At 42.5% G+C, this 109,581-nt stretch overlaps 5 protein-coding genes and 1 long non-coding RNA gene across 26 annotated transcripts in view; 1 reads left to right on the forward strand and 5 right to left on the reverse strand.

Annotated features, from left to right (window-relative positions):
- The window catches only part of LOC135484572 (uncharacterized), a 5,543-nt gene extending 3,153 nt beyond the window's left edge, over nucleotides 1–2,390 (reverse strand). Inside the window, exons 1-4 of the mRNA XM_064766180.1 lie at nucleotides 2,233–2,390; nucleotides 1,521–1,745; nucleotides 550–1,162; nucleotides 167–266 (exon numbers count right to left, since the gene is read on the reverse strand). Coding sequence (XP_064622250.1) covers nucleotides 167–266; nucleotides 550–1,162; nucleotides 1,521–1,745; nucleotides 2,233–2,385 — 1,091 coding nt within the window. The 5' untranslated portion in view covers nucleotides 2,386–2,390. The remainder of the gene's footprint in view (nucleotides 1–166; nucleotides 267–549; nucleotides 1,163–1,520; nucleotides 1,746–2,232) is intronic.
- A 4,089-nt stretch (nucleotides 2,391–6,479) lies between these two features.
- On the reverse strand, nucleotides 6,480–8,109 carry LOC135485315 (uncharacterized). The gene is made up of 3 exons (XR_010446548.1): nucleotides 7,964–8,109; nucleotides 7,559–7,624; nucleotides 6,480–7,233 (listed from the first exon to the last, which is right to left on the reverse strand). It is a non-coding gene; the product is annotated as an uncharacterized LOC135485315 (long non-coding RNA).
- A 1,574-nt stretch (nucleotides 8,110–9,683) lies between these two features.
- LOC135484574 (rab3 GTPase-activating protein non-catalytic subunit-like) lies at nucleotides 9,684–24,914 on the reverse strand. Of its 5 annotated transcripts, none has more exons than XM_064766182.1 (30): nucleotides 24,687–24,914; nucleotides 23,862–24,044; nucleotides 23,541–23,622; nucleotides 23,220–23,267; nucleotides 22,353–22,425; nucleotides 22,035–22,136; nucleotides 21,760–21,859; nucleotides 21,426–21,524; nucleotides 21,049–21,197; nucleotides 20,671–20,750; nucleotides 20,166–20,255; nucleotides 19,785–19,924; nucleotides 19,052–19,388; nucleotides 18,732–18,817; nucleotides 18,403–18,426; nucleotides 17,978–18,133; nucleotides 17,659–17,810; nucleotides 17,158–17,416; nucleotides 16,543–16,640; nucleotides 16,172–16,268; nucleotides 15,720–15,892; nucleotides 14,087–14,330; nucleotides 13,202–13,372; nucleotides 12,835–13,008; nucleotides 12,502–12,608; nucleotides 12,189–12,263; nucleotides 11,852–12,070; nucleotides 11,338–11,646; nucleotides 10,877–11,035; nucleotides 9,684–10,464 (listed from the first exon to the last, which is right to left on the reverse strand). In XM_064766182.1, the coding sequence occupies exons 1-30, from the start codon at nucleotides 24,793–24,795 to the stop codon at nucleotides 10,321–10,323; spliced, it is 4,239 nt and encodes a 1,412-aa protein (XP_064622252.1). In that variant the 5' UTR covers nucleotides 24,796–24,914; the 3' UTR covers nucleotides 9,684–10,320. The 5 variants fall into 5 exon arrangements, 4 of the variants coding, with proteins under 4 accessions (XP_064622252.1, XP_064622253.1, XP_064622251.1 ...); XM_064766183.1 differs by having other exon boundaries at nucleotides 20,166–20,252; nucleotides 22,353–22,428; XM_064766181.1 differs by having other exon boundaries at nucleotides 22,353–22,428.
- A 96-nt stretch (nucleotides 24,915–25,010) lies between these two features.
- Nucleotides 25,011–28,311, forward strand: LOC135484577 (DNA repair protein XRCC3-like). Of its 4 annotated transcripts, none has more exons than XM_064766201.1 (7): nucleotides 25,011–25,107; nucleotides 25,879–26,019; nucleotides 26,163–26,252; nucleotides 26,505–26,627; nucleotides 26,838–26,986; nucleotides 27,305–27,517; nucleotides 27,741–28,307. In XM_064766201.1, exons 2-7 carry the CDS (start codon nucleotides 25,995–25,997, stop codon nucleotides 28,005–28,007), a joined length of 867 nt encoding a protein of 288 aa, XP_064622271.1. In that variant the 5' UTR covers nucleotides 25,011–25,107; nucleotides 25,879–25,994; the 3' UTR covers nucleotides 28,008–28,307. The 4 variants fall into 4 exon arrangements, with proteins under 4 accessions (XP_064622271.1, XP_064622270.1, XP_064622267.1 ...); XM_064766200.1 differs by having other exon boundaries at nucleotides 25,055–25,206; XM_064766197.1 differs by lacking the exon at nucleotides 25,011–25,107 and adding an exon at nucleotides 25,243–25,427 and having other exon boundaries at nucleotides 27,741–28,311.
- A 342-nt stretch (nucleotides 28,312–28,653) lies between these two features.
- Nucleotides 28,654–97,388, reverse strand: LOC135484575 (serine/threonine-protein kinase D3-like). Of its 14 annotated transcripts, none has more exons than XM_064766190.1 (22): nucleotides 97,173–97,388; nucleotides 59,506–59,644; nucleotides 58,145–58,255; nucleotides 51,969–52,100; nucleotides 51,565–51,704; nucleotides 50,316–50,511; nucleotides 49,744–49,827; nucleotides 49,414–49,558; nucleotides 48,943–49,072; nucleotides 48,649–48,726; nucleotides 48,160–48,474; nucleotides 47,866–47,938; nucleotides 47,296–47,319; nucleotides 46,169–46,332; nucleotides 45,765–45,869; nucleotides 45,473–45,656; nucleotides 45,096–45,171; nucleotides 44,731–44,837; nucleotides 44,067–44,152; nucleotides 38,724–38,865; nucleotides 34,179–34,295; nucleotides 28,654–29,916 (listed from the first exon to the last, which is right to left on the reverse strand). In XM_064766190.1, exons 1-21 carry the CDS (start codon nucleotides 97,308–97,310, stop codon nucleotides 34,189–34,191), a joined length of 2,676 nt encoding a protein of 891 aa, XP_064622260.1. In that variant the 5' UTR covers nucleotides 97,311–97,388; the 3' UTR covers nucleotides 28,654–29,916; nucleotides 34,179–34,188. The 14 variants fall into 14 exon arrangements, 11 of the variants coding, with proteins under 11 accessions (XP_064622260.1, XP_064622258.1, XP_064622256.1 ...); XM_064766188.1 differs by lacking the exon at nucleotides 44,067–44,152 and adding an exon at nucleotides 42,172–42,257 and having other exon boundaries at nucleotides 28,655–29,916; nucleotides 51,541–51,704; XM_064766186.1 differs by having other exon boundaries at nucleotides 28,656–29,916; nucleotides 51,541–51,704.
- A 4,627-nt stretch (nucleotides 97,389–102,015) lies between these two features.
- On the reverse strand, nucleotides 102,016–107,090 carry LOC135484578 (uncharacterized). Its single transcript, XM_064766202.1, has 7 exons — nucleotides 106,492–107,090; nucleotides 106,100–106,172; nucleotides 105,703–105,750; nucleotides 105,342–105,389; nucleotides 104,828–104,923; nucleotides 103,204–103,335; nucleotides 102,016–102,476 (listed from the first exon to the last, which is right to left on the reverse strand). The coding sequence occupies exons 1-7, from the start codon at nucleotides 106,566–106,568 to the stop codon at nucleotides 102,258–102,260; spliced, it is 693 nt and encodes a 230-aa protein (XP_064622272.1). The 5' UTR covers nucleotides 106,569–107,090; the 3' UTR covers nucleotides 102,016–102,257.
- Between the last annotated feature and the right edge of the window lie 2,491 nt (nucleotides 107,091–109,581).

Here is a 109,581-nt window from a genome sequence, read left to right on the forward strand (position 1 = left end):
GTAGATAAGAGGCCCCAGTTTTCATTTTGTTATGCACCTCACCAAATAATGGGTTTTTGATAACACTTTATTTTGGTAATGCTGTATGGAATCAAATGGTTGGCCCACATGTGGACATGTCTCTTTATCAGGAATATTGATTAGAGTGCTGATCATCGGCACTTACCTCATGAATCTTCGACTGAGCTCACAAAGAGCGAATTGACACATGAAGTATTGTGAATCGGTGGATGCCCGCAGCACCAAGTGGCACACTTTCTTCAGGTCTGAAAGGAGCCAGGAGGCGTTCTTTTCATACGTTCAAGAAGGGGAGGTTAGAAACCGTTGCGACATCTATCACAACATGAGTAGCAGTCAATGAATCTACAGTGATAGCATAAGGACTCTCGTCAGACCTTTTGAAACACAGAGTTGGAACCTTGAACGGCCCTCACATTACATCACCATTGGTCTTGTTTCTTTAATCATTGAGCAATTCAAGCAGTTTTTGACGACTTTTAATAAGAGGGGATGAACTCACATGAACCACATCATCAACCTTTTTCTTACTTTTTGTGTTTTCGATGGAGAAGACTTCGCCTGATTTGTTGATCATGTAAAGTTCATTCTGAAGAGGATGATGAACGACTGCCGCCTTTTCATCATCATCATCATCATCATCATCATCATCATCACCACCTTGTATCCACAAGTCGACCAATGACATGGCAATGTCGCGGAAGCTCGGTGGCCGAAATGCAAAGTCATTCTGTGTATGAACACAACCTCGTCTCAATATATGTACTTCTAAACATCTCATCATTGGCAACCATCTGATGATTAATCCCTGGGGACAAGGCTGACGTGGCCATATAATCAAATTGTCATCAATAACGTATAAATCTGACATCGGACAATCATCCAGTAGCACGAACACATCACCGATATTCTCCTTTGTCCAAGCACCATGTCCCGTCGGGAACGACCGTTTGCAGATTTTATGCATCGTTGATCCATCGTCTAAAAAAGTTTCTTCACACCAATAGAAGCAGCACCCCCTATTATCTAAGATCACATTACAGATGTTAGAAGTGCAGTTTGTACAGAGTTCAAATGTGCCACGTTTTTCCCAGCCTTTGTTGTGGTAATAGCTCCAGACTTGTGTGAGACCATTCTCGGCAATCTGTGAACAAAATATTCATAAATCAATGTGTATCGGTGCTAGTCAAACTGGAACATTAAGTCACCTGACAATACAACACTTCTTAATCTTATGAAGGAAAATCATCACTTTTTACATTTTGGTGAAGGTTTGGACAGTAAAAAAACCTGATAATGTCTTTGAGATTTGCTTTAGCTTACTATGTGACCCCCAGAGACTCGACAGGGGTGTAAACTCCTTATAGACAGCCCTTCACTTAGCTACTAACAGAAGATAACAACCATTGCACTTCGGGTGTGCTGCCCCCTTTTCCAAATTTCCAAGTCTGACACTCTTCTTCTTTCTTCCTGGGAGATCATTTACTAAATAAAATGCTCACCAAAAACACGACATGGTCATCAGAGTCTGAGCACCCAAATAATACATCATGGAGTGGTGAGAGGTCAAAGGTCAGATCTAAAGTCTTCCGGTTGTGGTCGCCATTGCTTGCTTCATACGGCCCGATGTCGAACGTGGTCAACTTGTGGAGGTGATTTGTTGATATGAAGACATGTCCCGAGTGGAACCAGACCTTGGATGCCGATGGGATCAGATCTTTATAAAGCTGAAATAATAACAGAGGGTTTTACCATGGTTACATGAGATAAGTCATATATGAGCCATGTTCATCATCATGCAGATTTCGGATGAAACTTGAAAGATGGAGAGTGACCCTCCCTCACCCCTTGATTAGAACCATGCAATCCCCCCACTGCCCCATCTATCCAAGGTGAGAGACCCCACTGGCGTGCCCCAAGCCCCCGCCCCCAGGCCCCTCCCCAAAAAGTTGAATAATAAGGGCCTGTCCCCACGGGACATTGGGACCGAGTAAACCCCAGGCTAGTAACCTACAGATCCAAGGCAGCTCATCAGCAGCGAGGGGAATCTCCAAATTTCCAAGCTCAAAGTCTATGGCCGGGTATACAACAATATCGACTCCAAACATCCAGGCTACATGATCATGCAGCCACACTGACACAGCAGCTGAGCAGGCACTTCAGTCAGGCAAATCATACCCAGTGATTACGGGGCAACCAAGCAGAGAAACTTACATCCGACCGTGATAACGGGTAGTGAGCAGTCAATGAAGACACCTTAAACAATGAGTCCGACATGGCATCACATTTCAACCCGAGAAATTGAACATTTAGGTCCAATGCGGAAGTCAGAAACTTGACATTACTTCGAACGGGGTGACGAAGCATCACGTGGCGCCGCCAAACGATAGCAGGGTGAGTGAAAAGGTGGTGCCACCGAAAAGGGTGTTGCCGTACCGTAGCATTAGCGTTCAGCTCATGACCTTCCGTGTGATTTTATAATCCCGGAGATACATCACCAGTCATACACTGCTGATATTGTCAAATTTTGCAAAATGATAGGCCTAGGCATTTTCATTTCTGAGTCGACCGCGAGTCCCCCACCCCGGTCCCCCACCCTGTGAACTGGACTCCTATGATGCCGATTGCGCATCTTTTTGCTACCAGAATCTCGGTTATACTAACTCCCGACCTTTACCGACTTGCGGAAAATGCTGCCAAAATATAGTGTTTTTATCATCAGAATACATGTATTTATATTTGTACTGTTTACATACAGCACGTCTGTTAATTTCAAGACTTTTGAACGATAAGTTGAGCAAATCCTGGGAATTTTGGGACTTATGTAAGATTAGTTTTCTCCACCAAACCCTAGACTGAAGAATTAACACCTTGTGTTTAACCTGCTTTCATTTCGCACTCAATTCATTAGTTGCCAATGTATGCCTTAGAGGGGGCAGAATGGTACTGTTTAGACAAGAAGCCTCTCCAACAGCCCCAGGAATATTGGATAGAACGGCACTGTACTGGGTCCCAGTAATAAATATTGCCATAAAGACATATGATACTGTTCTGGGACTTATGTAAGATTAGTTCTCTCCGCCAAACCCAAGACTGAAGGATTAAAATCTTGTGTTTATAGGCTAACAAATGCAAACACTTCCAAGTGAACCCCCTACAAGAGAAGAGTGGCTCTTCTTCTCTCCGACTTTGACACCCTATACTGCGAACATATCAATAGATCAGCCAGCGGTCCTTGGTGTCGCCGCGTGGGTTACGTCCAGTGAAATTGTTTGCAAAGGTCAGGGAACCACGATCTGACATCCATAACCAGCGTATCCCCTTTTCATGCCGGTTATAGTCGGGTGCTACACCACAGTCGGGATAGTGGCCGCCAAATGAATGGTTGTTGAATTTAAAATCAAGAAATCATGAGACAGATCAAGCTAAAGGTCAAACTCAGGAACGTCAAGATCAAGATTTCCTTCCAATAAATTTTTAGCAAGACTTACCTTTCACTTGGACAATCGCAAAGTGATTTAAGACTATAGAGACCCGCCACTTAAGTTTTCCTGGCAATATGGTCCATCAGAATAGCACCAGGTGGCATACTAATGCTGTCTTTATCATACATTTAAAGGCACTATGGCAAACTTCCATCTCCAATCACATCAAAGTATGTTGGATCAAACACCCACACAGGGTCTCCTAATTATCATGATCATATACATTATCAAATAGTAACATATCGCCTTCTTTTCGGCGAAACCGAGACTGAATTATTCACATTGTGTTCAACTGCGTTCATTTCGCAGTCAATTCATTAGTTACCAATGTATGCCTTAGAGGGGGCAGAATGGCACTGTTTAAACAAGAAGCCTCTCCAACAGCCCCAGGAATATTGGATAGAAAGGCACTGTACTGGGTCCCAGTAATAAATATTGCCATAAAGACATATGATATTGTTCTGGGACTTATGTAAGATTAGTTCTCTCCGCCAAACCCAAGACTGAAGGATTAAAATCTTGTGTTTATAGGCTAACAAATGCAAACACTTCCAAGTGAACCCCCTACAAGAGAAGAGTGGCTCTTCTTCTCTCCGACTTTGACACCCTATGCTGCGAACATATCAATAGATCAGCCAGCGGTCCTTGGTGTCGCCGCGTGGGTTACGTCCAGTGAAATTGTTTGCAAAGGTCAGGGAACCACGATCTGACATCCATAACCAGCGTATCCCCTTTTCATGCCGGTTATAGTCGGGTGCTACACCACAGTCGGGATAGTGGCCGCCAAATGAATTGTTGTTGAATTTAAAACTGTTAACTGTTTACGTCAATTTACATATAATTAGACAAACCTTCATGAATTCAGTGGAGATTTCCACATCACAGGATAGAACAGCAGTGATGGCATCTCGCAGATTTAACATGATCACTTCCATCTTCACCATCAAGACTTGGACGTGCGCCTTTAGTTTCCTTGAGCAAATGGTATTTGATTAGGGATGGCAATTAAAATTGCCGTTGAACATGTACATGAAGTGCAGTGATGTACACAATTCAACATGTCTGGCTTGAAATTTCAAACTGCGCAGTTCATTCCCGCCTTGATTGTATGACTATTTCTACAATTAAAACCCTTTGAAACCAACCCATACCTTTATCAGGAATAAATACTGTGCCTTACCTTCTGCTGCAGCCGTTTTGATTTGTTTCGGAAAATTTGAAGGCATTTTTACGTTTGAAATCGGAGAAAGTGTTCCCGCGATGTTCTCCGCAGCTCACACACCAACCGACTGGCGTTCAAATCAACCGCGACCGGTCATGACCAAATACAATACATTTGAAGACGGAGCATCCGGGCACCCCCTTAAGCCAGGCCGGCTAGTAGTTATCTGCTCAAGCGAGACCTTTGTTTTGTCAATGATCAATATGACAGGCATTGTCAAAATGTGGGATTTGCTTTAGCATACATACTTGTACATGTACATATGCTGAGATGTGGAAATGCATTAGGCAGGTTCGGATGTAAATGCATTTTATCGACGATTTAAAAAAAAAATCATTTCCCCAATTCCTTCTACAACCAAGTATAAAATATGGTTCAGTGTCGTGTAAATCAATTAGCAGATAGAGGACTTGATGACTCGACAGACATTCATACTTTGTAGTTCGTCGTTCGGAGGGAGCTCAGTTTCGAAACCTGCAATCATTCGAAACAGAATACAATTGCCAACTTTGATAGCATGATATCAAACTTGATTCGGTCGGGTCACTTAATGGGTTGTCCATTAAACTCTCCTGTCTCCTGGGTAAGACGAACCAAAAATGAGTGATCCAATCTTGCCAGGCTTATTATAAAAGTTTCAGCCATCATCATTGGATTGCCCAACCTGGAAAAAATTGGCACAGGGTATGTGGGTATGTGGGTATGTGGTATGTGATGGGGTTTTAGATACTGCCTTAACCAGCAACAGGTTGTGAGAGACAGGGGCCGACGACGTCATAAGACATGGGCCCAAGTCATACAAGACGGAAGACTGTTTCGCCCCTCACACCCATTCTGAACCATCATAGTTAATCGGTCCGTTGGTGTAACGGAGTCCGGGACGGCGGAGTGGCGCCAAGGCTTTTGAGGGTCAATATGCTCACACCAGCCGCCGGCTGTAAAAGACCGGAGACTTCTCGTTTACCACAGCCAACAGGTTCTGTAAGTCCCCAGGGAATGACACAAGCCGCTAGCGATTTTTTTCCCTCAACCTTTCGGGCAGTACATTGTACATTTGTACAGGGACTTTCAGCCAATCAGATTTCGACAAATACATGACGTCAGACGTCTTAGAAACATTAGAGCAGTTGGTAGAGCGCTCGTCAGAAATGGCAGAATACGATGTTCGATCCAATGGTCGCGAGTTCGAATCCGGTTGTGGAAAAAAATTTTCTTTTTCTTTTTTACTTTATATTTCATTTCTATAATGCGTTTCTTTTCCCTTGTTATTTAGATTTTAGATATTTGAGTTATACTGCCTGCAACATAGGCCTACCTACAGAAAGGACAATAACAATAGCCCATCTCCAAGATCCAAGGGATAGTCCTACAGATATCATATTGAGTATGAATATACAATGAGACTTGTCTCATGTGAATGGTCTTCCTCCAGTAGGAATATGTTTCTCTGCAATGAGACTTGTCTTTCGATACTGCCTCATGTGTATGTTCTTCCTCCAGTATATTTTGATACTGTATGCTGAGAACAGCGTTATTTGAAGCATCATTTTACAGAAATATCTATTGATATAATGGCAAGTTCTACTACACAGTATAAAATACAAACAAAACTATGCATGTAGCCTAAATTGACAAGACCAAGTCCAAGAGCCGTCCATCCAAGGGCCATTAGACCTATCACTCTTTGGGCTTTGGGGTGGACCGCTCAGAAATTGACTCTTCTGTATCTAATTAAAGACTGAATCACACAAACATTTAAATTTCTACTGTATTTAATTGCAAATATCAGAAGTTGAGAAATTCTCGCCTTACATTTATCTTCGTATGCGGAATGAGACAGTAATTCTTCCAATATAATCCCTCCCTTCTTCATGGCAGTGTTGAGATATGACTGGTTACCCGTCCTAAACATGTATATGCGATACAACAAATGTCGACGAGGACCATCAGACACCAGTCTATCTTAGTTGAGATCGTTGGTTTTAGAAAGAGTGGGAATATGGAGCATTTTAGATACATGCTCGAAAGACAAGATTTTACAGCAAATGGACGACATTTAAAGCAACTACAAACGTAAATATTGAGGAGAAAATGCAATATCACAGACCGCTCATATACTATAAAGGCTGAAACGTCCAACTCCAAGTTCATCAGCAAAGGGGACTCCTTGCGGTGCGTGTTTTCACAGTCCGAATATAAAAATGACGTTAACATCAAAGAAACTGAGTCTCATATTGTTTTATGTATTCTGCTTGACGCCAGGGCTATCAAACACTGTTTATTCATCCAACCATTCCCTTTAGCTCCGTTGTTCCAAATGCTTGATGAGGTCTCCAAGAGCCACTCTCTGGGCGTCCACACTCCGCTTGCTGACGGGACCCCTTCCTCCGAAGCCTCCACCGCCGCCTCGACCGCCGGGGCCGCCGCGGCCGCCCCGACCCCCTTTGCCACCTCTGCCGCCACTTCGGCCACTACTGCCGCCGCGGTTTCCACCACTGTGAACAGCAACTGAAAAGTTACACGCATGATATATTAGTACATAATAGTTTCTTTTCTGGTGAGGCGAAGGTCTTCGGAATCCTGGTCTTCGGGAGTTTTAGCAAAATCCTGAAACGCTAACCCGAACACCTAACCGTTTGTTCTTTTAGTTCGTGATCGTTAGTGAAAACTCTCTAATTATCGATGAAATAGACACTGCACACCCGGACACGTCGGGAGGACGATGATGAGGAAGAGAATACCAGCCTAGAGGTGTTTTTTGGGGGTCTTAGGTCTTAGTTTTATCGTATACACCGAGAACTTTCGGGCCTGAGCAATGAAGATATATACTTACAAGTTTCCTGCATGACAAGGGCCGAGATCAAAAGGAAGATGAGGAAGACCTTGTTCATCTTGACAGCTGGAAAAGGAACAGAAGGATAAGAACACCATCGACGAAATTGTTTGAAATGTGGCTAAGCAATAGCAGTGTCAGATTCAAATAAGAGACAACCATCTGCGGCATGACTGAACTTCTCAATATATAGCCTACTAAGCTCCCGAGGCAGCCGGATTTCTTCATAATGTTTATTTTAGATGGAGGCCAATGCCTCCGCATGTGGAGTGTACATGTTTGTGAAGTGCCACACAGACCGGTCATGATAGAGACCCCCTGCCCCCATCATAGGTTGTACAGTTCAGAAGATCAGGAATATTACAAGAAAACTGATGAAAACGGTCGAGGAATACATGTACTTACATTTTGAAGGCGTTTCGAGTAAATAGAAGATTTGGGTAGGTGCGATGTCGTCGGCTAAAGTTGGCAACGGGCGCCTCTGAGATGTTCCTTTGACTTGAAAACGATGTATGAGACCAAGAGGGGAATCCTGGCGTTTATATCTCAACAGACGACTGATTTCCTTGAATTGTTGACCAAATATTTCGGCCTAAGGACCACTCCATCGTCTGCTCGGTGTCCTGGAACATTTTGGAAATCCCCTCCGCTGACTCGCCGATGGAAGACAACATTGTTTTTGCTAATCTCAGGCACAGTTCACGACCTTATCCTGAAAAGTTGGAATTCCCCAAAGGTAGACCAATCGACCTATTTTTGGTAACTGAATGTCCGGTTTGATATGTTTGAGGACGTAAGTCTGGTAAACAACGACATGAATAAGATATAGGCCTACCGACGAAGTGGTCTCTATTGTGTACAGACTATCGACATGGGGCCTACTGTGAGTTGCAAGTTGCAAGTTACCTCTCCGAGTTGATGTTGCATGCAAGAAGGCTAGACATGCCCATCACTTCCATAATAAGTTAGGCTTGTCACCTTGCGATGGACGGCTCCTGATCGAGTTTACAGCAATTGAACTGCAGGCGCATCTTTACCTGTCGACATTGAATATTCATATAGCGAATCTTTCTCATTCTGACTTACACTTTAGAATCGTGTACAGGCCTAACACGTAGAGTTTCAAGCTGTCAAAGGAAATGATTTCTTGAACATTAGGAATGTAAAGACATGACAACTCATCGTCCATTGCTGTGTGCGGAGTAAGAGATTCCGTCATGTTGATTATAACTTCCATTGGTCCCAAGTTGGTCTTTGAGGACAGAGTCACACCCAGAGTGCCAGGATAAGTTCACTTCAAGATGACTCAAGCTTGGACTGGAGAAATATCCTGTTCTAGTAGAACCAGATTCGGCCTGGAATTGAGGTCAGTTATGTAAAAACAATAATCACTTGTCTTGCACAATTACAGATGTTTACTACATGTAATTTGTTCCTTTTTAGATAGAATGTTCCAGGAAATTGAGCTGGATGAGCAGTTTTGTCTTCTACTACATGGCTATGTGCCAATTGGGTTTATTGGCCTCGGCAAGTGGACAAGTCTGTTACAAGCTATCATGTGACCAACTTGGTGGCCTGTCAAAGACACCACGTACAAGTGGATAAGTCCGTTACAAGCCATCATGTGACCAACTTGGTGGCCTGTCAAAGACACCACGTACAAGTGGATAAGTCTGTTACAAGCTATCATGTGACCAACTTGGTGGCCTGTCAAAGACACCACGTACAAGTGGATAAGTCTGTTACAAGCTATCATGTGACCAACTTGGTGGCCTGTCAAAGACACCACGTACAAGTGGATAAGTCCGTTACAAGCTATCATGTGTCCAACTTGGTGGCCTGTCAAAGACACCACGTACAAGTGGATAAGTCCGTTACAAGCTATCATGTGTCCAACTTGGTGGCCTGTCAAAGACACCACGTACAAGTGGATAAGTCCGTTACAAGCTATCATGTGACCAACTTGGTGGCCTGTCAGAGACACCACGTACAAGTAGCCTTGGTTCAAGACGAAGCAAATCACAGGTCAAGTGTCTTGATCAAGGTCACAAAGCCAATTAATGACCTCCTGATTAGGAGGTCTCACTCACATCAACCAGTCACAGAAAGAAACCGTAATACATCATTCATCATTTAGGTCATATTTATTCATACTTTAGCACATACACTCAAAGCATGTATGAAGAATATATACAAATATTTCAAGATATTTACATCATAGAAGCTAACAATGAACCAACAGCTCCAAGGTGACTCTCCTTCTGAACTAATGGTAGAGTGCCAGAGGATGCAGTCTCTCATGTAGCGTTAGCACGAGATGATACGCTAACTTCTCGTGTAAACAAGATCAGAAGGAACTTGGAAAGGTCTACATCTAAACCTCAAGATTTTGACTCTAAAGCTGAACAGAGACCACTGCTATGCTTAGCATTTGTTGGAAAAGCTACAAAAACTAGGCCTACTGAAGAATAAGGTCTGTTTCATAATACCAATACAAAAGAAGTCGCTCATACATGATTATGGTTAGGAAAGTCAGGTGACTGACTAATAAATACTTGACGTCTATCACACATTATCACAACCCTTTGATACTGTGAATACAGCATGAGAACAGTAACACCTAGATCACATTTAATGTTTTGCAACTAAGGTGGACAAATGTCCTGAAATCAAATGACCGAGTCAGAAACTGGACACTGAGTTTAAGCGAGTGTGATGGGCTCGGGGTAGAGTACTCCAGCATTTGACTAAACATGCCTCCCTCACGTAAAATTCTGCACAATGTCAACAAGCGATATGGCAAGATTGTACTCCGAGTGTCCCTCTGGAAGCTGATTGACAGTTTGTCCAATTAATGTGGCAGTGTAATTGATTGGCGGGTTAGGGCACTTCAGTTGGTAGGCATCCTGGAAAAAACCAAAAATGTGACTTTTGATATGGGTATCTTAATGCACTTCTCAACACAGATATCCCCACATACTGAAGTGAAGGGGCGAGAATTTTAGTAGCTTGAAGTTGATGCTAATATATATTCAGAGAAAGCAGTCTTTGTTCCCCTGGAGTTGAACCCGTGCCTGGTTGCCTGGAGACCAGCAGAGTAAACAACTAACACTATTGCCAGTTGAACCCGTGCCTGGTTGCCTGGAGACCAGCAGAGTTAACAACTAACACTATTGCCAGTTGAACCCGTGCCTGGTTGCCTGGAGACCAGCAGAGTTAACAACTAACACTATTGCCAGTTGAACCCGTGCCTGGTTGCCTGGAGACCAGCAGAGTTAACAACTAATCGTTTACATTATTGCCAGTCCCTCAACTTACCAGACTCTTCAACCATGTTGACAGTGTTGGGGAAAGTTTTGCAAGATGAGCGACAGTGTCATCAGGGTCACAGTTGTAGAGGAAGTGAGCTAGCCTCTGCCCGGCGAGGAGAATCAGCTGGGAGCCCATCACAGCGTGGTCATTCACGGTGAGTAACACCTAAAATATGAAACAACAAAACATTTTTCCTCTCTAAGTTGGTTTCATTTAACCCCTTCTCACGATGGTGGTAAACAGAATTCATCCAACTTCCCATGTGTTTGTGCACAGTCTTTACTGTAGATGGCAGCACTGAGTTGTAGTTTGGGCATGAATGTATGTAACCACCTTGAAACAGTCGTGCTGTACAAAAAGTGCCATATTAGAGCTCAGATGTCATCTTTTTCATCTCCACAACCACCTAGGCCTAGGTCTGCAAAACAAACATGAGCTGAGAAAATCCCGTCTGCTTGATTACTTACCTCTTCTGCCAACTTGTCAAAGCCGTGAGAGTAAAGTTCACAAACATGATGTCTCCTCAGATAATCAATATCCACACAGAAATCCTCAGCGATCTTGATGACGAGTGGATTCCACTTTGTGTACTGAACACATGCCAACGGTTCGGGCGTGCCTTTCTCCGAGACCCCGAAGGTGTCAGCCAACGCCTGCACGGCCTGTGAGATGATCTTGGTGAGGAACTGTCTGCGCTGGCTTAGAATGGCAATGTCGAGGTTGTGGTTTGGCAGCAGCGGGTGAGAGTGGAACTCTTTAAAGAAACAGTTCTGCCCCTGAAGAGAAAACAGATTTCTGAAGTCACATCTCCAGAAGGGAAAAGGCAATGGCCGTTACACTACCACAGATCTTACCGCATTAGGAGCAGTGAGTGAAACCAACTGAACAATCTCTTCTGGTTCCTATGATGTTTACTCGTTCGTGGCAATATCCATGTAATGCCATGCATGTTGTAATGTATCACAGTACACTGCTTTATACCTTTGTATCAAACAATGAGAGCACTTTGACTGACTTTATGGAGAACTCCATAATAGCCTGCATCAACACCACCAGTACAAAATGGTGCTTCAGGAGGCCGTAGTTGGTCGGGGGTTTGTCCACGGCAAGGTCCACGAGGGCTGACCGACCCTTGATCTCCTGCCAAAGGTCCTCAACGTTGAACACAGGGATATCTTCAGAGTCGGCATCACAGTTGGCCTAGAAATGAAAACACAACAGTTCAGATGCCACATTCCATAGATTTTAAGCTAAAGAGAAATGAAATGAAAACCAGTGTATTTCAGTGGTGCTTGATGAGACAATAGCATGACCTTACCTCCATAAATGCTTCCAAGAAGTCACAGACAAGAGCAAGGAACTTTACCAGACTCACATCACTCATTCCCACATCCTGTAACAAAAGCAAACATTTCGGTGGAGATTCATTAAAAATGGCGTCGGAAACACAAGAGGTGTCTTCAGACCATAAACAACATACAAGGTAAGACAAAGCATGTGGTGTCAGCTTCTTACAGAGAGTTGTTCCTTCCTTGATCAGTGGTATCTGTCCTTATCAACGTTAGAGAGGCAGTCGAGTGGAAGGTCGTTTCACACTTCATCATTGGATGTGCCACAAATAGAGTTCTCACCCGACGACAAAGCCTGTCTTTTGGTGCCTTGCCCACTTTCTCCATGAGAGTTGCTGCTGATGCCATCCGCTTCATCACAAACGTGTGCCACATCATGCTGCAGATCCCTGCAAATCGATGTGAAAACTTCAACCAAACTCATTTGTTCTAATCTGGACATAGAATCAATATTGAAAAACTTTTACCTGGAAGTTACTCTTCTCTAAGATCTACTTCGGTCATAAAGTCAATATAGACACAGGTATTGACGAGTCTAACCAGCACCTTCTCTCAAACAATGAGCTTTGTTTCACATCAATGAAGAAATACTAGAAATAGGATCTCAAATCTTACCATGTTTTAACACAGAATTTTCAATAAACTTGAGGAACTCAACAGAATTTGCAAAATTGTCTACAACTTCTGGATCTCGGTTCCATTCAGCGATATACTCCCATGAACAGTTGGCCATCAGGATATCTTGCTCTAAACTCTTCGGGAGTCGCAGCCGAAGGGTTTTGATTAAACCTGGAGAAGAGAGGTGAATGGTGATAAACAAAACAATGGGCAGCATGTCTGCTACAAACACATCTGGCCATTTGACTGATTCTGTCCCCACGCAAGGATGAAGATGGTCACAACAAACTTGCAAAAACAGAAGAATCAAATGTATCATACCCTGATCACAACATCAAGCAAATCTTCATCATTTAAGTCTCACCTTTCACAGATATTTCGTTCTCCTGTTCCGCTGACCCTGAAGCCTCCTCTCCCACCTCCATACTCTCCTCTTCACTGGTAAAGCTTGTCTGACGTTGAGGTTCTTCAAACAGAACCGTGGGTCGGACACCACTCCGCATGGCCCACTTGGAGACGAGCTCGGGGAATACTCCTAGAAAGTAGACAAGTGGTAACATTGTCTAACTGCATGTTTTGAACAACTGGCCTCTGTAGCTATCCAAAACAGGCCCAAAGTTATATTCTGAGAGTTTTTTTGTTTTTGAAAGTTGGTGGAAATTTGAAGGGTCTTCCATATTGTTTGCCAACATGTATCTCTAGTGTATTGTTTGCATGTATTTCCATGTGACAATGGATGGAGGTAACACATGCCCATGCCAATTATAACCTACTCTAATTACACTATATGCTACAAATTCTACTTAAGGCTTATGGCTTAGTAAGCTGACAGACCCAGGTCAGTTTCACCAGTGAATGTACTTATGGTGTATATGGGGCTCACTATGGGGTTAAACCAATCCTACACTTATGGCTTAGTAAGCTGACAGACCCAGGTCAGTTTCACCAGTGAATGTACTTATGGTGTATATGGGGCTCACTATGGGGTTAACCCAATCCTACACTTATATCAAATATGGCTGGGCCCCAACTTGCCTGCAGACACCATCTTTAGTGACGAAGGCTAGCATTGTATTTCACTTGGATATGGTCTTTTGCTTACACCGGTAGATAACGCGGTAAAGGCACTTTCTGTGAGTATGCAGACATGAAGCTAGCTACATGGTCTTACTGACATGAAGCTAGCTACATGGTCTTGCTGACATGAAGCCACCTACATGGTCTTACTGACATGAGCAATCTTTCTCACCTCGGCCTCCTTCAAGGATAGAATGAATCGACACTGTCAGCGGTTCAGAGCTGGGAGTCGGCGTGGCATCATCAATCTTGGGCTTGACTGGAGCCGCCTGCAGCAGACATATCAGAGCGAGTGCGTCCTCGAGCTGCCTGATTAGGATACTCCACTGTTCAACGTCAATCGTCACAGATTCCCAGTCAGACAGGTCCACTTTAGAACTTGCACTCGATTCCATCGATTTGAGCGATTGGCTGTCCTGAGAAAAGCAATTCCATCGATCATTAAACACTCGATTAAAAGCTTTGATCCCAACAGCCTACTGGTTTATACTTCCACCTTGTTGATGGAAGATGAATGGAAATGTATGGAAGAAGCTGCCTTCTTACAAGGAAAGAGGCATCAGAGATAGGAGTTTGGAAGTGACACTATTATGTACAGGATGCGTTTCTAACAGTGTTGCAATGTTGAAGTTGTTTTATAGATTAGCTTGGTTCCCTAATAGCATTTTGGCACATGTTAGTGGCTGAGACAGATCAGAGAAAAAAGATGACAAAAGCTGCTATAAGGTTTAAGCTTATATTCTGATATTAAGCTAGAGCAGTTGATGATGTTAGTTTTCTGCCATTAGTTATTTTGTTAAATGGAATGGAGTGGTCAAGGTTCTGTGGATAACCTTTAAGAAAAATAAATTCATTCCAAAAAGTTGTAACAGAATAGAGAGTGAAATAGAAAGGATCTAAAGCATTATCACACATAAACAATAAGATGACTGAGGGAAACTTGTCAAAATAGAATTCTCATCACAACATGTCTTCTGAGCAGGATGCATAGTTGATTTACAATCTTTTTTAAAAACCCAAGGTTTGCTCTTGTTGAGGTATTACAGTAAAATAGTTGAAAAACATAAACACAGACTGAGAAACAGGCCTGGAGAGGTGCCGAATCTGGGAGAAATGTTGAGGAAGAGGTAGGCCGGCTCTGACATGCAACATAGGTACATCACAAACAAGCACTCGATATGTCATTGGAATGATAAAGAGTGGCTGTGCCACATGGTGAGAAACCTTTGTCAAGCCAGCATGCCTTTCAGAGGAGTAGAAATCAAATGTGTTTGGTAAAAGAAATGAACAACCTGCTCGCTCTGGTCTTACCTTTACACAAAAGGGGGAGCACTTAGCAAATGAGACAAAAGCTAGGCAGCACTTTGCTCCCTTGCACTCCTAAAATTCAGACAGGGGTAGATAAGGCAGTTAAGAAAGTCACCATGGTTGTTGAAGAGAGGAAGGAAAGAGACTCTGCTAGCAGTAAGAGCATGTCAGCAGGTGCAAGGGAACCTAGTAAGAATATTCTATGGTCAGTCTAAAAGCTGCGGGTGAATAGAAACATGCTGATGAGCACAACAAGGGGTGGTAGGCGACATTCTGGGAGAAATGAAAGGTTTGTACCGATACAACTAAAGGGCAGAAAACACTAAGACATCCTTAATAAATGAGGTAGAAGTCATTATTCAAAGGACCTACACTTCTATCAAACAGAAGAAAATGCTGTTTTATAGTATATTTCCATAATGACCATCTGGAATACATTTAAAATGACCATAAATCTCATGTGGAATAAAGTAGTTGTACTGGCTAACGCCTCTTACCTTGTCTTTGGACAGTAGCTGCACTTGTGTGTTTGGCATTTCTAGTGCTACACTCCGACCAACCAGAGCAGCAGTCAAGGCAGCCATGATGTTGGTGGACTGGATCAAGTAGCGGCGCGTCAGTTCCCACCACGGTGACAGCTCACTGTGATCAACCACCACCTCAGACACATCTGGAGAAAAAGAGTTGTTATGGGTTATCAGAGAGTGAGACACAGACTTGAAGCCTGTTGGAGATTTGCTTCAGAACTATCATTCATGTTAAGTATAGAGACTTGACACATTCATATGGTGAGTTCATGGCACCAAAGTTTCCGAGAGAACCTGGAAAAGACCAGGTTTGCAGGGGCCTAACCTTATTGTAGTAGATCAGAGCCGACCAGAGTTTGAACATTGAGAAGCACAGAATTGATCCTATGATAGAAATATAAAGAATGTATTATGCTACTAACCTTTCATAGTGCTGATAGTCATCAAGAGTTTTCTGAGATTTGTAAGGAGATTGATATCAGTGCGGTCACCGGACAACCAGATATGGAGAAGAAGGGACTGCAAACAGAAAGGAAGTGTTTAGTACATATAAGGAACAGACTAGCCATGACATCCTCAAAGACTGCCATCTCAACACTGCCCAGAGGAACAAGGCTGGTCAGATATCACTGCCAAGCTCAGGACAAGAGCCAGCAAACATTCCATGGTATATCATTGCTGAACATACAGTTGATGTACAATAGCAATGGCTCAAGTCTGTGCCATGAAGTCTAGATGATGATGATGATGATGATGATGATGATGATGATGTAGTCATATGGAGTGGACTTACGAGCAATTCATCCGGGGGCAGACCACTGACTTGTAATAACGTCATTAGATCGTCTATAAGGCTTGTTCCAGATATACTCTTTTGGAAGATAAAGGACGCTACAAAAAATGAAAAACCTTGTTTACTTTACCAACAAAAGTGACTCGTGTTGCACACATAAATGACAGCATTACGACTCAAGCTATTCACAGTAGGTTTATCTTGTGTGACATTCATCATCCTACAGTAATCTGGCGAGGTGACCCTGCTCTGTTGAGATGTGGCTCTGTTCTGTCAGGTGGATCAGGTGACTGGTTGTGGGTCTGTCTAGTCCTTGACATCGTTCATCTGAGTTCTCCTAAGTCAGCCATGCTCCTTGGTTTATCTGGTTACTCTGCCCTACAAAATGATACTTGTTTTCCTCGACTCTTGTGATAAAGCCGAACCAGCTAAGCTTCTTGACTGTCTAGTTATTACTAACGGACACAGAATGGGAATCAATACCAGACATTCCTTTGGCAGCCGACCCAGCTCAGCTTCTTGACTGTCTAGTTATTACTAATGGATACAGAATGGGAATCAATACCAGACATTCCTTTGGCAGTAAACTTGATAAACATCAGGAGTTCAGCTTACCTAAAGTAGAACATTTTTCGTCTGAAAGAGTGGACTTGACAGTCACAGTAGCACCAACAGTAGATGAGGCGTCACCCTCTGATCTGTGAGTGTGGCAATCAAAGCACCCAAGGAAGGCAGACAGATTCATTGGCCCATTTTCACCGAAATGCACCCGCCGTTTGTCAACACCTAAACCATAAGTGTCTCTATACGTGTCAACTTGGTAGAGGAATGCCTGTGCCTCTGTCTGGCCCATTGACAGACCACTGGTCAGAACCTACAACAAATCAGCAAATATAGTGAGGAGTGGTGGCATACTGGTTAAGACACCTGATTCTCAATCCAAAGGTGTCACTCTGTCCTTGACTGAGCTGTCATGAGCAGGTCAGCTGCCTCTTTGGATACCTGTAATAGTGACACTTGTTGTGAAGTACAAAGAGAGTGAGACACCAGCCAATACAAAGTGATGTTACCGTCCGAGTGACTGTTCACCTCTCAACTGACTGTTGTCCATCTTACCTGCTCGGGCGTCTCCAATACTGCCATCATCGTGTCCTGCGTATTCAGCTTTATGATCGCTTCATACATATCAATCAGCTGCTTCTCCGCTCGGCAGTATTGCAGGAAACGTTTTGTCTCCATGTCCTGGCTCTCCTCTGTTGACTCAGCACCTGCAACATTGAACAACATATTTCAAACTTTTGCCGAGACCTCTTCAGCTGCCAGTGATGGACCTCTCAACACTGAGTAAAGATAATAACTGACAATGATGGAAGACAGAGATAGTCCACCACTCACCAGCAGGAAGGTAGAAGCAACATGTCTCTATTCCTCTCACCTTCAGTTTTGGCTCCAGCCATCACACTCTCCAGAACGTTCTCCATGAACTTGCTGGAAAGATACCTCGTACTCAACACCCGCTCCACAGCCTGCATTTTGATGGCGGGCGTCTTGATTTCAGACAACGTACCTATCACATCAGTTTCAAGGAGGCCTGAAAGGGAAGGAAAGCAGATGAGGTAGACTGAAGGACTGATGAGTGAGTCATATTGGGTGGGACTGGAGTGCACCAAATCACACTTGGTCATCTGATAAAATGTTCTCAATTACTTTCAATGATGAACATGACGTACTAAAAGACTAATCGACCTGAATATACCTTCAAGAAGAGAAATCAGACTTAAATCAAACTCGCCACACCAAAGCACCTACCCGAGTCGCAACAAATATGATAATGAACAAGAAATTCAATGGGACACCTACCAGGATTAGAAATCCCAAACAGAGCTGGAAATTTACACAAACAATTCCAATATTAGTATGGGTTACAGCAAACCTACACCTATGGTGGTACACTGGACCAACAAGATCACTGCTTTTAATGTTTACTGATAAGTAAAGACAGTAGAATGACTACTCAGTAATTGACATTTGGCATAAGAACTTTCCACTTTTTAGCCAGGAGCCAATCACCCTAAAGACAGCAATCGTCCACTTTGAACAGAAGACTATTTTAGTGCATCTTTTGGAGAGGACTTTTAAACATTATGGTCCCCTCAGAAATGAATAGTGATATTCAATGCCTTACATACCTTGGCCTTCCTCATAGGTCTCCCTCAGGCCTGCTTTCAACTTCTTGATCAAGTGAAGATCTCGTGCCCGCTTGCTGTTCTTATCACTGCAACAAGAAGACAAGCAGAGAAAGATGGATTGCTTGACAGTTTACCTCCATAAACAGATTCCAAGATGGTACCTGGTGGTGCCTCATTGTTTAGTCCTGGCATACCAGTTTCAGAGATTGAACCTGTATGAGTGAGTTAGAGAGCACCCTGTGGGGCATGCAGCAGGTATATGGCCACTTTAATGATTAGTCAGATTGGGGAACACTGATTGATCCAGACTATCTCCTTACCTTAATGCTAAATGGAATGGCACATCAATGGTTTTCACAGCTCCGTCCGGTCCCACCAGACACACCTGGAATATCTGTGCTTTCACCTCCTTGCACGTGACGTTATTCAGGCCCATCATACCGTATCCAGGGCATATCAACTGACACCACTTGCTGACGTTAAACGCAGCTACCCTCATCCCCTGCTGCGCCGTCCAGACTTCCAAGAGGCCTCGCTTCGGGGCGTAAATGACCAAGAAGAGCACGAGGCGGGCACCGTAGCGGTGCTTGGACTTCTCCTCACGGCTGTGTAACTCTTCCTTGACTTCTACCCAGCCAACCTGCGCATCTCGATAACCTAAAACATCAATTCACAAAAAGCAGTATAGTAAACACTAGGAGTTGAACTACTTTATTTTGTCTTCAGCTAGATGCCCTATTCTTTCAAGATATGAAACTATTGCGTCATTTTCCCTGTGTATGAATTTTTTCTCGAGTTGTGTTTCGAGGTAAATTCTAGCACAGTGTCAGGTAGGCCCAGATACAACACCTAATCAGAAGTTTTTGTGGCAATGGTCCAATTCCTGTGTAGAATGCCATGCCTCAGCTCAGGCAGGTCCTCAAGAGACTCCAACAGTTTGTAGTTGTAGAGGACAGCACACATCATTCCCCCAACAGAGATACTACACTAGCATCTCTCCAGATACTGTACCAGCAGCTTATCTCCTCCTTAAATGATGAGATGATCTCTTACCCTTCCACATCCTCACCGCTGTCCCCATCTCCACATCAATAAGGATAACCCGTCCAAAGCTATCTGTGGTTGCAACCAGCTTCTCATTGGGAGAAAGGGATAGAGAATCAGACTGTCTTCTTTGATCAGGGAGGCCAAACCTATGGAAAAGAATGGGGTTATTAGGGTGAGACATAATAGAAGATCTACGTGGGGATGAAGTTTCGCACCTTGTCCCTCTTATGCTATGTGTTGTTGCCATACTGAAGTATCACTCTGTGTCGCTGCCACATGATGATTTTGACAAGTTTGTGCAGGTGGCAGAGTGAATTAGCCAAAGTAGTTCTCTTGAGGGGTTCTGCACAGTGATGAGCATCTGTGTAAAGGACATCATTAACCAACCTGACTGAAAGTGGTGTAGATGGTTCAACTTTGGGCTTCTTCTTTTTCTCCTCATCTCCTGCGTTCCGTGCGCCAGTCCCAAACCAGCTGCTGCAAAACAAGAAGGCAAATTAATAAAGGCATGCATCTTCTGGCTTGGATCTGTCCACAATTACTTTACAACTGGACTGGTATCAGTAGAGGCAATTGTGGGTAACCAACAAGCAATGAGGCTGGGTTAAAGCTGCACATAGACCTGGGGAATCATCTCATGCCAAGACCAATCATAAAACAGGAGCCAATATCGACAGGTTAGATTGTAAGATATATATACAGTGGAACCCCGGTCAGCGACCACCCGCTATGACGACCAAGAATCGCTGGTCCCAAATGGTTTCCTCTCTTATGACCATTTTGTTCCCGGATTTTCAACTTCGCTAACACGACCACCCCGGTAACGCGACCATTCAACCTCGGTCCCATGAGTGGTCGTGTTACCGGGGTTCCACTGTATCCTCACACCTACCTGGCTGCTGAGAAGATAGCTGTTTTTAACTTATTTGCCACGGCCATAGCTACATCCGAGAGTAGTGGTTGTGCATTGCCCTGAAATCACCATTAGAAAGGTATGATTTGGATCATGAGATGCGGAAGACCAGAAACATCACAGCACTGGTCAGGTTGGCCTGAGGATGTAACATCTTATATCTGTATGATCAAAGTTGACTACGAAAAAACTCACCTTTGGCTACTTAGCACTGAGAGTGGCGACCAATTGGTGGAGAGGACAGGGACAACTCTGCAGTACCATTATCATTGACAAAGTCACAAAGATATGCAATGATCATACAAAATATCATAAACTTTGGCAAAGACTGAGCAGCGCCAATATAAAAAAACTCACCTCAACTGCATAAAAGAATCCTACATACGGTCCAAGGCCTGCCGTGAGGTAGAGTGAGGCAGCAGGTGGTGTAGCCTTGATTGTGGCAGAGAAACCACCAAGCATTGATGCTGTCTGCATCTGGTCAAAGGTCATCGGGGTCAAGACACCTGCAGAGAAAAACAAATATTAGGAACTGGCTGCAGTAGACTTGGGACAGTCACATCAGCATGGTGACACAACTAGAGGCAATCAATGATTCAAGGTACATGTAGAAGGAATATACTTTTGCCATAAGAGTTTACAGGTAGTCACCAGAGAGAAGTCTTCCTATCTTTGCTACTGCCTATTCCTACTGTGCCTCCTCCGGTGTCCCCATATAAGTGACACTGCCTTACCTGCACTAACATGATCTGTGATGAAATCTTGGTGTTGAAGACCCCATTTCTTGTAGGCCAAAGGAGGTGGCTGTATGGTCTCCCCTCCACTTGCAGCGGCTAGAAACATAAATGATAATGGTGTCATTTTGTAATCTATTCATTCAACTCACACAGCACCTCATCTATTCTACACATGACTGTGGGCAAATGACCCACGATATTCTTTTCCCTCCAGACAATCTGCCGGCTCTGGACACTAAGTTTTTAGCTGAGGACAGAATTCTCGGCTAAAGTTGAGACTGACACCACATACAGACACATATACGTCAAATAAGTGAAGTAGATATCCCACCTTTTGCCACCTGATTCCGACAGGCTCGAATGGTTTGGAAGAAACTGAATCCATCGATGCAAACTAACGCTTTCGGGTAAAGTATGGTAAGGTCTTCAAGCTGAAAACAGATTGTACACTTATTAGCCGTTAATCTTCATGCATCATCTTGTATGAGAACTACTGTAGTACAAAACATCTGTTATGATGACCTTGAGCAAGGCATGTTCTTAAAGATTAACAACATTAACTCGTATGTAAGAGAGAATCATACGAATCATGAAAGATGAACTTACAGTTTCCGAGTCGCCCATGTATCGAGGGGGTGCATAGGTTTTGCATTTGACTTTAAGGACAGGTTCCTCATGGAGTAGTTGTGAAATCAATAGAGCACCACTCTGAAAGATACATGACCACAGTAATTATGGCTAATACTTGGCTAATCAATGTTTGCTGTTGTTATTTCACTCATGAAAGGCAAAATTGGAATCTGGTCAGTCAACAGACATCTGTAATATCAGTCCTCATTCAGTCCATTGTGAACTGTTGGCCTCAACACTGTAAGAGAAGTAGACATGTAGGTAAACAACACAGAGATGGATTTCTCCACTCACCTCGGTATACATTCGGACATAACCAGTTGAGAATCCGACAATGATGCACGTCCAGTCAGGTCCGCCTTGGGAGCTTCTGGAAGATGGAAAACTCCACAAGTCATAGGATAAGGAGGCAAGTTTGCACGAGACAAGATATCTAAACTAGAACTATTCCTAAGCTAAACAGTAACTATGCTAGGAGGTACATTGTACCATATGGACATTCATTTCCCTTACACTGAATACGTCACTGTATTGAAACTCTTAAAAGAAACCTCTGTCAAATCAGACGCCGAACAGACGTTGAACCGGAGTAACAGCGGTGTCGCACTACCTCTATCATGGGATTGATACAGGTATAAGGTGAAATAATCAGGTCAAGCCATACACGTTTGTCAAATCAGATGCCGAACAGACGTTGAACCGGAGTAACAGCGGTGTCGCACTACCTCCATCATGGGATTGATACAGGTATAAGGTGAAATAATCAGGTCAAGCCATGCACGTTTGTTTTTTTGGAGCAAGATGATCTTTATTTTGAACTTATCAACATCAGGATAAGATGAAGTACAGGACAATTCAACATCACAATTTCTAAAGAGTTTGAAGAGTGGATAAAAGACAGATGGTACAATGCATGACCATGATACAACTTTTTGATCATTTGTAAATTCACAGAGGTTTCAAATTCAAAATGCGTTTTTCAGCAAAGGCAGCAACAACGTATGGTTAAATTGAGTGTTAAGAAGCTGAGGATTGATAACAAGACAGAAAATGCCTGCAGTTTTAAAATGATATAAAGGACGAACATGAAAAACAGCTGAATGAACAATGAACTAAACTAGACTGATGAATAATGGGATGGGATGATTCATAGAAACAAACCTTTTCTGGGAATATAATGGAAGACACATCACAGATGTTATCACACCCCTGCAAGAAAAAACACAAAATTTAAAGCATCAGTGTAAAACATTCCATCAACGTTCTAATTTTACTTCAAATTTGTCACAATGATTGTACATGTATGCGAGCAAAAAAAATACAGTCAAGCCGATTCCCGTCAAAAACTTGATAAAAATAACCTTAGCCCTAAAGAGACCACTGGGGTATCATAACACGTGTCCGCATCAATTCAATCATAAACTGATGTCTTTCCCCACACCAGGAGGACTCAAGAGTGTCTGAACTCAATCACACCCTTACTTATCATCCTGCTTCAGAGAGCCTTGCATAGAAATGGAGAATTTCATCTGATTCTCTCCTCTCGCATGTGCATCCCATTTTTCTGAAACATATTCAAAACAGAGATCATTCTACCAGCAGCAAGTACAACCAGAAATGTAGGAAAAACACTTTTGGAATTTCATGTCTTTCAGACCAAATCATGTCATTCAGATCATTGTCTGTGTCAGCCATATTTCCTCTCTTTGACTTCAGGCATTTGAATGGAACTCCATCCAGAATCTGACAGAACTTTACGATGCCAGTAGTGCCAGTATTGAGACAAGAGTATAGTGTACTTACGATTTAAAATGACAATTCTATCCTCCACAGCAAGGGCTATGTGGTCTAAAGTTGGCGAGACAGAGAGGATGCACTTCTGCAGCCAGGATTTGGCTTCCTCATTCCGGGAATCTTGGGCTTCAACAGACTCCTCATCATCCACTTTCCAGCCCCATTCTAACTCATCCCATCCTCCCTCTGTAGCTGAAACAACAAACATCCATACAGAAGCATGATAAGTGAGGACTAGATAGTAGGCCAAATGCCTACTCTGTCTATTGTGTAAATAAATTGTCAAAAAGAGCACACACATTTCTGCCCAAATTGGAAGGTCACGATCATCATCATCATCATCTGGCTTGCTGGCCTATGACTTCATTATCACCGATGTTGTATTTGCAACCCTATTGAACTTTTGCTCTTGTCACTTTCACACCACTACCAGGCGGATGAAGTCGCTGCTTGTTTGTTGTGGCCAGCAGTGGCTTCCTCCGCCTGGTGTAACTGTAAGGGCCCCCATGGCACGACATCCAATCAACAGTCAACAGTTACGCACAAGCACAAAACAATCACAAGGTGACAATAAAAAAAACACTCTATCTCCTTGCATTAAGTTGCAAATGGGACGACGCCATTCACATTGACAGTTGGACAGTCCGGAACCAACAGTCCAGGCCCCCTCAGGCCCCTGACCCTCAGCTATGCAACAGTACAGTACAGGCAGTAGGCCCCTGGCTCACCTGCTCTGCAGTGTCACAGTAAGTCAACCCATAGGCCTAATACATGCCATCTAAGTAGACCTGCTTTCATCAGCTTGATTGATGACATCATTGATTAGCAACAAACCTGCTGAAGATTCGGAGCTGGGAGTGACATCAATCAAATTGGGAAAAAGATAATTTCTGATCGACGAAATGTCCTGAAATTTGGCCACAATGTTCAGCTGACAGGACATTATCTGGCAATTTAGTGATTTTAATAAGAAGGGGAATGATTAAGTCATGGTAGATGAAAGTTTGCTGCAGCAGATGTGACTTTTGCCAACTTGTCAACCATATTTGTCGATATTAATGCGCATGCTCAGATGGTATCCCGTCGTTTCGCTTCCTGACCTGTTCGCCCCCAGTCATTTCACTTCCTTCTGATTGGTTGACGGTTGTGTTATCCGTATGTGCATCCGGAGAGAGCGATCGCTACTCCTCCGGACCCTGATCAGTTAAAGGGGGACTACAGGCAGGAGCAGAGGGGCTAATCTGACGCTCTTCAGGTGACTAATAATAAATATACACAGTAAGGGTGTCAGATTCAGCGCTAAATATATTCCACGTTCAAGCGTCAATCATTTCGACATAGCCTACTGTGAGATGTGAGTGACCCCTTTTGACAACTTTGTGTAACTCTATCTTGCTTGCATAGTGCCCAGCGGCTGACTACCTATATTGTCCCTTTATTGTCACTTTTTGCGCACTCGGCAGTCTTTTTCCCGCTTAACAATAATAACATGTAAAACCTCATGCAGCTAAAGACATCCCTCTATCATGGATGCTCTAGATGTTAATCCACGCATTCTGAAAGCCCTTGAAAAATGTAATTACATGTATTTTTAATCGTAAAAACAAAATTGAATCTATGGGGGGCCATTTGTGCCAAACTTTTCCTATGGATTGTGACTTTGTCATTGCGTTGACATATCATACTACAATACAAACTTGTGCCAGCCTAATCAGTCCTTCCAAAAGTTATCGATGAACCGCTGTATCTTGTTCTTTCAGTTTCACTGTTTCACATATTTGTCTGTTGATGTAATTCTAGAGACGGCTGTCACACAGCTCATGTTACTTCCAGCGTGAGCATGGTGATCCGGAAAGAGGGCCACCACACTCGCAGTGTCGACTGTTGGTGACAGTGAGTAAGTGACACTTACTGCACCACCTGGTCAACTGACAATGAGATAAAGGGTCATGACACTGGTACAAGATAATCGACTTGACTATGGATGGGTCAGGGGATGATATTATGATTGACTCCTCTATTCCAGCCAAACTACAAGACTATGGCAGTATTTTGAGTTTATCTGGGCCTGACATATCGAGAGCAACTCAACTGACATCAGGTGATGTGGGAATCTTGCAGAACGCTGTGGCTGATGTAGTTATGAAGAAACTACCAGTGATGAAAGGTGAACATCCTTTAACAGAATTATAGAAAACATTACGACCTCGTGAGTCTATTTAGCAAAATTATGACATGGATTTTTTTTACAATTGGGCGGCTTCTTCCTTTCTTGCTATACTTACTTGTAAGATGTGTTATTCTTTGCAGCCATTGATCTTCTGAATGGAGATGTTCCCAGTCTGCCGAAGCATTCTCGTCTGTCGATGGGATGCCATGTGCTTGATGCATTCTTGCATGGTGAGTAGGACTACAGGTATTTACTGATTGGCCAAGCCAAGGAAAGCACAATCAGGAACTACTAGAGAGGCAAGAGGGGAGAGTACTAAGGCACCAACCAAAGTCATAACTCTTCTGGTGTTAAAGGTAAAGGCAAGAAGGAACAGTCATTGCTGTCATTATGTAATGATTACTTCAAAACAAGTAAGGGTGGAAGAAATTGATATGACTTTCATTAGTACTAATAGTAGGAACTTCTTGTGAGATTTTCAGGTGGCATACCATCTCGGGGTATCACTGAGATAGCTGGAGAAAGTGGAAGTGGCAAGACACAGATCTGTTTGCAGCTTTGCCTGACTGCTCAGCTTCCTAAAACATTGGGTGGTCTTGATGGAGGTAAACATCACATTTTCTATTCCTTCTATGCTGAACCTTGAAGTTTGCCTTGAATGGAAGTCAGAATGAGGTTGAATGCAATGAACTTGAATATAGAGATATGCAAATGAAACTAGGTTTTGCATTTTGACTGTCTAAATCTTCAAAAATCTAAATATGAGTTGGTCAGACAAGAGACCTGTCACCATTCTGGCTATTTTCTTTTTTAAGGGGCTGTGTATGTCTGTACAGAGGATGTGTTTCCAAACAAGAGACTCCATCAGATGATGAAGATCTTCACAGAAAAGTACAAAAATCATCCCGATGCAAAGGACTTGAAGCCAGGAGACAAGATCTTTATCGAGCATGCTTCGGAAAAGGTAAAACTGACATGGACACACTTGATTAGATGAACTAGCCACGGACAGTAGATTGTCTGTTGAGGACACCTTTTGGGCTGACAATTCATGTGCTTTATTGGTAATGTCTTTGAATGAAGTGACTCCCATGTGCCTTAGCCTTTGTGTCCAGGAAGGCATTAATCCTTTGTTGTTAAGTCTGCCAAAGACAGTGTTTGAAGATATTTTGATAAGTACTACTTTGTTATGATTCCAGGCCTGCTGCAAAGAAGGTCTTAATGGTCCTTGTTGAATTGAAGAATGTGGTAGTCATATTGGTTGGTGATTGTATAATTTCAGGATGACCTGACATGTTGCATCAACAAGAGGATACCAATGCTGCTCACCAGGGGGCTTGTCAAGTTGATCGTCATCGACTCGATGGCCGCTTTATTCCGCTGTGACTACAGTGTTAGGGAAGCTGTTCACCGGGCGAAGGATCTTGGATCGTTCGGTTCCAGGTTGAGGGGATTCAGTGACCAACATGGTGTTCCTGTCGTATGTGTCAATCAGGTTAGTAATGATGTTATTTTCAAGTTCAACTTGTTATAATATGTCACTTACTCCCATGTGTCCCGAGTCAACACATTCAGTTATCTGAGAATTTTCGAGCCTGCTAACTTGATTGCTTTAGCTTTGATATTGAACTTGTTAATATTTTAATGTGTAAATAACCCAGCACCTTCGCAGCGATTTCAACTTGAAAGAATTAATCATAAAGTAATCTCTCTTTCAGGTGACAGATGTAGTTGGCACTGGAGACTCCCGCAACAGAAAATCCATGCCAGCTCTCGGTCTAACGTGGTCCAACCAGGTCACTACACGTCTTCTTGTGTCAAGGACTAATCAAGTCGTGACGTTGTCACAGAGAAATGAGCTCGGAGAAACGGTTGAGACGTTCGAGTCGACTGTTCGTATTCTCGAGGTCGGGTTTGCACCACATTTACCACAGTCTCAGTGTCAGTATATTGTTGATGAGGAGGGAGTTAAAGGACTAAGTTGATATTGAGATAGCGCTTACGTTGAGAGTTAAAGGACTAAGATGTAAATGTGATAGGACTTATGCAGCAGTCAATCAGAACCCTGTTTCCCCCTGGTCAGGCATTCGTCACTCCGAAAGATTTGGGAGGGTCAGGATTTGACATTTCTTCACCCGAGGATTTCAAGTAATTCGGCAGAAATTCACTTCTGCTGTAAGGGCTACATGGTCATAATTCGACCCTTATTCACCTGCGTGAAAGAGTCTCACCATGTGTATAAAAGCTAATCTAAAAAACGCAATAAACCTGACACTTCATGAAAAAATACTCTCTGTCATTTCCTTGATTTCCAATGGAATTCCAAAGAAATATTTGGAAAAGGGAAAGAAGAAACGTGGCTATTTTGAAATACACCACACTTTGACATCTAGGCAGGGAAGTTACCATCTGCAGCCATGCTAGTCATTTTTGGCTTGGGATTTATTTCCCTGGAGAGCCCATTATCCAGGAGAGAACGTTCACATTCTACTGTTGTGTATCATGGTCATGCGGTTAGTGACGTCGTAGCTGTCTTCATGACACAATCTGTGCTGTGGATGTCTCAACCATTCATAATAACAATAACAAGAAGTTATTTTAATGCAAATATTTATTATGTATGAATAACATGAATGAACTGATATAACACAGGAAATGATACTCCCAACTTGTTCATGTTTGTCGTAATAAAGAGATGAAAACCAAGCACTTTTCTTCATGTTTTTCAAATGTTGTTCCGTGGTGGTTCTATGAGTGTAGTGTGGTCCAAGGTACTGCAGAGTTAGAAGGTCAATTCTACAGACTGGGGAGAATATTTATTTGTTGGAATACCAGAATTTTTTTACAGAAACAGAGTTAGAGAGGATTATGAATTCAGTGACTTTTCATTTTATTCCGAGAAGTTAGTAACATCTTATGGTGACCTTCTGATGGTGACAGTGATGAGATGAAAATACTGCATCCGACACAGATGACATTGGACTAGTTGTGAACATGCTTTCCATTATTATCAAAGCCACAGCTTTGCAAGAAACACACCAGCATGAAAGGACAACAGTGTTACCAACATTATGTACGTGATATTGCACATTATTTACATCAATCTGAGAAAATGCTGAGCCAAAATTGGTTCTGAACCTTTCCTAAGTGTACACGTGTGAAATTGAAATAGCACAATGCACCTCTGTTTTTTTTTCTCGAACAGATGGGCTATAAAAAACTCACTAAACCACCCATAGGCCTAATAGATATGAACTTTAATAAGGCACACATAAAATTCACGTTGGCACCAATAACGAAAACTTATTATGATAATTTCTCATACAGCTGTATTACATTATTTAGCCATAAACTTGCTATTTTACAATTTAAACCTAATAATCTAATTCCAATTAACTAATTCTATACACTAATTCATCAGTACTACCAGTAAGCCTGGTATCACTCAAAGCAAGGAGGAAGTCTCTTCTTATTTCACTACTACAATGTCATAGACTAATTCTCCGTCTCCTGTCAGCCAAATCTCTCTTTCCATGTTCGACCGGCTGTTTTTGATGCGCCTCCAGATATGGATTCCATATTCGAGCTCTATTTATCACGAGTCATTTTCAACAGCGCAGCAACTTTCTGATAAACCTAATTTGTTTCCCTTGGTTGTGTACCGGGTGGCCTCTAAACTGAACTCCTCCCCTTGGTCGTGTACCGGGTGGCCTCTAAACTGAACTCCTACCCTTGGTCGTGTACCGGGTGGCCTCTAAACTGAACTCCTCCCCTTGGTCGTGTACCGGGTGGCCTCTAAACTGAACTCCTCCCCTTGGTTGTGCACCGGGTGGCCTCTAAACTGAACTCCTCCCCTTGGTTTTGAACCTGGTGGCCTCTGAACTCCTCACACATCTGTAAAAAGAACAGTATGAGACAAAATGAAGTGAGGCGCCGAGCATATAGTATTTGTAAGGTAAAGAAAAGCTCGGTCTCTAAAGTCTGGAGGTCCGGAGTCCGTAAGCGTGACAGTCAATCCAATGACGGTAAAGGAATTGACGGTGAAGTTACAAAAAATCTGGTGGCATCGATCCAATGACGGTATGGAATTGACGGTGAAGGATCTCGTGGCATATCGGATGCGCATCCGATGACAGTAAAGGAATTGACGGTGAAGGATCTCGTGGCATATCGGATGCGCATCCGATGACGGTTATATATATATCATATTTATTTTAGTTTTATACTATTATGTAAGTGAGCTCACACAACTGTTTGACAGTCCTGGCTGCTCCACTGTGCTGACAACATGATGAGATAGATGAGACAGTCACAGCCAGGCCTCATCAGTCTTGGCTGCTCTGCCAAGTTGTCAACATGGTGAGAGAGATGAGGCAGTCACAGCCAGGCCAAATCAGTCTTGGCTGCTCTGCCAAGTTGTCAACATGGTGAGAGAGAGATGAGACAGTCACAGCCAGGCCACATCAGTCTTGGCTGCTCTGCCAAGTTGTCAACATGGTGAGAGAGATGAGGCAGTCACAGCCAGGCCAAATCAGTCTTGGCTGCTCTGCCAAGTTGTCAACATGGTGAGAGAGAGATGAGGCAGTCACAGCCAGGCCAAATCAGTCTTGGCTGCTCCACTGTGTTGACATCATGGTGAGAGAGATGAGATGTCACAGCTAGGCCAGGTTTAAAGCACAAATATCAGGAATATCACATCAAAAGAATCATTTAATACAATGTAACTTTTCAAATCTAGATACATGAGAAATTTCTTTGGTATATCTTCTATGACATCTTCTCTGATATACTTCTAAATAGCATACCATAGAAGAGGTATCACTACAAGAAAATATCAAAATGTCCAAAATGCAAACCATGGGAAATTGTAAACTTTTTTGAAACATATACTGACCACAACGATCTTGGATCATCACACTCGTTCCCCGAAGTGGTGTCTCACTGCTTGAAGTGATTTGGGTCATATTTTCCCTAAACAGCTTCTCTTCATTGGGTTGCTGTTCAAAGGGTTCTACGACTCGACAGAAGACTTTTGTTAATGAGCCAGCAACCCTCGTATTTCTATACTGCAGGCACCAGTGCCCTTGGTCCGAGCTATCATCTCACTATGCTTGTGAAGACAGGTACAACCTGGCTGCCTCTTCTATACTGCAGGCACCAAGGCCCCTTGGTCTGAGCTATCATTTCCTTCTGCTTGTGACGACAGGTACAACCTGACTGTCTCTTCTATACTGCAGGCACCAAGGCCCCTTGGTCTGAGCTATCATTTCACTATGCTTGTGAAGACAGGTACAACCTGACTGTCTCTTCTATACTGCAGGCACCAAGGCCCCTTGGTCTGAGCTATTATCTCACTATGCTTGTGAAGACAGGTACAACCTGGCCGTCTCTTCTATACTGCAGGCACCAAGGCCCCTTGGTCTGAGCTATCATCTCACTATGCTTGTGACGACAGGTACAACCTGACCGTCTCTTCTATACTGCAGGCACCAAGGCCCCTTGGTCTGAGCTTTCATCTCACTATGCTTGTGACGACAGGTACAACCTGGCTGTCTCTTCTATACTGCAGGCACCAAGGCCCCTTGGTCTGAGCTATCATCTCACTATGCTTGTGAAGACAGGTACAACCTGGCTGTCTCTTCTATACTGCAGGCACCAAGGCCCCTTGGTCTGAGCTATCATCTCACTATGCTTGTGAAGACAGGTACAACCTGGCTGTCTCTTCTATACTGCAGGCACCAAGGCCCCTTGGTCTGAGCTATTATCTCACTATGCTTGTGAAGACAGGTACAACCTGGCCGTCTCTTCTATACTGCAGGCACCAAGGCCCCTTGGTCTGAGCTATCATTTCACTATGCTTGTGACGACAGGTACAACCTGACCGTCTCTTCTATACTGCAGGCACCAAGGCCCCTTGGTCTGAGCTATCATCTCACTATGCTTGTGACGACAGGTGCAACCTGGCCGTCTCTTCTATACTGCAGGCGCCAAGGCCCCTTGGTCTGAGCTATCATCTCACTATGCTTGTGACGACAGGTACAACCTGGCCGTCTCTTCTATACTGCAGGCGCCAAGGCCCCTTGGTCTGAGCTATCATTTCACTATGCTTGTGACGACAGGTACAACCTGGCTGTCTCTTCTATACTGCAGGCGCCAAGGCCCCTTGGTCTGAGCTATCATTTCACTATGCTTGTGACGACAGGTACAACCTGGCCGTCTCTTCTATACTGCAGGCGCCAAGGCCCCTTGGTCTGAGCTATCATTTCACTATGCTTGTGACGACAGGTACAACCTGGCCGTCTCTTCTATACTGCAGGCGCCAAGGCCCCTTGGTCTGAGCTATCATTTCACTATGCTTGTGACGACAGGTACAACCTGGCCGTCTCTTCTATACTGCAGGCACCAAGGCCCCTTGGTCTGAGCTTTCATCTCACTATGCTTGTGACGACAGGTGCAACCTGACTGTCTCTTCTATACTGCAGGCACCAAGGCCCCTTGGTCTGAGCTATCATTTCACTATGCTTGTGACGACAGGTACAACCTGACTGTCTCTTCTATACTGCAGGCACCAAGGCCCCTTGGTCCGAGCTATCATCTCACTATGCTTGTGAAGACAGGTACAACCTGACTGTCTCTTCTATACTGCAGGCACCAAGGCCCCTTGGTCCGAGCTATCATCTCACTATGCTTGTGAAGACAGGTACAACCTGGCTGTCTCTTCTATACTGCAGGCACCAAGGCCCCTTGGTCTGAGCTATCATCTCACTATGCTTGTGACGTCAGGTGCAACGTGACCGTCTCCTCTATGCTGCAGGCACCAAGACCCCTTGGTCACTATGCTTGCGAAGACTGGTACAACCTGCCATTTCTTCTATACGGCAGGCACAAAGGCCCCTAGCTACCATCACACCATGCTTGCGAAGACAGGTACAAACTGGCCATCTCTTTCACTGTGTTGAATCCCCAGCTCTTCTATACGGCCGCAGGCACCAGAGCCCACCCTTATGAAAAAATATCTTGGATTTACCATACAGACCATGATTAATGTAGGTTTGACCATGCTCACCATGGTGAAATATTTCACTGTCCCAATTCACCATGGTGAAGTGCCGACAGTTCACCATGGTGAATTGTGGATTTACCATGGTGAAAATGGACACATTTTCCCTACGGGTAGGCTGGTAAAGTCTAGCGTTGCTTTCATTATCAGTTGAGAATAAGTAAATGCTGCTTGAAAGACAAGTGCCACAGACATCTTTACACAAAACCACTGTAGAAAAGAACACGTTGATGAGCTTACAAACATTCTACAGTAGCAGGATAGAGTAACTTCTGTAAGGTTTTGATGGCACTGTTTCTGTTTCATCACTGGAAGAGAGACACCGCTACTATGATTGGCAAATCCAGCCGAGGTTTACTAAAAGACATCCATCACTAATTATACTTGTACAACATGTGAAGTTGCAAAATTAGCATAGAAATGAAGACGTCGAGAAGTTTTACGCCACTTTAATGTGCTTTTGTTGAAGCTGTGAAGTGGGTGGTGTAAATGATAAGTGAGCTTGGTGAGAGTCATCAAGTGCTACACGCAGCATTTATAACTTTTCTCATACAGCTTAAACAACAAATCTTAGTATCAGCCTGTCTTGCATGTTCAAAGGTCTGTTGGTGTTCTTCACCGGATTAGAAACAATTTACGATTAATATTTTGCTACCTTTAGTACAGACCAAGTTTTGAAATTTCCCCTTTTTGTGTCCACTGGTTAGGGAACCTCTTGGGAGCTTTCCATTCTCACTGAACTGCCTTGGCTGCAAATCAGGAGACTTTCTACAGGTATGGATGCAAGGTATCATCAAGGCCCCAACATTACAGAGACACACAGAGCCATACTGTAAATCAATCAGGAAGTGCTGTGACTTCTTACTGAAGTTGGTGTGCTCATCTATAGAAAGCCATAACAGCTCCTGACTGATGTTTCAGTGTAAAAGCAGTCAGAAGTTTTCACAACATCCAGCACCTGCCTTAAAGTTGAGACATCAAAAGGAAGGTGGTGCATTCTCAAACATTACAAATGCTCCAGAGTGATTTTACGCTAACTCCATTGTACATAGCACAGCGCCATTGAAAGCAGAATAAGTGAAAAGAAATATGATACCATGTTGGGTTTACGTCAAGCTACCACTTCGATTACGCACAATTATAGGAGGCTTAAGTTCCGACCCCTCCGTGGAGAAGTTTCGGCGGTGGGGGTGGGAGAAGGAGGAAGAGGACACTGAAATAATCAATAAACAGTTTATTAGAAGTGCAAAAACATCGACAATATACAAAGAAATGTATTTGTAAACATTAGAGAGGGGAGTCCAGTCTACATCACCAATGTACATCAATGTATATGTAAACATTAGAGAGGAGTCCAGTCTACATCACCAATGTACATCAATGTATATGTAAACATTAGAGAGGAGTCCAGTCTACATCACCAATGTACATCAATGTATATGTAAACATGAGAGGACTCCAGTCTACATCGACAATGTACATCAATGTATATGTAAACATTAGCGAGGACTCAAGTCTACATCGACAATGTACATCAATGTATATGTAAACATTAGAGAGGAGTCCAGTCTACATCGACAATGTACATCAATGTATATGTAAACATGAGAGAGGAGTCCAGTCTACATCGACAATGTACATCAATGTATATGTAAACATGAGAGAGGAGTCCAGTCTACATCGACAATGTACATCAATGTATATGTAAACATTAGAGAGAGATATAAGTCATCACCTGAAAGTGTGCACAAGGAGAGGCGCTGTGGTGTGGTGGCTAAGACTCTCGGCAAGCGGTAAACAGATCCCGGGTTAATCCCCTTCAAAACGCCAATAGACTACGTCTTTTTTTATTACCTGTGATATATCAGGTTGGTCCAAGATTTTGAAATCATAACCTATGTCAACTGATTGAACCTGTAAGGTAATCGTAACCTCTGTCGACTGACTGAACCTGTAAGGTAATCGTAACCTCTGTCGACTGACTGAACCTGTAAGGTAATCGTAACCTCTGTCGACTGACTGAACCTGTAAGTAATCATAACCTATGTCGACTGACTGAACCTGTAAGGTAATCGTAACCTCTGTCGACTGACTGAACCTGTAAGGTAATCATAACCTATGTCGACTGACTGAACCTGTAAGGTAATCATAACCTCTGTCGACTGACTGAACCTGTAAGGTAATGGTAACCTATGTCGACTGACTGAACCTGTAAGGTAATCATAACCTCTGTCGACTGACTGAACCTGTAAGGTAATCATAACCTATGTCGACTGACTGAACCTGTAAGGTAATCGTAACCTCTGTCGACTGACTGAACCTGTAAGGTAATCATAACCTATGTCGACTGACTGAACCTGTAAGGTAATCATAACCTCTGTCGACTGACTGAACCTGTAAGGTAATGGTAACCTATGTCGACTGACTGAACCTGTAAGGTAATCATAACCTCTGTCGACTGACTGAACCTGTAAGGTAATCGTAACCTCTGTCGACTGACTCAACCTGTAATGTGACTTGAGACGTATCCAGACAATAGTTGCTTAACGCAAATCAACAGAGGCCCACCCAATTGCCACACTTTCAAGTTAAACTTCTACCATCATAACAAAACTCGCCAACATACAAAATCTCACAATTTTAACATGATTTTATACCTCCATGTATCTATATATACACATACATAGAATGAAAAGATTTTTATAATTGTAACCTTCTCACTTTTATATACACATCAACAATATTTTAAACTCTGCTCAAATTGAGCATACGGTATATATATCTCCATCGATTAAAGGCAATCAATCTGTAATCAGTAAGCAACCAATTACGGATAAGGACTTTGAATAAACACAGCGGAGGCGAAGGACCACAGAAGGAGTGTCTTGTAATAATGCAAAAGACAATTGCAGACTTAAATACGACTGTCCAGAAAAATCAATGTCTCCATAAGTATTGGGCAATATTGTGGCCAACATTAGCAACATACATTATATCCCATAATCAAAGACCAATTGAAAGACAGCAACATTACTATATCACTACCACTTTACCACGTATGTTGTTAGCTTCACGGAACCAAAACATGGTAACAGGGACTATAGACAAAGAAACCAATAGCTCACATGGAAACTTCCGGCACCAGAATCATGCTCCTTTACTTGTTTTGCATTCACCCATTTGTTCATTCCTCTTGATATTTGTTGACCCGACATCTCTACTATATATCAGCTGACACAACCCTCATTTCAAATACAAGGAATCTAAGGGAAACTTAAATCTCAGGTAAACAAAATATGATTTTCAATAATCCAAAACAATTTCTCCAACTCAACCAATGTAAACCCAATGAAAACACTTCAGAACTTTTCTCTCATTCAATGTTCTTTGAAAATCATAAAATCTAAACTACTGCATCTCAACAGTTTACAAGGGTCAATAACTACACGAATGTCTTCAGACGCAGCTAATCACTTGGCTAAAGTGACAGCAGTTGTCATCCAAAGTTCATGTTACTAAATTAGTCAATCCTCACTTATGTATGCAGATCCAGTATAAAACATCTAAAATAGAGCAATACAGCTGAACATTATACAGATCGACATGCACTATTAAATATCAGTCCTAATTAGGCTAAATCTAACCTCACATCGGCTGATTTTTCGGATCATAGTGCAAGCTTTGCCTTTGGGGCTGACCCCGAATCACGCTGTCACAATGCCAGGGTACGAAAAACTTCCAAGGGAAGTTTGATGTGATTATATAAATGTAGGTTTCTGACCTGAACCGATTTCCACCAATAGAGGCTCTTCACGTGAGGTCACGACGTGACATTTTGACGGCCACCTGCCAATGCATTTCCTTTACGTTGTGACCACATGTGACGGCCAATATGGCCCGTCATCATGTGACGTCAGTGAAGAACCTCTATACACAAGCACCATGCCATACACAAGGTACAGGGAATCGGGAGACTTAGGTCCACAAATCTATCCTACACTTAGTTTTAGTCTACACTTAGTTGTCACGTATCACATTGTCACCAAATAAGACACCCATGGCACTGACATGTATATTATGGCCAAACTTCACCCTGAACATCTCTGGTTAGAACTTATATTACACGGAACAGTTTCTTTCAAGTTTGGCAAGCTCCAGACCCACAGCAACATGAGTGAAGTGCCAAGTTCCTTTAGTCACCCCCCCCATGAAATATTCAATATATACAGTGTCCTATTCTGTATAAGGATTACTGCAGTGTGATTTTAATCTGGTATCGCCCAGCAGTGTGAATACGGGCTTAGAGTGGCTGAAAGACTTGAGGTGCAGGGGGTGTCTGGAAGAAAACATACTCTGCAATTAGTGAAAGTACTAGAGACAATGCAACAGTAAGAGAAATAGTTAAAGTGATAGGAAGAGTCTGAACAGACAATGTACACCAACATGAGATGATGTTTACACTGACAAAGTCAACGAGATTTAAGAATGATACTGCACAAAGAGATTTCTGTGACGAGTAACAACTGACCCATTTACGAATAGACGGTTTCCTTTCGACCAAACCTGTCTGCATGTTCTGTGGTATTTTGGAATGTTAAAGGCACAAACAAATAAGTCTGATTGAGCTTTTGAACTTGAATACCTTTACTCAAGTCCATCAATTTTAATGATTTCTGTGTCTAACAATATGAGGTGAAACATGTGCTAGTTTTAGACTAGAAGCTATAACACAACATTTATACAACTTGGGACAGTATTGCTCAGGAATGTACATACACACAGCATTCACATATTTTACCTCCCCACTATGGACTATAAAGATTAGCCAGATTTAAATCTTTCTGATTCCTTGAAGAAGACCTGTCAATCATGTATGATGTCAATTTTAGCATTGTGAAGTTCCTTCTGATGGCATTAGTGCCACTTCCAGGCCAGGAATGCAGCTGATTTGATGGCAATAGATGGGCCTTTAAGCATGCAAAACCTCATTTTACACCAACGACTATTCAGCAATTTCTAACAGCAACAAGAACACATAATGGTAGGTGGATTAATGGAAGAACACTGTGCCTGATGGGATGACTGGAATTATGGAAAAGTTGGCTATTTGCAACAAGACTTGCAGCCATTATGCAGGATATACAAAACACTCTGCATAGAGGGGATGAACTACGTGTTAGTTCGGGAACAAGCATGCCGACCTATCAGCGTTGAACATCTGAGTCCTAGTCTCCTCCATATACACACAACAATAATGGATATAGGCACCAGGGGAACAGGGTGGTCATTCATTGTACAGGATGCCCTAAAATGGTGCAGAACATCCACGAGGAATGATCGAGTCTGGAATGAATTAGGTTTTTGGGATGCCAGCCCATTTGCTTCGATGGTTTGTTGATCATTTGTTCTAAGGTTCTATCATCTTCAGGAAGCCTTTTTTAAGTTCAATACACAGATGTACAGGGGTGTTCCAGGGTAAATTATGGCAGTCCCGTGGACCAATTATAACCCAGTCAGATTGCGTGTTACAATGATACAATGATACAATGACAATACACTACAACATTTGACTACTAGGAAGACGTATGGTTTGACAGTACAGCGGACAGTCACATGATATTAGGGCATAAGAAATCAGCACCTTTAAAGCCAACTAATTCCCATGTTGACAAATTGTTCTCCTTTCGGAATTCCTCCCAGCGTGCATCATCAGATTCGTGTGTCAGATAACGCTCACCGACGGCAGATTCAAGTTTTCGTAGATCGCACCATGTTTGAAAGTCCTGCAATAGAAAGGACACTGATGAAGATTTTAAAAGGTACATCACATTTGCCAAAGATTATCACAAATTTGACTCCACAGCCCAACACTGTACATATATGATAAAAGAGGAACAACTCTTGGTAACACCAAGTAAATGTATTTTAACCGTCCCCCCCTCTATTCTTAACGCATGAAAGGAAGAATGTGAACGTCACAATAACCTTTGGCACACAATGTGATGTTGTATAACAAAGATAACATGCATCATTTTTACCACAAATACAGTGGAACCCCGGTAACACGACAATTAGGCCCTTTGGTCGGACCCCCCAATCCAGTGGTCGTGGTCTGGGTACCAGGGTGGTCGTGTTACCGGGGGCCTTGTAATGGTAATTAGAGAGGAAACCATTCGGGACCGGTGATTCTTGGTTGTCATAGCGGGGAGGTCGCTGACCGGGGTGGTCGCCGACCAGGGTTCCACTGTAAGAAGTATAGCGGGATCTTTTGAAAGAAAGATTCAAGCTGTATAATGCCTCTTGATATCTTAGTAGAATTAAGATTTCCACATTGTTAGTAAGCTTGTATGTACCAATACAGATTAGACATTGTTAGTAAGCTTGTATGTACCAATACAGATTAGACACTGTTAGTAAGCTTGTATGTACTAATACAGATTAGACACTGTTAGTAAGCTTGTATGTACCAATACAGATTAGACACTGTTAGTAAGCTTGTATGTACTAATACAGATTAGACACTGTTAGTAAGCTTGTATGTACTAATACAGATTAGACACTGTTAGTAAGCTTGTATGTACCAATACAGATTAGACACTGTTAGTAAGCTTGTATGTACCAATACAGATTAGACACTGTTAGTAAGCTTGTATGTACTAATACAGATTAGACACTGTTAGTAAGCTTGTATGTACCAATACAGATTAGACACTGTTAGTAAGCTTGTATGTACCAATACAGATTAGACACTGTTAGTAAGCTTGTATGTACCAATACAGATTAGACACTGTTAGTAAGCTTGTATGTACCAATACAGATTAGACACTGTTAGTAAGCTTGTATGTACCAATACAGATTAGACACTGTTAGTAAGCTTGTATGTACTAATACAGATTAGACATTGTTAGTAAGCTTGTATGTACCAATACAGATTAGACACTGTTAGTAAGCTTGTATGTACCAATACAGATTAGACACTGTTAGTAAGCTTGTATGTACCAATACAGATTAGACACTGTTAGTAAGCTTGTATGTACCAATACAGATTAGACACTGTTAGTAAGCTTGTATGTACTAATACAGATTAGACACTGTTAGTAAGCTTGTATGTACCAATACAGATTAGACACTGTTAGTAAGCTTGTATGTACCAATACAGATTAGACACTGTTAGTAAGCTTGTATGTACTAATACAGATTAGACACTGTTAGTAAGCTTGTATGTACCAATACAGATTAGACACTGTTAGTAAGCTTGTATGTACCAATACAGATTAGACACTGTTAGTAAGCTTGTATGTACCAATACAGATTAGACACTGTTAGTAAGCTTGTATGTACCAATACAGATTAGACACTGTTAGTAAGCTTGTATGTACCAATACAGATTAGACACTGTTAGTAAGCTTGTATGTACCAATACAGATTAGACACTGTTAGTAAGCTTGTATGTACCAATACAGATTAGACATTGTTAGTAAGCTTGTATGTACCAATACAGATTAGACACTGTTAGTAAGCTTGTATGTACCAATACAGATTAGACACTGTTAGTAAGCTTGTATGTACCAATACAGATAAGACACTGTTAGTAAGCTTGTATGTACTAATACAGATTAGACACTGTTAGTAAGCTTGTATGTACCAATACAGATTAGACACTGTTAGTAAGCTTGTATGTACCAATACAGAATAGACACTGTAATAAAGTTACCTCAAAGCAATGTAAAGATGCACTCATGCATGTAGGGAGATCAAGAGGCATGCAACTAAGCATCCTGGTCTGTCAAATGCATCTACTCTAAACATGCAGGACTAGGCCTTTAGAGAGACTGAGGAGGATGAAATTCACAATGAAAATAGGTCTTAATAGCTCCTGCTGTATGGGACGCACAATAGGCATGCAGTGAGGCACGCCCCCTTTCTGAGACCCAATTCTCTGCGATCCTACAACATGCAGTCACCCAGGCTAAGACATGCACTTCCAGCAAGCAATTCAATCCGTGTCTTCTCACCAAAAGTGGCCAATATTGAAAATGAAATACTCCCAGGCGAAAACATTTCGTTAAGTACAAAATGGGGACTATTTTTAACCCAAAAACATAACGACAACAATACACCAAAACCTAACACCCAACACCAACACCAACACCAACACCAACACCAACACCAACACCAACACCAACACCAACACACCAAAGCTGGGAACAATCACCAACAAACATGGCTTGCAGCAAATGACATTAAAAGGTTTTGATTCTTATGGTGGTGGAGCAGAGAATGACTGTCAATTGGACTATGCTGGCTCTATAACAACTGTTTGGAAGTCATTCAAGAAGTATCGTTCTTCTGTTGTTCAAAAATATTGGAGCAACAATGTCCCTTGCTATTGATGCATCAGTACAGGGTATATTCCCAATTGAAAGACAGGCAAAATCACCTCAAGACCAGCATATACATGTAGCTGCCCACCACCAAAGTTTGGCAAATAAATTAGGTTTAATAATCATAGGATGTGGCATATTGCAGGAGAGCACAGTACAGTGAAATGCAGATACTGGTATCTAGCGAGAAACGTGTTGTTCCCAATCGCCTTTAGCAACAGTCTCTGTCGCCATCAGAATCACACGTCAGAGATGCCCACCGCTATGGATACCTGTCAGGTGGAAACTAAGTAAGATGGGATGTCAACATCAGATAGCAAAATCAAAAAATCCCCTCAAAAGAATGGTACAAAAATCTGCACAGCAAGAAGCTCAACAAAATGGGCAGCGAAAGTGATTATGCCTCAATAAAACAAACTATGTGTGTTAACTTCAAAAAGCATTTCTAACTCTTGGGTGGACTTCTCAATGATGGTTGATATATAAAAGGCTGTCTGCTGGCAAAACAGGGTTTGGGATCCAAGTTTCCCAGATTATTTAAGAGTTCTAACAGACCCCCTTTTTCATACGGAGGTCAAGTCAGCTGATGAAGCCTATACTCTAGATATCCGACTAGCCAACCTGAACCAAGCTTTCACCCAAGACTTAGATGAACCAAGCAACACATATCTACACTAGATACCACCAAAAGTCAGACAACCTGACCTGAAGCCACACGTGACATAACGATTTATCACACGTGTAACGTTTTCTCATTTTCACTTGTAACAAATTATTGATAATGTCGATGGCTGCAATGAGAGAACGGAGAGACATACAAACACTCAATCGTCAGACGATCAGACGTCATTCGACAACAGCAGACGTCATTCAGGTCCAACAGACATCAATCGAGATGTAAACAAAAGATGATCATCCATGTAAACAATGTCCGACACACCACGGTGGCAATTCAAATTAATACACCTGTCACGGGCCATAATTGGTTCACCAGAATCTGTTGTCAACAGGTTTTTAAACAGGTCAAAGGTCCTCCTTTCTGTTCACCAGCCACACGCAATTTGAACAAGTCAATGGGCCTGTAACAGGTTAAGTAGTTTGCATTGCCGCTGTGGACAAGCATGTTAACGATGGTCATCAGGGCTGCAGGAGTCAAGGGAGATGGCACCCCTCAAACCATGTACACTGTGGAATACATCCCTGCCATATTTTGACTGAAGTGACAACAATAGTTTCAACTTCAGCCATAATACATCCCCTGACATCTTACTAAGCACCTTTGATCCTCGTTAAGGCCAAATTGGAAGATTAATGCGGAAAATCACTCTCCAATAAGACTAGCATTCAAACAAGACAAGATAAATTGCCAAGAATAAACACCAAATATTATCACCACTTTGATAAACCAGAGACACTTGAAGACAACGTAATCAAGGTGATTTTCCTGCAATCTTTCAATTTGGCCGAGACTAGAGTGACAGCCAGACACCCTCCACGAAGAGCAGACATCCCTTGCTTCCACGATGTACCTACGACAGATGAAGATGTTAATAGATGGTGGACAACATGCAACATAGATCCAATGTCTTTCTTCTAGAGTCATTAGGAGATGTGCAAGCTGAGCTAGGGTGGGCATTCTTGTGGAATCGTTCACTGGGAGAAGTGTCAGCTCAGCAGGTAGTGGGCATTCATCCAAGCTGAGCTTGTGGTAGGCATGTGGCTTGCTAGCCTATTGTATGGTCTGTCAGCTTGATAGCTTCATGGGTTAGGAGTACACATATCTTCAAGATGTGGCTTGCTAGCCTATTGTATGGTCTGTCAGCTTGATAGCTTCATGGGTTAGGAGTACATATATCTTCAAGATGTGGCTTGCTAGCCTATTGTATGGTCTGCCAGCTTGATAGCTCCATGGGTTAGGAGTACACATATCTTCAAGATGTGGCTTGCTAGCCTACTGTATGGTCTGCCAGCTTGATAGCTTCATGGGTTAGGAGTACACATATCTTCAAGATGTGGCTTGCTGGCCAGGATCACTATCCATGGTTGTACCAAACAATCAAATTGACATGCAAGTTAGTGGGACATTACAGGCACTCATTAGTTAGGATTAGGCCAAGAAAGGTGTTTGTTTAGGGACAGAACTGGCATGTTTTAATCTTGCATCACAACCAACAAACCCCAATTCTTTTTGATACGATACAAAACTGGCGTTGCGAGGTGTTAGCTTGAATCGTTAAGAAGTTAAGAGACAGTTTGAGAGAGTGAGATGTCCAGTCTAATATAGAAGTATGAATAGATATGTGCAATAATGAATAATAGTAACAAGTGCTCAAGTCTTCATAAAATGACACCAAAGACTGAGCACTATTTTGAATCATCAGGTATAAAATGTCTTGATCTTGCAATTCAAGATTGTTGGAAGAGTTCAATCAACACGAAAAACGAACTTTCCAGGTTTCTGGATGTGTTTTTACCCATGGGAGCTACAACTTCTCTACATCTGTCATCAGCGATTATGTTTTTAGTTTAACTCAAAATATTGCTCTGTGTATCATTTCTTGAAGACATGTGCTGGAACCGTTCTATGTTTGACTAATGACCTGAAACCATGGGTGCAGACGCGCTTTGTTGACGGTGAACCTTAGGCCTGTTTCCACAACCAGAATGCAATTCAACAAATGCATCGCTGAAAATAATGAAGAATATATATTAGTAACATGACAACGATCCTGAAAACAAAGCCCAAACTAGGCCCAGTTCAAGGGCCGCATAATCAAGAAATGCAAAGAGTTCTGAAAACCTCTTATGTAGGATTGATGAATTGGAATAAGTGAACTATTGCACAGCTAAGAACACAACCTGACTGATGAAAGTGTCACTAGTTTCAGTGGTTTTGTAAAGATTGAACCAACCTCCCACATGAAAAGCAAGAATTGTATAAACAAGTAAATATGTCAACTATTCAACGTCAGGTACATAGAAGATTAAGGAGAAGTTTATGACCATTTTCAAAATTCAAATTGAAAGGTGAAGTTCATTGCATTTGTGTATCAAAGATCGTTACATCGGTACTGCAATTCAACTTAGTTGTGTAAGGAATCGAAAGTGATCATATAGGCCCGCCAAAATCTAAGTTGAGTTTTACAACCTTATAGTGTAGTGATGTGATATTCTCAATACCTCTAGTGTCATGCTACCAATGATCTCGCCGACAGCAGCAGACAAACTCAACCCACTGCCAAGTAAACACAGTATAAAGCGTACCTTCTTGAGAGACGTGTTTCCAAGGATTCGGTGGATACATAAACGCTGCATTCTGGATCTGATCACTGATCTCTTCATCCTCGTTGAACGGGAACGTACCACTCAAACTGAAAACAGGCAAATCAATCAATCAATCAACTTATCAATTAATCAATGAAGGCAGTGTTCTGAATAGGAGCTACTCATTCAGCCCTCTCTCTTTGATCCTTCCAACTAGCTCCCAACTCCTCAACCCCAACTGAGATAATAACGGCAGGGTTAAGTGTCAAGCTCAAGGATACTCACTCAGTTAGTACAACTGATGCTCTTCAGGGTCATGAGGGTCTCCAACCATCACTAACTGCGAGGGAGATTGTTTCACTCACCTTACATAAATAATGACTCCTACTGACCACATGTCTAACGACCTATTGTAGCCTTTATTCTTGAGCACCTCTGGAGCTGTTGAGAAATAACAACAGTGGTTACATGTCATGGCTAAGTGTCGGCTAAATGCTGGCTAAAGGCAACAGTGCTCCAGTCTGATGGCGGAGTGGTGAACTATAAGAATACCCGTGCTTCCAGCATTATATAAACGCCAGTTGAAGAACAACTAGGCTTCTGACTAAGACATCAGCTGAAAATGGCAGCAATGTCATCGCCAAAAGGGATTCACCATATTGTTCAATACCCGACCACTTCCTGACTTATACAACTGAAAAGGAGAAGCATACTTCTAAGAAATGACAAAACTTGTCCTTACCAAGATAGGCTGGAGTTCCTACTACAGATCTTCTGAAAGACTTCTCACCAATGATACGAGCAAAGCCAAAGTCACACAACTTCACCTGTGGAAATGCAGTTTCTGTGGAGAGTAGCACGTTTTCTGGCTTCAAGTCACAATGGACTATACTCTTGGAATGTAAATGTTTTAAGGCAACAAGGATCTGTAAGAGAAAGAGAAAGGTGTTTCTTTATTTTGAGCAGAAAAAAAACTAGTGAAAAATGTTTTTGGACTTGACAGACATGACGCGACAACTCATCTGTCAACTTACCTGAGAGATGATAAATTTGGTGACTCGTTCTGATAGTCTACCCTTTGGACTTGACAATATCATCTCTAACATGTCACCCTTTAATTTTTCCATTACCACAAAAATCTGAAACGCAAGCAGATAATCTGAATTATTCTTCATCATAGTTATAAATCAGTGTATACCGTGATGACCAAAAATGGCTTGACAAACCTACAGGTGGTTGCTGACCATGAGTAGTGAAGTCACTAAGTGCTGATTAGTTAGGCCTAGAAAATGCCTGCATGACCTCTGTTGTCAGCTATCATTGTGAGATACCAACACCTCACTCAACGCGAACCACACATTGGTCACCAACAGAGCGCTTCCAAAAGAATATCAAATGATCCTCAACAGGTTTGCATGAGTCTGAATGTTAAGCTCACCCTCTCTGGAGTTTCAAACATCCTCTCCAGATTCACAACGCCAGGATGATGAATATTCTGTAGTATAGACACTTCGTTTTTGAGCTGTGCCTCCTGTTTTGTCGGGAATCTTAACTTATCTATGACTTTGATTGCTACCTCACGGTTTGTTCGTCGATGTTTACCTGCAGAAAGAAGACCATTTAGAGCTAAAGACAAAATGTACACATCGCTGGCTGTCAAAAGACAATACTGATACCTGGAATAGAAGTGAGCAGGATTCTACCAAAAGAGACAGGCCTTACTGATTGGTTTCCTTGGCAGAGTATGGCACTATTTTGATGGAAGTGCATACACCTTGTACACCCTCATCCATAACGGGCTTAGACTATAGCTTGTGATCTTCAGCATTTGCACATCTTATAGTCATATCATAACATGTCAACTTGGTTGATCTTGTCATCAGTGGGGAAGTCTCTTCAACTTACAACATGTGGGATTGAGCTGTGACCAGTTGGCAGGTTTGGATGTAGTTGATGTCTAGAAACACCCAGTAAACACACAGTTTGCACGCTCAATTTGATATCAATAATTAATAGTTTATCAAAGAGGAACTGGAGGAAATAACAAGGTGACGAAAGAACAGCATTAGATGTACAAGGTAACAGACATCTATAGGAAAGGGTAAAGCACACACTTGTACAGAGAACCGAGTATAGTTAACTTCTTATTGTCACCCCCACAAGTCTTTCAACATCTCATATAAAACAACCAAATCAGGATATCTAATAACAGAGGACTCAAGGAGCTGTCCCAAACAGGTTATTCACAATATTCCTCATGGCCAAAACACGGAAATTGTTCATAAAACAGACCAAAAATTGAACATTTCAATGAGAAGTGTGAGTCAAGGCTGCCTTATTTATGTCTTGAAAATATGCTGACTTTGTGCAAAGTTTACAAGTATTTGATACAGCTCCTTATACTAAAGTACACGTCAGCAAACTTATATGGAACTAAGGGGAGACGTTTCACTGTGATGTTCCGAGTCTTGACGATAAGCTGCAAGGGTAGAAGCTGTGGGGGGTCTATTTATCACACAGATTTGTTCAGGGGTCAATGGGTTGGTGTAGACCATCTATAATTACCAATGTCCGATGATATCGGGCCAGCTGATTCAAAAGCAAAATAGAACGATGTGATGAAGTTATTCAAACTACAGCCCATTGCAAGTGACTTACAGCCCATTGCAAGTGACTTTTATTGTGGCTAGTTTTACAGCATCCATGAGTGATCTTGCCTTTCGGTTTTTGTTGATTATTCCTTAAGAATGGGATTTTCGTTGCACACATTTGACCCCCCCAAAGGCCAATGGCTGTATCTCTCGAGTCACTGTTGTCCTTTGTTTTATCATGTAAATTATTGAGTGGATGCAAGATTTAAGATGGCCACCATAGCAGCCATTCTGTTGCAATATTCTAATTTCCTGCAATCAAAGACTTTTATGCAGAAAATAGCAAACCCAGATACTAAACAAGGAGTTGGTACACCAAAAGAAAACTCACAACCCAAATAGCAAAAACCCGAAATGGCAGGCCCCACATTGATGATCAGATCAAGATGTCTAAAGCCAAAGTGAAGAAGAAAGAACAAGTCTGAGACTAACAGAGCTTTGCTGAAAGATGTGATGAACTGAGTTGTATATAGGTGGCGCTTACCTCCGTACACTATACCAAATTGTCCGGAACCCAACACCTCGTCAGGGTATATTTGATAGATCTGACTGATGTCCTGAAACGATGGAAAGTCAATAAGGTGAGCAACTTTGGAAATGAGAGCATCTTTGCTGAGATTATCATGAAAACTGCCTTGGTGGCCAGGGCTTATCCCCGGACAGCCAAAACGACTACTAAAAGTATCCACTGGCTTCTTGGGCACGAATCAAATCTCTTGATTCCCAAGTCGATCATTGCTCTCGTATTGTTATTTTCAAGTAGATGAATGAGACTAACCTGAGTTTCTTCCGCCCTAGCTGATTCATCTCCTATATTTTCCCCTTGAGCATTGCTGACGGAGATACTAGGTGTCGGAGTGACTGGCATCATGGCCTGGCGTATTGCTTGCTCCCAGTATTTAGCCTGCTCCAGTCCAGCACCACTTTCAGGTGACATCACAATAGGTTCACCACTCCCCCCTGATGGGTCCTCGCCCACATAGAAATGAGTTGTCATCGTATGAATTTCAAAAACGAATGGATTTCTAACCGGGTCAACTGAATGTGGATCGCGTGCTGTTTCGACTGAGGCCACATCAGCAAGGTTGATTTCCTGAAATGAAGATTTCAAAATGTTGACTTTAAAACAGAGTTTTAGGTTTGGCACACTGTGCTATTGGAAGCTTGTGGTTTTAAGAGGCAGGGAATCAGAATATGAAAGCGGTAACCTGCTGCAGTGGAATAAGGCCTTTACGCTTCAAGTTGTCCAAAGAGTAATGCCACCTACCTTGTAATATCGCGACGTATGCATATTTTGATACAATGTAATTGCTTTCGAATCCAATTTCCAGTAGTGGCGCCGCCGCTGTGAAAATGAAGAATCAGTAAATGAGAACTGAGACATGACGTAAGTAATCAGAATGTCACACCCAACTTGAATTAAAAGTCTGCATCCAATGTTAAATCTGCATCTTTTCCTTCCCACAAAACCTCACATCACTGGCACTGGATCATCTATTGCTTATACAGTCACAGCTCACTAGTTATCTCAGAAGTCTCATGACGCATGCTGTCCGCTTACCGTGTTGTCCCTGTCTGTAAAGTGCACCATCCATCCCTCCTTGGTGATCTTTGAGCCACTCTGACCTCGCTTGGTGTGCTTCACAGACTGCACAATACGCATCAGTGGAATGTTAGAACTCGTCGTTGGGCTGAAAGAGTGAGGGTTCCACGAACGTTAGACGCGAGACAAAATCACAGCTTTTAACCTTGTTATCTATAGAGGGGTGATTGTTCTACTGAATAATGTGCTTAACTTAACATCTATGGTTCAACACCCTACACTCACATGACACTTACGACCTTGGGTATGTCACTTTACCTTTGAATGAGGAGTAAAACAGTTGCCTCGTAGCTGGTGTCTCTGCCAGGGCAAGCCAAACAGCCCGTCCGAGGACGCTCACCTGTGACTTTGACATATGTGATGTATCTGACATGTGACGTACAGCATACAAAGAGAAGATGCGAGAAACGTCACCTCATTGAAACGTACCTTAGTGGAGGTTTGTTTTGATCTTTATTGTCAGAATCCTCATCGTTGTCATCGACGCTATCATCTGCGAGTTCTCCAGGCGGTTCCGAGATCTCTGACATGTCCGTATCAATGGTACTGTCCGTTTCAGATTCAAAGCAATAATCTGTGGAAGATGACAGAAATATGACGCTGCATACCAGTACCGTAATTACAGTCAGACTGCAGCTACCTTCTTGATGAGAGGAACAACCAATGATTTGTCAGCAATGCTGATACGAGGTATTTCTCATTGATGAAACAGTGGAAAGCTGCACTATTATGGGTTCTCATTTCTCAGTTCTTACTTACCGCCTGTGTGAGCTACGGACACTTCTCCTTGGCAATTTTTAGGCACAAAGTCAGCACATCGTTTGTGCGAGTTAAATTTACAATCTGGAAGAGAGATGATTACATCATCAACATCCTGAGCCACCAAGTTTGAGAAACGTCTTGTAACCCACTTAGTTTTGTGCACGCATTGTGTGACTTCCATCGGTCACTTGCCAGGTTAACATATAAGGTGATGAACTTCCTTCATGTGCCAGAGACTACATTTTTATTTCTGAAATCGGCTGACTTGAGGTGTATGTCTGTCAGGAGTGGGGGCATTGGGGTGATAACTGATGACAAACAAAAGCCATTCTTGGGATGCATTTCATGTGGGGATGGACTGCCGTCAACGGGTTTCTGTGGGGATGGAACACCTGGAGTAGAGGCCCTTCTCCTGCCAGTCCTTAACCCTATGTGAGTACCCAGCACCATCAACATCAGTGAGGTCCCAGCTTGGGTAAGACGATGGCTCATGATGAACGACTGTGACCCGCACTTGTCTCAGAGCTGATATCAAGGCTTTCGCATAATCATAACTATAATCTGTGTACCTTTGCATTGCACACCCTGACGGAACAACCCTCGCAGTAGCTTTTTACAGTACTGACATCTTGTGGGCTTTTTGTAGTTGTGGACTACAAATGTGTGAGGCACTTTGATACGACCGGCAAATTCCTTCTCCATCCAGATTGGCCGACCACTCCATGATCTTGAGCGATTGTTCCGAGTTTCTGGAGGAACAAGTGTCTGAAATGTGAAAGGTGGGATTCAAGTTTCACAAGGATTGAGACACTAACCAGTGACATACTGAAGATTATGACGTTTTTGCAAGTGTTTCACTATCGTGAATGCGCTGTCTGACGAGAAGTTAAAATGAACCATTAAATTTAAGCAGCCAATGCAGAATTAAGTCCACTACTAAGCCAATTGCCAACTTTTAGCTTCGCAAACATGTTTCAGTTTACTGTGGCCATATGAGAGTGTCAGCTGTAAGGAAGTGTGTTGAAACAGTAGATACTAAAGTGGTCCTTCTAAAGAAGTGCACTGAAACAGCAGTTATCTACGCAGCTCTAAGTGAACTGAAAGAACAGGTGCGAGCAGTTCTAAGTGTTACACATGTAGTCCTACGTGATACACATGTAGTCCTACGTGTTACACATGTAGTCCTACGTGTTACACATGTAGTCCTACGTGTTACACATGTAGTCCTACGTGTTACACATGTAACCCTACGTGTTACACATGTAGTCCTACGTGTTACACATGTAGTCCTACGTGATACACATGTAGTCCTACGTGTTACACATGTAGTCCTACGTGTTACACATGTAGTCCTACGTGTTACACATGTAGCCCTACGTGTTACACATGTAGCCCTACGTGTTACACATGTAGTCCTACGTGTTACACATGTAGTCCTACGTGTTACACATGTAGTCCTACGTGGTACACATGTAGCCCTACGTGTTACACATGTAGTCTAACGTGCTACACATGTAGTCCTACGTGTTACACATGTAGTCCTACGTGTTACACATGTAGCCCTACGTATTACACATGTAGCCCTACGTGTTACACATGTAGCCCTACGTGTTACACATGTAGTCCTACAACGGTGAAGTGAAACTTTCAGTGAGCTGAAGAGTAGTAGCGTGAGGCATTCTTAGAGTGCTGAAATCTCCGCCACGTTAGTCGTTAGTGTGGTGAAATAGCAGTTACCCGTGCAGTCCAAAGGTGCTAATCTAGGGCTGCTAGAGACAAACAGTCAAGACTTACTCCTAGGTCCCTATCTCTATCTACCTGGGCGGTACTATCATTTCCTTCCTGACTTCCAGACCGCGAGATCGTGTACTGGCTGCAACCAGAGCTACGCCGCTTTGCATGTGTACAATTGTTCGGGATTTTATAAGCACAACGTTTATGAAAGTTATGACCACACCCTGAAAAGGTAAGGAAGGGTTAAGCAACAGATTAGAGAAGGTACTGGCAACACATCTGATTTACCAGCGGAAGATGGTGTGAACTTGAAGACCTGGACACCATGCAGTAACTTGTTGCTGAGAACATTTTGAAACAAGTCGCGATGATGAGTTGCCAACCACCTGTTACGTCCAAAACATGTCGGTCACAACATAGACATTGGATATTGGTGGTCGTCTTTCACCATGAATTCTCAATGGCTGGAGTGTGAATTCCTAACTCACCTTCACATTTTAATCCCTGTCGGACAAGTCCAAACAACATTTCTCCGCAAAAATCGCAGAAGTGTGGTGACTTGTAGGAATGTACATAGAGAATATGTGGCCTGATCTGAAGGTCCTCCATACTGGCACTTGCTAGAAAGGAAGACATAACAAATTAACATATCATCAAAAAGATATCTTATTATCATGATTAGTTTTCAAGGAGAGCACTGGAATCAAACAGCTCTACATTCAAAAGTAAACGATATCTACTTACTGGTGAAGAACATAGAGAAGGAGACTGAAGAGATGATTCCCAGGATGGAGGAATGATGTGGCGTCTAACACCGAGATGAGTCCCATGTGCGGGGGGTGCTAATCCATAGAGTCAGACCATTTGAGGACTCGCAGAGAAATTAGCCACCCAGGTCAAACCAACATGGCAGTCGGCCTGGGAATCATCTCGTCTTGAAAAGTGATATCAGAGGTTCTAATTGAAACCCGTGAATGGTGAAACATGCAGGCTAGCAAACAGGAGATGTGGAGCAGTTTTCAAAACAACCATTCGTTTTAGGATACAGTTCTTCCAACTACTGCCATAACGCCTATCATTCACCACGTCATGATGTCTATTATGGAATGTTTGGTGATAGAACAAGGAATATCTACTTACTGGTTGTGACATTGGGACAAATATTAAGACAACTAATTGCACAATGTACAAAACAACGAAGCACATGATACTGGTGATCAGACAAATGTGTGTTTAAAGTGCCTTTCCAGGGGTTTCACACTGAGTGAGCCCTGATGACGTCATCGTCTGAAGCACCGAGAAGTGGTCAGATGGGGTCACTCAGTGCAAAAAAACCTGGAAAGGCACTTCAAACTATTGTAACTGAACAAGCACAATCTTATTTAAATGTCATCTCTCTTTTTCATAACATCCTATATAACTGTCACAGAGCGTTGCAATACTCAAGTGTAGATCAATGGTTGTGGGATTGTGACAAGCACGACCAATGATCATTGCCATATCGATCCAGCTGGTGATGAGAAGGCTTATTATATTGAGTATGGATAATGGCATTGAGAGAATAAGGAAGGCTGGGCTGAATTGGTGACATTGGTGATCTTCTCCTTCCGAGATACAGACATGCCCAAAAGATATTCTTCCAGTAATAGTATATCAAAGGTTCAGATCAGTTAACATTTACCATTCCCAGGAGCAGCCATAGTTGACAAAGCTCCAATATCAGTATCGATAGACTTTTGGTGAAACTATCCAAAACTCTGTTAACAGCAAATGAGTTTCATCGGGTCAGTCTGATAAATTGCATAGTCCAGGCCTGAAGTCTCCCAATAAGATCTGGGCAACTGAAGTTTTCCCGGAATTCATAAATTTCTTCCACAACACTGGTAATCCATGAAAGAGTGCCAAGAACGGGTTCTTTGAGGAATTGTAGGCCTCTATCTCAATCAGAGCAGCAGGATGTCAGGAAAGAACCACAGCTTATGTATTCATCCTCAGGTCATTTTGAATGATGAGGAAGGCTCCAAGCAGCATTTTAGTCTGTAACTTAAGGCTTAGCTCTCACTGTCCTCCGTCGGGTCAAGATCTATACTGATCACGATCTGTGCTGATCATGATCAGTCAACAGCCTGTGACAGAAGTCTGTGTCAAAGTGCTGCTCCTATTCATCCTCAGATTTGTTTGAGTGAAATGTAAACACTGACAACAGCTGGCTGATATCTACAGATCTGGCTTTCTGTTAACATTTAGGACAATTGTTATCCACTGAATCATCAATAGATTTCGTGGAAATAATGTCCAGTCTAGCAATATGACGTCAGAGGAATAAAAATCACTGCAGGTCATAACCAATGTTAGGGAGACATGTGGTACAAATGCAATGTTGCCCAGCATTACTTTATCAAGCTGAATATAACAAAATCTTGCTTGGTTTTGGATGTGCTGCACCACGAGAAGCACACCTGCTATCTCATGCATAAATGTCAATAAACTGCACCATAGTTGTGAGAGTTAGACTCTGAAGATAACTTCCATGACATGATGGCGGACTGATGAACCTCGACAGAGCCACAGCTTCTTGTGCCTTCAGTAGAATAGTGGCTTTCACCCCAGGCCCGGGTGGCTCTGTTGAATTCTTTGAGATCAATGCTCCACTTAGCCATAAATGTCCCTTTCACCCCAGGCCCGGGTGGCTCTGTTGAATTCTTTGAGATCAATGCTCCACTTAGCCATAAATGTCCCGTCCTGCAGATTCTTTTACGGCACCTATCGATATAAGGGTGTCAGGTTGAAGAGTTTTGTATTCTTTATTCTCAACAATTTTTCTTGTTTAAACCAATCTGATAACATTACACTAAGAAAGTGAGGCCAGCCCTTCCCCCGAAACACTGCCTCACTAACGTGTCTCACAAAGCTTCCATAAAAACGTAACTCAATTCCACCCAACAGTCAAACAGAGCAACAAGATCCATGCATCATCGACTAAATGGAGAATTAGGCTCATCAATTCACTCAAATTGAATTGTACAAGCGATCAGCCAGAGGTTACAGCTCGGCCAGATTTGGTTTTAAGAGATAACTCGATAATCAATACATGGGTCCATGTGGAAGAATGGTGTGTAGATAAAGACCAGGGGAAGTAACATTACTATGCCAAGTTAGGACACTGTCAAGGATGTTACTATCCAATTATCAAAACAAGTTTAACTCTGATTTACCTTGCTCAGGATCCATTCAAAAGGACATGACAAGTCTTTTCCTGTTTTCCCTAACAACACTGCTTTGACTTAAAACAAGCAAGCAAGCAATTTGCAACAAAACTTGCTTGCTTGACTATGAAGAGTATTCAGTTGGCATATCTATTCTACTCTGAGTAAGCCTAGAGCATCCCCACCCCAGTGTAGGCGTCAATCAATGATGGTGTCCTCCTGCCTGACCAAAGTTTGAGTGACCTTTTACCAAATCTGCATCCAACTGCAGTCCCAGTACTCACTATTAATATACTGGGAGAAAGCTTATAGGGAGAGGTCATATTCCTCCAGGTACAGCCTGTGCCTCCACTAGGAGGGAACAAGAGTGAAAGCTTACTGCAAGTTTATAGACTAGGCCTACTGCTTAAATGCAACGCTTTTCATCAGCCTCACCTGCCAAGACATGGGGATCATCATCATCATCACTGTGGTTGGGATCGTCCGGTTCCTGAATATTAGGTATTGGGACACTCTTGGAATGAATTAAACCTGGCTGTCTCTTACAAGACAGACTCATCTCCATTTTTCCAAAAACGTTATATCCTAAGTAATATCCTATCAAGAAAGTGTTGTCCAGTAACCTCGGAATCAAGGTGCAGACTTGTGTAATCCAGTGGACATGAAATGTGACCCGAGGTGTAATCCAGGGGCCATCGACAACTTGACACCCTAAAGCATGAAGTGATCCTACGTTAGTTCATCGCCCATACAATGAGTCACAGTGTGTCGTTTGTGGTGAGATTAGACCATACAGGTAAACCTACAGCACAACCGTAATCAATAGCTTAACCGGGTACACCTGACTGGCCCCTAATGGGCTTAATAATTCCCGCCACAATAGCTATTACCTGATGTGATCATGTATCTATTGTCACACAATGTTTTCATTCTGAGATATTGTAAGAAAATGACCCAAAATACGACCGGCCATTGAGCAAGGAATAACTAACATGTTTTGGTGGACTCTTAGCTGACCTTCTTAGGACAGGCCTAAAACGTGTTTTGAATGTAAATACTTTTCTTCAGTGTGGTGATTTACATGACAGTCCAGCTATTGTGAGTTCTTCTGCTTCAATGAAACACAATAGAATCAGACCATGTTAACTTTGGTAACAGGGGCTTCAGGTCACCTCACCCCTTTCATGGCATTAAGCACAACCCAAGTCCAATGCCTTTTTGTCAGAGTCTTCAACTACAAAAGCAGCACAATGAAACACAATAGAATCAGGCCATGTTAACTTTGGTAACAGGGGCTTCAGGTCACCTCACCCCTTTCATGGCATTAAGCACAACCCAAGTCCAATGCCTTTTTGTCAGAGTCTTCAACTACAAAAGCAGCACAATGAAACACAATAGAATCAGGCCATGTTAACTTTGGTAACAGGGGCTTCAGGTCACCTCACCCCTTTCATTAAGCACAACCCAAGTCCAATGCCTTTTTGTCAGAGTCTTCAACTACAAAAGCAGCACAAAACAAAATATGAAACAAGAGTAAAATAGAAGCGACTTCACCACTGAGCAGGACAACATGACAATATGATTACCTCACCAACTCTAAAAGAGATTCTGGGTGGACTCACCAACTCTAAAAGAGTTTCTGGGTGGACTCACCAACTCTAAAAGAGATTCTGGGTGGACTCACCAACTCTAAAAGAGATTCTGGGTGGACTCACCAACTCTAAAAGAGATTCTGGGTGGACTCACCAACTCTAAAAGAGATTCTGGGTGGACTCACCAACTCTAAAAGAGATTCTGGGTGGACTCACCAACTCTAAAAGAGATTCTGGGTGGACTCACCAACTCTAAAAGAGATTCTGGGTGGACTCACCAACTCTAAAAGAGATTCTGGGTGGACTCACCAACTCTAAAAGAGATTCTGGGTGGACTCACCAACTCTAAAAGAGATTCTGGGTGGACTCACCAACTCTAAAAGAGATTCTGGGTGGACTCACCAACTCTAAAAGAGATTCTGGGTGGACTCACCAACTCTAAAAGAGATTCTGGGTGGACTCACCAACTCTAAAAGAGATTCTGGGTGGACTCACCAACTCTAAAAGAGTTTCTGGGTGGACTCACCAACTCTAAAAGAGTTTCCATTCTGGGTGGACTCACCAACTCTGGGTGGAGATTCTGGGAGGAGTTTATGCCAACTTTGGTATGTTGGAACAAATCATTCAAAGATGGCACACTTTCAGAGTTGGCATGGTATGAACATAGAACTAACAGGATTTTCTACACTTTCTACACTTTCTACACAAACAAAACCCACTGCATGAAAGGTAATCAGGGTGACTTAGGGTAAAGGTATAAAATCATTGATAAACACATCAATTATTGAATCTTCTAAGTAAATATTTGAAATGAGGGATGGAGAAGGTCACACCTATAAAGTTTCAACAGAAGATCAATGACTTGATCATGAACTAATAATCATTATCCTTAGAAAGTGATGCCTGGAGTAAAATCTGTTGAACTGACAGAGCTGTATAGCATTAATCACAGGACCTGAACTTTGTGTGGAGCTGTAAAAGTGTAAGATCAAGGTATTGGTGAGGAGTCTGGGCAGCATCTCATCTTGTGATGAGTATTCTAAAATACCTTGGTACCGTAAAGTCAACTTTTAAATGGAAAATGCATAAGCCTCGTTCTGAGAGTGGAGTGTTTTGGACACGCAACCAAGATGCTCTACCAAAGTTCCCTCGGGTTGCACTAAAATGTGGAACCATGCACACAGCTCACTTCAGAAGTTTGAGGCTCTCAAAACACTGCTTCAAACACAAATCAGCCAAGGAAGCATCAACCACCCTAAGTTTTTTAATGAGCACTACACATATTTGCTGAGAAAAACGCTCCAAATAGCCCATTTGCGCGGATTTTAGCGTCACTTGAGCGAGCCGATCCGGACTTCCTATACGGGCTGCCGTAACATAATGTAAACAACGGCGCTACCGGCGCTCCGGGCAGGCGATGGATGGAATTTGCCAAATTCGCACATATTCAAGTTATTTCGTGGCCTATCTTTTTAAGTTTGAGGTATTTTAGAATAGAAATTGAACCCTCGGCTTCGGACCTTGGTTGAGTTACCAAGACACTCTCGGGTGGAGCTAAAATTTCGTCCAAACCCTCGCCTGTCGGCTCGGGTTTGGACTGTATTTTAGCTCCACCCTCGAGTGTCTTGGTAACTCAACCAAGGTCCTCCGCCTCGGGTTCAATTCCTTAAACCAAGTGGCGAGATCAACCTGTTGACAGCTCCTGGTCGATTTGACAGTACTTGTGTGCAGTGATGACAACCAACAAGACAGTATGACGTCGTGACATGTTTAACTTGACCTGAATCACAACAAACAACGGTGGTAGACGCAGCGGGACCAACATGGACGCTGATGAACCGACATGGACGCCGAGACATGTCTTACCCTCTTCCTCGGCATCGGCCGAATATGTCCGTTCCCTTGGTAACGACAGGAAGGAACATGAACCAGGTGGCACAGGGTCTTCAAACCCTTTACTTGTATTCGGGGTACGACCTATATGGGAGATTTAGTAAAAAACACTTGTCTTATTTTTTGTGGTCATACAGGAGAGAATTGCCGAAACTCGCTTCTGTGTTCACTTGCTACCCCTACCGAACAAATCAATGGTCCATGAACTCTTCCTTCCTGTAACAAAACAACTGTGCCATTGGCCACGTACAGTGGTAATACTGTTCACCATGATTCACCGTGGTTCCAGTAAAGATGTGGTGATATAAGACACAACAGTGATGAGAAATTGTGGGAAGATGAGGGTGTTCCTTTGTTTGGAAAGAAATCTAACATGCGAGTTGAGGCTATGGGAACATGCTAGGAACATTTCAAATGCTACGGGATGTTTGAAGCTGGGATTAGTTAAATCAAAACATAGCTTGCATTCATCTGGCACATCATCATCATCAAAATGACACAAAGCTTTCATTCCAGTGATAGAAATATATTCATTTGGGATGCAAGAGTGTGATGGGATATCATCAAAGTAGCAAGAAATACAAGTGAGAAGGGTAACACATTACGCTACTGATAGTTCATGAGAATTAAAAGTACATTTATTGCTTGACTGTTGACATTTCAAGGGCCAAGTTCACAGTACCTACATTTCTGGTTGCCTAGACAACCTGAATGTAAAAGAAAAACTAAACCTTTTACGCCTTCCTTCTTTACAACCATAAAACTTTAAAGAATCACAAGATGAGTAAAGGAATAGTAACTAGATGAAGAGGAACCTTTCAGCGCTCTGGCTGTCTGTGCAGTCATCCCTTCTTCTCTGCGACTCCTCATGATCAGATTTAGCCATCGGAGTAAATGTCAATAGTTCTGGATAATGGACTTAAATTCAGGTAGACAACTCACTAAAAACAAAAAAAATTGATTTTTGAAGAAAAAAAATTTTTCTAAAACTTTTGAAATTTTTTGAATTTTTTTTGAATTTTATGAAATTTTTGAATTTTTTTGTAATTTGTGAGATTTTTGAAAATTTTGAAATTTTTAAAATTTTCAAAATTTTCAAAATTTTCAAAATTTTTGAAATTTTTGAAACTTGTGAAATTTGTGCAAAATTTTTGAAATTTTTGAAAATTTCATAAAATTTAAAAATGTACCAGGTACATGTAAGGATCACCAAGTGAAACGAGTAGGAATTTCAGGCCAAGGCATCACATCCAGTAACCCAGTCTTTTCAAACCAAAACACATCACAAGACAAGATGTAAGTCTGAATGTATCCTGAAATGGAAACGACCTTACCAGAAAGAACGACTTCTATAAGAACTCCCTCAACGACTTGAGCTGGTGAGACAATGAGCTTCAGGATGTTCCTGTCCTGGCCATCGTGTCGGAATAGTAGGAGTTTATCCTCTAATCCATAGAAGCGGTGCTCGGGAAACTGAAAAGATAGGAAAGACAACAAATGAGAGACTGAAGGAAAGGCTCCTAACCCTGTCAAGTGCTTCACTCATACGGAGGAATTCAAGACCTTTTCGGTTTAGATGGCAAGCTGCAAGTAACTTAGCCGAGTTTGAAAGGTTGGCAGCCAACAATTCAGCAATTTCACTTTTCCTTATTCCCTCAAAATGATGAGGTTTTCATTTTGTTGCCTAGCAACAACCACTACAGCTGCCCTCACCACTAACTACATCTCATCTTGTGCCACCTACTTGTAGAATGTGTAGGATTGATAACCGTACAGCAATGTTTGGTCATATTCCAGATGAAATAGAAAATAGGTAGCAATATCTCAAAATAACCTTACATTTGATTGATGAAAATGTTATACGGTTTCAGCGAAATCCAATATAACCCTTGAGAAGCAAACAGTTATAAATGACAAGAATTTAATGACGTGGCTATCATGTAGCACCAACTGAAGAAAAACAGTCCGTTCAATTGCATATTGGAAAGCTGAACCGGCAGGTCCGATTGCATATTGGAAAGTTCAACTGTTAACAAGGATATAGTGGATTGATGATGATTGCCTCCAATAAATTGAAGAAGCTATAGATATCACTATTTGAACATTGTCGCCTTGAGTACAGTACCAGTGGAAGAGACTGCTCAGCCTACAGAAAACCTGTTGTGATTCAATTGACAGATCAGATGAGATCGAATACACTCACAAAGACTGGACAACATATGTTTCTCCAGGCATTACCTTGCTATAATGCTCGTGGACACTACAACTGCCTTCAACATGGAGACAACTTGTCACAAAGAGTACTGTCATCATCATTAGTAAATTCTCACTGTTGTATACACCCATAATAAATCACGGATGTATTCTTCAGCCTATGACTGTAGATGCCGGTAAATGATATCATGGGCAAGAATAACAAGGCCTCACCACTCAGCTCTGACCGTCATCACTATACATTCCTCGTCCCATAGCTCAATCAGAACCACTGTCTGCTTGCTAGAGATCATCGATATCCAATATCCGCATAGCAAATATAAGGAGAGCTATTCTTGGAGGTTCACGATGATTATCATGTCTCTGATCACCAGCAATCAACTGACTTGGAATCACAGCTAGTATTATGACAACAGCTAAACAACAGTATGGTCCTCAAGATGGAGAGATACTCTTAGAAGTTAAGATTGGTAAGAACAGAATGTGCTGATGTTTATGATGTTATGTCTCCAGTCATCAGGAAAGTAAGGGCTGAGGAGGATCATCAATACCTTTGGGTGACAGTGATCAGCTTGCCCACAAACGGTTTTAGAGAGGCATGTTCTTGGGGTATTGTTTTGATGTCTCTCAGGCAGTCGAGTAAGCCAAGTTAGCCACGATCAACTAACAGATTTGGTGAAACCCTATCCGAAGATTCTATTCTTGGAAGCTGAACATATCAAAGTCTCACATCAGTCTGGAGGCTCTAGAAGCTGAGGTAGGTAATTGGCCTTGTTTGGTATTCAGGCTGCACTAATAGAAGGATTCCTACCGGACAGAGACAATCTACCACTGGTTTATGTGATTAGCCATGTCACATCGTCTGTAAGGGCGTGAAACCAATTTACCACTAGGTCCTGAGAACTCTGGAGACAGAGAAAGGACACTTTATTCTCCAGAGACTGTACAAGATAATATCAAGAGATTGGTTATCTCTCCTACATTGACTCATGGTACACAATATATTTGGTAAGTCAAGCTGTACAAATGAGGACCAGACATGCTGGGAAATATGTAATATCAAAGGAATACTGACATGAGTTAAGAAAGATGAATCTCATTCATCAATCTTAGCTAGGGTTTCGTAAATATCGATTCCACTAAAACAGTTTACAGATAGAAAGGCACCAAATCTATTCCATCAAGGTCTTTGTGAGTAGGGACAACTGCTGAGCAGAAACTGATGTCAAAACGACATCCCGTAACAACCACGAGCCTTGTGACCATCAGCAACTGAGAACGGGGAGGTTCCATTCAATCCAACCCAAGTCTTTAGATAAAGCCACCAAATTGTATATCCTAGATATGGAAGCTTGACATAACAAGCTGCCAACAGCGATGTGACTGTCGAAGGATCGCTGCAACTCAAAATGGCAAAGTTCAACCTGATACGCAATCTAGACTACCTCTTGAGCCACAAGACACAAATGGAGATATGAACCCAGATCTAAAGAAGCTTCCAGTTATCATGCTCCCACCAGCAGACCCCAGGGCTCGAGGATAGTATTCACAGAAAGGTTGCCTAATTCATCTCTCCAGCATAAGATGGTCTATCTGGTTACTTGCCGGCGGAAGAGGAGACTTTAAACCCCACAGCTTTGTCTGTCGGCAAACTAAGATTGTTGTTTTCTATGGCATAAGAGTAAAGGAGTTAACAAGAATTTCAACTGATATATATCTTGCCAAGTCAGTCCCAAGCCCAAATGCATAAGAACATGGAATGGCTTAGGTGAGCAAAGTCATCGCGTAATACACCGCTTCCAACTGAAGGAATATCAGGATATCTCAATAAATTTCTGGTAGGAGAGAGGACACTAGAATACTAGATGACACTGGTTGGCCATGTATTTGCCATCAGACGCTTTACTAAGAATAGTGACAATGTAGACAAGATAGGGAAGGCAAAGAAGGACAGACTGAAGGTGACCTGGACAATGTAGACACTATAGGGAAGGCAAAGAAGGACAGACTGAAGGTGACCTGGACAATGTAGACACTATAGGGAAGGCAAAGAAGGACAGACTGAAGGTGACCTGGACAATGTAGACACTATAGGGAAGGCAAAGAAGGACAGACTGAAGGTGACCTGGACAATGTAGACACTATAGGGAAGGCAAAGAAGGACAGACTGAAGGTGACCTGGACAATGTAGACACTATAGGGAAGGCAAAGAAGGACAGACAGTAGGGGACCTGGAGAATGTAGACACTATAGGGAAGGCAAAGAAGGACAGACTGAAGGTGACCTGGAGAATGTAGACACTATAGGGAAGGCAAAGAAGGACAGACGGTAGGGGACCTGGAGAATGTAGACACTATAGGGAAGGCAAAGAAGGACAGACGGTAGGTGACATGGAGAATGTAGACACTATAGGGAAGGCAAAGAAGGACAGACAGAAGGGGACCTGGAGAATGTAGACACTATAGGGAAGGCAAAGAAGGATAGACAGAAGGTGACCTGGCGAATGTAGACACTATAGGGAAGGCAAAGAAGGACAGACAGAAGGTGACCTGGAGAATGTAGACACTATAGGGAAGGCAAAGAAGGACAGACAGAAGGTGACCTGGAGAATGTAGACACTATAGGGAAGGCAAAGAAGGACAGACAGAAGGTGACCTGGAGAATGTAGACACTATAGGGAAGGCAAAGAAGGACAGACAGAAGGTGACCTGGAGAATGTAGACACTATAGGGAAGGCAAAGAAGGACAGACAGAAGGTGACCTGGAGAATGTAGACACTATAGGGAAGGCAAAGAAGGACAGACTGAAGGTGACCTGGACAATGTAGACACTATAGGGAAGGCAAAGAAGGACAGACGGTAGGGGACCTGGAGAATGTAGACACTATAGGGAAGGCAAAGAAGGACAGACAGAAGGTGACCTGGATAATGTAGACACTATAGGGAAGGCAAAGAAGGACAGACAGTAGGGGAACTGGAGAATGTAGACACTATAGGGAAGGCAAAGAAGGACAGACAGAAGGTGACCTGGAGAATGTAGACACTATAGGGAAGGCAAAGAAGGACAGACAGAAGGTGACCTGGAGAATGTAGACACTATAGGGAAGGCAAAGAAGGACAGACAGAAGGTGACCTGGAGAATGTAGACAATATAGGGAAGGCAAAGAAGGACAGACAGAAGGTGACCTGGAGAATGTAGACAATATAGGGAAGGCAAAGAAGGACAGACTGAAGGTGACCTGGACAATGTAGACACTATAGGGAAGGCAAAGAAGGACAGACTGAAGGTGACCTGGACAATGTAGACACTATAGGGAAGGCAAAGAAGGACAGACAGAAGGTGACCTGGAGAATGTAGACAATATAGGGAAGGCAAAGAAGGACAGACAGAAGGTGACCTTGAGAATGTAGACACTATAGGGAAGGCAAAGAAGGACAGACGGTAGGTGATCTGGAGACCATGGAAGGAACCCGAAGGGAAGGACCTCGCATGGCCAGGACTTAAGAATACAAGATGACATTGTCTCAGCCAAGTGCTTCACATGTCAGCAGACTTAGCATTGACACTGCAGGCGTTACAAATGATACAAGGACATCTCCATGGAGACACGAATGCTTGCTGAGTCGAAGAATGCGTGTTCTATCAAGATTATGTAGCTTTCCCACATATTAACTAGGTAGCCATAAAACCTTGTTCCTCGCTGATTCCCTCAGCAACCATAACATCTCATTGATGCGAGATGCAAATGAAAAGTGGTGTTGCAATTGCATCGAATGAGTAATGAGACCAAACTTATCTTTCGTTAAGTGTTTAGGCTGTGGGTTTGTATAGTAATGAGATTCATAGAATGAGAAGGAGCTATGAAGCTAACATGATACATGCCTTCCTTTTGTTACAGCAGACCTCTGCCACTATACGGTCCTGCCTCTCTTAGTCACCTTTGTTGTATCTCAACAAGCGGGCTGATTGAGCAATCGACTTCATATTCAGGACACAACCTAATGGTGCCAAGCAGTTCAGTCAATAATCGAGGAGTAGATGGAGAACAACAAGGCGGATGTTCCCCATAGACATTGAGGCAACAGACTTGGTGCCAATACAAAGAACTGCAATGTTTCGTAAGGATGCTGGAAGGCAAAGAAGATACCGGAGTAGTTCTCAGCAGCTTCCTTGACAAATGAGGAACAGTTGGACACAGGCAGAGGTCATGGCCGCTGATCGAGATATCCACTGTGTAGATTCCTGCCTTGTCCCAGACTCAGACCTCTTCATGATCTAGATCTAGATGAGTTGGCCACTGATCCGAGATATCCACTGTGTAGTTTCCTGCCTTGTCCCAGACTCAGACCTCTTCATGATCTAAATCCAGATGAGTTGGCCACTGATCCGAGATATCCACTGTGTAGTTTCCTGCCTTGTCCCAGACTCAGACCTCTTCATGATCTAGATCTGGATGAGTTGGACACCGTTATGAGATGGAGCTGAAGTGCACCAGACCAGGACAGCCGATGGTTCCAGGAGTGAACAGGCGGCAAATAAGTGATCAATTTGGATTAACATGACTTTCAGCCATCAGGGAATGGTGAAGAGAGTTGGGTGAGGTTTCTGTCACAGTTTACTACAGCCAGCTGTGTTAGCAGTAGTTTTGAAACCCTTACCCCTACTCTACTATACAACAGTGAGCTAACCTTGAGCCATTCTACACATTGATTTCTCATTATGACTCAGTGATAATCGCATCAAAAGATGATTTTTCTTTCATTTCATCTCATAAAGATCTATTATCTCCTGACAACAAATGGAAAAATCACTTTGAACTATCGACGAGAGACAGAAATAACACCAAGGTAGAAATAGACGAGCGATCTTCACCAATGGAAGCTTGTTTGATTGGTAAACTTCAAAGCGGTACCCATAGCTGTTAGCCGGAACACAATCCTAACGCTGTATTCTTGAAGCTTAATAGATAACTACAGCTAAGGGATTGTTTTAAAGAACCGAAGCTAGGGTTTTGAACATATGTTTGAGGATTATGTGGTGAGATTGGTGGAGAACAACAGTGGGCAATTCTACTCCTGAAATCAGCCTACCTGGTCAACAGGTCACCTCTACGTACGGTGAGTAACCGTCCGGTGGAAGGTCTGAAACAAACAACAATCTCATGAGCCGAGTTTCACAAGTTTTTAATTTGGATGCTGAATCAGTGAATGTTTCCCGGCTAAGCTCCCATACTGTGGAATACACTACATAGTCACATCAGAAATGCTACGTCACCAACATACAGAAGACAGTGCAAAAGACAACATTTCTGAGAATATGTTGTATCTAAGCCGGGCTTGAGTCATCATCCTAAGACACAGAGACATGATGGTCTATGCAATACTGAGAGAAATGACCAGACTTATTACTCTAGTGACCATTAGTTAATGAATCATTGACTTATTGCCTGCCCTGGGCATTGATTATGAGTGTCTGGTATCCTGGACGTGATTTATAATCATATTAGGAGATGGAAATGCTCACGGGACAAAAAGACAATTACAATTAGAAGATTTCATGAGGACATCTCTTGTTTGCTTTACATCTTTCCTGACGCAAAGCTTGCAGTTCTCTACTCAAAAACACCTGTTTGCAACGTAAACTGGACATGGTGAAGCAGAAGGTTGTGGCCTTCCACTGGAACTATATAAGGACCTGGTGGTACAAAACAGGTCATAGCTGGGCATCATCTCTTTCAGTTAAGCCTATCAGACTCAAAGTTTGAGTTGATGTCTGGGTCACTTTTCAGAAGCTTGGTGACCAATTGGTGGTCTTATGACAAATGGGCCCTGTTTCTTACAAAACATCACAAGTGGAGTTCGTTTTCTGTTCACCGAATCTCCTGTCTTCTATTCAAACTAATGCTATTCATTGATTTTTCATAACCTTAACAGTTCACATCCATCCAGATGAGAGATAATAATGAATGCTACCCCGAGGCATTGTTTTCAGTACTATTGCCAGCAGGTGTGACAACATTGCCATAAATGATACGCCCACGAAAACACTATGAGCTATAGATTACAGATAATGCAGATCAAAGAACAGATACATTTCCTTTGGCAACAGATCTGGTGAGAAGAAGAAGAAGAAGATGAATCCGTCAAGCATGATTCAGAGAATTAACCTGTGACTGATTGCGAGGTTTACTGTGATCCCATCATACTCCCTGTCAACTTGATCGACAGAAAATTCATTAATAAAATCGAGAACAAGCAAGCAATTTAGAAACAAGTTCACCAAGCAAGTGTCACTTTTTAAATTTCAAGTCCTCACGTAATAAGATTATGGATTTCATTAGTTTTTTTTCTTGGCAGTTGCAAGATAGTTGATGATGTAATTATGGAGAAATTGGTTCAAATTCTTGGATTTATTGAGATCTCAGGAAAGTAGCTGATGTGAAGTATTGATTAACCCAACATTAGAAACTCGCAGAATGGTTAAGTGTTTTGTCTTTAACCCAGCAATTCACGTTCAACCTCAAGGACCTTCACCAGATGGGCGTGGGCATCTCTGCCAGACACTCACCAAAAGATTGCCTCCAAGTAGAAAAGACAGCAAGGCTATTTATAGACAGCCAACACTAAACCGAGTGATAATCAACAAATATGGTTGAATCTGATCAATCATGCTCACAACAGAAGAAACAATTAATCAATCAATAAACTATAGATACGTTAGCAATAATTACATCTTAGCGATGGTATACATAGCACACAACAACAGACACGAAGCAATCACAACATGATAGCATCCTATTACTCCTGTACATGCAGTCAAGCTAATGCAGCCAATCTCACCCAACCATTTCTGAGGACATGTATACGACAACATACATGTCCAACATACATGGGAACCCATCAGCTGTTGGCATTGACAACAGTTATTTGAAACGATATTCTGCAATGTTTCTGCAATATCATTGATATTGAGAAGAGTGATGGAACATATTGAAGATGTTTGAGATGTAGGATCAGAGATATGTTGGAAAGAAAGCTTCTCATTGTACCAAGTAAATAGAGAAGGGATGATATCCTAACATGTCACTATCTTTTTTCACTCAATGCTCAAATAACATGGCTACAGAACGAGGATAACGGAATAGATACCTCACTGCCAGTTTTGGTTGTCCTATCAAACACCGCAAGAGTGGATTTAAAATGATGGCCGAACCAGGCTGCGGCTGAGGTTTTGGGTGAAGTGCCGTAGAGGTGAGGTGGGCCCATAGTATATATATACCATATTCTCTGGTTAAGCGCAAAGTGTTTTAGAATTTACAAGGAAATAAACAGAAATATGAACCAAATGTAATACTACCTTCCAAGGAAACTATCCTTATATCCAATGTGAACCTCTCCGTTGATGATGCTAGGAGAAGCCTTGAAGACTTAGTGTTAATCCAATATGATGCTATCCTACCAGCTAGTGCTAGCTCCACAAATGTCTCCACACATTAGGTGCGAGTCACTCCTGTAGAACAATCTACGCTGAAATGACGGGTATGGGTTCCTACGAACAGAGGACTGTGGACTGCATGTTCACCAGATCAATAGTCAGTACTGTTGTACGGTGGGATGCGCGTGCTAACCATGTGGTCCTTGTGGCAGCATCCGCCTGGCCTGCCCTCATTGACACCACCATTAACCGAGGCCTATTCATCGCCATCGATGTACAACTAATTTTGTATTTATGGCAATATGGATATAAAAACAAACATTATCAATAAGTGAGCACATTACTGATGCAGGATTCAATCATGGGAACAAATTAATCATTGGCGACATAAATGTGCTCTCTGCCGATGCTGGTTCAGTGTCAAATCGTGAATACATATTGGGAAAGCTTTGTCAATGACTGCCACTGCATAATGGAAGTGTGGCCGTGGTACTGTAATGGTGATGAATTCACACGGATCGCTGTGACCTTGTGCAGAATCACTCACCAATCAGCCAACAGTTTATTGACAGAGGTAGTTGTTTACAGTGGGGAGTGTCAAACGTGATCTTACAGTGGCGAGTTTTAATCATTTGGTGTAATGGTTGCCAGCGACAAAGCGACAAAATGCCTTCTTAAGATGCGGAAATATGTTTTGTCACAATCAAGAATCAAGCAGGTCTACCTACCCATGAGGTGACCAAAGGCAAGACAGGGTCACGAGGTTGAACCTTACCCTCAGAAACATGCAGATGATCAAATGATCGCCTGAGACCAACATGATATCCTCCATATCAAGTCTGATGTACACAGCTGTGCAATGAACCTCTATGAAGACAATACCTACACACCAGTTAATCAATAACATTTTCATGACTGACTTTGTATGTTAAGGCTTTAACAGTCAGCTGCATTTTGTACCACAGAACAACATCTGACCTATATGCACCCTGGGATTAAGGTTTTTGATACTCCTACATCATATACAGTGGAACCCCAGTAACACAACCACTCATCGGTCCGAGGTTGAATGGTCGCGTTACCAGGGTGGTCGGGTTAGTGAAGTTGAATATGACCATGTATCATTTATTCATTGACCAAGATAAATGCATCAATGATACCATACCGACCGAATCAAGAAATGTCAACGCAATTCTCACAAAAGGTAAACACATCAAGCCACATCTTGACAGGTGGACAGGTGGAATGAATATTAGCCAGGAATCAGAATCCCGCATAAAAGATTTGTCAGCGTCCACAGCACGGGATCAGAAACCATTCCTACTCTCTGCCTGCTGTGATCAAAGGCAATCTTGCCAACAGTCTCACCAGGATCCCTTGACAGTCGAACCAATGGTGGGTGAAATAAACTAATTGTTGGCGACTCCCATAGCTCATCCATCTTCATGGAAAGGATTCTGCTGAGAGAAGACGACTCTCAGAAGCAGAAGCAGCCTCTATCAAACAACAAAATATCGCTGCCTTTTTTCCTCCCTATGACAAGATATAAATAAATGCCAAACTCTAAGTAGCCTGAAAGTGGAGCCTTGGAAACGTGAGCTCTAATCAGTACACTCATTTGAAGAGAAACCGTAGCAATGTGCTACATTCAAGGTTGGTGCATTGAACCCGATTCCCAAATGTCGACAAAGATTCCATAACAGGAAATGAGTAATACAATAGTGAGAAGCACAAGCTGAACTAAAGATCACCTCACCATATGTAATTAGTCACAAATGAGCCTCATCGACAGAGGAAGATTGTGTTTCATTGCGAACAATCAAAACCAGCAAGTGAGTTTCCCATAACATGACCATATCATTGTTAACAAACCTGTACCACAGCAGGACCATTTGATCTTTAAGGCAGAAGACAGAAGGCCATCAATATATGCCCTTATCATTGCCGTCTGCCCATCCAATCTAATAGAGACAATGGCCACCACCATCACAATACTCAACATGCTCAGTCTAATTCAGAGTCAGAAATCTGTTCACCCCCCACCAATGGCATAAAATGGCACCCTCCAGTTACTATAGCAACCAGCAAACTATGGTTTGGAATGTTCTCGCGGAGGATGAACGCAGACGTACATCACATTGTTTGGATGATTTATCATGATGCAGACGACAGCTTGCCGTCTGCTTGTAATAATCCGAACACCATGAAGACACTAATCCATGTCTGCACCATTAAAGGTGGATTCGCAAGCCTTATTATCGTTCAATATACAGTGGAACCCCGGTAACATGACCACTATTGGGACCGATAACGGCAATTAGTATAGGCCCTTTGGTTGGGTTAGATGGGTGAATATTTCAGGAACCAACCCACCTCACGGCCAAAAGTAAGGCATATAAGGCAAAGATACCTCCCGAACCAGAGACCTCTTGACAGCTAGTCGAGAGTCCGAGCCGAAATCACAGTAGCTCCTAATTCAACGCTGAAACCATCTCATCGTTGTTCTGACATCTTACATAAGCCAATCAAAAAACAATGCTGCCATCTATTAAATGATATGTAAACTTCATCGTAGAGTCATGTCTGAGAGCCATCTCATGTCACTGCAGCACATCATGGATCAAGACTTTGTCTTATATCATAAGAAGTTGGAGAACAGTTGCATTTTGAGTTCAAGGTATCTGACACATAACTTGATTATAGTACTAACAGTTCTTACTCAAGCCTCTCTTACTTCAAATCCCTCATTCTTTGACTGGGATTCCTTGTACCATAAGCCAGGGCGAGCACAAGACAATATTCAGGTGGACAGCAGCGTCAGATGAATTCTTCCTCCCAGATCCGCCTAGAATCACTTGGCTGATGTTGACATTACAGTAGTGGCACACATCTAAGCTAACGAGAGAGAAAGCAGCAATAACCAGCCACTTCAAGAGGTCGTATGTGATACTGATGATGAAGCCAAATGTCTTGCACAGCCTGGATAAGGGTAAGACCATTGAGAAAATGTGACGTGATGTCATCATAATACCTCCTTCGGGGAGAACGCTAAGAACCTTGATGTTAATCAGATTATACCAATGCAAACCCTTTTTTATAGACTTGCACTGTAACAGGTTATTGAGCATAAAACCTATAAGATCCACTTAGCCAAAGAAAGTCTCAGCCGCTCTTGTCAAATGCAACATGTTCGGGAGCAGAAAGCTTCAGGAAATTAGACACTATTGTGTGGATGATACTAATCTTCTCCCAAGAAGGCAACGATAGATGAGTTGTTTGAAAGCAAAGCACTCAGCAGAAGCGAGAAGGAAATCAGCATGTCCATCATTCACTTTGGTAGAGAGATTAAAGGTGTCACCACAAGTGTGTTACTAGCACGATGGTTTTGCTCAGATTGACCTGGTGAAGAAACAGAAAGACAGATCCAGCCGGTAATGTCATTCTTTCAATGCGCTTGAGAGTTAAAGTAGGGTGTGGCACCCTGGCTCTCTCTGCTTTCTCTCATTGAACTGCCATCTTTATCATTGATCAAAAGCTTTTCCCAAATAAGTCACCGTTCCTGCACTTTTCAAACTGTACCCCTCTGCCCTGCTTTTTAAGATTTCTAGCTGATACAAAAATGTCACATGCACTGTTTCTATAACGGGGGGGGGGGGGGGACACTTTCAGTAGCAGTAGGAGGGCTGCTGCGAGTGACAGCAATTCTCCCCATGTAAACAGACTAACACCATCCAATTGGTATATGATGCCTCAAGCTGTACTATTTGTAAGATTTCATTATTGTCATTAAGAAATAATCAGCTTGCTGACATTAAGATTAAAAGAGCAAGTAGAGAGAGGGCAACTTCCCAGAGAGAGATGGAAGAGAGACTGCAGCCATCCTAAAGCATCAAACTGACATGCTGATCCTGATCTAAACAGATGGCATGGAAGGTTTACGATTTGCGTGGGCCCATACCAAACGTCCACCGAGGACCAAGCTTTTGGTTTGGTGTGATTACGCACCCTACAGTGGACTTGAATACCAGTCTCCTGACATCATTACAGAATGCAAAAGAACACAAGCTGCAATGCATGATGTTACGTCATTGCCAACATGACATCAAACTGAAACGAGTTACACCCAGGAAGTCTGTAGGAAAGAGGTTCCCATTTTAAAGTAGACTTGATGCTTTCTACAAGCAAACACTCAACCACACTTGATTCAGACTTAAGATTCACACAAGAAAAGCTTGATTAATCAACATATCAACATGGCCACATCGTTTTCAAGAAGCTCTGGCTACAAGCTGAACATCACTGCCCTCACAATAGCCAATAAAGTAATGGACAGTCCTTCTTTCTTATGCTTTCTCTCCAAGCATACTGACTGGGCAGATTATCTCAAGAACATCTCATCACCAAGCTCTGCTTTAAAGGGTTCATCAGCAAATTGGTTGAGGAATAGTACAGTAACCCTCTCATGCAGTAGGGAGGAGTGATTCACTCATGCTGTGGTAAGGAGAACTTGTATGGCTGGCTGAAGTGTTGTTATCATCCTCTATGTGACACAGCACTATGAATAAGAGCCACCGAATATAAATGATAAGTGAATGTTGCGTGTTTTAGTCCTTGTATGATAGCTTACCACTGTACCACATCGGAGCCTATCACTCTTACCTGAAAAGATAGAACAGAAGCATATCATAAGCTACAGTATGTGGTTTATCCTTGGGGCCTGGATGTATCACACCTAACCTCCAAGTAGATAATCAACAAATATGGTCATCTCCATAGACAGATAATATCTGTTTTGACAATATTGGACGTTGCAGAAAAAAAAGTGAAAAAAATATTTGGACTTAGAACATTTTTCATCATTGAGTCAGTTCAAAATTTTGAAAAATTTTCAAAGTCAAAAAAGTTTTGGGACTGATGATGTTGGTTCATTTTGAGCAGAAAACAAAAAAACCAGTGAAAATTTTTTTTCGACTTAGAATATTTTCCGGGTTAGGGTAAGGGTTAGCAGAAAAAAGCCAAAATTTTGAAAAATTTTCAGAGTTAAAAAAGTATTGGGACTGATGATGTTGGTTCATTTTGAGCAGAAAACCAAAAAAACTGTGAAAATATTTTTTGGACTTAGAAATTTTTTCAATTTTCAGTCAGCTCAAGTGCCATTCTTGCTATTTCATAACATATAATGTCTGTAGACTTGTGATGTTCAAAGTACAAGTCAATCCCTCCACGCTCAATGTGGAGATATCTCAGCTCTCTCATTTGATGCCATCTATCTGACTTTAGGTCTTATATGTCTCATAGCAATTTTCAAGAAGGGGATGTACACCTAATCAAAGCAATGCAATGCAAGGCGGAAATCCTATCCCATCTCAAAGTTGAAAGGTGTTTGAAATGATGATCTTGCCTAATGTAGAGATATCATGATCAACAAGAGTCTCCTTTCCTTCCTGCATCATGGAATCGTAGATATCAACCAGAAGGTACTTCAAGATGAGTTCAGATGCATATACTTGTAATACTGGCACTTGAAAGGAAGCCTTCCATCACACAGGCCTCTACTGTCCTTAATGTCCACAGGCTTTTTCATTCTCCCGGCTGTACTGGGACCAAGGTAATTTTCCGAGGAGGGCTATTAAGAGTACTACAGCTAAGTTAGGTTTCATGGCACCTCTCTACTCCACAACTGGTTACAGCCTATAACTAACATTTTCTATATAAACCCTATGATAGAAAACGCTATAAATATATCTCTACCTTACGTCATACTCGATGCAATTCTGCACTCTGACAAAGGTATCGGAGAGCTTCATGTGTCATCATGTTTCTCTAAAGATTTTAAAGGTTAATCCATTAACACTCCACTTCCAGAGGGCAAGATGGATTTTAGCTACCATGCAACATTCATGACAATATGTAAGAATCTTATTCTAAAGGGAACAAAATGGCAAAAAATATTTATAATCTTCTCAGGTTACGATCATGTCAGACAAGCAAGTCTCTTGGGAAGGGCGGGAATGAAGTTGATATAATCAGCACCCTTTGGAACAAAGCGAGCAAGGTGCATTCTCAAGGTGGAGAAGCAAGCAAGCCTGGAAGTATGACATGTCCAGCCCTGTTGTCAGCCAATGTTCTGCTGCGGCCCCAGATATTACTGAAAATGCAAGACTCCACAGCAGTTATATCATACCAACAATATTTGCTCTTGATAATATGGAAGTTGACTCTCATTTAGACTTATAAATGGGATAAGTCCATACAATGAACAGCTAAGAAGGGGAGATTTTAGTCCAAGTCATCTGCACTATCTCTCTGCCAGGTCTGCTGCAATGGCTACAAGTCATCTGCACTATCTCTCTGCCAGGTCTGCTGCAATGGCTACAAGTCATCTGCACTATCTCTCTGCCAGGTCTGCTGCAATGGCTACAAGTCATCTGCACTATCTCTCTGCCAGGTCTGCTGCAATGGCTACAAGTCATCTGCACTATCTCTCTGCCAGGTCTGCTGCAATGGCTACAAGTCATCTGCACTATCTCTCTGCCAGGTCTGCAATGGCTACAAGTCATCTGCACTATCTCTCTGCCAGGTCTGCTGCAATGGCTACAAGTCATCTGCACTATCTCTCTGCCAGGTCTGCTGCAATGGCTACAAGTCATCTGCACTATCTCTCTGCCAGGTCTGCTGCAATGGCTACTCTGCTACTAGATTATCTGTACCCCATCCTTTCCATCCACAGAAACCTATTTTCTCTGCTTCTTCTGTTGCCATAGCTGCCAGCCATGAACAATACACAGAAAAAACATTGTTTTCTTACAATGATAGATATCATGCACTTTTTTCCTTCTGGCCACTCCTGACATTGACGTTTAATGAAGGCAATAAGAGCTCGACCAATAGTGATATTCAGCATCAAGGAGATGACAACAGAACTGCATTAGACAGACAGTCCGAAAGTGCCAATGTGCCTTTTTCTCTTAAATTGTTGATCTCTGAATGAGACGTCTCTTAGCTGTCATCCTCCACATGCTGGCTGTAATGTGAGGATGTAGTCAGACCTTTTGAAGCAGACTTGTCAAGTTTCTCTACTAAAGTCATCTGAGATGGAACAGCAGAGCTTTGCAGAAGACTTGGTGAAACTCATTTTCTCTAAGATTTGGTCTAGTCTGTAATACGGCACAGGGGAATCTGCGTGGAATAAAGCACAGTGTGTACTCCAGACTGTCATGTAGTGGCAGTTATGAGCTTCTTCTTTATTTCCTGACTCAATATGATCCCTGAACCTATCTCTTGGCCAGCACCTGAACTCTACAGACAGGCTTCGGCAAAGAGGGAGGTCATGCAAAGCAGCCTGCCCATGTCCAAGGGGACAGCATCCTTCTTCTCCACGTCCCTTCACTGGACTGGAGACCAACAGCAACTTAAAGTTTTACTGCCTGTTTGAGATTTGGTCCATTTCATTCATAGTCGACATGACACTTCCAGCTGAACAGCACAAAACACTCTGCATTCATCTGAGGAGTTATTTATGACCAGAAATCACAGCACTTCCAATATAGATGTCCAACAAGCACGTCTCCCTCATCTTTTTAGATCACTCAGTTTCTATTAACAGAGTAGAAACATTTGGTCTCAGCGATCTGGTTTATTAGATTATGAGTGCCAGAGGCATCAATAAAAGTGCTGTTAATGTCAACTCGTCAGAAGCGTGCTTCTTGATGCAGCATTTTAAACACTCCCTTCAATGCCCATTTCCTTTCATGTCTGGTATGAAATATAATCCCTGTCACATGAAGTGTAAGCAGCTTTGCCTTTGTACAGATTGACACCTTTATCCAATTACACATAAAAGCAGTTAACTTCTCAAAAATTAAGTAAAGCTTAAGCAAAGCTTCAAGTCTTTCATCACTTTTTTGCAAAAGCTAAGGAATATCACTGTATAATGAATATTAATGGTCTTGTGAGCCCCAAATTGTGTAATCTGTCCAATCGTTAACTCTAATGGCCGCCTCATGAGATATTTCTCTTTTGTTCATTTTATTATGTCGCCAATTCTTCATACAGAAGGAAACCTAGATAGTATGAGAGTTTACATCTAGTGCGGTTTTGACATAACCCCTGGCTATCGTTCTACCAGAAGGAAAGCTAGATAGTATGAGAGTTTACATCTAGTGCGGTTTTGACCCCTGGCTATCGTTCTACCAGAAGGAAAGCTAGATAGTATGAGAGTTTACATCTAGTGCAGTTTTGACCCCTGGCTATCGTTCTACCAGAAGGAAAGCTAGATAGTATGAGAGTTTACATCTAGTGCGGTTTTGACCCCTGGCTATCGTTCTACCAGAAGGAAAGCTAGAAGTATGAGAGTTTACATCTAGTGCGGTTTTGACCCCTGGCTATCGTTCTACCAGAAGGAAAGCTAGATAGTATGAGTGTTTACATCTAGTGCGGTTTTGACCCCTGGCTATCGTTCTACCAGAAGGAAAGCTAGATAGTATGAGTGTTTACATCTAGTGCGGTTTTGACCCCTGGCTATCGTTCTACCAGAAGGAAAGCTAGATAGTATGAGAGTTTACATCTAGTGCGGTTTTGACCCCTGGCTATCGTTCTACCAGAAGGAAAGCTAGATAGTATGAGTGTTTACATCTAGTGCGGTTTTGACCCCTGGCTATCGTTCTACCAGAAGGAAAGCTAGATAGTATGAGAGTTTACATCTAGTGCGGTTTTGACCCCTGGCTATCGTTCTACCAGAAGGAAAGCTAGATAGTATGAGTGTTTACATCTAGTGCGGTTTTGACCCCTGGCTATCGTTCTACCAGAAGGAAAGCTAGATAGTATGAGAGTTTACATCTAGTGCGGTTTTGACCCCTGGCTATCGTTCTACCAGAAGGAAAGCTAGATAGTATGAGAGTTTACATCTAGTGCGGTTTTGACCCCTGGCTATCGTTCTACCAGAAGGAAAGCTAGATAGTATGAGTGTTTACATCTAGTGCGGTTTTGACCCCTGGCTATCGTTCTACCAGAAGGAAAGCTAGATAGTATGAGTGTTTACATCTAGTGCGGTTTTGACCCCTGGCTATCGTTCTACCAGAAGGAAAGCTAGATAGTATGAGTGTTTACATCTAGTGTGGTTTTGACCCCTGGCTATCGTTCTACCAGAAGGAAAGCTAGATAGTATGAGAGTTTACATCTAGTGCGGTTTTGACCCCTGGCTATCGTTCTAAATTATTTGCATTCACCAACCTTGTGTGTGGAGATGGAGAAATATCGACCAAACCCCTTTTTTGCCGAAAGAAATCACAACAAACAAGTGAAGTAAAAACACACCAGACAATTTGTAGTTGTGACATGATTAACGATAAACATACCAATCAAGCCAAGGTGTTGGGCTCACATCAATCAAACTCCCTAAGAGGTGGTTACAAACGAGCATTGAATAATGCATGGAGGAAGTCCGTTAATAAAAACAACCCAATTGCCAGTGAGGTTACAAGAACTATGTTACATGATTCTTTTCTACCAAACATAGCAAGGGGATGTTAGTCAGCGGATCAATATGAAACCAATGTTGATTCACAGTCTTATGTACGTTCACAGATTGTGGTCAACATAAGAGATAAGAGGAGAGATGCTGGTGCAGAGATTCCCTCATACCAATATTGCTTCCATCAAGAGGTCAAACAATGTCGAAATGTCTTCAATCGTATCCTCTAAAGGCACCAGCTCAAAACTGTTGACTGATCTCACTTGACATCCTTCAACATTTGGATAGGTCTCAACACATGTTCTTTCAAAAGCTGGACGGTTGGCTCACCTATTTTCTTCAGAAATGGCATTGATATTCAATTCCATTTCTATCACTGTTCCATGCAAAGGCAAACATGAGGAGAAATTGTTAGAAATTGTGACTATATCTTGCTAATAGCCATACATTTAGACATAAGTTGCTCTACTTCTCTTAATTGCTAACAAGACTCCCATTCTGGCTCTAATTGTGGATTAAATCACTTTAAATGAGCACCTTAAACTCCATATATCATCCTTTTAGAGGGGCACTGCATCACTCCACAGAACAGTTCAGTGCATCAATCTTCCAATTCTAGCTCAAGACTGCTTACGTGGATATAACCATGAAAGAGTGAATTCACCATCGAAACTCCAGACAAAAACAACTGCCTACTATGCAGCAAATATCAGTGCCTTGTATGATGGTAGCAATTCACTGCACAAGTTGAAGGGTAATTCATTGTTCTTCAAGGGCTCAACACTCTTTATTGGAAGAGGCAGATGGAAGGAATGGGATTGAGAAAACGTGTTTTGTACTATCAACATGCTAACATCGTTTCATAGCTGGAGGAACTTACTGGCCAGGGGGAAAGTTTCGATAAGCAAGTAAGCTATTATATGTTAGCCCTCCCTAAGCTTTCAAGGTCTTCTCTTCCTTCACAGAGCATTGTACACTTGTTGAGTCTCTCGACTGCCAGAGTTCTTCTCTGGCTCCTAAACATGACTGTCTGACTACGTAAAGGAGGCAGTATTATGTTGACTACAATCTCTCTGTTAAGTACAGATTGAGGTATTGAACATTCTCCTTGCTGAAGTGATGTCATGATTACCTGAGGCCAAATTCAACGGAACTGACACCTTTTGCACCAACATCAGTGTTCTTATAACTAGGGGTGTCCTCCTATCAGAGGTGTCAGAAGAGAGAGGTTTGCTGTATATGTTAATACTTGACAACACGTTTTTCCGATATATGTAAAAATGGCAAAGGTCAGGACTTGCATTACCATAGAAACAGTTTCAAATGTTTTTTGAAATGGTATTTCTATCCTCGCCTTGTATTCTATTGCAGTTTCCACTGTGGCAATTATGTTAACCCTTTAGAACTTTGATGAGGCTTTGATGAATTATTTTTAAAAGCTAAATGGATTAAGAAAAAAAAAGATGTTTTTACAAAATCAACATGATGATGTTGGTTCATTTTGAGCAGAAAACAAAAAAACACTGAAAATTTTTTTTGGACTTAGACATTTCTTCAACTTTCAGTCAGTTCAAAATATTCAATATATAAAAATCAGAGCTTGATAAATTTTGATTGAAGTTCATTGTTTGGGGTGCATGACAACTTTATGACACCATGCCCCCTGAGGAAAGCGAGGCACACAAAAAACGGACAGCTGTTGTCGTCTTTGTGTCATATCACGCTGGGATAGTATACACAAATAACTGGCAAAAAACTCTCAGATATGCGAGAGCTGCTCAGGAAGGAGGAGACAATGCTAACAGATTCTCGCTCCAGTTACGAGCGTTGAAGGACTACAGTGGGTGTCGTGTTAAGGAGATCAACAAGTATTGGAAGCAGATAGATTACACGCCTAATAGTTTAATATGATACCGAGTTACTTTTGATGTGATCTGTTTTGTGCTACCTGTCTTGAGCTGCTTTGTCAATAACTCTGATCAGGCAAACTACGTGTGCGCAAATGTTTTATCATAAAAGATCAAAGCCTTTGCAGGATTGCCCTACTCTTGTTTGATATTGAACCTATCCTCATCTTGCAATAGTGGATCGCAAGGCCTATGACTTCACTTACATCGAGGTAGTCTTCTTATCTGAATGACCCTGAGTAAGCCTAATGCCAACCCAGGTCAAGACAGCTCAGGGTATCAGGAAGACCTCACTAATGGACCAATGCCAACCCAGGTCTGTAGAGCCCAGGGTGTCAGGAAGACCTCACTAATGGACCAATGCCAACCCAGGTCTGTAGAGCCCAGGGTGTCAGGAAGACCTCACTAATGGACCAATGCCAACCCAGGTCTGTAGAGCCCAGGGTGTCAGGAAGACCTCACTAATGGACCAATGCCAACCCAGGTCTGTCGAGCTCAGGGTGTCAGGAAGATCTCACTAATGGACCAATGCCAACCCAGGTCTGTACAGCTCAGGGTGTCAAGAAGATCTCACTAATGGACCAATGCCAACCCAGGTCTGTAGAGCTCAGGGTGTCAGGAAGACCTCACTAATGGTGCCAGCACAATCGGTCACCTCTGACTCCATTAACCATCAGCACAAACAAGGCTTAATTAATTGCAACTCCATTTGAGGCACTAAGGAAAGGCTAGCATGGATCAATCATGCCAGAGTGATGCTGTCTTTAGGGAGTTGCAGTCGTGTATTGTACAGTGATTCAGGGCTTTCTGGAGTTTATTTAGATGATGGCGAGGATTAGTCCCAAGGATACATTCAGTACCAGAACGCTGAGATGCAATAGGGACGAGGTTTACCAATCATCAACACAGTCCGGGTTGACAAGGCAGTTAAACCAACAGACGAGCCAATGTTGATTATTCCTGGCAAAGCAATCAAATCACGGAGTTGTAGTCGTGTAATGAACCATAAGTAGAGTTTATTTGGAAGGGTTTGACATCAAGGCCAATTGTAGTTTAGTGACAAACAGTAGCAATGTTGCAAGGGTAAAGGATGGCTAATGGTGGCAGTGTATCGCAACAGTTTCCAGCATCACTGCTCTGCAAATCTTAATTGCACTACTTATTTGGGGATCGATAATTTGACATTTATCTGTAATACATGCAGTTGGGTTGACATTAAGAGGGCCAGTGATAACAGGGAATGACTCTCCCATTGGTGACCGTGAACTGATGGCTGTTGGCATCACAAACACAATGATCAGGACCATCATTGCGTGGGAAGGTCAGGGGAAAGCGCTCATTGAATACACATGAGATGAAGGTGATGACATGAAATCACGATAGCACAAAGTGTCACAGTGGCACTGCAAGTGAAGCTGAGTTTATTAAGGGTAGTCATTATTTGACCTTTTATCAACAGATTAACCACAGACTTGATTTACAATCTAGTTCATAATGAGGAAGATGGTCCTCCAACTACAAGGTAAGTATGTCTGTGACATCAATCATGATATCATCTCAGTCATCTCAGAGAGTAGTAAGATGTCAGGAAACATGCAGTGTGTTCAGGCTATTGGTGGCAAAAGGTTAGGAGCTTCATAATAGCTCCTGTGGTAATAGAAATAAAGGGGTTAATGCAAAGGATAAAGTTCCCTTGGACTATCACATAGCATCTCGCACCGCAATTCATCATCAGCATCATAAATAACGTGGAATGAGAGACTGGAATTCATATTTATGATATCACACCACAATGAGAGTAACTCTCCAGCTTCCTATTGAGATTACGCTCACATTACATGGATACAAACATGAGATAATCATGATTGAAGAGAGAATAGACAGGAGGCTTTTCAACGCCAGGGAGATGAATGATGAATTGGGGTGAATGTATGATTTTAAGCAAAAGACGTGCCGAGTATTCACAGAAATTTTACTTCTAAGTTGGTAGGTTTTGTGTGCCGATCATAGGTCATATATTGTCATCAGAGCAACATCTTCAAGTTTATAATTGAGAAGTTTAAGCCGACCGGTGATGAAAAGGTCAAGATCCTTGCCTTCAACATTGCAGCCCAAGTAAGACAGCCTTACTGGCTAGAGGACATGCGTCTCTCTCAGGCACTCAGGCTTTTGGTTTCATCTCTACAATCACATCACTTGACCAAGATATACGGGTATATTTCCATGGTCATGTAGTTGTCATGGGTCCATGACAACTACATGACCATGGAAATCTATCACAAGCTTGATCTCTGATACATTTTCCGGCAGAAAGATTGATCAAATTGGCAACATCACCAGGATTAGGGCAGCAAATGGCGAGGTTTTATTGGATGCAAGGCCGTCTGATTATTGACCATGTTTGTTGACAGGAATCAATAAGGGGTGTGATCGCAATGATTCAATAAGAACCTGAGGTAAACAAGGATGGCAGTGGTGATAGAGGTTTATCAGGCTATTGTGCCCAACATAAATTTCACGTTTTCTTCAATACACAGCTTACTTTTTATGTCGGCCAAACATGGAGTCTAGAATGATCAAAATAATTGCCTCTAATTGATAACAGGCATTCTAACAGCATCACAATTAACAAGGGGTTTACACATCTTCATTACAGCTCGACTATCACGATTTAAAACAAAGAACTCTTCCCTCCCAAGTGTCCGATCAACATGACAAATCATCTTCTACACTGCTTATAGCGATGCCGACGCCGAGAGCAATATCATGGCAAATTCACGCAGGCAACTAAATCTCGTGTTGGTATATGATGATGGTTTAAAGCGTGGAAATGTGAACTATTTCTGTAGACAGTGGGCTGTAAAGACAATAACTGACACTAGGGGCAGAAAGTGATTGATAAATGCGGCACCAACAACAACTTACCCTCGGTTGAGCACAATATCAATTTCGTCTAAACCCACACAAGCTCAATCTAGATCACCACTACCTCATTTCATTTCTTACTTTGATCTCGTTCACTCCACCATTTTGTATTAGATACACCTTACAAACAACCAACCCAAGTAAACGCTGAATTATGAATCGTTTTTATGAAAAGGATACATTTTCTACTTATTATCCTGCAGAATTAAATTGTGAGGATTTTTTCATCACCTTGTACCGTCAATGTTCCCTCTGATGGATCATTTTTCATATCATCCTCGCAGCATCTAATCTCCGCCTGCTTTTATCTCACACTGTTCGATGTTGTAAACATGAGTTTATAAAACTAACAGTGGAGTATTGCGAGTTGATGACGTTTCTTTGAGGTGATGGGAAGAGATGATAAGGATTTGCTGTTGAGAAACAAGGCTGTTGTTCTCTCGCTTAAAGCTTGGGATGAGGTTCAAACTGTTTATCTTGCCAGGTGCTTTCTCTTATGCTAAGTTTTTATAAAAGGGCTCAATCATAATGTTTATCCCAACAAGACTGAAGAGTGAACATGGTACTTTAGCATCCCAACTCTTCCTTTTTTGATTGGTAATCTTGGTAATTCAAGGAGGATGGTAATCTAGTTGTTAGAGTGCCAGACTTCAGACCAAGAGGTGCCCCTGTGTGTTCAAATCCTAACCAAGGCACCAATATCTCACTCAATACCATAAGCTTTCCTAAAATACAACGGTGAGAACACACACAGTCTTCAATTCTAAAACTTTGTAACCGACTTTTGTTGCCTCCGAAGTCAACACACAGCAGCTTGATCTTATCAGTTTGCCTCACCAACACAAAGAGAAGCCACAAGACACATGAGACAACTCCTCTCCTCTGTCTTGATGAGTCATCTAACTCAAGAGGAAGATGAACATCAAACCATACAACTACCGTCACATCAACATCAGCAAGAAATAAATCTTCACCAAAACCAAAATAAACTTGACTTCCATGGATTGTTCGTTTCTCCAAGTTGTGTGGGAAGAGTCAATAAGAGAATTGAGAGATCTCTTACTTTGAGTGCTGGTGGTGGATTCTCATCTTCAATATCAGATGCTCAAAGTAAATTGCTGATGTCTCATCAAAGGTCTTTCCCAACAGGAGAGAAACAGTAAGTAAAAGCACTTTTCATTTGTCTTTGTCGTCATTCTTGCTGGAGCCAACCACAAGTGTCTGCAATGGGTCTGGAGGTGTACCTGCCTCCTAGCCAAACGTTGTAAGCTGTGGGCCTGGAATAAAGTGGGGGACAGCGCACATTCTGACCCAGCACTTGGTGAGACAGTTACCTCAGATGGAACTGAGGGCAGCTCGCTGCACTGACATGACACTCGGCATGGACAAGAAACCATTTTTCCTTGGCTGCCTCGTGAAGAAGAATAAGTCAGATGAAGGGCTGCCTTTGTAATCTGATATCAATTGATGCACTGTGGGAGAACATCATTATCAGTAGGGTGACCAAGTAGCCTACCAGGACAACGAAAATGTCCAATGTAGTATATCAGGGGCCTGATCCCGTAAACTAGGAGTTGTGCAAAATGAAAAAATGTTGAAAAAATTTCTAAGTCCAATTTTTTTTTTCACTGGTTTTTTTTTCTGCTCAAAATGAACCAACATCATCAGTCCCAAAACTTTCTTGACTATGAAAATTTTTCAGAATTTTGAACTTATAACCCTTACCATTGCCCAACTCAGAAAGATGAAAAAAATTCTAAGTCCAAATATTTTTTCACTTGTTTTTTTTTGCTCTAATTGAAGAAACATTATATCTTTTTCACTGGTTTTTTTTCTGCTCAAAATGAAAAAACATCATCAGCCCCAAAATTTTGGATTTGAAAATTTTCAGAATTTGAACAGATGAAAAAATTCTATTACCATCAATACGATTATCATCATAACAGCAGGATATGACACAATTATGGATTTTTTACAAAGCAAGTCTCGCTGGATAAGGTCAACATGAGCAGCTAAAATAAGAAATAGACAAAAAACCTGTAATTTAATTGGGTGGGGTAGGCAGCCAAGTGCCAGTTATAATATGATATTTGACAGTGTTGATGATACAGCAGCGATTATCCTCGCGCTTAATGGGTGTGCAAATGTCACTGGAAACCAGCAGATCAATGCACTACTTGCAAATGTCACCACACTTTTTTAAACATTGCTCATGGCAAGCTTTTGTGAAACAACATCACGTGTAAAATGAGGAATCATTCTGGTCGATAACAACACTATGAAATGAAACATGCAGACAGATACTAGTCTTTGATCAGCAACATACAACACCATCGTAGAACTTCGAAATGTTTAGTGATGATGACAAGTAGATCCTTTCTCTGATAGAAAGCGACTAAGCCCAAAAAATACACCAGCCAAAACAAACCAGGAATCGACTAGTCATCGTCAAGATCTGGTACTGACTGCTTCCTTATGTAAGCAAAGCAGCCGCCCTTTTTCTATTGTAAGAGACAGCAACACTATCAAGTGAATCACAGAATCAAAAGGTCAGCGCCGAAGGAACAAGACAGTCAGGTGAGGACAGGTCATACATGTATAAGATAATAAGAAGATGGGCTAATGTAATGGACATCAAAGGTCACGCCAACCTCTGCTTCAATTTAATCACAGAGTAAAGAATATCATGGTTGACACACTCATTTTAAACAAAAATATCAGCTCACTTTCTCCTTTTTGTGCGAGAAAGTCTCCACAATCATGAAGTCAATTTGTTTATTTCTCCTTTGAGCTCCAAGTTTTAATTTCTACCCACTACACGAAATGTCAAAAGTCATCCAGGACTGGTCAGCTGTACTTTCAATGTCAAGGGGCCAACCTATCCACACCCAGGACTGGTCAGCTGTACTTTCAATGTCAAGGGGCCAACCTATCCACATCCAGGACTGGTCAGCTGTACGTACAATGTCAAGGGGCCAACCTATCCACACCCAGGACTGGTCAGCTGTACTTTCAATGTCAAGGGGCCAACCTATCCACACCCAGGACTGGTCAGCTGTACTTTCAATGTCAAGGGGCCAACCTATCCACATCCAGGACTGGTCAGCTGTACGTACAATGTCAAGGGGCCAACCTATCCACACCCAGGACTGGTCAGCTGTACGTACAATGTCAAGGGGCCAATATATCCACATCCAGGACTGGTCAGCTGTACTTTCAATGTCAAGGGGCCAACCTATCCACATCCAGGACTGGTCAGCTGTACGTACAATGTCAAGGGGCCAACCTATCCACATCCAGGACTGGTCAGCTGTACTTTCAATGTCAAGGGGCCAATATATCCACATCCAGGACTGGTCAGCTGTACTTTCAATGTCAAGGGGCCAATATATCCACATCCAGGACTGGTCAGCTGTACGTACAATGTCAAGGGGCCAACCTATCCACATCCAGGACTGGTCAGCTGTACTTTCAATGTCAAGGGGCCAACCTATCCACATCCAGGACTGGTCAGCTGTACGTACAATGTCAAGGGGCCAACCTATCCACACCCAGGACTGGTCAGCTGTACGTACAATGTCAAGGGGCCAATATATCCACATCCAGGACTGGTCAGCTGTACGTACAATGTCAAGGGGCCAACCTATCCACACCCAGGACTGGTCAGCTGTACTTTCAATGTCAAGGGGCCAATATATCCACATCCAGGACTGGTCAGCTGTACTTTCAATGTCAAGGGGCCAATATATCCACATCCAGGACTGGTCAGCTGTACTTTCAATGTCAAGGGGCCAACCTATCCACATCCAGGACTGGTCAGCTGTACTTTCAATGTCAAGGGGCCAACCTATCCACACCCAGGACTGGTCAGCTGTACTTTCAATGTCAAGGGGCCAATATATCCACATCCAGGACTGGTCAGCTGTACGTACAATGTCAAGGGGACAACCTAGCCACATCCAGGACTGGCCAGCTGTACTTTCAATGTCAAGGGGCCAACCTATCCACATCCAGGACTGGTCAGCTGTACTTTCAATGTCAAGGGGCCAATATATCCACATCCAGGACTGGTCAGCTGTACGTACAATGTCAAGGGGCCAATATATCCACATCCAGGACTGGTCAGCTGTACTTTCAATGTCAAGGGGCCAACCTATCCACACCCAGGACTGGTCAGCTGTACGTACAATGTCAAGGGGCCAACCTATCCACATCCAGGACTGGTCAGCTGTACTTTCAATGTCAAGGGGCCAATATATCCACATCCAGGACTGGTCAGCTGTACGTACAATGTCAAGGGGACAACCTATCCACATCCAGGACTGGTCAGCTGTACTTTCAATGTCAAGGGGCCAATATATCCACATCCAGGACTGGTCAGCTGTACTTTCAATGTCAAGGGGCCAACTTATCCACATCGTCCACAAACAAGTGACAATTCATTCCAGGGAAACAACCATTTCCGTACAGTAATCAATTCGACTCCTGCACTGGCTAAAAGATCTATGCTGGAAGCTGTTTGCCCCCGGGCTCGTGCAAGCCTCTTCATCCTGTACATCATTCAGATGCATAACAACATACATTCTGAAGCTTGGTACTGCAAGGAAAAGGCCAGCATTCAACACCATGATTCAAACATCACCATCTATATAATCATGACATCGAAGATCTAAAGATGGCATACAAAGGGAGCCAAACAATAGACTTTGCATCAACTTTACAGCTGCAGATCAGGTGTCATACGGACATGGATTGAAAGCGCTATGGTAGCTGAGGTGATGATGGAGGTTTACAAGACGATTGCAAGGCTTCCTTCAAAGCGCTATGGTAGCTGAGGTGATGATGGAGGTTTACAAGACGATTGCAAGGCTTCCTTCATTGAGCTACAACAAAGAGTGCCTTACTTTTTCTTCAACATTTTCGTGTTTACTCAAAGACAATTATCACAAATAACATTTTATATTATAGTTTGCAGTGGATTCTATTCTAATAAAGTCCAACTAAGTGGGTTAATAATCCTTAGAAGAGCGTCAAATCTCTCACACAGCACCTAAATCATCCTCCCATCATTGATTTCTTAATGAAACCATTACAAAAAGTTCAGCAACTCGAGCAACAGTTCCACTAAATTGCAGTCTAGTGTGCAGTTATTGATCTCCGCCTGAAACAATCCATGGCATTCTATTTGCTTTAATTGAACAGATAGAAGCACAAATTGACATGGTTAACCTTGTTGAGTGGGTATTTAAAGTTACTTCCCACGGACGAAAGATCAATGTGACATTTGGGCAGAAGTCGCCTCCATGATGGAGGGTTTGGTCTTTGGTTCTTGCAGGTGAGATTTCTCCTTCTCAAACAGAGAAATACGAGGAGATTCCTCCGCAAACATCGCACCCACTGCTAAGGAGTACGCCACCTTTAAGAAGATAACCAAGTTAACTGCATGCCCCTTTATCATGTTTATGAAGATCATGAAATAAACTGCATGTTTCTGAGAGAAGATAATGAAGTTAACTGCATGTGCCCTTAAAAAGATAACAACGTTAACTGGGTGTCATCTGACTTGAAGCCTTGCTCTGGCTGCTCCCTCAATGTTGGACTCGATGAGAAGTGTCATTTCGGCTTCTGTCTCAATTAACCGCTATTCAACACAACTGTTTCGTCATCACGCCTCATTAGCCAATCATTGCATCTCGGGAGGATACACGGGTGGCTGGCGGAATGCTTGTTTATGAGATGGGAGGATATCATCTTGTTTTTCTCTCTCAATACTGAGGCACTCGACCAATGCTGACAATAAGGAACAACCTCATTGAGACTTGATATGAAAGGACAATTCTATGATAAAGGCATCAGATATGAACCATAGATAACACCTCTTATTATTGTTAGTTCCATTGTAAATCACAGTTATCATAGTCAGACTGAAATTAGTTAAATCTACAATAAGCAAAAAATTAGGATGCTGCATTTATAGAGGAATTGGGGCCAATCATATATGCACAGCAAAATCATAAACAGTAATTTGCCATATAATGGAGTTATCAATGCTAATTGTGAGATGCAAGATAAGGCATGCACCGAAGACCTTGAGCATGGTTCAGTCAGGAATGCTGTTGCAGCTCAGCAGTCCACTGAGAAGTTGATATTATTCTGTAGATGGGCCTATTTCAATAACGTTACAGATTCACAAGCTTACAAGTGAAAAGATTGTCACACAACCATCGCTATGTGCATGACCTTGTACACCAACACTACACAACATACAAGCTCGGGTTCTAACAGGCTTTTTCTCATGTTCTGCAAAGCCTAAACCAATGAAAGCCAATAGCGTGTTGCCATGGTAAACATCTAGTTCCCGAGGAAGGTGCAAAGTAACCAGCTCTGTGTCTTTGCCATGATAACTATGAGAAAGCCATCCAATATTTATATCGGTTTTATCTCGGTTTAACCCCGTATAATCTGGCCCAAGTTAATGTTGTCACAGAACAAAGCTGAAGCTGATAGTCTTGGTTATTGATATGAAAATGACACTCAACCGAAATAGCTCAGTTGGGAAAACCTTAGACTTTTTTTTCTTTTATACAAGTTAACTGCATTAGCCTGTACTAGTCACAAGCTTTCCTTCTGAAAGAAATCAGCTCTAAAACATAAAACCTCAATAAAATGGACTTCAAATCATAATGCCACTATAGGCCTACAGATCCACAGCATGCACAGGTATCAGTAACTTCGTGTGGTATCATTTCAAGATAACATAACTTTCAAATGGAAATCAATAACCTGTTAAATCTACGCAATCATTTTGATTTTCCGATACGAAATATGAAAATGCCAATACTAAATTGGCAGCTGAATAGTACACGAGACAAAAGGTGTACTGTTACACAATAGCTGTCTATCAGTTTGCCTTTCATATATTTGTAATCCATATTTCAGCCCCGAGCATTGGACAGAATCGGTATGATTTAACAGATTATGATATTTCTGGCACACTGAATCAATCTTGACAATAGTGGGGAAAAGTTTGTACATTCTGGTTTTGAATTGTTCTCATCACTGATGAAGGGATGTTGGGGTTGAGTTACGTGCTTTTGAGTCCCTGGTCATCTTGCCATCTTAACATCCAACCATTAATCATAGCAAAATGGATGGTGAAAGCTGAAAGTGGCTAAAAGTGGATCACTTCTAAATCTTGAGTGACGGGGTATTGATTTCCATGACTGATGCTCAAACTAATGACATTTGACAATATTTTGCCAACATCGCTTTGCAGGCCTCTGTGGAATCTTGGTATTATTATCGAACAAATGACTTAAGCCTCATATTTACGAAAGCCCAGAAGGCCCATCTGAAATTCGAAATCCGATAATAATCGAATGCCTTGTGTTTTAGTGCTGGCTGAATGTGAGAGGATGTGCAGTAACAGTGGACTATTACCAGGAAGAGACAGTGTTAACAGAAACACTGTTCAATAGCAAACAATAGAGTTCCTTGAAATTAATGCCATGCAACTATTCAGTGGTTCTGAGAAAGTTCTCTAACACTTCTTCCGGGATTGACAGGGCTGTAAAGACAGTATTCCAAGTAAATTAAGTTCATTGGCTTAAAGTGGAAAAGTAAAGCTGTGTTTGAAGGTTTGCTCCTTTTTTTAAATCGCTCAAACTCACAAACATGTGATTTATTTTCTCAATCATCGTTGCAATCAGTATCACTTTACATGGTATCATATGTTGCCCAACTCACCTGGTAGATAGGATTCCATGATAAAGTCTAATTGTAATTCTAACAACAGCTGCGGCAGAACCAGACTTGGTGATAAATGCGAAGCCACGATATATGATCAGCAAACACCTGTTTACAACAACAGCAACACCAACAACGAACCTGATGACACAGGATGACGGAACAGCTCGAAGTTTTCATTAAACCCACAAGCGGCTAGCTTATTTCCAACTAGTGGCAAAGGTTGATAAGGACATCTTCTGTTCGAAAGAACAGTTGCTTCTCTTCTCTTTGTGCACAAGTCAACAAGATATGCTGAATGAAGTGACATGACACCAGAGGGGGCCATAACAAAGTCAAGCCGGTTGAGGGGGTGTCCACCATTGAAAATGTTGTTAGCGATTGACTCCATTGACTGGTAATGACCAGAAATAGAGCCAACCACGCCCACTTGCAACCTCAGTACAAGAAAATCTACACCTAAATGCCGGATTCCCTGTTATAAGTGATGTCAATTTCATTTTGTTATGGACTGACGTAGAAACAAAGATACAACCCATGCTGTCGAGAACAGTCAGGTGGAATGACACAAAGATTAGATTTTGCCAAAGGCACGAGCTGACATATGAAGAATAACTTTCAGGAAGATAAAGTATAAGAAAATGTCAAACTCTGATGGTGAATGTTCAAGATATAGTTGCTATGACAGCAAGAAGGATGAGGCAGGGTGAACGTGAAAGCTCAATTTGAAGCCTCTGATAATCGGATGGGTTCATCCTTAGAGAGGCACTGAGTAAAGTAAAGGAAATACAGCCAGCGGAGAAGAAGAGAAACGCCCTTGAAAGGTGAATCTGCAATGCCCACGGGCAAGTACACTTGCCTGAGGTCACAACATGATCACTATTTTGCTACTCCCAATCAAATCTATCCTTTTATTGGTTCAGATATCAACCCATCATTTATGAATTGGTCAATAGGAGAGAGTGGCCTTTTAGGTTTCATGAATAATCACAGCGTGAATGACGATGGCAGATTCTCAAGATGAACACAGATCTGTAATCCCACCGTGAATAACAATCTCAGATTCTCCGGATGTGTGGTCGTCAGCCACACGGGAACGTCGCAGTGAGCGGTAGGAATGCATTTGTACATATCTCCCTCTAAACCTTTCACCTATCTGCCCTGCATACTAAACTCTGATTCATTTTATTGGTGTTTTGAATGATGCTGAGTTGAGGAACCTGTACCGGGATTCACTTCAATCTGTGTCTTGAATAAAGAGGCAAGGCCCTCACGACACCGACAGTGTTCACTTTGCTTATGAACACCTCATCACTGTCTCCACCTTCATCAGTACACTTAGGCTATTGTAGCATCCTCCTGATTATGTGTCCTGATTGACCGAGTGAAAGGGACATGCCATTCCCTAATTGATGATTGAAGCATCTTGCTAATTACCCATACCTGATTATGGTCCAGTCTGTAAACGACACCCCACATCCGATTGTAACACTATTCTGAGATGATTGTTTTCATTGAGGAAATCAGCAGAATGTCTCACATAAAGAGTAACCTCGCCTGCTCACTTCAGGGACCATCCAGCTAATTGGTAAATATGTTTCTATAGCTTTTCAATGCGAGACATGTCAGCCAGTTCGTTTGGCCACTGCAGCTATCGGTTTCCTCCAGTATGGTAAGAGTAGCTAGGTTTCCTCCGGTATGGTAAGAGTAGCTAGGTTTCCTCCAGTATGGTAAGAGTAGCTAGGTTTCCTCCGGTATGGTAAGAGTAGCTAGGTTTCCTCCAGTATGGTAAGAGTAGCTAGGTTTCCTCCGGTATGGTAAGAGTAGCTAGGTTTCCTCCGGTATGGTAAGAGTAGCTAGGTTTCCTCCGGTATGGTAAGAGTAGCTAGGTTTCCTCCGGTATGGTAAGAGTAGCTAGGTTTCCTCCGGTATGGTAAGAGTAGCTAGGTTTCCTCCGGTATGGTAAGAGTAGCTAGGTTTCCTCCAGTATGGTAAGAGTAGCTAGGTTTCCTCCGGTATGGTAAGAGTAGCTAGGTTTCCTCCGGTATGGTAAGAGTAGCTAGGTTTCCTCCGGTATGGTAAGAGTAGCTAGGTTTCCTCCAGTATGGTAAGAGTAGCTAGGTTTCCTCCGGTATGGTAAGAGTAGCTAGGTTTCCTCCGGTATGGTAAGAGTAGCTAGGTTTCCTCCGGTATGGTAAGAGTAGCTAGGTTTCCTCCGGTATGGTAAGAGTAGCTAGGTTTCCTCCGGTATGGTAAGAGTAGCTAGGTTTCCTCCGGTATGGTAAGAGTAGCTAGGTTTCCTCCGGTATGGTAAGAGTAGCTAGGTTTCCTCCGGTATGGTAAGAGTAGCTAGGTTTCCTCCGGTATGGTAAGAGTAGCTAGGTTTCCTCCGGTATGGTAAGAGTAGCTAGGTTTCCTCCGGTATGGTAAGAGTAGCTAGGTTTCCTCCGGTATGGTAAGAGTAGCTAGGTTTCCTCCGGTATGGTAAGAGTAGCTAGGTTTCCTCCAGTATGGTAAGAGTAGCTAGGTTTCCTCCGGTATGGTAAGAGTAGCTAGGTTTCCTCCGGTATGGTAAGAGTAGCTAGGTTTCCTCCAGTATGGTAAGAGTAGCTAGGTTTCCTCCGGTATGGTAAGAGTAGCTAGGTTTCCTCCGGTATGGTAAGAGTAGCTAGGTTTCCTCCGGTATGGTAAGAGTAGCTAGGTTTCCTCCAGTATGGTAAGAGTAGCTAGGTTTCCTCCGGTATGGTAAGAGTAGCTATGGACGGTTAGCATTGTGGGATTTCAGGCCATGCTGCGTGGTAGTAAATGGTCAGAAGAGGTTGAGAAGAATCACGGATGGCAATGCTTTTTATTTCTATCTGGTCATGTTCATTTCCGCGGACTTCTCGCCAAAACAAGACTGTTGGTACTGCTATTCATCTGTATATATGCTTATTGAAGGACCAAAAGGTACTGAGATCTATGCCTGGAGGCTAAAAGTATCCGTATAGACTCATTGAAGGACTGAGAGGTGCATAGAACTGATTGTGGAGCTGCTGTGTCTGTAGATGCTGCCTCCGCATGAAATGTCATCCCTCTTTCATCTCGCTCCTCAAAGCTGAAGACAAACTTGTCCAAGCCTTGCGAAAACCTCCCACAACAAGACAGAATATCATCTGGCCATTACCGATGTTTCCTGCCTTTTGTCTCCAAATAAAGGTTAACCAACTTGATACTTCCTCTGCATGTAGGGGTCCTTTGAACAATGGCTGATTCTTCCTAACCTGACTGTGTCAATTTCTATCATCAAAAGGCCTTGCCAGTAGCTTGTTGTCTCTGTATTGAACTGAGGAAGCACGTGGGTGTTTACATTGGTGATGAGACTACATGCTTTCCTCTAATCTGACATCAGATAGCTGGCAAATGGAAAGAGAACTGTACTCTCCCAGTTTTCATTCTCAAACAGTTTTGTCAGTGGCTTGCTCCCTGTGCTTCTAGCGAAAGCGAAGCTGGTGGGTGTTTGCTGTTCAACAAATGTTATTTTCAGACCTGCAAATACATTACTTTTTCTTCCTAACTTTGATATCAATTTTCATCCACAGTATGCCCCCTCAGAGGCTGGTTGCCTGTGTATCTGGTGAAATGAAAACTTGCGGGTGTGTTTGTGCCAGAGAGCCAAACTCCAGCCCACATACCACAGGAATGCCCTGACTTCTAAGCCCATCAACTACAGGAATTGTCAGGAAACGCTTTCGAAGTTGATGGTGACCATGTTCAATACGAAAGTACTTCTTGACAGAACGTTTTCAGAGTTGAGTGCCGAGTTACTTCCGACACTTCCCTGGTTGTTTATGTCAGCTTTTGGGTACAACAGTGGTAGGAGTACTTTACAAGAGTTTCTTTGCACCAAAGCAGCCTCATAACACCGCATATATCAGAGGTTTAATCACTCTATGACGACAAGTTGTGGAGGTGCACTACAGGAATCTGTAACTGCTGTACTGGAGGGATCCAAGCGTGGCTTGCAATATCTTGATCAATTATCATACATATTGAACACAACCACGATCCACTCTTTCATCTACACCCACGGCAAATTAATGTTTGCCAACTTGAAGGCAGCTGAACTGCCTTTCATGGCAGACATTCACGAATGGAGCAGCTATCTTTCAATATGACCAAAGGACTGATACGAGCTGTGTTTTTGGAAGCAGGTTAGCTACTTATATGAACATTAGCAATTGGAAATCTGCAATATTGCCATTATCATGAATTGCTCTAAGTGTAAATAAATAGACATTTCCGCTATTATCTCCTTGAATAAAGCAATAACCTCAGTCAGTACTGATAATTCAATAACAAGCAAAAATTGCTGTGTGATTTTGAAATTGACAGCCACTAATACAAATCAATTCAGGCACTTATCCTCATCAACAGCGATGGTTTGAGTTGGCAGACTATCATCAGAATTTTAGTGTGGCAACAACTATAGCCACTTGGGTTGGTACAAAGATTAAACATCACAGTTCAATGTTTTATTTGAGGCGTTATTGAGAAAAGTGAAACTTTTCTGATTTTCTGTTTGTTACTTTTGTGGCTGTGGACGAATACTGAAAGTGTTCCGTTATTCTAAGGCAATAATGCACTGAGTGACTGATATCAAGCACAATTCAACATCACATCCAAATCTTGACATTTAAACAACAGACTCAGGACAGTAATCTGCTAATGATGGTACAGGATGATTGTGCAAACAATGCTACTAAGTGGGAACATCACACTCAACCATCATCTATTGAAATCAGGAAAAACCTGTTAGTGTCATTAAGTCAATTCATCAGGTAGACCAATTTAACTGTCAGAGGGGTGGCACAGACAAATGTTCATTGCAACAGACCTCATCAATTTGTCACGGATTCACTTTTTTTATCAAATAACAGGATACAAACAAAACATCTCTTCTCTTTGTTTTGAATGAATGTGTCACTGCAGTCTTGACAGTGGTCCTATTGCAGTCTGCAACATCGGCCTGGTCACCCAACATATTATACCTCAGCTGAAAGATCAACGATTATTTCCTAACAAATTGTTCTCTGATGAAGTGCTGATGTCCCAACCAACAGGCTTTCTTATCAGACATATTTTCCATCTACAAAAGGTCCTGCGATACGTAGCAGAATATGATACCATATAGAAATCAATGTTTTCTTATTTGTACACGACACAAGAATGCCAGGCTTGTTGCATGAGACCTGGGGCTCGGCTTACACAGTGATGAAGGTATGGATTGAGATCAAGATGGATGAGCTGCGGAACTCATCCAGCTATTAAATCTACTAGAAATTCTGTATCAAGTGATTCATTAGCCAGATGCGATAAAATCACAGTCCACCAATAACACAACATATAATATTCAATGATGTTATCATAATTGATATCAACATGACAAGCATATAAGCCAAATCACTTCTTAACATGCATCCTCAAGTAGGCACCAATTAACCATAGCTTGACCTACATGTAGGCCTATTAGTAGATCATTGATTCACAAGTATATGCTGGTTGTCTGAAACGGGTTTGGTCTGAAATGGTTTTAGTCATCAAGTGGTCATCAGGAAGTATTAAGGAGAGGAATAAACCCACTAGAGCGTCTCTGATTGAGAGAACAACAAGTATATGTCATATCCACAACTGTGGGTCACCATGGAGACCCGATAAACAAACAAAACCTCGCCTGACCCAAGACTGAGTTGGTTTATAAGATGACTGACAATAGGTACCACAGAGGAACAATACTTTCTGATAATAGCAACAATTCCTTCAACTTGAGCTGACTTTTCAAACTTGATTGGCAGTATCGTTAGTTACAGAGTTGCTGTCTGTTAGTCCATAAAGCTTGGTGTACACTGTCAGCATTTTGTCAACATTCTCTGTTAGGTGGAGATTATGACGGCTGATATCAAACACAGAAGACGAAAACAGACCAAAACAAGTGGGCAGCATGCAGAACCTCTGAATATACCACTTGCCGCCTGCAACTTCACTAAGCTAACAATGTTCTACATACATTGTCAATTTCCGCTGCAGGTTCCATTGATATATGAATACCAACTGACTTAACACTACAAACCACTCATGTCAAAGAAAAACAGCTGACATGCTCATATATCATATATCAAATTATCAACTTCTAAGTACTTCATATCAGCACATGTAATATGTCAGATTGTACTGACAGCGGGAGATATACAAATACAACAATGGTATAAGTAGTACAATGGACATTTCTGTAGAATATGGTCAGAATATGTATATAAAGTAAACTATGAAGACACTTCTGTCCAAATGTAACATCCCCGGTTGTGGCTACTCTATGTTTAATGGCCAACCATATTTGGCACCAAGCAGATCTAAGGAATATGATGGTTTAAGGATTACAACTGAAAGGAGAGGATTACGAGTCTTAAGAGAACCCCAGGGTGTCCCTCAAGATGAGGTACAGAAATCCCATCATACCAGTACAGGTGGCACAACAGATAGAACTTGTATACATCCGAACATGTGCACAAATGGATTTGAGACTGCGTTGCCTCTGGGCCTAGATGATCTTTATCAATTACATTTTCCTGACATGGCCAATGGCTGGTGTCGAAGCATGCTTGGGTGGTTAGGGCTGAGTGTAAAAAGAGGGGTTATTCTCAACTAACCTCCAGCATCTCGATAAGTAGGCTTTTGCATGATCTTTGTCATCTAGAACACACCACAAACTGAGACAGCTGGATGACTCAACCACATGATGTGGAAAACGGGCACTATTTCAATGCTTCTCATAAAGGGTTAATTGTAGAACACTTCCTCAAGCTTTGTGGTTGTATCTGTGACCCAATTTGAAAGAATGATGTGCATGGAGATGAGAGAATGGGGAGTACAGCACAGATCTCCTCAATGTTGTCTGCATTCTAATGCTATACCAGTCTTGTGTAAAATGGGGAGGGGAGGGGAGTTTGGTATCTTCCCTAAAAAGACAAAGGCTTTTCTAATTGGTTGTCAACCAATTGATGGACTTTGTTATAGGGCCTGCTGTCAACTCTCAGTCCAATCAGTTTAGAGTAGCTGCTTAATTGTAGCCTATAATTCACAGTATTCCATCAAGATATCACGGGACAGAGTTTCATGATTAGCTAATTTCGAATCACAGCCATTCTACCACGTCTTGTTCCTCCAATCAATATTGATAGGCCTAACTACTAGGTCATCAGTAGTGATGGGCAGAAGGGGGTTAACAACAGACACGTGCGTTACTTCAAAAACAAAACGGGCCTACCTTTCTATCAACAAAAGCACATGCGATATCCTTCAGACTGGCCATGGTCAGCTCGCCGCCTTCGATGGTGACCTGCTCCCGAACCAGGCCTATCTGCATGAAGAAAGACATGCAGGGGCCACTGGAATCCTCAGTCATGATGCGAGCGAACGAGTTTACTCAAACTTTGAAAGTCAGAAATCACAACACGGACGCCACATGCCTCGTCGCTGCGAGAGTGTCTCACTATGATTCCGCGATATGCCCGGTCACATGACCCAAGTATCAGATCAATACAATCTGGATAAACCCGCAACAGGTCGAAGCTGTTATCACCAGCTGTCGAGAGATGGCAACATCGTATCAGTGATGTCGCTTCGAGTCGCATACCTGAATGTCACACAGGGATGTTTCAGCTCACCATAGAAAAGAAGGTTCAGACTTCAATATCAGGCTTTTCTCTACACTGTAGACCATAAGAATAAGACCATAACGAATAGCCTGAAGGCATACATTGATGAGCATGGGTAGTCCGGTTGCAGTTGCCCCCCCCCTTCAATACACGAGAGCTGAGAGCCCAGAGCTAGCACTGATCTGTCTTCAACATATAGGTTGTTCCCACCATCGCCCAGAGCTGAGAGCCCACTGATCTAGCACTGATCTGTCTTCAACATAGGTTGTTCCCACCATCGCCCAGAGCTGAGAGCCCACTGATCTAGCACTGATCTGTCTTCAACATAGGTTGTTCCCACCATCGCCCAGAGCTGAGAGCCCACTGATCTAGCACTGATCTGTCTTCAACATAGGTTGTTCCCACCATTGCCCAGAGCTGAGAGCCCACTGATCTAGCACTGATCTGTCTTCAACATAGGTTGTTCCCACCATCGCCCAGAGCTGAGAGCCCACTGATCCAGCACTGATCTGTCTTCAACATAGGTTGTTCCCACCATCGCCTAGAGCTGAGAGCCCAGATCTAGCACTGATCTGTCTTCAATATAGGTTGTTCCCACCATCGCCTAGAGCTGATAGCCCAGATCTAGCACTGATCTGTCTTCAATATGGGTTGTTCCAACCATCGCCTAGAGCTGAGAGCTCAGATCTAGCACTGATCTGTCTTCAATATAGGTTGTTCCCACCATCGCCCAGAGCTGAGAGCCCAGAGCTAGCACTGATCTGTCTTCAACATAGGTTGTTCCCACCATCGCCTAGAGCTGAGAGCTCAGATCTAGCACTGATCTGTCTTCAATATAGGTTGTTCCCACCATCGCCCAGAGCTGAGAGCCCAGATCTAGCACTGATCTGTCTTCAATATAGGTTGTTCCCACCATCGCCCAGAGCTAGCAAGCACTGATGCTTGTTTTCAATACAGGTTGTTTTCTACCATCGCAGAGAGCTGTACCGAGCTGTCTCCAAGATGCTATCTCTTCGGGTCTGGTGTTCTGATTTCATGCAATCCCTTTATGAAAACGATCAGGGATTCACCATGTGAAAATGAGACACATTTTTCTTGTCGACATGGTACATGTATATAGCACTGGCCGCACCTTGAGGAAATTGCTTCGCGGGTTCGTTACCAAAGAGGCTGGTCTGGTAACGATGTGCAGCTTCCGGCTAAGCCCGGCATTGCCCTTTCACGACTCTGGCACTCCTTGTTCAGTTAAGTAAATCCTGTTTCTGAATTTACGGGGTTTGTGTTCCTCTCAACTTTTGGCATGTGGTTTATTAAGTATGTTAATATGGAGTCCCACAGACACGGAAACAGTCTATTCAAAGCGGCCTCTGTGGTATGGAATCTGCGTGGACTCCATCCGAAACAAACGTCCTTGGAATTTACGGGAGGCTTTGTTGAGCAAACGCTGGAGTTATATAAGTCTCTCAGACCGATTGAGCCAACTGGTGCCAGGGCGTTGTTAAAGCCACCCGATATTTTTTAGATGATGTGACCCCTCTAACTGGGCATATAAAACACCTGAAGATCACCCATTTTACTCCCTAGCTACTGCCTATAGTCCCCCTTTAATAGTACTTTCATCTAATAAAAGGTGAGGCATCAGTCTAAACATAATTGAATAGGGTGTGTGGCCAATAATACTTTCAATCAAAGATTTGGTTGAAATGAAGGGCCATACTGATTGTTAACGCTTGGGGAAACACTCGTTATTAGATTCTCTATTCGCTGTTCAAAGACCTGTGGCACGGGCTGCGATTGGCTGAGACAAAACTCCTCAAAGGATATATACATGGCCACCTGACCAAAACAGACGGCTGCGATTGGCTAGACAAAACTCCTCTGTAGCATTCATTCTGAAATCTAACTGCGTCATTCAAAATTCGCAAGACGAAGGATCAGGATGTGATCAGACAAGTTCTCGTTTTCTGAATTTTCTGCCGCATTTGGTCACCTTGTTCGCCCACAGATAACATAACTGGTAAAGTGCGTTTCATACAACGTTTCCCTTTGCTCTCGGTTGAATATCTTTCTGTTTTGTGGTCGTACTTGCCATAAAACACATTCTCATATCATGGAATTTTCCATTCCATGGTCTGCTTTCCCGCGCAAGCGAGAACTAATCTCCGCAGCCATTTTGTTTTCAAAGTTCCAGCATGAGCTGTAGGTTATTACAAGTTGGATCTGGCTTTACCTGAGGGAACTTCCACCCCTCCCCTAGTCCTCAATTGACTGGTATTTCTTTGGCTCCACTATCCCGACTGTGGTGTAGCACCCGACTATAACCAGCATGAATAGGGAATACGCTGGTTATGGATGTCAGATCGTGGTTCCCTGATATTTGCAAGCAATTCCACTGGGCATAAACCCACGCGGCGACACCAAGGACCGCTGGCTGATCTATTGATATGTTCGCAGCAGGGTGTCAAAGTCGGAGAGACGAAGAGCCACTCGTCTCTTGTAGGGGGTTCATTGGAAGTGTTTGCATTTGTTAGCCTATTAAACACGGGATTTTAATCCTTCAGTCTCGAGTTTGGCGGAGAAAACTAATCTTACATAAGTCCCAGAACAATATCATATGTCTTTATGGCAATATTTATTACTGGGAACTAGTACAGTGCCGTTCTATCCAATATTCTTGAGGCTGTTGGAGAGACTTCTTGTTTAAACAATACCATTCTGCCCCCTCTAAGGCATAACAATGGTACCTTATAAACACAAGATTTTAATCCTTGTCTTGGGTGTCTTTGAGAGAACTGATCACACACAATTCCCAACCTACTCGTCAGCCAGCTGACAGATTACCTGGGTCGAACGTGTTGCTGAGATGTTTTTGAAGAGATACTTGTGGGTGTTGGAGAGACTTCTTGTTCAAACAGTACCATTCTGCCCCCTCTAAGGCATACGTTGGTAACTGATATCATGACTGCGAAGAGATTGCAGGTTGAACACAAGATATTAGCATTACGCATTCCTCATTAGAGTCCTTTCACAAGACTTCAGTTCGTTTTGGTATCAGCGAGATTTGGTTTATAGTTGTATTAAATGTGTCCTATTCAAAACTCATTTGTTTTGGTTTATATCCTTTCGCATTTCTTGTTGAAAGCCATTTCACAAGTACTTTCCATCCTCCATCTGTCATCTTTGATAGCCTTCCCTGAGAGATATTTGAAGATGTCACCTTTCCGATACAGTTTTATTCATTTGACATTCTGGACCATAAAGTCCTACTACAGGGCCTTTCAGAACTCTTTTGTGATGTTTGTGTTTGTCGCTGCTAGTCTCGATATCACTTTGATAAAACTCTATTCGCCTTCATTCATCCACCAGCAAAATACTAAGTTTACTCGTTCTGTTTTTCAGGTCTCCTGCCAACTTTGTTTCCGAGATGTCACCCAGAGGGCGCCAACGACGAGTAGACTTAATGAATCGAGTAAATGACAATCTGAGATTGCCCATCTAAAAATTTAAATTGACAGAGAAGTGAAAGTGCAACCTCAACTGAATTCCCTAGTTGGCCGTCTCCAGAGGCTCTCTGACATTATCGAATGATGTCAAAAACCACACATCGATAAAACAATAATTGTATTTAAATATTTCGGAAATATGTTTTGATGCCACGACATTGTTGCTTGTTGTTGTTGGGAAATAAAATATATTTTGAAAAACTATACTTGTTTGTTTGTATACTAGTCTATAAAATTGTGAAATCGGGCATTAAATTCTGAAAAAAGTATTTGCGATACACTCTGACGTGTCTCCACAAACACTGCAATAGAGGTGACGAGGTAAGGGTCCCCTCTTGTGTAACTGGGGAACGACACTTCTCTGCTCTGGGGACATTCAAAACTGCTACACCGGTGATTGCGAAATTGTCTTCATGCCCAACCTCAATCGCGTGTCGTGCCAGTTGTCCCGACGCAACCCAGTCCTGCTGTCCCTGGCCATTTGTCTCATCCAAGTGAATCTGACGACGGACAGATCCTTGGTTGGCTGACGCGAGGAGCTACGGGTTCCGACTTCTCCCCTGTATATGTCCACCAACCCAATGTCAGAACATTAGAGTGAGTGAGATAGTGAGTTAGATATACCCACAAACCACGTTCCTCTAACTTTCAAGGTACCTTTAAAGGCTGTTTTATAGACTGCAGCAAACTGCTGCTGTTATCAGAGATTTTTAAATGTACAGAGACTCCCTTCCGGGGATAGATATCGATAATATGAATGTAATTATTGGGGTACTCTGTACTGGGTAGCCCTGTGTAAATGTCTATGCCTTATATGTAGGGATTGGGAGGGTCTTTCATTTCTTTTTCTTTTTTGTACTTTTGTTGCACTTGCACTTTTGCACATTTGTAATGTGATTTAATTTACATGAATAAAGATGATTACATATATCATAATATACTTGAAATATTATAACTCATTTAAATATTATTTCAATAATATTTCAATATTTCACTAATGAATATTTTTTCAATAAACGGATGGTGTTATCAACGGAATATATTTCAGAGGCAGCACATTTGCAAATACTAAATCAGGTAATTGTAAGTGCTTCCCCAAGTCGACTGGGGCTGGTACGATACAGGACCAACCACCCTGTTTTAAGCCCATTATGGATTCCCCACATTAGAAATCTTACTTAGCCCTGTACATTAACACTGACAATTCCCCCCTCGGCCCCCTTCTTTATCAGATTTACCCCCCACAGGTTTCTGCTCATTAATTGTCACTATCGGCTTTGGATTCGCCATTGGTGTCACTGCAGTACGAGCCTTTATCCTGGCCGCCATCGTCATGAACGCCTCCTCAACGTTCGTCGCATTCTTTGCACTCGTTTCCAGAAAAGGGACGTCAATCTGGTGTGCGAGCTCCTGAAACATGAAGTGAAGATATAGGCTCATTGTCACAAGCATGTTGTGGAGTGCCTCAGGCAGACACTGTAGACGACATGTAGGAGACTGTCCCCAAGTCATATTGGTGACAGTGTCTCCGGGTAGAGAGTCTAAATAAACATTGAGAAAACTATCTCCAAGTCATATTGGGGACGTTTCTCCAGTAGAGAGTGCAGTTGACTTGGAGGAGATTCTCCCTAAGACGAATTGGAGAAGCTAGAGGTGACGTCGTATTGAAGACAGATGTCTCTCAGTAGCGACTAACGTTTAGCTGGACTGTCGTCAAGTGGTCTTGAAGACTGAACGAGATTAGTCTGTGTATTCCCTGAATGAGACTGTCCTCTGCTCTTCGAGAAGTATCTCTACTTGGCAAAGACTGCCCTCCACCGTTGGAGAATGTGTCATAAGGAAGTATTCTATACTTGGCAAAGGCTGTTCTCTGCTTGTTGGAGAAAGGGTGGCAAAAACTGTCCTCCCCAAATTAGAGAATGTGTCTCAAGGAAGTATTCTCTACTTTGAAAAAGACTGTCCTCCTCATGTCAGAGAAGAGATATACAGGAAGGTTTAAACACTTGGAGACGGCTGCCCTCACTTTAACACTCGTTTACGATCTTGATGATGACTCAAAGAAAAACTCACATCTCAGTCCATCAACATTCTAGTAGTATTACCAACTCCTCTGTTGCACATAAGTTACCAGACTCACCTTGCCCATGGATTCAGCTACCAGCCTTTTCATGGTTAGGTCACATTTATTACCAACCACCAGCTTGCTCACACTTTCTCCCGAATACCGGTCCACGTTGTTGAGCCATTTCTTCACATGTTTGAAGGACTCCTGAAATAAGTTCACATGCTCATTATGCATTTACATGTACATCAGACAATGGAATGGAACTTGATCAATATCCCTTTCTCTCTAACTGTGAATCTACCTCCTCGTATTAGATCGAGACCTCTCTTGTTTATTCAGCCGGCTCCTTGTCCGAAGAGTTTGGCTGTCTTGCCAACGCCTTCAGCCAAACATGGCTTCTCTGCATTGACATGGCTGAACTGCGCTTAGTGTCATTAAACGGAGACGATCCTCCTATCCAAGGGAAACGGGTTGGCTGTAGAATGCAGCTAACTAAGCAAGCCTCCGTCTACCCGTCAAGGAGTATCCTGGTCACGTTCTATGAGTAGTCCTACTGCGGTGACTGAGCAAGCCTCCGTCTACCTGTCCTACTGCGGTGACTGAGCAAGCCTCCGTCTACCCGTCAAGGAGTATCCTGGTCACGTTCTATGAGTAGTCCTACTGCAGTGACTAGGCAAGCCTCCGTCTACCCGTCCTACTGCGGTGACTGAGCAAGCCTCCGTCTACCCGTCAAGGAGTATCCTGGTCACGTTCTATGAGTAGTCCTACTGCGGTGACTAGGCAAGCCTCCGTCTACCCGTCCTACTGCGGTGACTGAGCAAGCCTCCGTCTACCCGTCAAGGAGTATCCTGGTCACGTTCTATGAGTAGTCCTACTGCGGTGACTAGGCAAGCCTCCGTCTACCCGTCAAGGACTATCCTAGTCACGTTCTATGAGTAGTCCTACTGCGGTGACTAGGCAAGCCTCCGTCTACCCGTCCTACTGCGGTGACTGAGCAAGCCTCCGTCTACCCGTCAAGGAGTATCCTGGTCACGTTCTATGAGTAGTCCTACTGCGGTGACTAGGCAAGCCTCCGTCTACCCGTCAAGGACTATCCTGGTCACGTTCTATGAGTAGTCCTACTGCGGTGACTAGGCAAGCCTCCGTCTACCCGTCCTACTGCGGTGACTGAGCAAGCCTCCGTCTACCCGTCAAGGACTATCCTGGTCATGTTCTATGAGTAGTCCTACTGCGGTGACTAGGCAAGCCTCCGTCTACCCGTCCTACTGCGGTGACTGAGCAAGCCTCCGTCTACCCGTCAAGGAGTATCCTGGTCACGTTTTATGAGTAGTCCTACTGCGGTGACTAGGCAAGCCTCCGTCTACCCGACCTACTGCGGTGACTGAGCAAGCCTCCGTCTACCCGTTAAGGAGTATCCTGGTCACGTTCTATGAGTAGTCCTACTGCGGTGACTAGGCAAGCCTCCGTCTACCCGTCCTACTGCGGTGACTGAGCAAGCCTCCGTCTACCCGTCAAGGACTATCCTGGTCATGTTCTATGAGTAGTCCTACTGCGGTGACTAGGCAAGCCTCCGTCTACCCGTCCTACTGCGGTGACTGAGCAAGCCTCCGTCTACCCGTCAAGGAGTATCCTGGTCACGTTCTATGAGTAGTCCTTTTGCGGTGACTAGTGACTATTGCGCCTGCGATGAACTTACAGGGTCTGTGACATCATACACCAAAATGATACCGTCTGCTCCCCGATAGTAGGCAGTGGTGATGGTCTCGAAGCGTTCTTGGCCGGCGGTATCCCACTGGAATGAGAAGACACTTATTTACTCTTGATTGTGGGTAATGTGCCGAGTATCACTGATGACCTACGTGAATAAGCCCACCACTTCTCATACGCATATATGTAGCATCTTCACACTGAAAACTTATCCATGTGATGATGTCAAACTTGATCAATCAAGTGAGTGTGATTTTCAAATCTTTTATAGCATAAAGTGTCAGCGCACAAAGCTTTTAAATGTGACCAACCAGCTAATGGTTCCATACTCGTTGACTAGCCTCTTCTCACACTCCTGCTACAGTATAACCAATTCTTGTAGTTTCATAATAAGCATTGAATGAGCACAGCGAAAGCAAAACTACTTGAGTGGATGATGCGCTGAGATTTCGATAGACATGCTCCGAGTTCTCTCTAGGCACATATTCCCTTCTCGTACTTACTATTTGTAACTTTATCGAGTGGCCGTCAATGTCTACTGTCCTCATTTTCTGAAAGAAAGAGGGAGGCCATGCCGTACAGACTGTGGGCTTCTATCAATGGATAAGGGAAGTACATCAGGAAATGCCGTGCAGACGACACAAAGTCAGTATTGTCTTTCGAAGCATTTTAAACGTCACAAGCTCCGTTACAAGTAGGCAATGTCCCTAAAATAAGGGTCTCGCCCTGTGGTATTTTGACGGCTTATGCTATAATGGAATCTCTGTTACCCGGATATTCTATCTTTTACACATTTTGTTTTGCTTAACATCATTAAATTGAACGTGTTGTAGGGGAAACTGGTTAGAAAGGTGCTAAACTCACGAAGTCGACTCCAATCGTGCTGATGTAGGTTTCTGTGTAAGTGTCATCCTGCAAGAAACATGGAACAGTTTGAGAGCCACGAAGTAAAGGAATTCCTGGTCAGCAGTGCAGTTTCTATAGGTTGGGTGGGATTAAAGGCAAAGCTTCATTCCAAAAAGTGTTTTTACCGTTCAAGTGGTATTTCATTTTCACCTCCTCAGTATCAGGTTTCCGAGGGTGAAACAAGGGAGTCTTAATGCCCGAGGCAGAACCATTTTATTGCCAGACCCTCGCCGATGCTCTCTCTCCGAAGAGGGCTAAGATTGTTAAGTATACTGCTCAGCAAAGTGGGATAGGATCCATCCCTGTCTCGGGAAGGAACTAAAGGAGAATCAGTGTCTCTCTTCTTTTTGCTTACCGCGAACCGAAGAAGTAGACTCGATTTACCAACACCGGAGTCGCCGATCAGGAGAATTTTGAAAAGGTAATCACTGAAAAATAATATGATTAATCAATGACTGTAAAGATTCAGACCACAGGTTCGTGGTGAAGAATGTCGCCTCGATTGATAGACCTGCACAGAATCCCTCAGGCTCAGAGCTTACACTTGCTACATTCCTGGCTGCATTCCCGGCACTGATTGACGAAAGCAGTGTCTCATACTCAGAATGAACACCCACCACAGGGAACGAACAACGTAACATCATGATACGCAAGTCGATCAACTCGATTAACCCTGACCCAGACCCAACCCCCTGAAGAAGAAGAGCAAGGCGAGAAAAAACGGTTAGACGCTTCAAACCTGCTTACTACTCATTATTATAATGTGATCCCGGTGAAGCTCGAGCTCTTCCTCCACCTCCTCCCTTGTTCCCAGCCCTGCTCATCCTTGCAGTTCAACTAATTATCACCCTAATAGGCGTTTTACGATGAATGTTCAGTCTATTATGAACAAACTGACGTTTTCCCAATGAGAGTTCAACCAACTATGATCCTAACAGACGTTTTCCCATGAAAGTTCGACCAACTATGATCCTAACAGACGTTTTCCCAATGAAGTTCAACCAACTATGATCCTAACAGACGTTTTCGCAATGAAGTTCAACCAACTATGATCCTAACAGACGTTTTCCCATGAAAGTTCAACCAACTATGATCCTAACAGACGTTTTCCCAATGAAGTTCAACCAACTATGATCCTAACAGACGTTTTCGCAATGAAGTTCAACCAACTATGATCCCAACAGACGTTTTCCCATGAAAGTTCAACCAACCAACTATGATCCTGAATCCTATGAAAGCTCAAACAAAACTTTTCCTGTCGTTGTCATCATTATATATTGCCGTTGATTGCACTCGATAAATAGGTGTCTTCCTATAGACAGGACAAGATAGTGTTGAACATTGCATACACTTGATTTGATCAACACACTTGTCAAACTTAGCCTATTTCTATTGTACTAATTAAATAAGTTATCTATACATATAGAGCCAATTGATTGAAGCAAAACTAACAACTGTGATCATGAATGCTGTCAGTGGATATATCCAAGCTTATTGTATGTAGAAGGAAGTATCATGGCATGTCATATAAGCTTCAATATGCAGAGCATACTTACCAGGAGGGAATGAGGTCAATTGCGCAAGAACCAATCAGAATATCAGATGCAAGTGAAAGTCGTTTTTGTCACGGCACACTTACACATATACAAGGATTTCATAATGTGTAAGCCATTTCCCGCTTCGCGATGATATACCGGTAGAGTCAAAACGCTTCCGTGGTCTAAACGTTAGTTTGACATTATGATAGGAGAAGGAGGGGGAGGAGTAGAATGCATAACTAAATGCCAAACGGAACGAGGTTATCTCAGCACTTGTTTTTCGCCGGAACTCACATATGGAGTCCACTTTAGGCTATTGTCCACATATGTGGGATCTCTAAATTGCCGTGGTCCTCTCGTTACTTTATCTTCTATCGAACCTCAAACTTGTTGTGAAACAGTCATCACAAAAATGAACAGGAACAAGGAGACTTATCGTACTCTCTTTTGGTCCATGTACCATTCGATGTCGTCAAAATAAGGGATTTTATTATCCATTTAACATGAGATGGACTGGTACGTCCTGTCACTACTATTTATAGCTTCACGACAGAGCGGGCTTTCATAGGTTTATTAGATAATGAAAGTTAACCGGCGAAAGCTTTAAATAAAACTCCCTCATATCACATTGAAAGCTTCAAGAAGTATACCGTGAGGATTTGGTCGACGTGGAACTGCCGTGATTCGGCACGTTCATTGACTGACAAAATGTGTGAATATAAAGCAGTACAGGGCTACTCCTTTCTGTATTAGTCAACAACCCATGAATGACGTGAACGCCAAATGACTCTATTTTGACCGTTATCGTCTGGTCAACACCGCCGGTCCCGACCAAAGATTTCGTAGAGCAGAAGTGATTGCCCATAGCCAGAATATCATGAATTCCTTTATTTTTAACGTATTCTTAATGCAAAGTGCAGAACGAAAACAATTTTTGAGGTACAAGAGGACTTAAAATGCAATTTCAAATAATAACACTTCTGACCTACCAAATAAACCTAATCATCGACGACACTGGTCACCACAGGCACAAAACCAAACTTTTCTGGTCGGTTTTTCAAAAGAAACGGAAGTGTACGCATGTGAGTAGTACTTTCGTCAAACACAAGCTAGACTGGCCGGGCCCATCGCACTATAGGAAGAACAGCGCATCGTAGCCTATTTCAAAGTGCTCTGGTAAACACTTCTCCCGAACGAACTATCGTCTCCACGACTATCCAAAATGCATTATCGTTATCATTCGTGGCAACACGGTCAGCAACACTGGAGTTACAGTGAAACGCTTTTAGAAATGCACACTAATGCATTTAACATGCTTATCAGTTAAATTACGTTTATGACTTTTTTTGTAAATCCATACAGTCATGTACATGTACATGCTTCTTCATGGATTATTGACCAAAACCCGAGTTTAGTAACAGAAATTGAATCGAGAGCGGGAAGTCGGCCATTGTTAAATATGCGCATATAAATTCGAATATGACGTCACTGCTCTCTGATTGGCCAACATGAATTTGAGGAAAATTCATCGAAGAAGTTGCCCAACAGGGGAGCTGACGTTTTTTTTGGTAATAACTACATGTACATTCATGTTCTTTTAAATTTTAAAATACTCGAGTCGTATTCGTTGAATAGGGGTGGATCCAGGATCTTGGTAAAGGGGGTGGGGGCGCACCTGGCATCCTACCTGGCATTTTACATTAAGATTTTCGCCAATTTCCCTAAAAAGCGTGTTTGGTCATAAATCTAATAATTTGTCTGTTAAAACCTAATTGGCCAGGCACATTGTTAATTGGGTCCAGCTCTATGATGAATGTTAATTGATTAATTGCAATTTAACTTGAACATTGGTACATTTATCGGTTAACCCTTTTGCAGAGGGAATTGTCCGAGAATCTTTACAATCATCATGCTCTTGTATTGATAGCCGTGTTTTCACTATTGAAAACCATAACGGTATACCGGAAATTTGATATACCTATTTCTAAGGCCTATGCAATGCCTACGCAACAAATAAAGTTAAAGTTATGAATAGAAAAATTAAGGGAGAATTCAAATGATATTTTTTTTTTAAATTGTGTACTTTTTTACCTATTTATGCCATTTTGTGTACCTATTTTTCCGGTACCTTTTTTCCGGTACCTTTATTTCCTGTACCTTTATTTCCGTACCTTTTTTTCCTGTACCTTTTTCCTGTACCTTTATTACCTAGATTCATAAAAGCTGGTAACCATACATAGACATACAAAAACTTTTTAAAAGTGCGTACCTCACCTAAGCATGAGCAAATTTGAATTGT

This window comes from Lineus longissimus, chromosome 3 (genome assembly GCF_910592395.1).
Source record: "Lineus longissimus chromosome 3, tnLinLong1.2, whole genome shotgun sequence".
Taxonomy (NCBI): Eukaryota; Metazoa; Nemertea; class Pilidiophora; order Heteronemertea; family Lineidae; genus Lineus; species Lineus longissimus.

Bases quoted from the DNA above. Each gene is read 5' to 3' on its own strand.
- LOC135484574 (XM_064766181.1), bottom strand. From the start codon at position 24,795: ATGTCCTGTCAGCTGAACATTGTGGCCAAATTTCAGGACATTTCGTCG. The intron at 19,925-20,165 runs GTTGGTTAATGA...TCTTTTCCATAG, and splicing joins TCTACACCACTTTCAGTCAG to GTTTGGCCTCCCTGATCAAA. The intron at 18,818-19,051 runs GTAAGGAGATAG...TTCTTGTTGCAG, and splicing joins CCATTCCATTTAGCATTAAG to TGATAAGAACAGCAAGCGGG.
- LOC135484577 (XM_064766197.1), top strand. From the start codon at position 25,379: ATGGATGCTCTAGATGTTAATCCACGCATTCTGAAAGCCCTTGAAAAA. The intron at 26,020-26,162 runs GTGAACATCCTT...TATTCTTTGCAG, and splicing joins GAAACTACCAGTGATGAAAG to CCATTGATCTTCTGAATGGA. The intron at 26,987-27,304 runs GTAAAACTGACA...GTATAATTTCAG, and splicing joins TCGAGCATGCTTCGGAAAAG to GATGACCTGACATGTTGCAT.
- LOC135484575 (XM_064766188.1), bottom strand. From the start codon at position 97,310: ATGACTGAGGATTCCAGTGGCCCCTGCATGTCTTTCTTCATGCAGATA. The intron at 49,073-49,413 runs GTACGTTTCAAT...TCACTCTTTCAG, and splicing joins CAAAACAAACCTCCACTAAG to CCCAACGACGAGTTCTAACA. The intron at 45,657-45,764 runs GTAAGTTGACAG...TTTCTCTTACAG, and splicing joins CCAAATTTATCATCTCTCAG to ATCCTTGTTGCCTTAAAACA.
- LOC135484578 (XM_064766202.1), bottom strand. From the start codon at position 106,568: ATGAGCAGGGCTGGGAACAAGGGAGGAGGTGGAGGAAGAGCTCGAGCT. The intron at 105,751-106,099 runs GTAAGCAAAAAG...TGTTTCTTGCAG, and splicing joins GTCTACTTCTTCGGTTCGCG to GATGACACTTACACAGAAAC. The intron at 105,390-105,702 runs GTGAGTTTAGCA...TCTTTCTTTCAG, and splicing joins GCACGATTGGAGTCGACTTC to AAAATGAGGACAGTAGACAT.